A 144,179-nucleotide genomic window follows, 5' to 3' on the forward strand; every position below is an offset into this window, starting at 1 on the left:
TGATCGGTTTTTGACATCTCACTGGGGAGCCATAACTTCTCTCTGCTACTCACTAATTAATAGCTTATCTCTGTTTTTGTTGCAAAAAGCTGTCCTGGATTTGCATTCTAAAGATATACACAGAAGAGGGATTTCTATTCCAGATTTTTATTTTGAAGAATATTATATTGTCTGAGACTACTCTCTTTTTGGTCTATTTTATTTTGACGAATCTGTTTCCTGACGACCGCCATTAATTGTTTCGATCCTGGGAACTGCATTTTGTTTACTTAAGCATGGAGAGATAAGGCTGTCTGCTCTGTTTATACTGTGATGTCACCAAGTTTGGAGTATTAACCCAATTGTTGCTGAAATAAGAAGTGGTTTTCCTATATTTTTCTTTTAAAATGGCAATTAAGAAAGTGGCTGAGAATCTGGAAATAACTATGTTTCAGAAAATAATGGATGAGATTGAGATAACGAAACAAAACCTGCGACAGGGTTGTAAGGAGCTGAAAATTGAATTGAGTAAAATGAAGCAGGAGATTAAAGATATAGGGGTCCCTGTGAGAGAGGTGACCCTGGAAGGGGTCCCTGTGAGAGAGGAGACCCCGGAGATTGGAACAAACGTGGAACAGGAAAAAGATTTGGAGTCTATGGACTTTAGAAACAAAATCTATTGTTTGGAGACACAGGAGATTAAAGACATAGGGGTCCTTGTGAGAGAGGAGACCCTGGAGACTGGAACAGGGGTCCCTGTGAGAGAGGAGACCCTGGAGACTGGAACAGGGGTCCCTGTGAGAGAGGAGATCCCGGAGATTGGAACAAACGTGGAACAGGAACAAGATTTGGAGTCTATGGACTTTAGAAATAAAATTTATTGTTTGGAACTCAATGTTATCTCTGAAGAAATTAATGAAGATTCTAGAGATAAAGTTATCAATGGCATGGATAATCTTCTGGACTGGAATGATGTGATGGAGCCCAATATAGAGAAAATCTATGGAATTAACTGCAGCCATGTGACAATGGAAAAACTTTCAAGAGATGACCCAGTGTATTTTGAAAAAAAGAACAGAGATATGATTTTACAGCAGTATTTCAGCAACTTATTCAGAATGGATGGCAAGAAAATATTTGGGATAGAGGTAATTCCCATCAGACTCTTACTATATGACTATGGCTTTGACAGCAAGATTATTATGGAATACTGATAATGGAAGATTGGATACTGAAATTACTGGACTTAACAAGACTACTGAAGATGGAAGATGGAAAATGGAACTAATAGGGATAATAGAACAATGGCTACTGAAATTACTGAACCTAACAGATTCTGATGTGATGGATTAATTGAAATGTTTATTTTGACTATGGTTATGACAATAAGATTATCATAATTAGTAATGAGATGGATTAATCGATATGCTTATCTGGAAAAAAAAAATTGATAGATATATTTCTTAAAGAATTGAAACCTCTCTTTGACTTTTTGTGGAAAGAATAAAGTAATGTTTATGAGATTTGATGATTAAGTAAGATAACTACTGGAGGAAAGTGATTTTATAATATGACTTAAGAGACAGGATTGTTATATATTATAGACTTATAACTGATTTGATCTTTGACAAATGGGAAGTCAATATTTTACTCTTTATTTTTTATTTTTGTTTCTTTTTTTTTCTTTTTTTTTTTTTTTGTTTAACTATTTTTGATTTTGTTTTTTGTCTTTGAATGTTTTATGATTTCGTCTTGTATGTTTTATGAAAATCTGAATAAAAATTATTGAAAAAAAAAAAAAAAGATATAGTGAGCATAACCGAGACCTGGTGGAATGGAGAAAACCAGTGGGGTACAGTTAACCCTGGATATAAACTATATCGGAAGGACGTATTGGTGGCGGAGTCGCTATATACATGAAAGAAGGCATTGAATCCAGCAAGCTCGAAACCCCAAAAGAGGCAGACTCCTCCACAGAATCGTTGTGGGTGGTGATACCATGCCCCAGGAGGGACTTAATACTGGGAACGATCTATCGTCCCCCTGATCAAAATGCTCAGGGAGACCTTGAGATGAGATATGAAATTGAGGAAGCATCCAAACTAGGAAATGTGGTAGTAATGGGTGACTTCAACTACCCGGTCATAGACTGGCCACATATGTGTTCCAGTCATGACAAAGAAGCAAAGTTTCTAGATATTTTAAATGACTATTCCCTAGACCAGTTGGTCATGGAACCGACCAGAGGGATGGCAACCCTGGACTTAATCCTCAGTGGGGACCGGGACCTGGTGCAAGATGTAAGTGTTGTTGAACCGATTGGGAGCAGTGACCACAGTGCTATTAAATTAAACATACATGTAACTGGCCAATTGCCAAGAAAATCCAACACGGTCACATTTGACTTCAAAAGAGGAAACTTCACAAAAATGAGGGGATTGGTAAAAAGAAAGCTGAAAAACAAAGTCCAGAGGGTCACATCACTCGAAAATGCTTGGAAGTTGTTTAAAAACACTATATTAGAAGCTCAACTGGAGTGCATACCGCAGATCAGAAAAGGTACCGCCAGGGCCAAGAAGATGCCAGCATGCTTAACGAGCAAAGTCAAGGAAGCTCTTAGAGGCAAAAAGTCTTCCTTCAGAAAATGGAAGTCTTGTCCGAATGAAGAAAATAAAAAAGAACACAAACTCTGGCAAAAGAAATGCAAGAAGACAATAAGGGATGCTAAAAAAGAATTTGAGGAGCACAATGCTAAGAACATAAAAACCAACAACAAAAAATTCGATAAATACATTCAAAGCAGGAGACCATCTAGGGAGGTGATTGGACCCTTGGATGATAAGGGTGTACTAAAGAACGATAAGGAGATTGCAGAGAAGCTAAATGAATTATTTGCATCTGTTTTCACAGTGGAAGATATAGGGCAGATCCCTGAACCTGAACTAACATTTGCAGGAAGGGATTCTGAGGAAATGAGACAAATAGTGGTAACGAGAGAGGAAGTTCTAGGCTTAATGGACAATATAAAAACTGACAAATCACCAGGTCCGGATGGCATCCACCCGAGAGTTCTCAAAGAACTCAAATGTGAAATTGCTGATCTGCTAACTAAAATATGTAACTTGTCCCTCTGGTCCTCCTCCGTGCCTGAGGACTGGAAAGTGGCAAATGTAACGCCAATGTTCAAAAAGGGATCCAGAGGGGATCCCAGAAATTACAGGCCAGTTAGCTTAACTTCTGTCCCTGGAAAACTGGTAGAAAGTATTATTAAAGCTAGATTAACTAAGCACATAGAAGAAGAAGCCTTGCTGAAGCAGAGCCAGCATGGCTTCTGCAAGGGAAAGTCCTGTCTCAGTAACCTATTAGAATTCTTTGAGAGTGTCAACAAGCATATAGATAGAGGTGATCCAGTGGACATAGTGTACTTAGACTTTCAAAAAGCGTTTGACAAGGTACCTCACCAAAGGCTTCTGAGGAAGCTTAGCAGTCATGGAATAAGAGGAGAGGTCCTCTTGTGGATAAGAAATTGGTTAAGAAGCAGAAAGCAGAGAGTAGGAATAAACGGACAGTTCTCCCAATGGAGGGCTGTAGAAAGTGGAGTCCCTCAAGGATCGGTATTGGGACCTGTACTTTTCAACTTGTTCATTAATGACCAAGAATTAGGAGTGAGCAGTGAAGTGGCCAAGTTTGCTGATGACACTAAATTGTTCAGGGTTGTTAAAACAAAAAGGGATTGCCAAGAGCTCCAAAAAGACCTCTCCAAACTGAGTGAATGGGCAGAAATATGGCAAATGCAATTCAATATAAACAAGTGTAAAATTATGCATATTGGAGCAAAAAATCTTAATTTCACATATACGCTCATGGGGTCTGAACTGGCGGTGACCGACCAGGAGAGAGACCTCGGGGTTGTAGTAGACAGCACGATGAAAATGTCAACCCAGTGTGCAGCAGCTGTGAAAAAGGCAAATTCCATGCTAGGGATAATTAGGAAAGGTATTGAAAATAAAACAGCCAATATTATAATGCCGTTGTATAAATCTATGGTGCGGCCGCATTTGGAATACTGTGTACAGTTCTGGTCGCCTCATCTCAAAAAGGATATTCTAGAGTTGGAAAAGGTTCAGAAGAGGGCAACCAGAATGATCAAGGGGATGGAGCGACTCCCTTACGAGGAAAGGTTGCAGCATTTGGGGCTTTTTAGTTTAGAGAAAAGGCGGGTCAGAGGAGACATGATAGAAGTGTATAAAATTATGCATGGCATTGAGAAAGTGGATAGAGAAAAGTTCTTCTCCCTCTCTCATAATACTAGAACTCGTGGACATTCAAAGAAGCTGAATGTTGGAAGATTCAGGACAGACAAAAGGAAGTACTTCTTTACTCAGCGCATAGTTAAACTATGGAATTTGCTCCCACAAGATGCAGTAATGGCCGCCAGCTTGGATGGCTTTAAAAGAAGATTAGACAAATTCATGGAGGACAGGGCTATCAATGGTTACTAGCCGTGATGGCTGTGCTCTGCCACCCTAGTCAGAGGCAGCATGCTTCTGAAAACCAGTTGCCGGAAGCCTCAGGAGGGGAGAGTGTTCTTGCATTCGGGTCCTGCTTGTGGGCTTCCCGCAGGCACCTGGTTGGCCACTGTGAGAACAGGATGCTGGACTAGATGGGCCACTGGCCTGATCCAGCAGGCTCTTCTTATGTTCTTATGTTTAAAGCCTGAATTCCATCATTATGTGGTATATTGGTGTAAAGAGATGTGACATCTAAAGTAGCTAGTATAGTATTGATGTGGAATTATTATTATTATTATTAATAATAATAATTTATTTATTTATTTATTTATTTATTTATTTTGTATCCAGCCCTTCCTCCCAGCAGGAGCCCAGGGTGGCAAACAAAGCTAAAAAGCTTTAAAACATAATAAAAACAGATCTTAAAATACATTCAAACAAAACAGCATTAAAAACATTTTAAAAAAACAACCTTAAAAAAGGGTTAAAAACATATTAAACAATTCTGACACAGATGCAGACTTGGATAGGTCTCAGCTTAAAAGGCTGGTTGAAAGAGGAAAGTCTTCAAAAGGCGCCAAAAAGATAGCAGAGATGGCGCCTGCCCAATATTCAAAGGGAGGGAATTCCACAGGGGATTGATACTGCTTGTTTAAAGACTCAATTTTAAGCAAGAAGTCCTTGGTGTCTTTGATATACGATGGGAGGTTTTGTACCATGTTTTGTAAATTTAAGTCAATGTACAGAGAAATCCTTTCAGTAGCTGTGTTGTTACCTGAGACAATTGGGTGACCAGGATTGTTGGCTTTGTGGATTTTAGGCAGAATGTAAAACCTTCCAGGGGTGGGATTTGGATTAACAGTATCAATTCCAAATTGGTTTCAAAACTGTATGTGTGTGTGTATATATATATATATATATATATATATATATCACCTTTCTTCCAGACACTCAAGATATTATACAATAATAATGTCAAATATCTGTAGCTGTGCAATTTAAAACAAGATAATTTTAAAAATCACAAATCAACAAACAGGACAATAAAGCAACTCATGAATGGCCTCTACTGGAACTAAACAAAAACCAGCTGCATGGGTAACTTCTTTAAATGGAAAGATTTCTACCAGTCTTGGAAGGTAGCCAGGCACGATGCCCTCAGTAGGGAATTCCCAAGACTGGGCGCTATAACCAAAATAGCCCCAAACTCCAGCAGATCTAATTTCAGTAAAAGAGAGGAGGAGGGCATTGAGCATGTTTTTGTCTCTCATGCCAGCTCTGACTGTGTGACACGGAAGCAATTAGTGGACTGCCCATAAAATCTAATGTATCAGTCGATGCAGTCCAAAGGTTGGTTTTGTTATTTAAAAGTTAAGATAAGCTAAGTGCAATTTCTTCAGTTTAGAATCTTTGCACATTGCATCTAAAAAAAAGCATGCCCTGTAGGGGAATTTAAATAAACTGTTCCAAGGACTGTGAAAGCCACGTGAAACCAAAAGATGTTAAAGTAGCATGAGAGGTCTGGACCCTCTGAAGTTTCAAGCCGTAAATAGGATTTAGGACCTTGTGTTAACCAAGACAACAAAAAATAATTAACACATACTGCTAAACTTCATTAGTCTCCCAGGGTTTAAATTATGCTTGCAACATCAACACATTAGAGTGAATACTGTTTAAAAAGGTGGGGAGCCACTTTGCTATGAAAATTTGTTTTCTTCCAGACAGGGAACAATGCCCCTTTCTCACTGCATAATTGCCTTCAAGATATATCTAGTGAATATCATTCTGATACCAGAACTCCCTTTGAAAGTTTCTTCAGATATCAAGGCACATACTGTGCTATATGGTTTTGTCTGTGTATGTTCATTAAAAGCAACTAAGGTCCCAGACACCCACATCTTTATTAAGTGCAAGTGAAGCCTTTTAAACTAAGATGTAGGAGGGGTCCATAAGATGACTCAGACTTTAAGCTAGCAATCTCTTCGAGCATTTCATTAATTTTCATTTTTTTTAATTACAAGATCACAAAGAAAATGATGCTATTTCTTCTGAGGCCATACTAAGTTCCAAACCTAAATGTTGCAGCAGAGAGGACTGGAGATCATTGAAATTCTATGAAGAGGAACATTGCGCTGCCAGGGAGGGAGAGCCCCGTGTCATCTGCTGCTGCTGTGCTGCTTCCCCTGGCTGTCACCACCACCACCCTTCCTGCTGGACTGCTGCTATTAACAGCTGCCACGCCCTGCAGGACCAGGTCCCAGGTACTCAGCCAGCTGTGGCTAACCTTTTCCGCCTGTCCCTCCTTGGAGGGATATATAGGCTGGCTGGCTGAGAGGCCTGGGAGACCTTCTGCCTGCAGGAAGAGGAACATTGCGCTGCCAGGGAGGGAGAGCCCCTCGTCATCTGCTGCTGCTGTGCTGCTTCCCCTGGCTGTCACCACCACCACCCTTCCTGCTGGACTGCTGCTATTAACAGCTGCCACGCCCTGCAGGACCAGGTCCCAGCTTATTTCATCATTGCCGCTGCACTGTGCGAGGAGAGTCTTCGGCGTGGGACATTGTCGCCGGATGTATGCTGTGTGGTGTGAATGAGATTGGTGTGTGTATGTATGTGAGTCGTTGCTTGTTTTAACTACACTTTAATTGTATTTTATTGTATTTTAATGCTATTTAATTATTTGTTCTGTTGAGTTTGCTATTTATTTCTATGTTTTTGTATTTTATGTTGCTGTTTTACTCTTATGTACACCGCCCAGAGAGCCTTTTAGCTTTGGGCGGTATAGAAATAAAATAAATAAATAAATAAATAAATAATAATGCATATCTGTGCATTAAGTTTAAAGACTCTCTATGCTATCCCACCCCCGCTTGAATGGGATATAGTGGCATTGCTATCTGCAAATTCTCTTGCAGGTAAGGAGCACTGGATTTGCTGCTTGTAGAAGCATTTTTTCTTATCTGTTTCCACCTGTGCTCACACACCTGTGTGTTTGTCTGTAAACAAATCCAAATATTACCCCCCCAAAAGCCACAAGCCTTCACTAATCTGTCCTTCCAAAGGACACCAAAGCTGGGTAAGAGCTGCCCCTGGAACTTTACACCACTTAGGGAAGGGGAGAAATGACCTGCATGTTAGAGTTAAGGCAATGGTTTTTACATGTTTTTGAGGGGTCACAGACCCTTTTGAGAATCTGCTGAAAGCTGAAGACTCCCATAAATAAGTAAATACAATTTTATTGCATTGGAAATTGATTAGTTTTGTGTCTGGTTTACAAACACCCTGAAGCCCATCCATGGACCCCCTAGGGACCCTGAACCACAGGTTAAGAACCCCTGCTTTAAAGGCTCCTTACACCATCCCCCCCATTCCTTCAAAAGAGCGTAGCAGTGCTGCTGTTTGCAAATTTGCAGTTGAACTTGGAGAAGGGCCATTGTCAGTGGTAGAGCACATGCTTTCCATGCAATAGGTCCCAGATTCAACACCTGGCATCTCCAGGTAGGTCTAGGAAAGACTCCTGCCCCAAACCCCAGAGAGCCATTGCCAGTCTCTGGTGACACTACTGAGCTAGATGGATCAAGGGTGTGACTTGGTATATTCCTGCTAGGACCTGCCCTGTTAGAATAAAACAGTCACCACACTTGAGAGATTTGAGGCACCATGAAAGAGTGGCAAATTGGAACAAAGATTCCCTTGTATATGATTTTCATTAGAGCATTTAGATCCCGCCATTCTAGTGTAAATAATACACCAGTTGTTCTCTCTGACAATGCACTGTGCTACACTGAGGGCAAGTAAACGATGGTAGCCCTGATTTTCTCCTTTCCGACAGCAGAGAGCAAAGAGAGGAAAATAGATATGGCGGACACTATGTCTACGATGGCAGTGGCTTCAGAGAAAGCAAGTCCTTATGCTCTTTGCTGATGGATGCCCCCTTTTCACAGAGATTTATAAGTCTTACTGTTACTCCCTAAATTTACATGGTAAAACATCACACACATAGCTGAGTGGAGATAAAAGGGTAAAAGAATAATAACGTTAATAGTAACGGATTGGTATGGCAGGTATCACAAAAATACTTTGTGAGAGGTGCATGCCAGCGAATATGAACTGAAAGGGCATAAACTTCAAAAGAAGCAGAAGGATTAGGAATATGATAACAATGAGTTAATCATCTACAGACTGTCACAGACATTAGCCCTTGCATTCCAGTTTTCTTCCAACGGAGGCTATGCATCTGATAAAGTGTGGTCTACTCCAGACATACAATGCATACAATGTATCTCTGTTTTAAAATTCTTTTGATTTTATCTCTGTTATTTATCATTATTTTATATTGTTCTATGAACACTACTTAGAGATTTTTTGACTAAGTGGTTTATAAATTTTCGTAAATAACTAAATGATGCACAAATGTTTATGCCACAATAAACCTGAAATCTACCACCACTGGTCTTTCAGTCACCATTGTTGATAAATACTTGAAAGCATGCTTTTTAATTAAGCTAAATGCCCCCTAAATGCTCTAGATTTTTGTAAGGCGTGGTATAGCTTTTTTGTATAGCTTTTTTGTATTTCCATTATGTATAGCTTTTGTATAGCTTGGTAACTGGAGGTGTTTGCTTACAGACATTTAGTGACTGCTGATTAACTCACTGGACGTTGTGTCATAGTCCACCTACCTTGGTAGGAACTGTTGGAATTAGTTTTGGATGCAAATTGGACAAGAGGAAGAATTAGTTTTTGCAGTTGACTTGCAAGTAGGCATTGTGTGCGGGGAGCTGCAGAGGATGTCCAGAGAGCAGTTCAATTTACAGTATCAAAGGCCTTAGTCAGATCAATAAACGCCATATACAGAGGTTGGTTTTGCTCCCTAAATTTTTCTTGAAGCTGTCGTGCAGTGAAGATCATGTCCACTGTCCCCCTGGAAGAGCGGAAACTATTTTGGGATTCAGGGAGAATGTCTTCTGAGACAGGTAGGAGGCAATTTGTGAGGATTCTTGCAAGGATTTTACCTGCTGTAGCTAGAAGAGAGATGCTTCGGTAATTCCCACAATCTGTTCTATCACCCTTCTTGAAAAGAGGATAATTATGGCATCCCTAAAGTCTTCTGAGATCTCCTCCCTCATCCAGATTTTTCTGATGAGCTTATGAAGTTGTGTAAATTCAGGCCCACCTTCTTTAAAGACTTCAGCAGGAATCCCATCAGGTCCACTAGCTTTGTTATTCTTCATTTGATTAATGGCTTTACTGACTTCATCCAAATTAGGGGATACTGCAAGCTCATCTCTAGTTTGTTGTTGTGGAATTTGTGAGAAGACCTCACCAGCCACAACAGAGTTACGATTAAGGAGGTTGTGGTAATGCTGTTTCCAGCGCAGTGCAATAGACTCTTTAGCCTTAACAAGTTTGGTACCAACCACTGAATGTAACGGATTTGTATCGTAATTTGTTGGTCCATAGATGGCCTTTGTGGCATTAAAAAAGCCCCGTGCATCATGAGCATCTGCAAAGTGCTGGATTTCTTGAGATTTCTTTATCCACCAGGTGTTCTTAAGTTCTTCTTTGGATCTCAGCCTTTGCACTGGCATAGATTTTTTTTCTTAGCAGCACAGTTAATGTCTTTTTGCCATATCTGGAAGGCTTTCCTTTTCTTGTTAATGATATGTTCAATCTCACTATAATTCTCATCAAACCAGTCCTGACGTTTCTTAGTTTGGTATCCAATAGTTTGTTCACATGCTGCAATAATGGAAGTCTTCAGTTTAGTCCAGTGTTCCTCGAAGTTTTCAGGGAGTTCCGTAGGTAGATGTTTCTTGAGAGTTGTTTGAAAGCAAGCTCGATTAATAGAATCTTGAAGGGTGTTAATATTCATTTTATGCCTTGGTTTTCTTCCTTGGAGCCTATGTTGAGGAACAATATTAATGGCCATAGTGGATCGCATTAGTGGATCTGTCCAGCAGTCATCAGCAGTCGTCATGGCCCTAGTGAGGAGTACATCATGATGATCTCTGGCATGGACAATTATATAATCCAGGAGATGCCAGTGCTTCGACCAAGGGTGCTTCCATGATGTTTTAAATTTGTCTTTCTAGCAAAAGAGTGTGTTTGTAATAACAAGATTATGCTCTGCACATTTAGTCAGAAGTAGAATTCCATCCAGGTTGCTATTGCCAACTCCTTCTTTCCCAATGATTTCTGGCCATAAATCAAAATCATGCCGAACTCTTGCATTGAAATCGCCCAGTATCTCTGATAAGATGGTGCCCAGCTGGGTATAAAAATTTTCCTTGATGTCTTCATCAGCATCTAATGTTGGTGCATAAGCACTTAGAATAGTTGCCTGCTGGTTTTTGGCGAGTTTTAATCCGAGAGTTGAGAGTCGTTCATTAATGCCAGTGGGAACTTCTGACAAGAGCTTCACAAGATTATTTTTAATAGCAAAGCCTACTCCATGTATTTGTCGTTCTTGGTCAGGCAGTCCTTTCCAGAAGAAGGTATAACCTCCTTTTTCTTCCTTCAGTTGTCCCTCTCCTGCTCTTTGAGTTTCTTGGAGTGCTGCTATGTCAACATTAAAATGTCTCAACTCCCTCGCAATGATGGCAGTCCTGCGTTCAAGATGTTCACTATCTGTATTATCCAGCAATGTCTGTATATTCCATGTTCCAAAGTTCATTTGTCTTTTGCGACTGCTAAGTGGTGACCCCACTGGACACGGTAATCCAGTCAGGGAGAGAGATGAGGCAGACTATGTTTAGGGCACCTTTTCTAGCTCCCTCCCCATATGGGGTGAGCAGAGTGGATTGTGAATAGGACTGCTCAGTCATGGATATAGCTGCTGAACTACTCAACTGCCTCAGTCCTTGAGCCAGGACGACTGAGTCTGTATCCACTGCCCATGTGCTGGTCCATGACTAGGGGCTTCTGAGACTCAGACATGGTTGAGGTTTAACTGAGTCTGTTGAATTTCTCAATTTGCATTGAGAACTGGGAAGCCTTGGCCCATGCGTGTCCCAATTGGAGGTCGGCCATTATCAAAGGTGCTATGGACTTTGAAGAAGCATGAGTACAAGGCGAAAGGGACAAACGAGATAAGCGGAAGGCACGTCAAGCAAATCCTCATCATGACCATCTTCCATCTGGAAACCTATGTCCTCACTGTGGGAGGCTGTGTGGATCCAGAATTGGCCTCCACAGTCACTTACTGTGTTAAAGACCTTACCCTGGAAGACAATCTTACTTGGCCACCAGTGATCACCAATGATATTTATAAAATAAATTGGTATTAAAAGGCACTATGTAAGTGTTAGTATATCTTTGTCAAAAGAAAACTGACCCAGTGGAAGCCTCCCTAGGAACTGATGGGAAGAAGGAGGGGGAAAAGATTGTGAGTGGAGTGTAAAACAAGAAGGACCATTATTAGGACATAAGACCCTGCTAGTCAGGTCAAAGGCCCATGTAGTTCAGCATCCCGTTTCCCACAGTTACCAACCAGAAGCTTCTGGAAAGCCCACACCAGGGTATGGAGGCAACAGTCTCCCTCCACTGTTGCTCCCATTTAAATGGTATTCAGAGTCACAGTACCTGTGAAAGTGGGGTTCTATAAAGTCTTCATTCCCTCTATTTCCAGTGGGAGTGCTATTGCTTATGTAGCCAACTGCACCAAACAGGCACAACAGGGAGGTTTCAGTATACTCAGGGGAACCCAAATGTTTGCAGAAATACAGAATACCTTATAGTGGGGGTGGGTGTTGACCCAAACAGCCCAGTGAACATGCTTAGTGGCCATGGAGCACTGACAGACGAGGAAGTACTACTTCCCACAGTGCATAATTAAACTATGGAATTCACAAACACAACATGTGATGATGGCCTCAAATCCCCGCTCGTGTCTCCTGGGCATCAAGGGCCAGCTAAAGATCACCCCCACAGCGAGTGGCTCAGGGGTTACGTGCCCTGCCACCTGTGCAGCCAACCTGCATAGTCCCAAGGAGCCCAGTTGCCCCCCAGCTGGCAGTTGTGGACAAGGAAGGGGCTGGCTTGTGCAGCTGTGGCAAGCTGAGCAGGCCTTAGCCAGCTGGGGAGGACTAGCCTCAGAGGGAGGCAATGGTAAACCCCCTCTGAATACCACTTACCATGAAAATCCTATTCATGGGGTAGCCATCAGTCGGGATCGACTTGAAGGCAGTCCATTTCCAAAAGAATAGACAAATTCACTATCCTGCCCGAAGCTGAAGAACTGAGACTCAGACATGGTTGAGGTTTAACTCAGTCTGTTGAATTTCCCGCCCCATTTGCCTCCTGGCACAAGGCAAAGACAGAGGGGGGCTGCTAACTGACAGGCTGGGTGCAGTGAGTGGGGGGGGACCTGGCTGGGAAACATCTGACAGGCCAGGTTGTGCTCCCACAGGGGTGTCCAGGGTTGTGGGAGCGGAACTGTCAAGGACTGGAGCCAGGGCACCTTCTAAGTCCACTTTTCCACTTGGCCCCTCCCCAAGCTGTTCCTCCCAGTTCAAGTCCCCCTCCTCTGCCTCAGTCTTGTTTATTCACCCCTCCCGGCAGGGCTCATGACATTCACAGGGGGGAGGGGAATGAGGCTATTAACTACCAGTCATGATGGTTATATATTATATTCACTAATAGGCAAAAAACCTTGCGGTTTAAGAACATACCTATAGCCCACAGCTATTCTATCAAACTTTAAAAAGCAGGGAAATTGGGCAGCTATAGTGAATGCACCAGGGGAGCAGGAGACCTGAACTCCTCTCTGAGATATTGGACTGCCCTACAAATTGGTCAAAATGCAAACACAATTTAGGTTGGTCTTTCACAGTCCAATCCACTTCCTGTGTAGCTTGGAAGAATTTGGTAACATGTGCCTCTGAGCATATGGTGAGTGGTGGCAACACTTGCCATCTCCAAAGATAGAGAATTATATTTTTGTATGTTTGCTGGTGTTCTTCTTACTTTGCTTCTTTCCTGTGTTATTAATGTTTCTACAGAGAATCTACACTAGAAAATTTTATTTCCCTCATTATTCATCCCAAAAATCTGTGTCAAATTTATTTTTATTAATTTCAAAGCCTTTTTATTGGTCAGTGTCATATGATGGTGAAGACAGCCTTTTGTGTTTCAAATTGGAGGTTATGTTCTAGTTCTATTTTGGGTGCATTAACAGTGGAATTTGGACCTGCAGTTTGATGAAAAATCAGACTGATTCCAATATGTTGCTACTTCAGCAATGACTCTAGCTGTTGGAAAAAAGAGGATGCATATTTTCAGCCTGCTATGTTTAAACCACTTCATTTAAGGCAAGGTGGGCACAGTCAATTAAAAACATAGAGCACACCTAGCATTTTGCTAGAATATATTTCACCTCCCACTGTTTTATCTTGTGCAAATTGAGATACTTCTGAGGTCCACTGGAGACTATTCTGCAGAAGTCAGTGCCATTATTCCACAATTATGTTTGGAGTTTTTTTAGTATAAATTTTGCAAAGAGTTGCTATACTTCACATATTCACAGAAATAGAAACAAAATAAAATGATTTCCTATAGGAAACTTCACTAAAATTGCAAAGGAAATCAGACATATTTAAAGTGACCATCTGAACTATATCAACTGTCTTAATATTGTTGCTTCCTCCTTCCTAAAACAAGATCAGCACAGTGCATGTCTTGTTTCTGTTATTTGGGCTGATTGCAGGTGTTGCCACCACTCACCATATGCTCAGAGACACGTTACCAAATTCTTCCAAGCTACATAGGAAGTGGATTGGACTGTGAAAGACCAGCCCAAACGGTGTTTGCATTTTGACCAATTTGTAGGGCAGTCCAATATCTCAGAGAGGAGTTCAGGTCTCCTGCTCCCCTGGTGCATTCACTATAGCTGCCCAATTTCCTTGCTTTTTAAAGTTTGATAGAATAGCTGTGGGCTATAGGTATGTTCTTAAACCGCAAGGTTTTTTGCCTATTAGTGAATTTCCCTGCTTTTTAATCCGGGAGGTAAGAAATGGGATCCTGTCCAAGTTTGCTGAGAATAGATGGATCATTTGCATGCTTATTGAGTTCAATGGGATTTACTCCCCTGCAATCATGCTTAGGATAGGTGAAACTGACCACAGAGGATGGGGAGGGGAGGAGGAGGGAGGGGAGGAAATGCAGAGGGGAGGACTGGGAGGGGAGCAGGCAGGATGGGGAGGGGAGAAGGACAGGTTTGAGCATTTGCATGTTTATTAAATTCAGTGCGATTTACTCCCGTGCAATCATGCTTAGGATAGGTACAACTGACGGGGGGGGTGAGGGATGGAGGGCTTGAGTGGGCAGGGGAGGAGGAAGGGAGAGGAAAGGAGAGGGGAAAAGCAGGTTTGATCATTTGCATGCTTATTTTCAATGGGATTTACTCCTATGCAATCTTGGTTAGGATAGGAAACACTGACCATGGGGGAGGAGGAGTGGGAGTGGGAAGGAGCGTGTTGGAGGGGGGCAAAGGAAGGTGGAGGGGAGAGCAGGTTTGATCATTTGCATGCTTATAGAGTTCAATGGTATTTACTTCCGTGCAATCATGTTTAAGATAGGTAAAACTGACCATGGGGAGGAGGAAGGGGAGGAGGGGGAAGGGGAAGGGAAAAGAGGGGATTGGAAGGGGATGGGGAGTGAGGGGCAAAGGAAGGGGGAGGGAAGGGGCAAGAGGAGGGGATAGGAGGAAGGAGAAGGGAGGGTGGGTTTGATCATTTGCATATTTTTTGACTTCAGTGGGATCTATTTCTATGCAATCATGTTTGAAAATGAAAATGGACTGCCTTCAAGTCAATCCCCACCTATTGTGACCCTTTGAATAGGGTTTTCATGGTAAACAGTATTCAAAGGTGATTTCATCATTGCCTTCCTCTGAGGCTAAGAGGCAGTGACTGGCCCAAGGTCACCCAGTCAGCTTCATGGCTGGGTGGCGATTCGAACTCTGGTCTCCCAGGTCGTAGTCCAACACTGACCCAGGGAAGGGGCAGGGAGTGGGAGGGGAGGAGATTGGGTGGGTGGGCACTGGGCAGAAGGGAAAACACTGTAAACAGAATCATTCTTTTTCAGCCTTTCCCCCACCTTTTTATTCTACAGCAGACACATGTAGCCTCCCACCCAAATTTAAACCAAAGCTGTCCCTGGCCACATCCACACCAGGCCTTTATTTCACTTTGGACAGTCATGGCTTCTCTCAAAGAATCCTGGGAAGTGTAGTTAGTGAAGGGTGCTGAGAGTTGCTAGGAGACGCCCTGTTCCCCTCACAGACCTTCAATCAGAGTGGCTGACTGTTAAACCATTCTCTCAGGGGAATAGGAGTCTCTTAGCACCCTTCACAAACTACACTTCCCAGGATTCTTTGAGGGAAGCCATGACTGTCTCACATGAAATCAAAGTCTGGTGTGGGTGTGGCCCTCTGATTAGCCAAGCCCAGCAGCTGTGAGGCTTTTAGAACTCTGACAGTTGGTTCTTACTGAGCATGCTCCGCGCTATCATTGGGTCCCAGCCAAAATTTATTAAATTAATTAAAAATCAGCCAGGCATTTTTTAAACTTTTAAACTGCAGCAGATGAAGGTCAGAGTATGGGGCAACATCAGTATTAGGATTACAGCTCCTCTGTGAACCTGATTTTTAATGAATTTCAACAGATTATAACTCTCAGAGAAAAAAGTCTAAAAGGGCTCTGAGGTTTTTCTCTCTCTTTTTACACCTTGAACTGTCTATTCTCTCTGACTGTTTTGTGTATCGCCATGAAAATTGACAGGGTTGTTAAGCAAGCGTTTCTGAGTTCAGGACTATAAGTTATGTAAGGTTTTGTTTTGAAATGAGTTTATGGGAAGCATCAGAATGGCTTGGGGGTATTTTCAATTTAACATTGCAGAATGTGAAAAATCCCCACTGGCTATAGTATACAGCCACTCTTGTGGCTGTATAATGCCATTCACTGGGGAACAACTGCAGGAGAGCACTGTTGTGCTTCTACTGTCCTGCTTGTGGGCTTCCCATAGATATCGGTTTAGCCACTGTTTGGGGGAAACAAAATGCTGGACTAGATATGGCTTTGGTCTGATTAATTTGTGCTCTTATGTCCTTATGACTGCTGAGTGTCATGGTCTCGACCACCCCACGGGTGCCAGACGCATGCGTCGGACCCAATTCCCCACCCTGGGTAATTGATCTGGAACCCAATTTCCCCTTGCCAAGGCTGTGCCAACCAACACCAACCCTGCAAGGTAGAAGATAGATGGCCACCACCCCTTCCACTGGTTCACACTCTGAGTCAGGGGAACCCAGAGCCCAGAAATAAGTAGACCAAGGATTTCTAAAGACAAGAGCCAAACAGGCACTCCTCGTTCAGAAGCCCTCAGGTAAAGCCAAACACACTCTTGGTAGTTTGTGGTCAGTGGTCAAGGTGCCACATCCAGGACCAAAGTTATTCTTGCGCAATGAACACACAAGGGTGAATAATAAGTAGCTTTATTAATAAAAAATATAAGTGCACAATTAATAGCAGCAAAACAGTTCCTCAAAACCCACATCCAACCAGGGATTTAGGTAAGACGCATAAAAGAGTTCAGACACAACCAAAAATAACAAAACTAACTGACCTATTCTACTTACTTGAAGAGGTAGTTGTTGTAAATCTCACCCCTCCTCAGAGAGGCATAAGTAGGGTAGTGAAGGCAGTGGAACCCCACTCAGGTAACCACCCATCTAGATGGAACCCAGGGGAACAAAGACTATAGCTGTCACCCCCTATACTTAAGGAAAAAACCCTAGCAACAGTTCACAGTGATTCAGCCAATCAGGGGGCTTTCTAATGAAGTAATTTTCTCAAAGTTTCTTCACTTTTCGCGCCTTAGCAAGCCCCCCTCCCTTCCTGATCTCAACTCTTCTCAGGCCTGCTTGGCCTTGAGTACCAGGCTCTCAACAGATAACCAGGGATAACCAGGTGCTGCTTCTCCAGCTCTTAATTAACAGCAGCTGAGAAACGAAACTTAAAAGTTTTCCGCTCACACATAGGCCCCTCTCCTCCCAAGATAAAATCCCCACAGTTCTCTGAGCCATGTTGCAAAAAACCATTTTAACCATGTTACAATTTCATGACACTGAGGAGGTGAAACCCCAGGTGGGAGGGAGAATGGAACTGCGTATCATGGAAGAGAGCATGGTTGGCTGGCTGGCTGGCTGCCACAGCAAGGAGAAGCAGTCCTCACTATAAGTTGTTGCTGGTCCCATTTGTCATAACTAAAAGTCATCTAGAGATCCATCTGCCATGAATTGTCTAATACCCAATTAAAGGCATCTATTATCTAGCAGCCATTACTTCATCTTGCAGCAGAAAATTCTGTACATGAATTGTGTGAAGTGTTTTCTGTTTCTCTGTCTACTTACAAATGCATTTCATTAGATGTCCCCAAGTTCTAAAACGTCTTTCTGTCCACTTTTTCCACACTAGACATATTATTATAAATCTTTGTCATATCTGCTGTTAGCCATCTTTCTCTAACTAAAAAATAATACCCCCCAAATCTTTAGCTTTTCCCATAGGAAAGTTGCTCCAGTCCACTGCTTATTGTAGTTGACCTTTCCTGCAAATACTCAGTCTCTACGTATCCTTTTTGTGATGGAACAACCAGAACTGTACAAAGCAAATACGGCTGAACCAGAGATTTGTCCAAGGGCATTACAGGAAATCCATTCTGCAATAATCCCAAGGAAGCAACTGGTCTTCTTCATAGCTGCTGCACACTGAGTTGCTGTTTTTCATTGTGCCATCTACCACAACCCCAAGATCTCTTTTCTGGTTAGTCACTGCCAATTCTGACATGGATCAGAATTCTGATGAAGGAACTTTTCAAAGGAATATGAGCTATTACAGACCTGCAACTTGGATTTGCCACCATATGTGCCCCCAGCAGGGAGCCAGACTCAGTCCCAACTGCTTCACCACAACACCTGTTTGATACACATGCCTGCAAACATGCATTTCATGTATACTACTAAAAATGTAGGCAGTTGCCTACTCTTAAAAAAAATCTGAGGTGTACAAAAAATTACTATATTCTGTGCCCCTTAAGTTATTTAAAAAGAATTCTGACAATTTTGACCCTTAAGAATAATGACATGAACAAACTTTCCTGTGGCTATTAAGCACAGCTAGCATTTGATCATCTAGTCATGCATTATTTTATGTATGTACGTATGTATTTATTATTTATTCTATTTCTATGCTGCCTTTTGGCCAAAAGGCCCTCAAGGCGGCTCACAAAAAAATAAACACAAATACAAAATACACATCAAAAAAGAATACAGTGCACAAAAATTTAAATAACAAAATATTAACATTGTTAAAAAAAATTACAGAATTAAACAGAATTTATAACACTGGAGCTGGGAACTAATGCTGGTATTCCCCCATGGCAAAATGTGAAGAACCAGCAATTATGATTATTCACACATATAGGAAGAACCTTAAGAATGCTGCAATTCTGTGCAGACTTTGCAAGCAAATCCAATTTATATCAATGAAAACTATTTCCAAACAAACAGGGACAGAGTCAGATTTTAAGAGTGCATCTGGATGGGAGCTTCCTAGGTCCATCTTCTCAGCTCTAGCATTAGAAGAGGGAGAAAGGGAAATTGTGTGGTGTGAGAAAACCTCTCACTGAGTGTTATGACAAAATTAGCATTCTCCTAAAACAATTCTGCGCCTGTGACAGCTTGTTCCCTATTGTAGAAGTCAAAGTCAGTCTATTAAGTTGCATTGAACTTAACTTGTGCTCAGCTTTATGGTTTTTATGGTTATATGGGTTAGCTCCCCACCCCTGCCCACACCAAAACTGCTTGCACCGTCTTCCTACTCTGTGCAAAACAGCTTATCTTTACCTCATGGGGCAAAGGAATTTCAGGAATGTTTTGAACTGAGTTTCTGGCAAACCACACTTATTTACGAATAAACCACGTCTGAAAAGAATGTGAACTGTGAGCTGAGAAGTCTCCCATTCCAATCTCACCTCAGCCATGAACTCAGTAGTTGCCCTTATGTTAGCTTCTGTCAGCTTCACCTGGCCATCTGCAATATGGGGATGATATCAATGCTGTCTTATAAGATTGTTGTGATGACTATTGAGCTAATGTACAGGAAGCATTTTGAGCACTTACAGTGCTACATAAATGCTAAACGAAGACCTTCAAAAATTCACAGAGCTATTTTCTTTTTATATTTTTGGTGTCTATTCTCTAGTCACATTCTGATATATGCCCACACCTTTTGTATTCAAACATCCATATATATACACCACTCACACAATTCTTCTCTCTCACACAGACACACCATCTGTATGTCACTTCCCCACTCCACATCACACACTGTATTGGAGGCAAACTAGAGATGCGACATTAATTGCATGCATGCAATTAACTTGTCTAGTTTTTACATTTTAAAAGCAGCCATGGGGGTGCAGGACAGGGGAGAGAATCAGGGTTCATCCTACGTATTCTGAAAGGATGAAACCCAAACCCAAAACAAAAGAACAGGATGCTGCAAGAGAAAAGCGTCCATCAAAGTACTTCAAAGTCTATCCATCATAAGTGGAGTCTATGTGAAATCTCAAATCAAAATAGACACAAAATGTTTATCATAGAGAAAATAAATATTTAGGTGGGAGATACACTCTAGAAAATGGGTTTGCTACTTTAAGAGAAGAAAGCTCTCACACAGGTAGTGAGGACTGGAAGTAAATGGAACAGGGAGCAACTCTAGGAAGAGTATTTATTGCAGCGTTTATTCTAAGCTTTTTTCCCTACTGCACAAGCAGCCTGCATACTGTCCACTCCCAAACTATTCAAGTAAGTGGTCCCATAATATACCATTAGGAGAGCTTCTTTTTCTTATGTGTGTGACAGTACTCACCTGTACAGAGTACCAGCAACCTTTTTTTTTTCTTTTTTGCTACCCCATGTCAGCCATTTTGTGCTGGCGCCCACAGTACTTTTATCAAGATATGAGTTCTGGCACCTCATTTTTTACCAAAAAACCCACTAACTAGTAGTATAGGATTATGAAGATTTGGAAGGAACCAGTATTTATCTTCATTTTCTATTTCTTTTTATCTTTTCTCATCTATTTATTTTTTAGAAACTACCTAGCTCCCTATGATATCCCAGTAAGCTCAACTGTACAAAAAAGTATTTCACACTGCACAAAAGGTTTTGACACTACACAAAATGTGTCTAGCAGCACGTTAAAATAAACCCCGATTTACTGAGCAGAATATTGGTTAAAAAAAAAGGATGGAGTGTGGTCTTCAAATTAATTTACTATCATATGCTAATAGCTCTCTGCATATAAATGAATGAAATGATATGCCTGGTTGTTTTAATATGCATTCCTTACATCTGAGCACTTAGACTTGTAGCCAGGCTCCTACTGGGAGAAAGAGTGGGATATAAATCAAATTAGATAGATAGGTAGACAGATAGGTAGATAGGTAGGTAGAACATTCCCTGTTCCTTTGGTTTGCTGCTTTCCCATCTCTTCTCTTCCTTGCCCCATCCATCCTTCCCTAGGTCCTTTTGCCTGCACTTCAACCCCCTAACACCCAGACAGCTCAGTGAATGGCAGGCATAGGCGTTTCTCAGGTTGAGAGACCTTGCCGAATGGCAAGCAGTTACCCTAAATAAGAGAGAGAGAGAGAGAGTGCAGTTCAGCTGGTGGCTGCAAAGGCTAAGACTGCACAGACTGTCTGTGTCAGGCACGAAGCTCAGCCAATCATTGCTGGATATTTCACTACCAAACAAATTAGCACACTATTGTTTAGATGAATGTTTCAGTGTACAAAATCCATTACTAATTTTTGTACAAAGACTATCACATCTCCAAAGGTTTGCTACTATTTGGGTATGTGCCAATTCTCCAGGCAGTAGGACAACCCTCCCAATAACACAATGGGGGGAGAAATTTTGGTTTTCAGACAAACCAAGCCAATGTACAAAATTGTCTCTTCAAAATGATACAAAAGCAAAAACTATATATCACACAAAGCTTTCAAAGCCTAGTCTCTACAGTTGGATTTTTATTATTATGGCGATTTGGATCTGTAAATCAGGTTTCATTGCTAAGACAAATCTTAAAAGTGGCTTCCAAGGAGGCTTAATAACAGAAAAAGTATTCCCGCTGGTTGACTCATTTTGTATGAACCCATCAGCAAATTAGAATGGAAAAACTTACTCAACAAAGTTAGTGTTGCAGCCTTATATAAATGTTTTTTCTGTCACGTCATACTGAAAGTTGTTCTTTTAGCACATGAAATAATGAAACATTAATTTAAAAGCAATTTTTTAATTTATTTGGAAAACACATAGGGTTTGCTTCTAGATTTGTTTAAAACAACTAGTTAACACTCTGTCCCCTTCTCCTCATTTTTTTCTGCTAACCACTCCCATGAGCTAGTATTACCTAACTTTTACATAAACAAGAAGATCTCACAAGCAGTAACTCTACAGACGTCTGGAATCTAGACTTGTATGCTTGCCCTTGTTTGCCTGAAGAGATTGCAGCCAAGTGAGATGTGATTCTGGAAAACAAATCTTTGCAGAAGGAGTCCTGTGTTAAAGGTAGGAAGATTGCAATTACTTTTAGAACCAACCGAGGATAAAACAGGTTGCATTCTTAGTATGGTGAACACATATTCTCTGCCCTGAAAGCAAGGGACTTGGAATGAAGGAAACATGTTCAGACCACTTCTATTGCACATAGAAGGTCTGTCTGTCTTCACCATGAGATAGCCTTTCCCAGTGAGATTTAATACTGACTTTTGCCCTAAACTTCTGGGGGAAACTGATGCCATTTCACGGGAAGGATGAGGAAAAGGGCAGATCCAATTTTGTGATATTTTCCAAGCCAAGAGTTTGTGTTTGTTTCCTATGGAAGGTGGCCTAGATTTTATGTTCATTGTTTTTATATTTTTAATGTCTAGGTATTGTATGCCTATTTTGTTCGTCGCCCAGAGGCTGGACAGCCAGCCAGATGGGCGACTAATAAATTCAATAAATAATAATAATAAATAATAGTTCCATTCTATTTCAATCAGAAAGTGAGACATTTGAAAACTGTGCTGTGTGTGTTCCATTACTAAGCTGCGCTAGAGTAGTGGTGAAGGATCAAATCAAACAAGATGCAGCGAAAACTGAGATTGGATCTACTAATGTTTTTGTTTTTACCTAAAAGCAGCCTCAGAAAAATATAGGCATAATGCAGGGACCTTTATGTTTTCTGTTGGGAGGCTGGAGGGTTTGAACTGGAAAAAGAGTGAGGAAGGGGAAGGGTTAAACCCCCCTTCTAGCACCGTTACTCAATTCAAAACCAGAGCTCCCTGCTGCTTTAACATAAAAAGGAAAATGTTGGTACTTCCGACAGATAGCTCTGAAAGTCTGACTTGGGCATCAGAAAGTCCCCCCAGTACAAATCGTATCACAGCTATTAAGCAAGTTGCAGCCCCCTTCATTGCACTGGAGAAACAATAGCATCATCTGGCTTCTAGGGTTCTTGAAAGCAGTATTGAGACATCATATGCAAAGCACTTTGAGCACTGAAAAGTGTTTGGAACTCTATTAATATTTTTATTAATATTGATGGATACTAGGTTGGTGCTGGGGCTTCTATTTTATTGCAAAGCAGTTAACACCACTTATCTCTGCATCTTTTCATAGCCTTCTGCAGCTTCTGAGTAACCCCATCATGTTCTCACTCCTGTTTCTCACCACGGGCTTGGTCCTTTGTGTATCTGATGTCCAGCCCAATGAAGACAGCCCACTTCAAGACATGCAGAAAAAAATTAATGACCTGTGGCTGAGTTTGCTTTATCCACAACTCTATGACGATATATTTGCATCCAATCAGACTGCTTATGCCACATGTATGGTGAAATCCAGCACCAAACTAGATACAGGCAAGCCACAGGTGATGGGGAAAGTTCTGTTCCGGCAGACCTACCCAGATGGAAAATTGGAGGCTATTTTCAACCTGGATGGGTTTCCTACAGGTGCCAACTTGTCTGGAAGAGCTATTCATGTCCACCAGTATGGAGATCTCAGTGACAGTTGCGACTCTGCAGGGGGCCACTACAATCCATTTAAAGAAAATCACCCCCGTCACCCTGGGGACTTTGGGAACTTCTATTCTAGGGAAGGCAAAATTATAAAACATAAGTCCAACCTCATGGCCACTCTCTTTGGCCCATACACCATTATAGGAAGATCTGTTGTGCTTCATGAGCAGGAAGATGACCTCGGGAAAGGGAACAACAAGGCCAGTCTAGAGAATGGAAATGCTGGCAAACGTCTTGCTTGCTGTGTTATTGGAAAATGCAGCAAAAACCTTTGGGAACAACAGCTCTCTGAGCTTAGAGGGAAGAGGAAGAAAAGAGTCACGACCAAAGAGGCAAGCAACAGTTCACGTTTCATATCTGCCAAGGTGGCTGCTAAACAATAGGAAAGGTTTCTGGTTCTTTTGAGAACATGTAAGATATGTCATAGTCCTCCATTCTGTAAGCAGATTAATAATAAAAAAGTAGCAGCATATTCTTTCAGAGTTCATATTCAGGCTTTTTTCTTCTCAGCTCCACGTTTAGCCTTGACGTGGTAAGAAGGGCTGTATGTTTTACTACTGAAATCTTGAGCGACCGTGTTTATTGTCTATTTTATCTCAAGGACAAGAAAGCTGGAGGAACAAAAGGTAAAAATAAATGTCTCCAACTAAGATGGTGTGCTCTGTTTTACTACATATCAAAAATGCATAAAGAAATTTGTTCCCAAATCTTTCCACTGTTTGAGGATGGGCTGGCAGACAGTGATAAAGGCTTTCCCCTCAGAGCTCAGGTAGAAATTTGTACATTATTTCTATTTTAAAACTTCGGATCCATTATACTATTCGGCTTATGTTTGCAGGTTTTGCTTCCCAACTCTTTTAAGGTTCTTAACTGGTTTCAGTTATCCATAATACCTGTAGCTGTGTCACAGTGTTTACATTTGAAACTAGACTTTACAAAAACACTCCTGGATTTTTCTTAGTAAGTCAAGAAATATTTGGAGAAGCTTGCAATCTGAATCACATCTGGCAAAATTGTGTAAGGCCGTTTACGCAATGTAGATAAATTCAGAGAGGAACACTCTTTTGACCTGCTTTCAAGAGTGAAAAAGATGTCAGGAACTATGGCACAGAAGTACAGCATTGTAGCTTAATGTTAGTTACAATGTACATTACAGCAAATAAATAATAAATTAGAGCAAAATATTTTTTTTCACTTCAAAAGTTGTTTTGTTTTTACAGTTCTGAAAAGTTAATACTGGGTAAATTGAGCCCCAATATGAGTCAATGGCAAATCTTTAGAGGGTAAAATCTAGCTCCATTAAAAAATAAATAAAAATCAATTGGAATTTTGCCAGTGACAAACCAAGAATAAACTGGAAAAGTATAGGAATAAAGTTTAAGAAGTACTGGTGTATATGTTTATTCCCTTAAAAACAAGAGTCTATTGCACTGGTGAATACACACGTGATATGACAGGACTTCTTAAACTTTGTTCTAAATTACTTGCCACATTCTCTTTTCTATTTTTTTTTAATGAACAACCACATTTTCTAAATATGTGAGGATGCTTGGAAAGCTTCTGATTTAAAACCTCCCGGGTCTGGATACTTAGTGACCACAGTCCTACAAAGCTGTATATTCAGCTGTGAGATCAAACTAAGTACCAAGGAAGAGCTGAGGGCAACTGAAAAGTGGGCCACCTCTTCAGCATGTGGAGTAATTGTCCAAATAAAACCACACATAATCATTTCCTTCTATTATTTTTACTGAGGCCACAGGGAGCATTTAAAGTACACCAGCAACTGCCATGTACGTCTTTGAGCCACAGTTTAAAGCCAAGTAATAAAATGAGTCATAGAAGTGTTTTGAAAACAAAATAAAAAACACAAAATTTAGATTAAAATATTGGGACATGTCTTTATTACAACTGATATATATTGATGACAGGATTGCAGCAAAAGTAAGGCCTGCAAATAAATAAACACACATTTAAAGGAAACTATTAACCAGCAGCTGAACTGTAAAGGTAAAGGTGTCCCTGCACTTATAGTGCGAGTCATTTTCCGACTCTTAGGGTGACGTCTTGCAACATTTACTAGGCAGACCGTATATATGGGGTGGGATTGCCAGTTCCTTCCCTGGCCTTTCTTTAACCCCCAGCATATGCCGGGTACTCATTTTACCCACCACGGATGGATGGAACCGTTGGAATTGAACTCCGGTCGTGAGCAGAGCTTCGGCTGCGTTACTGCCGCTTACCACTCTGCACCATGGAGGATCTTTAGCTGAACTGTAAAAAGCAATAAAATATATTGATATATTTTTAAAACATGATCTCCACCTGATTTATTAAAATACATTCCTAAGAGTTCAGGAGTTTAAAAAAAGTTCTAATGAATCATATAAAATTCCCTATACATAAAATTAGCCTCCACTACCAAAAACAGGCTTTTTAATTACCACCTAACTTTTGCTCTGTTGAAGAATTCATCAAACACACAAGATTCTTAAAATTTAACATTTGGTTTTTCCACATCACAGTATTCATCGGATATTTCAGAAATATTTTAAAGAAAAGTCTGAACTTGAGAAAGGGATCTTGATTTCTGAAAGCCAACCTCCAGAACTGATGAAAATAAAAAACTAGAAGTGCATCCACTGTGTGCTTTAAAGTCCCAGCAGGGGTGTAGTCATCTGGGGTCTCAGAGGATCTTAGACCCCTTACTTTTGGGGATCAGGGTCCCTATGTCTCCAGCATCCTACGAGTCAATCAGCATGAGAGTATGTTAGCCACTGAGAAGGGTCTTGTAACATGCTTTCTTGTCCTTTCCTGCTGATTGGAGCCAATCAGAGTAAAAGGTGAGTTAGCCACTGAGAAGACTCTTCTCAGTAGCTAACACTCTCCCCTTTCAAGCTTATTGGTTTACTGTCTATTGTTGTGGAAAAAGGTATTAACAAGGATCTCATTCTCAACCCAGCAGTAAAAAAAGGGGGGTGGGGCATGGCTGTGATGATTATGAAGGGACCCTACAGTTCTGAATTTGCCACTACACTACTGAGTCCCAGTGAGAGAAAAAGAATCAAACATCAAAAAACAAAGGAAGAACTTTATATAGCATAGTTGCTTTTCTCCCTAGACTAGTTTTCCCAGTTGATTTAATCCAGTTTGCCTAACCTTCAGCACTATTGAATTTCTCTCAGTAGTGTTTACATGACCAAGTGTGGATCTAGTTGTTAGCAGTCACAAGTGAAACGTTTGTCATGATGTAACTGTGTGAGGTTCTAAAAGAGATGGTCTGTATGTTGCAAAACCCGCTAGGGTACAATGCATCTGTGTGCTCTGTCAGCATACACACTGCACACCTTGGACATGAGGGTATGCCTGTGTTCCCAGTATATGGACTGGGGACAAGTTCCTGTGTGTTCCACTTCACATTTACTCTGTCCCAAAGAATTCAATGGTAGCCATTTAGAATACAGCATAACTATTTGTATAGCACCATGCTGAGTTCTGTTCTTTGTCAGAAAACTCTGAAACTGGATTTTATATTTCTATAAAAATGCCTATCATCATGATGTGCAATGTGAATCCCCCCCCCATGGGAACACTCTCAGTGAGGGACACCTATTGGACAGGAGATGAGGTTTTATCCTCATCATGTGCAACATTTTATTTCCCAAAGAGGAGAATGGAAACTATTCAGTATATGGGAGAAGGGGTGTACTCAGCCACACTAGGAAAGTGGGGATGGAAGGGCCAGATTTCCCTGACCCTGATGATCCCAGTGACTGAGAATCAAGCCGCCTTCTGTATAGCCCCAACCTGGAATCCATTTCTTCGTCATGTAAGCCGTATTCACGCACTGTATTCAGGCACTCATGTGAGGGGAGAGCTATACCCACCCACTCCATTGTGTCCGTCTGCCCTCCACACATTGGAGGACAAACATCTGTAGTGAAGAGACTGTGGCTCACCACACTATATATAATCCAACTGTGTAGGATTTCTAAATGGCACAGGAAGACACTGCAACAAGTACGGGAGGGTCCCCCCTTGCAGCCATTACCTTGCAATGTGTGAAGGGCCGTAAGATTAACAAAAAGGATGTGACAGAGAGGGTGGTAGCAGCAAATGCCTCCCTGCTCTCCTCATTGCCTGAAAATGGTTTAAATACACACCACTGTGATGCACTTCCATGATCAAAGGTGCCACAAGTAATAAACAGAATAGATACCATGTACCGGCTGTACAGTCTTCATCACCACTGCCATTTATTATTTTTTGCACACCCCAGCCATGTACTGGTTTCAGTCAGGAGCTAAATAAATATAACTGTAGTATTATAATCTGTACAAGTGGCAAACAAAAATAAATGGGAAAGCTGCCGAAGATTTTGATGAAGGCAACATTTCCAGATAGCAAAAGAATCAAGTTCCAGCGAGGAAGCCTCTCAAGAAATAGCATCAATTGTATTGTATTGTTCTCAGATAAACAAGTCGATGTTGCTGATAAGGCTGCTGTCCTATATGCACTCACTAGGGAGTAAGCCCTATTGAGCATAGGGGGACTTACCTGTGAGTAAACATGCACAGGACTGAGTTGCAAGTTGGATCTAAAGGGGATGTTACAGGAGACATAGAGGCGCCACTGTTCTATTAGTCTGCTTCTCTTCTCTGCAAGGTGAACTACAATACAATGTGTAATTTACTGTCATTTTAGATCAGCTACATGGGAGAGTAGAGGGTAAGACATGGAACATATCTCATTTTGGCCTTTAGATAAGCAAGGAAGCTAGTCAAAAACTGGAACTGGAGGGGCAGAAGAATGGAGAGAAGTTAGACCAGGAAGCGTGTTATTTATAGGGTTCCTGTTAGAACATCAGCCCATGCACTAGAATGGACTGATAGAATATCCCCAAAAGCCATCTCACCAGAAGTGCAGAGATATGATGATACATAGTTATAGTGAGTGGGAACAGTGGAAAGAGAAGCAAAAAGGGAAACAGCTATTTAGTGGATTTGGGTAGGAGCTGGGAAATTCAGTGCTGCTTATCCTGCTGTATCCCCTGACTTTTCCTTATTTTGCAGTATCCTCTAACTCCCTTTGTGACAGTGTAAGTAGTTACTGAATCACTCTCTGCTCTTCGGATTATTGAAATTTAGATCATGAGTCATCAGGAAAAGCTTTTAGAGAGCAGCATGTTTGTCACACATATCTTAGTAGACAGATGGATCGTTTTAAAACTGGTTCTGTATTTGCTTTTACATATGTCCTTAATTTCTCCCAAAAATGGCATTGTTCCACCTTACCTGAAGGCAATGAGCTCAAATACAAACATTTCCATTGGCACAGCTGTGCTTCAAAGTAGATTATACATAAAAAATACAAATGGCAGCCCTCAATCCATAATTTAAAGGAATGCAAAACATTGGTCATTCATGGTGTGATCTTGGCCAATGTGGTGGCCATTCATGACGTGATCTCTTGATAAAGGTGCCCTTCTTTCTTGACTACTTTCTCTACACTAGGACTTCATCAGCATCAGGCTGTGACAAAACCAGAAAGAAATATGCATCTTGAAATGAACATTGGAATGTGGAATGTCTTATTTATGATGAGCAAAATTCCAGAATTTCATATTCATGAGTTTGGTGCATATTCATTACTCTTCCCACTGTATCAGTTTTGTCATTCCTATAACAACAAATCGAGACAATAAGACTATTTGTTATTTTACCAATAAAAGCACAAATGCTGTGCCGAGTCGATAACATTGTCAGCTACTCTATCAATAAAAGCAACAGTACCACAAATTTAAGAGATAATCCTTCCCCTTCTCCCCCACTGCCCTATGAGGAATGAAATTATGCAAACTAACAAATGGTTTGACTTTTTTTATTAATACAGGAGACAAAAGCATTTAATTTAGAATAAACCAATGTTGCTAAAAAAGAATGGGATGCAAATAACAGAATGATGCAATGCCCAAGACCAAGGGAGTATTAAAGGAACATTGCCAAGGATTTTCCCACCTCTGCATAGAGCAGTGGAACAGAATGAAAAAAATTAAGTTTCCCATTTTAAAAATACTATCATTTGTTCTGTGTCCGTATGTAACCATTCCACAATCTTTGGCCTAAAAAAAAGGCTCCACATAGTTTGAAGCACTTTCCCTCATTATTCCCTTCTTCCCTTGTGGTACTCCAAGAAGAATGAGCAAGTGGTATGAAGAGAGAGCTTGAATGGGGTCTCTCTGGATGACAATCATCAGTCAGAACCAATAACTATTCTAGCTAGCTGGAGGAATCTGACCATTTGGAAGCTCTTTCAGAGTTCCCACGAGACTGAGGCCTGGGGTACAATCTGCTTGTTCATTTGGGAGTCATTTGATCAAAGCAACACTTGCTATCTAGCTCAGCTTACTCTCAAGGGTTGGGTCTGCCACTGTTTCTAACACAAGCCTGTTAACAAGCAGCCTGTAACAATGTGAAGCTGGAAGATATTTATTTTGTCAAATAAGAGCTCAATACAGAAAAGATTCCCCTCTCTCTCATAAGTAGCATTTGGATTAATCCCCTCTCCATTTGGTTTTAAGTTCTAGGAGTGAGAAATGAACATTTACAGGCAATTAGTTTCCCAAGCCAGCAGGAAAATTGCCTCTACGGCTTGAGGCCCCGACATGCTCTACAGCTGCTGAGATTGTTTCCTATTTTGGAAACAAAACAAAACAAAACTCCCCATAGAAACCAGTCCTTCCTTTTCTTCAACAGCTGCAAAATATCCACAATAAATATTTTGTTAATATAAATTAAATAAATACACAGCCATTGTCATACCAGGAACCACAAAGAAACGCTTCAGCATCAGTAGAACTAAACTATGGGAAGATTCACTTGACTGGCCCAAGAAGCCCTCAAGATTCTCTCCCACTGGAAGTTAATTGATTGCCGCTGCAGGAAGAATTGAAGAGGAGAGGTAGGTACAAAAAGAGTAATTTCAACTATTATCCACAAGGCTAATGTATCAGAAGGGAAAGAGAAAAAATATACTTTCCTTCTGTACAGGTGTACACTTCAAGTTTAACACTGCTCAAATGAAAGCACAGATTTCAAACTCTCCCTTCTTTAAGCTCAAAAGAGGTGATTCCAACATGGAAGGAATTCAACTTCAATGTTTAGGCTGCATGAACTCTATTTGATACCATCCAAAATATATGGCAAGGCTAGAGGATGGAAGAGCGATGGAAAGCCAAGAACTGAAGTTGCCAGAGCAGCAGTTGCAAAGCGCATAGAAGCAGAATGACGTGGGGAGGGAGAAGAGAAAAAGTGCAATTTGCAAGGAACATGAGAATGGGCTAGGGATGGGTCAGGAGCCAAAGGGAAGAGGAGGTAGGAGGTGGTAGCCCACACATGGCCAGGAGGGTCACTACATCCTATGCCAACACGCACTTGTGCCTCAGTACTTAGTGGGAAAGGCTCATTCAAGAATAAGAGCAGGGGTGTGGGGGGGCAGGGTGGAGGTGGTAATCAGCCCTATGACAAGTGACCAGAGACTGTGTCTGTAGATCAGCCAACTATATTGAGACAATTTGCTGTTGAGTATTAAAACTACGTATGCCAGGTTAAAAACAACAGAGAAGCAGAAAGCTAGCTCACTGGAGCCTTTACTTTTTATCATTTCTGATTCTGTCTGCTTAACCAAACTCAACTCTTTCTCCCCTGCCTCCTGACATTTCAGGCTCTTAAGATATGTTAAATGAGCACTGTGCCAAAAATATACATACTGAAGATATAACTGACATGATAAAGCATAACGATGGAGTGATGAGTCCCATTATTCTCAGTTATGTCACTCTATCTAATAATGTTAATCACAGAAAATAGCAGAAGCCAGAATTCTGAAAGCCATCACTTTACTCCTGCTCCTTTTTATATATTTCTCTAGTTTGTTTGTGTTTACGTACCAAAGTGTTGGTTGCAGGGTGTGTGTGAGGGAAATCGTTTTCAACAAATATGAAGGCAACTGGGAGAAGCTTGATGATTGGGAACACATTCTTTCAGAAAACAATGCCATGGTCAAAAATAGTCACAATAAGTCCAGATCAGGAAGACTGTCTTTCACTGTCACAGGTATAGGTATATTATGTGGAATACCACTTAAGTCTGGAGTTGAAAGCGTTAGCTTTTCATCATCTTTAATGTCCACTGTCCCACCACTTTCATCCTTCTTGCCACCATCATTCTGATTGTCACTTTCTGAGGTTCCTGTCTCTTCTTCCACAGCCCGGTTCTTATGTGTGTGTTCATTCTCTAGGATGGATGGTTCTGTGGAGTCAAAGGGATGAGGGCTGGGCAAGGGGGATTCGCCTTCGGATAAGCTGCTGAGCCCTGTCTGACCTGGTGTCTGGAGCTCTCTCAGACATGCTGCTTTGCTCCCTTCGAGCTCCGCAGCTGCCTGTTCTTCTGTCAGCTTAATGGTTTCATTCCCAAACCCATTTGCATCATCTTCCTCAGAAGAAAACCGGGGTAATGATGGATGAAAATGATTGGTTTTGTTACCATTGCTTTGGTTTGTGCAGGAATCATCAGAAACTGTAGCTGTTTCCTCTGGAAGTGTTAATTCTGTTTTAATGGCACACATCGCCTCCAGTTCCCTGGTTTGTTCTCCTAGGAGAGAAAAATTGGAAGGTATCACATTTCTGTGGGTATAAAGCACAGTTGCAGGCTTACAGAGGAACAAGAAATGGGCACATACCTAATGCAGACAGTGAATTATCTTGTGGCCTGTACTCTGGGAGAGCACCCTTTTTAGACATACCTCTTTAGATATTCTGAACTAAGCAGAAAAGGTCACATCCACAAAGAGATGTAAGGACAAGAGTACGGTATGCATCTTTATCTGGAGGATTTGCAGAAGATCTCTCCTCTTCACACAATACTCAGAAGAATGAGAAGTTAAACGTAATTAAATCTTCCTCTCTTACTGCTGCCTTCGAATACCCCAAAAGTCTATCTGAATGAATCAAGTCATTATTTTCTATTTCAATCAATGGAGCGGTTCAGATGTAACAAGAACAAGGGTTGTGTCCATGCAGTCTCTCCTCCTGGATTCATATCCTGACAAGAAGCCTTGAGATGAAACCACAGTTTTCCCCAGTTCAAATGTAATGAAAACCTGTGGTTTAACAAACTCCAGAAATTTTCAGTTGCGTGCCAGAGTAAGAAGGAGGTTAGAAGAGGGAGGAGTGGATGGATATATCCTACATCTATGGTTTATTGAACCAATTATCATTACATCTGACCCAGCTTACATTCCACAATGGCATTTCCCATCCAACTTTATGTCTACTAAAGTCCAATTCATACATTATTGGCAGCAGCACAGGAGTTTCTTCTCCATGGCTTCTTCAAAGCTACTCCAGAGAACACACATGCAGGGACCAATGATGTCGTTCCCTCATTCCACTAAATTAAGATCTGTCTTGTCTGGACACCAAGCCCTGTGAAAAGGAAGCAAATAACTAGCCTTCCCAATTTGGTTCCTGGATCTAAACATTACCTGAGCAGGGTGAGAAGAAGTGATGAGAAAGGAGCTAAACTACAGTTAGATTTTAGGAACGGGGATGCTTAGCATGGAAAGAAAAGCTGAACTGAGATTTGGTTTACTTGATTTCATCTAGCAGTTCTTAAAAAAAAAATCCCAATTACATCAGGAGACAGCCTATAGCAACAGCCAAGATGTCTGAAGGAAGCTCTTGAGTATTTATTAGTATAACCACTATTAGCTATTGTATTTTTAATATTGAAATATTAAATAAGGGAGTGTACAAGAAAAAAATTAGAAAGAAAAATAAAATAGGGGGATAGAAAGAAAATGAGAAATTAAGGGAAGAAGAGAAGGAAGTTTTATTTCCCACTGTAAATGCTAATTGCAATACAGAACTACTTAATAACTAAAGGACAACAAGCAACATTATGCAGTGTAATGAGGTGTTCATAAGGGCTCTACTTCTGCAACTGCTTACTGTCAATTGCTCTTCAAAACATCTCAAGCATGGGATAACTCAGAAAACAGGTTTAGGATCTGAGTTTTATTCGTCCCTCCTAGCAACTCAGAGAGATTTCTAGCTTCCCATATGCAGGGAGGCTTCGAACTGGCAAATTTTAACGTTTGGTCCTTTGCCTAAATTCTGAAGTAGAAAAGTATTGTGAGAAATGTGCCTAACCCTAACTCAGGATTAGGTGTCCTGTTCCCCTTAACATGTTCTGGTATCTGAAGCTGCTGAGATTCCCAGGAAGCTGAATTGTGCATCCAATACTTTTTGTGTGTTCCTGCAGAATCACACCACACACTAGCCCTATTTGGTATTCAGTTCCCCCACATGATTAGAATCATGTGAGGAAGAGCAGAAACATGCTGGTTGGCCCTGCCCCCTTCATTGTGTCCCCACACCTTGGCTCTGTTGCCGTCCACACGTTAAAAAGGGCTAAATGTTTGCTGCAGGGAGCCTGCTATACTCATTGATGCTTTGGCATGAATTTGAGACCTTCATTGTACAAGGTTCTAAATCTCATGTGGAGCTTCAATGAGTACAGCAGCCTTCCTGCTGAAGGTCTTTTCTCTCTAACGTATGGAGAGCATTGAGTATGGGGTCCTGACAGAGGGAGTAAGGCTAGCGGGTGCATCTCAACTCTTCCTCATGCAATTTTAATTGAGCAGGAGGACCTGAACACCCAAACAGTGAATGTTGTTAAGTTCATGGGCAATTCATACGTAGTGTAAGTTCATGGGCAATTCATACGTAGTGTAAGTTCATGGGCAATTCATATGTAGTGTAAGTTCATGGGCAATTCATGTGTAGTGTAAGTTCATGGGCAATTCATGTGTAGTGTAAGTTCATGGGCAATTCATGTGTAGTGTAAGTTCATGGGCAATTCATGTGTAGTGTAAGTTCATGGGCAATTCATGTGTAGTGTAAGTTCATGGGCAATTCATGTGTAGTGTAAGTTCATGGGCAATTCATGTGTAGTGTAAGTTCATGGGCAATTCATATGTAGTGTAAGTTCATGGGCAATTCATATGTAGTGTAAGTTCATGGGCAATTCACAGTGCACCGTCAAATCTGACTGCAAAGTTTTATTTGTTTTCATGAACTCAGCTAAGGGGATCATGGAAGTGAGAATAAGCTGGCCTTGCTGCATGATCTCTTTTTATCCACAAGCCTTCTGCAAGAACAGCCATACTTAAAGCGACTTTTAAGATCCAACTCGTTGATCAGATCATGCCCATTCTTAAGCTAGGGATCGAACTATACTACCAATAAACTATGGATCCTCATTTACCCTTTCTGTATATCAATTATTTATTTAATTAAAAGCATTCATAAACTGCTTAATATTTTAAAAAATCTCTAAGTGTACAATATTTTTCAAAAAATCTTCATTTGCTCCCAGTCACTCCTGCCAGATAATTTCAAATCCCAGTACTGGGTTCAGAATCGACCGCGCAAAACTGAATAGCTCTTTGCAAAGTAACTGCATGATATTATTCTTAAATGCTGAGTTTCTAATTTACTTAGTGCAAAATGTGTGCTTAATATACAAACAGCCTTGATTATAGCTGAACCTATGCATGAAGATACATGGGGGACCTCCAGATCAGACTCGGAGAGGGCAGTAAGGTGTGGAGAAACGAGTTTGCTTACTTGTTAGTTTGATGGAATGATTGTCCCCAGAGCCTGAGAGATAATTGGAGTTAGTCTGCTTGCAATATTTTATGATGGAATGGTTAATAGGCTACTTCAAATTATGCTTATTTCTTCTCTACTAGAGAAGAGAAGAAAAGAAAATCAGCTTGCCAGGTTCATGGATCTAAATCAACCTTGGAGTCAGAATTTATCTGACATTGCAACAGTTTTAAAATAAATGTTCTAATTACTGTGAGGAACTAGTATGAACTGTGTCCTACACATCACACCTGTCTGAATAAGAACTAGAAAGGAAGGCCAGAATTGTAGGAACTTTAAATAGTAGTGGCCGCACATCAATATCTATTTGTATTTTTATTTTTTTTAGTTAAAACTTACCCCTTCCCTTGACTCCTTCTGCCAGTCATAGAAAGGGGCATGTGTGTAATACATGCAAAAGGCTAGGTGTGGGGGTCAATCAGCCAATCCTCTCCTCTCCAACCAAAGCAAACTGATCAAATTGGAATCATCATCACCACTCTACATTTTGTCCTGTTTCTGCTCAGTTTTTGTGCACCCATGGCGTACCTTCAGTTTTTCAAAAATTCAAGGAAATTGCAAGGATGCTGCCCTTTCTGGTTGGACAAAAATCTATCTAATTACATACTAGGAGTAGCTAGAATATTTCATCCCTGGCCCTCTGTGATCCACAGAGAAATCAGCAATATGATAAATTCTTGTTATTTCATCTGACCTAATCCATTCCTCTCAACTAATGATGGATTTATATAGCAGATAAGTATGTATAGAATTCCCGTTAGGATGCACACATTAATGTGGTGAGGGGGTTTGAGAGTGTTGAAGAAGCTGACAGCAATGCTGTAAGGAATCTAGACCAAGAGGCTAGACTCCTAGCAGGGGCACCCAAGGTGGAATGGTCAGATGAAGGCAATGGTAAACCACCTCTGAATACCTCTTACCACAAAAACCCTGTGAACAGAGGTATCCAAAATGCAACCCGAGATAGTGCTGGAAGATGAGACCCCCCAGGTCAGAAGGCACTCAACAAGCTACTGGGGAAGAACAAAGGACAAGTACAAGTAGCGCTGTGACTAATGACGCAACTGGGTCAAAGCCGAAAAGAAGCCCAGAGGCTGATGTGCACAGATGCGAAAGGAGAGTCTGGAGTTGTACAACGCACACAATAAGAACATGGAATGTGAGAAGTATGAACCAGGGAAAGTTAGACATTGTCAAGCAAGAAATGGAACGCTACAAGCTACTGAGACTGAATCTGTCCAAATTTTGACAAAACTTTGTCAAGAAATATGGAAAACTAAACAATGGCTCACAGACTGGAAGCATTCAATATATATCCCAATTCCAAAGAAAGGAGATCCCAGGGAATGCAGTAATTATCGAACTATTGCCTTAATATCCCATGCAAGTAAAGTAATGCTCAAGATTCTACAACAAAGGCTCTTACCATATATGGAGCGAGAAATGCCAGAGGTCCAAGCTGGGTTTAAAAAGGGAAGAAGCTCCAGAGATCATATTGCAAACATACGTTGGATAATGGAATGGAGCAAAGAATTTCAGAAGAAAATCACCCTGTGCTTTATAGATTACAGCAAAGCCTTTGACTGTGTAGATCATGAAAAACTATGGAATGCTTTAAAAGCAATGGGGGTGCCACAGCATCCGATTGTCCTGATGTGCAACCTATACTCTGAGCATACTGTAAGGACAGAATATGGAGAAATAGAATAGAAAAGGGTGTGAGGTGGGGTGTATTTGCTTAATCAGTAGGCAGAACATATCATATGGAAAGCAGGATTGGACCAAGATGGTGTGAAAATTGGAGGGAGAAATATCAATAATTTAAGATATGCTACTAGCAGAAACCAGTAATGATTTGAAAAGAATGCTGATGAAAGTTAAAGAGGAAAGCACAAAAGCAGGACTACAGCTGAATGTCAAAAAGACTAAAGTAATTACAACAGAAGATTTATGTAACTTTACAGTTGACAATGAGGACATTGAACTTGTTAGGGATTATCAATACCTTGGCAAAGTCTTTAACCCAAATGGAGACAATAGTCAAGAAATCAGAAGAAGGCTAGGACTGGGGAGGGCAGTTATGAGAGAACTAGACTCTGTCGATAGGAATGCTCTTTGGTTAAAACTTTATAATCTAAACATAGATCGCCGTCTTCTCTATCTCATCAGGGCCCTATACACTAATACTAATGCTATGGTTAGAGTAAGCCAAAGTGGAGACATGACGAGCCCGATAGTAATAGGGAGGGGCATTAAACAAGGCTGCCTCTGAGCCCCCCTTCTCTTCAATCTATTTATTAATAACATCATATCTGACCTCTCCGGTCCACAATACTTTCCACCATCTATCGGCCACAGGAAGGTGCCCGTGTTGTTTTATGCGGATGACATGGTCCTCCTGTCTTTAGTCCCAATTGGCTTAAGAAAATTAATGAGAAACTTACAGGCACTCTGTACAAAGGAAAAGCTAGAAATCAATTACCAAAAAATGAAAGTTTTAGTTTTTGGTAAGAGATTTGAAGGACATCGTTGGTCAATGGCAGACCATCAGTTGGAGCAATGTCGGTTATATAAATATCTGGGAATATACTTTGCGGACACTCTTTCTTGGAAAAGACACCAGCAACACATAAAATTAACAGCCATAAAAACTGCAGGAGCAATTCTAAAGTTCTATCGCTCTGTAGGAGGTAACTTAATTCCTCCGGCTCTAAAAATCTTCCAATCTAAAGTAATTCCTCAGGTCTTATACGGCGCATCAATTTGGGGTTGGGACAAGGAAACTGTTTTGTCCTTAGAGACTATTCAAACAAATTTCCTCAGGCGTTTACTATCCCTCCCTCCAGGAACATCAGCAACCATCTTACGTGCTGAGACTGGCCTTCCTCCCCTGGGAGCGCATATTCATCTTGCCCTTTTGAAGTTCTCAAAACTAGCTGGAAGGTCGCCGGGCAAGGAACTATTGAATTTGTGCCTAAACCACCCCTTCTCCTCTAATCTTTGGGGTCCTAAATTAGAAGAACTATTATCTAGTTATTATATAACTCCTCAGGTTTTTATATCATTACCACCTAATCAAAAATTACGTGAGATTGTTTTCCGCCACTCTGAGTATTTGGATAACTTAACACTACCTAACTCTAGAGTGGGAAGTTTAAGACCGGTCATTATCTCTCCCCATACCTCACGTATCCTTTTCCCAAAAGCCTCAGGCACGCGTTCACTGCACTACGCTGCTTCTCCCTCCCTAATGCAGACAGAGAGGGACGAATCCTCGGAATTTCAAAAGATCAAAGACGATGTCCCTGTGGATATAATAAGGAGGAGGACATTCCTCATATACGGCTTCATTGCACAATTTATCAGGACCCCAGAACTAAGTTCCTCAAGAAGCTTTTAGATGAATCTGAATCTCTTACAGAAGCGGGGAAAGTAATTTCCTTAATGTCTGATTCAAATTTGGACGTGACACATAAGGTATCCCTGTTCGTGTTAGCAGCTTTGAAACTACGAGCTAATTTTATTCTGAATCTTAAGCTGCCGTTCAAGTCTGTCTTAGTTTTAAATTTTAGACGCTGTACAATCAGCATAGATTCTCATTGCCTTATGATGTTTTAAATTTTCCTTTATAGAATTTATTTTAAACTCAATTATAAATTTTAACATGGTAAGTTTGTTGTACATGATATATTAATTAATTTTGTGTTGGCCTTTGGCCCTGCAATTTAAATAAACTATGAGAACTAGAAAAGGTCCTCAAATGCAAAGATGTGTTACTGAACACCAAAGTCAGGATCATTCAGACCATGGTATTCCCGATCTCTATGTATGGATGTGAAAGTTGGATAGTGAAAAAGGCGGATAAGAGAAAAATCAACTCATTTGAAATGTGGTGCTGGAGGAGAGCTTTGCGCATACCATGCACTGCAAAAAAGTGTGTTAGAACAAATTAAACCAGAACTGTCACTAGAAGCTAAAATGATGAAACTGAGGTTATCATACTTTGGACACATCATGAGAAGACCTGATTCACTAGAAAAGACCATAATGCTGGGAAAAACAGAAGGGAGTAGAAAAAGAGGAAGGCCAAACAAGAGATGGATTGATTCCATAAAGGAAGCCACAGATCTGAACTTGCAAGATCTGAACAAAGTGGTTCATGACAGATGCTCTTGGAGGTCACTGTTTCATAGGGTCGCCATAAGTCGTAATCGGCTTGAAGGCACATAACAACAACATGTATACAATTACAGATTTATACAGCCCTGTTACACTTCACACAGGTGATTCTATTCTAGGATGGGCTGCTTTAGACTAGAGATGGAGAGTGAAAGTTTTGAGTGTTATCAATGTCAGAAAATTTGCTGTGGGAAAACTACATCAAGGAGAGGGCCACGCCCAACCTTTCTTCCTGATGTGGTATTTCTAAAGTGACTTCCTACCTCTGGCCTAAAGCAGCACGACTCAGAATTCTACCCATTCCTAAGATCCGCTGAAATATTTTGGAGGGATGTGTGTGTATGAATAGTTACTCTAAGTCATTGGCAACCCACTCCACCCACCACTACATTTAAAATTTGGGGAGAGGGAATGCCCCTTTGCCTCAACACCCTTGCCCCTTCAGTTTACCATTCCATTCCCCATAATATGCCCCACCTTCTTACACTGACTGCACAGACAGCATGAGAACTGCTGCAGTGTGGCTTCTCCCACTGACAGAGTAACACGAGAAACCCCAGATCAGTCACAGTTCCTCCTTATGCAAGTAATGAGTTTCTGGATGGAATAAAACTACTATGGAAGGGTAGTAGAAGATGGGCTCTTTTCATGTGGCTGTTGGCTTGCTTCCCATGCTATCATAGTGGTGCAAACATGAGACAGTGTAGATCAGCTCTAACGTGCTGAATCTTTATTTTCTGCTACACACTGTACTCTGTTGCAGAGGAAATAACCTATGCTATGCTTTTCTGAAGACTCTTACCTTCTGTTTTCTGCTGAGGTTTATCTGTAAAAACTAGCAATGGTGATCGAGACCTCTGGATAACAGGCATAGTGGGATCACTGAACGTAATGGTATCTTTGCCACCTACAAGTCAGAGGGCATGGAAACATTAACTCACCAACACAAAGGTTTCCTAATGCAACATTTTGAGCAGTAAGACAATATTTAAATAAAAAGTTTTATCTTATCCCAAACAAAAATATCTAACAGTCATATTTCAGTGGCTCTGCCCTACAGAAGAGAAAAAGTTATGATAGAAGCCCCAAAGCATACTACCATAGTACCCGCCAATACAAGCATCTTAGATAAAAGATACTAGATATTTATCAGGATTTATAAAAAATCATTTTGATAAGACTATGGATGTCTGATAACTGCAAAATAGATTAGCAAACTCAATCTACCGATGCAGTGTAGATGGGGAAGACCATACGTTTGGATTGCAAGTACAAATCTCATATCACCTACTGAACTCAGTAGGTAGGTTTAGGCAAGCCACTCTCACTCAACCTGTGCCCCTAACTGCAATATATGAATAATAAGACCACAATATTTTTCAGGGTTGTTGTAGAGATTACTGAGATTATGAGGCTTCAGGAAGAGTATTATTACATTACTGTTGCAACACATTTCTTTAGGTCCAGTGTCCAATTGATGAAATACCTACAAGCATTACTTGGATGTTTCTGTTCCTCAGTTTTGTAGGACGTTTCTTTGGCTTTTGCAGGCAAAAATAATTGGGGGTTTTTCTTGCACCCTGAATGAGTCCTTAAGTACATATTGGCATTTTGCCTCTTGATCAGCTCCTTGTTCCTTTCTGAAATGCACCCTTAAGCCTTCTGATAGAGAAACAATCTAGTGCCTATATAGCATGGATAGCTAGCCCATGGGTAGTATATGGCTCCCAAGAGGCTTTTGCCCCCCCCCAATATATATATATATATAAACAATAATTGTTTTTTAAAATTTTGATCTGCTCCCATGTCCCCCCACCATGACACTGTGATGCCACTGTGATGCCACTGTGAAGTTTTCTTCTGGCCCCCAACACCCCTCCCAAATTTCTACTGACCATCCTAGTGGCTCCGATGTGATTCTGTGATATGAAAAAGGGTTTTGTGACCCCGACGCCTCAAATGTGTTCCTTTAAAAAGAGCAGTTATACTTTGGTCACACCCACTTTTACACTTTGACCATATGCCACCCAGAGGATTGACCATTGGTCAGTGCAGCCCTCAGCCTGAAAAATATGTTTATCAAAATGGTCCTATGGGCCCTAGCTTAGGAGAATGCTAAAGGGCTTTTGACAATATCAGTACTAAAACCATAGCCCATTTTTGTCCCAGATCTATAGTTCTTCTTGTAGCTATCAATATAATAAAATTAACGCCACACACACTACAGAGCAATTCCACAAGACACTAGACTTACAGGCCTACCCTAAATACTATTCATTATTGAGGAATTTTTGTTAGAATCAGCAGGAAGATGAATTTCCTTTTTAAAGGGGGAAATCTCTCAAGGAACAATAAGCAGATGACAGCCTCTTTTTGCCAGTTTGATGGACTAAGAAGATGTTACACACAAATACACTGGTATTTGGGTCAAAGAAACAGCCAAAAGAGAAAGGGTGACACATCCCACTCATGTTTTTTATTTGCTCAAAATATCCCCTCTGCTCTTAAAAGAAAAGCAGCTTCCAGAGGGGATAGAGCCTGGTCTCTTTTTACGTGTTTGTATATGTAACATGCAGCTACTCCCCCAGCATAGCTATACTACTGTTTCTGTACCTAAATAGTGACTCTAAAAGTGTCCTAATGAAAGGTGTTCCCTCACAATGATACATTATGCGCTCTCTCCACCAATTTGTCTTAATTTTCACAGAGCGGGTGCTGCGGCAGTGCTAGGGCATTGAGAGGAACCGATGGAGCAGTTCTTTCCTGCATGAGTGTTGCCCTTCCCAGAAAGCAGAGCAATGCTGTGACATGGCATGCCAAGATGCTATAGGCTTCTCTCTGCTCACTTCAAAATAAGAGTAAAAGGGCGAGTACTTGTACTTTTGTTGCCTTGTTCATGTTTTGTGTGTCTACTTTTTAGCACATGAAAACTTATTTTGGTAACTTTATCAGACATCTAAAGGGAAATTCCTATATATACAGAGGGGAAAATGTTGAAGAAAAGCTGCTAACTCTGGTCTCAAAAGACTAATGATGATATTATCATCCTTTCTACATAAATACATTTCGTTTGCAAGACTGGATGGGGGAACATAAAGAATCTAGTGCTAATTATAATGGAAGATGAAAGATCTAACAAACAAAAGAGAAAAGCAGGAACAAATCCTTGAGTCTTTTTAAAAGTTAAATTAGCTCTATCCAAACACCTGGATACAGAGGTGACTTTTGCTTCTTCTGTCTACATGCTTCCTCAGCATGTGTCACACTTCAAATCAATATCAATATTTTAATGGCTACGCACTAATAAGTACATTGCATATTAAGTAACATTTTAACTGCAGAATTAATTAAAATAGGTTTTTCTCATCTTTGCTAAGATCGGTGGTACATTATATCCTTGCCACAGGGATACTGCCAGAACTGGCATCCTCGGGGTGACTTTGCCACCCTTCCACTATAAATGCTTTGAAACGCCAACTGAACAAATATGTATATTAAAAAGATGCCTTAGTACCGAGCCACATTATTATCTGCTCTGATTATTTAACTGGGGATGCCAGGGATTAAAACTGGGACCTTCTACATGCAAAGCTTGTTCTCTACCACTAAACAAGGGCTCTATTACACTGCACTAACATCATGAGTAACCTCATCCCACCAGCAGACATCAGGAATGTAGCTACTTGAATGAAATGAGGACAACCCAGACAGATACCACACGGCAGTAAGTTTGCTATGGCAATGTAATCTGCAGCAATATCCTTCTGGCACGGGAAATACTTGCCACAAATTCGAGTCCACAGCTATAGATGGGGAGAAATTCAGTTCAGTTTGCATTTAAAGGCAAATCTAATTTACACTTTCTGAAACAGCTATCTTTGTAAATTTGCACTTCTCTGAATTTTGCAATGCAGTTCTCCAACCAAGTACACTGCACAAAAATGCACACACTAGGGTACAATGTGCATAAAATGCCTATATTAGTGAGGATAAAATGCATTATATTACAGAAACCACCTTGCAAAAATGTGTATATAAGGAAAAATTGGATACAAAAATGTGTATATTAGGAGAAATTCACACTAAAATGCTGATGAATCTTCATGAGGACTTTAAACTTTTTTTGCATACTGATGGGGAAATGTGGAGAACTGAATTTAAGTTTGGAAAAATGAGAAACCAAAACTGACAGATTTGCCCACACATAGGCAGAATTATGCTACCAGTTTAGGTATAGCTCTACTCAGTAAAACAGGCAGATAAACCTGAGCACATATGATGAGGGAAAGAAGGGATGTGTGCATTAGCTCCACCTCACCTTCACAAGTTGGAAGGACAGCTTGTGTTCTACTCACATAGGCACCCTACACAATTTAGAACCCTGGAAAAATCAGGATTCTAAAATGCACAAGGAGCCTTCATGACTAGAGCAGATACCCCGCTAGAGAAATCGTCCTTCCAATGTGAGGAGGGTGATGGTGATGGCGACAGGAAGGTACAGCTAGCACACCCTTACCCAACCTTTGGGTCCCCAGATGTTGCTGGACTACAACTCCCATCAGCCCCAGCCAGCATGGCCAATGGTCAGGGATTATGGGAACTCTAGTCCAGCAACATCTGGGGACCCAAAGTTTGGGAAAGGTTGAGCTAGCACACTCATCGTCATTCTCCTTCACAGCGTGAGGGATGGAGAATGCCTGAAAAGGACTTATGTGGGGTAGACATACGCACTGTCTCTATTTACAGTCAACATCTTTATGTTCCATGCTACTTGAATTTGGCATAATTTGGCATAAACCAGATAGCAACACCCTTGGAACTAAAACGTAAGTAGCTACCTTAGATGCTATCCTCACTCATAATTACTGAGATAAAGGATGGAGGGGGAGGGTTGTCTTGACTTGCTACTTACCATATTTAAAAAAAAAAATAAAGTTACAAAATCAGATCATTCTGCATAACTTGCACTTATTATATTCAGAACTAGTTCATTTCCTCCCTTATTACCATTTCCCCCAATTAAAAATAATTTTACAGTGTTCTGTATTTCTCTGTGGCCATCTAACTTACTCAACTGAACATCTTAATCTGACAGATGCAAAAAAAAATTCAGATAACATTTCCATTTATTTACATGCAGTGATAATATTTAATTCACCGCTAAGATTATTAGTTACTAAAAATACATATGTCAAACAGAACCTACTCCCAAATCCCACTGAGACATTGTAGCTCAGGCCTTCAGGCAGCAAGAAAAAAGGAAGGAAAGAAAACAGTTATTATATAAATATTAATTTGATGTCTAAGCAGAAATAATAGAGCAAGATATTCCAGATCATTGCCTGTCTTTTACTACTGTTTTGTCTTAAAGGCCAAAACACTCTGTGTAGAGGATTATGAACTACTTGGTACACAAGACCTCAAACCAAGGGTATGAGCAGCAACTGACTACAAACTAAGATGTAAAAACTTGGCTCAAGGTGGGTCTAAAAATCATGCTTTGCATTCATCATGTTTAAGAGTTACATCTGCACAAAACAAACCATAGTTAAGGCATTTTTCCTGCTTCTCCACTTGCAAGATGACCAGCAAGTCTTGTTGGTTCTCCTATGAAGATACATCTGGGAGCAGGGCAGGGTAAGCTAGCTATCAGACCAAGTGAACCAGAAGCAAGTGTGTAAATCATAATAGACAGCATATATCAAAACAAGCAGGGGTCTGGCCTGCAATCAAGAATCAGAGGCCAGAGGCAGGTGTATAGTCAAAGCCAACCAGAGTTTGAGACCAACCATGTGTTACTGAGTTTAGGTGGTGTCCTCACTCAAGAAATCAGTTCTTGGACTGAGGAGGAAATTCTGAAGCTAGGCCTTTATAGAAGCTGACTGAAGACACAGACCAGCTGGTACAGCAGCCTAGATTAGGAATGGATGGGCAATTGTTTTCCTGTTCAGTCCAAAAGGAGTTGACTTTTTGTGTGAATGGGCCAAAAAAAGGATGCTCACGGACTGTTCATTGCCACCACCTCTGGCTTTCCCTACCCCAAGACCAAGAAAGTTACCTTGGAAGGGGGAAGGCAAGGGTGGTAATGGTGGGCTCCAAGGGAACCTGGGTTGAAATCTACAGATGTGGAAACACTGAGTTCATTAATAAGGATGAAGTTATCTAGAAGTCACAATTGGCATTCAGATTTACAGAAGGTAGACTGTGTTCCTTGCAATTACAAGACATCCCAATCGGCCTAATGGAGTATAGCAGCAGAAAGGAAGAAACAATGGAAAGAGGAGTAGCATTAAGAGCAGAAACACATACTCAGAATGTCACTGGGGCAGCTTTTGTTGGGCTATACATTTCCTGGTTTGTATATTTTCACCTGCAGGGGAGATCACAGGTTTGAATCTGATTTTTATATAAATATTTTTGATTAAAAAAAAAAGTTCTTTAAAAAAAAGTACATGCATACAGAAGTCTACAATTTAATCCTGCTTGGTTTGGGTGTACTGGCCAGTTCGCAGGTGGGAACTGGCTGGTGTGCCTTAACCCTCCACAAAGCAGGACAGAACTCTCCATGCATCAGCTGATGTGTGGGGAGTTCAATCTTGCTTTGCGCAATATCTCCCCCCAACCTTACAGGCCAACTTTGACAAGTGAGTAGGACAACTCTCCTGTCAATCACCTGACATCAATATTACTTCAGATGATTGACAGGTATGTGGTCCCGCCCACCTGTCAAAGTTGCCCTGCTGGAGTGGGGGAGATAAAGATCTAGCAGCGAGGGTGGTAAGCATCCAAGATAAAACAGGAAAAAAAAGAGGGGGGAAGACCCCAAGATGCTGAAAAAAGGAATTATTGAATAATGGAGGCTCCATGGTCATTATTCAGTTGCACAGAATTAGTGCAGAAACTGGACCATGCACATTTATGCAGACATAATTGTTAAAGATATACTTTTCAGACCTGCTCAACCCCTGACGAAGGCCAAGTCACTGAGTGGCCGAAACGAGTTGGGCTTTCTTTTTATAAAACTTATTTGGATTTCTATTTCAAGAATTTCTTTTTTCAGCATCTTGGGGTCTCCCCCCTCTTTTTTCTCTGGAGATAAAGATCTAGCCCGCTTAGCCAAAAAGGTTCCCCAGCCCTGTCCTAGAGAGTTGCTACACTGGCTGCTCCAGGGCATTGAGGGAAATTCAAAATGGCAGGTGTCAATAACAGCATTCTAAACAGCCATTGCCACCAGGTAAGGCCACAGCCAGGAGACTGGATAGGCTGGTAGGGCCCAAAAAGCAGCAGTGTTGGGCTCTGCTGGGACCCTTATGCCCTGCCAGGCTGTTGGATGTTGTGTGCTGCTGCTAGGCCTGTCACTGAGTTCCAGGGTAAGTTTGATTGGGATTGCTATAGCTTCCAGCTTTCTTTCTTCTACACAGGTGAAAGAGCATGGACTACCTATGGGGAGTGTAGCACCTAATTTTAATCTTACTTTGTTTGGAACGTCTATGCCTGAAGAAAGAACAAAGTTCAGAACTGTTAACCAGTCAGCCCAGTAAAAGGAATCAGTTTACTGGATCTGCATTGCTTGCTCTCCTCTACATTCTCATTTTGGGGATCTACGAAAGCAAATGGCAGAAGGGATTTATGGATGTCAGAGCTTCCGAATTGCCCAGAGACAAACAAAACATATTCATGTATACAATACAATAAAATATGCTCGATAAAGTATCATTCTTAGTCATACACTTAACTTTGATATTAAATGCCATGAAGCCAGGGCAAAATATCTAGGTGTTACAAAAAGAGTGCAGAGTCTTCAAAAAGCATTTCTTAGAGAAAAATGTCTTAAGTTTCAATAGTTTCCAGGTTGAAGAGTTCAACAGTTCCACGGTGGCAATATTTCATACATCTAATTATATCTACATCATGTGCCCTATTCTACAAATAGAATGTTTATACATATTCAGCCAACAAGCAATCACAGCAAGACTCTTGATTCTGAAGTTTGCAGAGATGCTGCATAAGCAAATGTCTAGACCATATGATGCTCTATTCATTTTTTTGGGTTTGATAACCATCATGGTGATGATGACGATAGAGGGAAGTTGTGATCAGTCAGTCTGAGATCACTATCTGACCAACCCAGGAAGAACATGCCCTCATTTTTTTGTCATTGAAATCAACACATTATTATCGCATCTTCTACATGTTTCCTGATTGGTTGGGGTCCCACCAGAAAACAGAAAGACAGTTTAAAAAATGGACTGATGGGGGAAATGGCTACAAACACAAAAGGTGAATAATTATTTATTTATTTATTTATTGCACTTGTATACCGCCCCATAGCCGAAGCTCTCTGGGTGGTTTACAGCAATCAAAAACATTAAAACAAATATACAATTTAACTATGAGTGTTTTTCCAGGAAGAAATGTGTACACACATAGCCAACACAGCTTTTGTGCTTTACAAGAGAGTTAAACATTTGGCACAGTCATATATTGAACTATACTCCTTAAATGTTTGTTAACTCCTCCTTCATATGAACTGAGCACAGCCCACTCTATCCCTTCTTAAAATGCTGCAACCTTCCACTGGCATGACCATTCCCGAGGATGTGTGTACTACATAGTACACTCTGCAGTCTACACTCTGCAGTCTACACTGACTATTCTAAAGGCAGCCAATGTGGTGCCCTCCAGATGCTGTTGGACTATAACTCCCATAATCCTTGACCATTGGCCATAGAGCCCAGGGCAGATGGGAGTTGTAGTCCACAACATCTGGAGGGCACCATGTTGGCTACCCATGCAAATGAAGCAAATTTCATATATTTGCATAGTATATTCTAATTCTGATACTAATGGTAAAGAGCTATGCAGGCTCTGAGGCCTTATCTCTGACTGCAGGAAATACAATCCAGCTTCTCAGGCTGCTGCTATTTTTACAGGCATTATATTACTAATTTTTGCAGCCCATAAGTGATCAAAGCTTGATTTTTAAAAACACAAGCCAAGATGTTGAATTAACACCTGAATTCTACACTTATGAACACAGCCCATATTATTTATTTTCTTGAAAGTCCAGCAAAGGGCAACTCTCAGATAACTGCAGTGTCTGCACTAAACCTTATACTTCTCGAGGGGAAATTCATACAGGGGGAACAGTCCCCAGAAACCACACACACACAAAAACACACGCAAAGCCGTCAAAATATGAACAGCCCATAAGGCTATTATCCTATGCACACTTACTTGTGAGTATGCCCCACAGAATGCAATGGGACTTACTTCTGAGTTAGCATGCATAGGATTGTGCTGCACCTCTGTTTATCTTTGTTTATTTGATCTGAGCCTTAATGAAGAGAAAGGAATACATGTTGACAGTCAAGCATCATGGAGCTGGCATGAAGAGAAAAATTAAAATCTCTGTTATATGAAGCTGTAGACTTTTTTCAAAGTGGTGGTGCAGAGTTTCAGGGACCTGGAGAAGCAGGAGTCACTGTAAGATAAAACAACAAACACCTGCCTAATGCCATTTCAAGAGATGGAGAGAGGAAGACTTGTCTCCATCACAGGCTGGGTGAGATCCACCTGTTCAGGCCCACACTGTCTCCTCAGAGGATGTCAGTGGGGGCTGTTGCCTGGCCACTACCAAGCGTCAGCAATGGAAGACGTGTTAAGCGAGAGTCAGATACTCAGCCCCACTCTCTTGCCCAAACGGCAAACATCAGGGAAGACAAAAAAGATGAATAATCCTGCCACTATATGGACACCATGTTATTTCTGTTCCTGATACCAGGCTTGAATGTGATTTTTATTGTGAGAATTTTTCGTAAGCTCCTATGAGATCCTCTCCATGCTATGAGGTGGAATATTAGTATTTAAAATAAATTAAAACATTTTATGCATATTCAGACATATATGCAATTAAAAAGAATACATCTTTAATAAGTAGCATGTGAAATGAGCTCATGACTCTACATTTGATGCAACAGCATTAAAATAAAAAAGTTTAGCTGTACAGCAAATACATTGCTCTATTAAAAAGGCACAGTTTCTAAAGTAGATTTCAGGATCATGTTTCAATAGAATCATAATAACAAAGTATAGGAAATAAAAACATTTTTTATTAATGAAACTTCAATTTTGTTATGAAATATATATATATATTTGTAGTAAATTTAAGCTGCAGTTCTATACATACTTACTCAGGAGTGAGACTTATTAAACTCAACGGATTGTATCCAACTAAGTCCTATTTAGACTAGACAAGAAAATCAATGGACTTCAGTGACTCAAGTCCATTGATTTTAATGGATCTACTCTACTCTGAGGATGACATTCTTGGGCACCACCCAATGGGACTAATTAATTTAGATGTGCGTAGGATTGCACTGTTAGAATAATTTTAGTTTTCATTTCCCATGTGCTTAATGCACTTCTGCATGATGTAAAAAAAATTACAAGTCATAACTCTCTTGCAACTGAACTACTACAGAATTGCACGTTTGAATGCTTCTACATCAAAAAGACCCCTGTCTTTGGGGGATGAAGGTTTAAGCCTAGACACAAAAATAAAACATGGCATTTTAATGTAAATGTCAGGTTTCTTATGAAATATATGTTTAAAATTGTCATTATATTTATAGACCTCAAAATTAAGTACTACTGTGAATTTTTACTTGCCTGGAAGACTCCACAAACCAGAGACTTCTAAAGTCCTCAACTTTTTTTCCAGCTCTGCTACACGATTGCCTAAGATTCTGAAATGAAGATACAATATTTCATGGAAGGTAATTTAAAAGAAGAAAACACAGAAATGACAGGAGACCACTTTACTTATTTATACAATATACATTTTACATTTAAACATACAGTAAAAATTAACTCAGCTTAAATATCTATATTGGTGGTTGCCAACATTTTTGGACTAGTTGGACACATTTTGAGTTTTGAGAGGGTGCTGGAGGTGCCACTCACAAAATATCTGCCTTGAGGGCGTAATATAACACAAAACGGTTGCCATGGGGGCATGGCACAACACAAAATTAGAGTACAGTCATTGCTGCTTCTCTCCCCCTCCGCCCACAACCTTATGTTTACCATGGGAAGCCAGCTATATTCTGCTGGTTCTGATTGTGGAGATATGGCTGTTAAAGGAATAAGAACCCTATTACCGGGCCAAGTTCAAGGTTCTAGCCTTGCCGTACAAAGTCCGATACAGCTCGGGACCAGAAAGACCGTCTTACCCCCCATACACCCAGTCGACCACTGCGCTCTGCAGGTGAGGGCCTCCTGCAGATGCCATCTTATCAGGAGGTTCATTCTGCACAACATAGGAAATGAACCTCTAGTGTGGCGGCACCTACCCTGTGGAATTCCCTCCCCTTGAATATTAGGCAGGTGCCATCTCTGCTATCTTTTCGGCGCCTTTTGAAGACTTTCCTCTTTCAACAGCCTTTTGAGTTGTGTTAGAATTGCTTTTAAGTTGTTTTGTTTAATAATATGTTTTTAACCTTTTTTTAAAAAAAATGTTTTTAAAGCTTTTTTAAAAAATGTTTTTAACGTTGTTTTGTTTTAATGTATTTTAAGGTCTTTTTATGATGTTTTAAAGTGTTTTTAGCATTTCTGTTTGCCGCCCTGGGCTCCTTCTTGGAGGAAGGGCGGAATATATATCATATAATAAATAAATAAATGAAATAAATAATTTTTCTCCAATGCCAATCCTAAATCAAACCTTAGGTTGCAATCCTGTACCCACTTACTTGGGAATAAGCCCCATTAAACACATTACTTTTGAAGTACAGTAGGGCCCCGCTTTACGGCGCTTTGCTTTTTAGCGATTCGCTAATGCAGCGGTCTCAATTAGATGCAATTAGACTAAAGCCCCACTCATACGGTGCTTGTTCCACTTTTACGGTGGCATCGCGCACCATTCTATTCAATGGGTTTGCTTTACAGCGGTTTCCACTTTACAGCAGGGGTCTGGAACATAACCCGCCATATGAGTGGGGCCCTACTGTAGACATGTATACCATTGTGAGCTAAAGGGGTGGGGAAAACAGAACTTCTTTGGGACCCCTGGGGTTCCTATTGTCTGGTGTCCAAATAAGTCACTTATCAACCACAGCTGTGACTTCATTGGCTAAAAACACTGATGGGGTGAGTAGTCACACTGGCTCATTTCGCAGAAATTGTGTAGAAGGGTGCCTGCACATTTTGCTTCATTTTTCTAAGAGGGCTAGAGACTTACTTTTTTCAAAACTAAAATTCAGAGTCTAGGGCACCTGCCTCAGGGTGCCAACAAAGGCAGGCATTGGGTTGGCTATCCCTGACTTGTGTATTTTCCACATCAGGTTAGAAATATCTTCAACATTTCAGAAACTAATTGGAAATAATATATATGATATGCCCCTGCAAATCCACCTTCTTTTGAAGTGAGTATGTGAGCTCAGGACTTGTTAATGGTTCCCCACAACATTTACAGACTACATCAGTTGGTCTACTTCTTTATAATTAATCACAACTCCTTCCTCCATATTTGCTTCAAATCCACTGATCCATTGCTATGATGCATCCAGTCTATGCATGCACGAATCCTACGGAATTTACCCTCACACAACCGATAGCAGGAGTATAGCTTTGACAGGGCAGACAGAGCAGAAAAAATGCACCAGCTACTGGAAGACTGACACTCTAGACAAGAGATGCATGGATGAGCAGGATATCTTGTAAAGAACACCAACCATCAAGATGGCGGAGAGGAAGTGGTATCAAAGCTGAGAAAAAAAAGGGGAATTGGCTGTTGGTTAAATAAGGCAAAGTATGAGGAACAGGGCGAGAGAGTGTTTTTAAAAAGATCATGAGGATTGCGACACCTTTTGGACTGTCTCAAAATTTTAGCAGTAGGTTCATAAAAGAAGTGGTATATTATGGAGACACTGAAAAGACTCAACAGCATTCAACACTGGCTTGTAACTGGAAAAGAAGAAATGGGAGGAATCAAATATGAGCCCAAGTCTGCATGATTGGAAATGTAAGAGAACAGCGGAAAAGAAGATTTTAGCATACTTTTTGTCAAGTTCCATTAGAGGTGCTGGTGGGATGCCCAGGAAAAAGTGCTGGGAAGCTAGCAATCTGGAATTGGACAGCAAGTGAGCTCTAGGAGAAGAAATGGATTGTCATCCCCAGCAGAAAGTTACTAGTGCAAACTATGAAAACAAGTAACAGCAAAGAGACAAGAGACACTGTATGTTTTATCAAATAGTATTAGCTTGTCATCTCCACTATGCACGCACACACACACATAAACGCAGAGAGCAGTAACAACACTACAATTACCAACTCCATAGAGATAAAAATATTTACTTATTTATTCATTCAATTTCTATCCCGCCCTTCCTCCCAGCAGGAGCCCAGGGCAGCAAACAAACCACTAAAACACTCTAAAACATCATAAAAACAGGCCTTAAAATATATTAAAACAAAACAGGATTAAAAACATTTTAAAAAAACCAACTTTAAAAAAGGGTTAAAAACATTTTTAAAAAACATATTAAACAATTCTGACACAGACGCAGACTGGGATAGGTCTCAACTTAAAAGGCTTGTTGAAAGAGGAAAGTCTTCAAAAGGCGCCCAAAAGATAGCAGAGATGGCGCCTGCCTAATATTCAAATGGAGGGAGTTCCACAGGGTAGATGCCGCCACACTAAAGGACCGTTCCTATATTGTGCAGAATGAACCTCCTGATAAGATGGCATCTGCAGGAGGCCCTCACCTGCAGAGCGCAGTGATCGACTGGGTATATAAGGGGTAAGACGGTCTTTCAGGTATCCTGGTCCCGAGCAGTATAGGACTTTCTATGCCAAAACTAGAACCTTGAACTTGGCCCGGTAGCAAATGGGCAGCCAGTGCAATTCTTTCAGCAGCAGGGTGACATGTTGGCGATACCCTGCTCCAGTGAGCAGTCTCGCCGCCACATTTTGCACCAGCTGCAGCTTCCGGACCAACCTCAAGGGCAGCCCCACATAGAGCGCATTACAGTAATCCAGCCTAGAGGTTACCAGTGCGTGGACAACCGTGGTCAGGCTATCCCAGTCCAGAAACGGCCACAGCTGTCTCACCAGCCGAAGCTGGTAAAAGGCACTCCTAGCCACTGAGGTCACCTGGGCCTCTAGCAACAAAGATGGATCCAGGAGCACGCCCAGGCTACAGACCTGCTCTTTCAGAGGGAGTATGACCCTATCCAAAGCAGGCAACTGACCAAATATCAGAACTTGGGAACCACCAACCCACAGCGCCTCCGTCTTGCTAGGATTCAGACTCAGTTTATTGGCCCTCATCCAGCCCACCACCAAGTCCAGGCAGTGGTCCAGGGCTTGCACGGCCTCTCCCAATTCAGATGTTACGGAGAAATAGAGCTGGGTATCATCAGCATACTGCTGACACTTTGCCCCAAAGCTCCTGATGACTGCTCCCAAGGGCTTCATATAGATGTTAAACAGCATGGGGGACAAGATGGTACCCTGCGGCACCCCGCAGCACAGCTGCCAGGGGGCTGAAAGACAGTCACCCAATGCTATTATCTGAGAACGACCCTGGAGATAGGATGGGAACCACTGTAAAACAGTTCCTCCAATACCCATCTCACCAAGTCGCCCCAGAAGGATACCATGGTCAATGGTATCAAAAGCTGCTGAGACATCAAGTAAGAACTACAGGGCCGCACTCCCCCTGTCCTTCTCCTGATAAAGGTCATCCATCAGGGCGACCAAGGCCGATTCAGTCCCATAACCAGGCCTGAACACAGACTGGGATGGGTCAACATAATCTGTTTCATCCAAGAGTACTTGCAGTTGCTGCACCACAACCCTCTCAATCAACTTCCCTAAAAAGGGGGTATTTGCAACCGGTTGGTAGTTGTCACAAACCAACGGGTCCAGGGTGGGCTTTTTCAGGAGTGGTCGAATCACCGCCTCTTTCAAGGTGGCTGGAACCACTCCCTCTTACAATGATGCGTTGACCACACCCTGGATCCATTCAGTCAGAACCCCTCAGCAAGCTTTAATAAGCCAAGAAGGGCAAGGGTCGAGAGGACACGTTGCTGGCCACATCATTGCAAGCACCTTGTCCACGTCATCAGGCTGCATCAACTGAAACCATTCCCAAGAAGTTGCAGCAGATGTTGCACTGGACACCTCATTGGGGACTACAGTAGATGTGGATGGGGCATCAAGACTGCTACGGAGGTGAGCAACTTTACCCTCAAAGTGCCTTGCAAACAATTCACAGTGGGCCTCCAAAGGGTCTAAGACTCCATTTCCTGGAGTTGATGTCAACAGACTCCTGACAATATGGAAAAGCTCCACCGGACGGCTACTTGAGGATGCAATAGAGGCAGAGAAGTTGGCCTTCTTCGCCGCTCTCACCGCCACACAGTAGGCACAGTTATGATGTTTTACTCGTGCCCGATCAGCCTCACAGCATGTCTTTCGCCACTTGCGCTCTAGCCGTCGTCTAGCCTGTTTCATTGCCCTTAGCTCAGTGGTGTACCAAGGTGCAAGCTGGGCTCCACAGTGCCGGAGAGGGCACTCGAGGGCAACCGTGTCGAGAGTCCGACGCACCTCGCTGTTCCACAGTGTGACAAGGGCTTCAACAGGGTCACCTGCTCTATCTACTGGGAACTCCCCCAAGGCATTCAGGAATCCAGTGGATTCCATTAGGCTCCGGGGGTGGACCATCTTAATCTGTCCACCACCCCTGCAGGGAAGGATCGGAGCCATAAGCAGGGCTGTGGAATTGGAGTCGTGGAGTCGGAAGCAATTTTGGGTGGAGTCGGAGTCGGACAGTAGAAAAATAGAGGAGTCGGAGTCAGAGTCGAAGGTTTGGCGTACCGACTCCACAGCCCTGGACATAAGTCTAAACTTCACCAGGAAGTGGTCTGATCATGACAATGGGGTGACATCCACCCCCACTATCTCCAGACCACCCCTTCCTCCATCTGGAGCAAAAACCAAGTCAAGGGTGTGCCCTGCCCTATGTGTTGGGGCCAGTAACAAGTTGAGACAGCCCTATGGCTGTCATGGAGGCCATGAAGTCCCGAGCCGGAACACTAGAGGCAGCCTCAGCATGGACATTGAAATCACCCAGCACTATCGTTCTGGGCTCCTCCAACACCAAAGTCGAGATGACCTCCACCAGCTCTGTCAGAGAAGCTGCTGGGCAGCAGGGTGGATGGTACACCAGCAGCAACCCTAGTTTACTGTCTCCTTGGCCCAACACCAGGTGAAGGCCCTCACAGCCAGCTCCAAGACAGAGTGGTTTCCTGGTGACAGAGATGGAAGTTCTGTAGATCACAGCAACTCCCCCCTGTCCCTGCAGCCTGTGCTGGTGCTGTAGTGAGTGTCCAGGTGGGCAAAGCTGGGTCAGATCAACCCCTCCAAGCTCACCCACCCAGGTGTCGGTAATACACACCAAATTGGCACCTTCCTCCACAATCAAGTCATGGATGAGAGTGGGCTTATTATGTACCGATCTGGCATTAAACAACAACACACACAGGCCAGTGGGCACAGGAGATGAGCAATGAGGAACCAATCCATGAGAGAAGTGGCAGCAAGGAACAAGGCGCAGATAGCCTTGCCTTCGCCTTCTCGGGTAATTCACCACCTCCCCATGGCTATATTTCCCTCTGCCCGTAATCACTGAAATTGGGGTGGCATCACCCATGTTCCAGCATACTAAGACTCCTCCTAAACACCTAATATGGGCCCAACACGAGCCCACCAACAAACCCTGCCGGAGCGAATTATCCCAGTAGGCCTCTGCGAGGATTGGGAACAGTCACACCCATTCAAACTTTTCACACAAGGCCCATTTACTCCCCCTCCTGTCTCACACCCAGGGAGGGCCAGCCTTCTGCCAGTTACAGACTCTCACTCTGAAGGCATCTGGCGACTCATTCAGTTCACTGCACAGGCTTCCACCCTGTGCAGGAACTACACATGCACCACACGCCCTCCCCACCACCAATCTCCTCTAGACTGGTTTAACAGAAAACAAAATTTAAAAAAAGTAATAGAAAGGGGGTAGCACCCTCGCCCTCGGGACTCCCTAAGGGGCAACCCCCTTTGGTGTCGCCCCTTTGGTGGTGACCCCGCCGGCAGCAGACGTGCCACCCAAGGGCAGCTGGGCTTTTATGCCTCCTGGCCCAGCCAGCAGCTGTTGCAAGGGGCTGTGAGATTAACTGCAGTCTCTCTCTGGAGCAAGGGCCAGGCAGGGGGTCCCAGTCCTTGCAGCACTTACCATGGACTTCAGCTGTCTGGACAGACAGCAGCCCAAAGGAGCTAATAGCAAGCACCCAGATGCCAGATACTCACTCCCAGGGCAGGTCTTCCTCAGTCCCTTGTGCTGCAGCTGTGTTCTTACTTTCTTCATATATAAATTTGTAAGTGTCACGCTTACAAAAGGGGGAGCTCTGATGACCCAAGAAGGGCCAGTGGGAGCTTTGGCAACCAGTGGGGGGGGGGAGCAGGGGAGCTTTGGTGACCACTGATGGGGTTGGCAAGGATGTGACCAGGGGCGCCAGCCTCGAGTGTGCCAAAAGCTTGTAAAAGTTGCGGGTTCTTTTGACCAATCTTCCGGTTTGTGAGTTTTTGGAGTGCAATGAAAAATTCCTTTATTGAAGCCAAATTTAGATGATATCCTCTTTTAATAATTTGAGAAACTAAAAATATTAGAATGTGAATGTTTGCCTTTGCAACGGAAGCATGGTATAAGTGCAAAAGGAACAATATTTACTTAATGGTGGAGCAAACACTTTGCATGTAGGAGGTTCCAGATGCAACCAGGGCTACTTTAACGCTGCACTTTATTCTGTTATTCTGACAATTTTTTACCTGGTAATTTGCCCATTTTATTTGATCTTTTACATGATATAAAAGCTAGTTCTGGAAATCTAGTGGAATATAGCAGAAATTTAGCACTCATTTCCATGATAAATGATTCCAGATATAATTCATTTGCAAGCTTCGGAACCCAGAAAATCATGGGAGTTTTGCTCTAGCTACAGCTGCTCACGTGAAAGGCATGCCAGCAAGCAGTACATTCCCACCCTTTAGGCATGCTTCAATTTTTTTCTAATGAAAATTGTACCGGTATTCCAGTGAATGAGTGGGTAGCAGGTTCCCCTTCCTCCTTATCCCACACACACCCCTGTGTCCAGACACCTCACAAAAATAACATCAGATGCTAAAGGGAGAAGGGTCTTTTCACAGAGCCAAGTTCTAGATCTTTGAGGGCAACAAGATTACTCACTGACTGTAATCCTGGACCGCCTTTGCATCTCCCTAATGAGGGCACATCTCCTCAAAAAATGTTTCCTCACAGAGAGGAGGATCAAATTTCTCCGTTTCTGCCTCTGCCTCATCAAGTGGATTAATCTGTTTTGGACTGTTGTTTTTAAAACAACATCAAAGCCTGAAGACAGAGCTGAATGACATTTAATAAAAGTATAAACTCCTTTTTTTAAGAAGCTCAACCACACTCTGTAGCTGAGGAACTACCAGTATATCTGCACACACCAGCAAAGATGGGAGGGGGAGAAGGCCATGCTAACTCGCACAGTGGATTATGGAACTACAGTGCGCATGTGTATAACAGGTGAGGGACAAAAACAAGATATTGTTCATTGCAGCAGCGCAAAACATATTTGCACAAAATGCTGGGATATCAAAGGAAAAAGCCATGGTGTGTTTAGAAATTGGGACAGAAGTGCTACCATTTTAATCCACAAAACTGATGCAGTAACTCCCACATGTGAAAGCAGCCCAGGTGGTATTTCAAGTTAAAAAAGGATCTCAGGTGTGGAAGAGCAGGGACAGAACCCTGCCCGAGACCCAGGCAGAGTAGATGGCACGGAGCATAGTGGACCAATGAATAAGGCAACTTCATTTGTTCACACTACAAAATCCAAGCTATCAGAATAATAGAATTTGAATCCTTTTTAAAAAAAATTCTCTTCGGTGTTACTTTTATTTAAATATTTTCTTTACTTGACAAAACCTTTTTTTGTCAAAATATTTTAACATCCTGCAATCATCATCTCCCCAGAAATGCAATTTGCTTGACCTAATATTATAACAATGACTATTCAGCATTAATTAGTTCACTACAATTTACTAGTAATTGTACTTAGGGATGTTCGAGGAATTCAGTTTTTGTGAATTCCAGTGTGACCTGACCTAATCCACACTTCTCACGCTAATGTGTTGACTGAAACTACCTGAATGTTCCAGTGTAGCTCTTGGGGTAAAAAATAACAAAACCCTACCATTTAAAAATGCATATTTGAGAGAAAAATGAAAAAAATATGTACTTTGAGAGAAAATATTGTTAAAATACATATTTAAATGGGGATTTTTATGCAGGTTTTTTTAAAAAAAGCAGATTGATGTAGAAAGTCAGATCTTAAAAATCAGATCTTAAAATGTTCAAGCTGTTTAAAATGTCAAATTGAATAAAAAAAATTTTGCTCTGCACCTAAAGGATAACAGAGTTGATGCCAGGCAAAGCTCCCTCAGGAGTTTTTCCACACTTGGGGTACCACTGCCAAGTTGTGCATTGTTAACAAAGACATTTTGCCTTCATTTGAATTCTTCTGTCATGCTAATAGAACTGTACATATCCATATGGAAAAGCTGAGAGAGGCAGAGAGGTGTGTGGAGGAGGCCTTCAGGGACGTTATAGCTGTGTCCCACTCCAACGATGATAGCTCTCCTGCTATCATGGACAACGATGGTCTCGGGGAAGGAGAGCATCCAGCTGAGGAGGAGGGAAACGATCCCTTAGAAGGGACCCATTCCTTGGGGGATGAGCAGCTATCCTCTCGTGCCGAGGATATATCTCCAGGGGGTGGAGGGATCCTTGTAGTGGGTGATTCGATAATTAGGAACATAGACAGTGGGGTGTGTGATGGGGGTGTAGACCGCAAGGTGTTTTGCCTGCCTGGTGCGAAGGTTGCGGATATCACCCGTCGTTTAGATAGTTTGGTAGACAGTGCTGGGAAGGAGTCAGTGGTCGTGGTGCACGTTGGCACCAACGACATGGGGAAATGCAGCCGTGAGGTCCTGGAAGCAAAATTTAGGTTGCTAGGTAGGATGCTGAAAGCCAGGACCTCCAAGGTGGCTTTCTCTGAAATGCTACCGGTTCCACGCGCAGGACCAGCCAGACAGGCCCAGCTTCGCAGTCTCAATGCGTGGATGAGACGATGGTGTCGGGTGGAAGGGTTTGGATTTGTTAGGCACTGGGGAACATTTTGGGACAAGCCGGGCCTGTACAAAAGGGACGGGCTCCACTTGAACCAGAATGGAACCAGACTGCTGGCACTTAAAATTAAAAAGGTAGAAGAGCAGCTTTTAAACTGACTGAGGGGGGAAACCCGACAGGAGCTGAGAAAGGTCTGGTTCAGAATAAACTTCCCCCCTGGGATAAAAACCAAAGAAATGATGAAATTTTAAAAGGGGTAGGCCTAGAAGTAGACATTGTGACAGCAGGGGCACAGGATATAAATTCAGAAGAGCAAAATTACCACAGGCCTAACCACAAGTGCCAAAGACACTTGAAGAGAGACACTGCTTACAAGTGCCTGTACGCTAATGCTAGGAGCCTGCGAACCAAGATGGGAGAACTGGAGTGCTTGGTCTTAGAGGAGAGCATTGATATAGTGAGCATAACGGAGACCTGGTGGAATGGAGAAAACCAGTGGGATACGGTTATCCCTGGATATAAACTATATCGGAAGGACAGGGAAGGACGTATTGGTGGCGGAGTCGCTCTATACGTGAAAGAAGGCATTGAATCCAGCAAGCTCGAAACCCCAAAAGAGGCAGACTCCTCCACAGAATCGTTGTGGGTGGTGATACCGTGCCCCAGGAGGGACTTAATACTGGGAACGATCTATCATCCCCCTGATCAAAATGCTCAGGGAGACCTTGAGATGAGATATGAAATTGAGGAAGCATCCAAACTAGGAAATGTGGTAGTAATGGGTGACTTCAACTACCCGGACATAGACTGGCTGCATATGTGTTCCAGTCATGACAAAGAAGCAAAGTTTCTAGATATTCTAAATGACTATTCCCTAGACCAGTTGGTCATGGAACCGACCAGAGGGACGGCAACCCTGGACTTAATCCTCAGTGGGGACCGGGACCTGGTGCAAGATGTAAGTGTTGTTGAACCGAATGGGAGCAGTGACCACAGTGCTATTAAATTAAACATACATGTAACTGGCCAATTGCCAAGAAAATCCAACACGGTCACATTTGACTTCAAAAGAGGAAACTTCACAAAAATGAGGGGATTGGTAAAAAGAAAGCTGAAAAACAAAGTCCAGAGTGTCACATCACTCGAAAATGCTTGGAAGTTGTTTAAAAACACTATATTAGAAGCTCAACTGGAGTGCATACCGCAGATCAGAAAAGGTACCGCCAGGGCCAAGAAGATGCCAGCATGGTTAACGAGCAAAGTCAAGGAAGCTCTTAGAGGCAAAAAGTCTTCCTTCAGAAAATGGAAGTCTTGTCCGAATGAAGAAAATAAAAAAGAACACAAACTCTGGCAAAAGGAATGCAAGAAGACAATAAGGGATGCTAAAAAAGAATTTGAGGAGCACATTGCTAAGAACATAAAAACCAACAACAAAAAATTCGATAAATACATTCAAAGCAGGAGACCATCTAGGGAGACAATTGGACCCTTGGATGATAAGGGAGTCAAAGGTGTACTAAAGAACGATAAGGAGATTGCAGAGAAGCTAAATGAATTCTTTGCATCTGTCTTCACAGTGGAAGATATAGGGCAGATCCCTGAACCTGAACTAACATTTGCAGGAAGGGATTCTGAGGAACTGAGACAAATAGTGGTAACGAGAGAGGAAGTTCTAAGCTTAATGGACAATATAAAAACTGACAAATCACCAGGCCCGGATGGCATCCACCCGAGAGTTCTCAAAGAACTCAAATGTGAAATTGCTGATCTGCTAACTAATATATGTAACTTGTCCCTTGGGTCCTCCTCCGTGCCTGAGGACTGGAAAGTGGCAAATGTAACGCCAATCTTCAAACAGGGATCCAGAGGGGATCCCGGAAATTACAGGCCAGTTAGCTTAACTTCTGTCCCTGGAAAACTCGTAGAAAGTATTATTAAAGCTAGATTAACTAAGCACACAGAAGAACAAGCCTTGCTGAAGCAGAGCCAGCATGGCTTCTGCAAGGGAAAGACCTGTCTCAGTAACCTATTAGAATTCTTTGAGAGTGTCAACAAGCATATAGATAGAGGTGATCCAGTGGACATAGTGTACTTAGACTTTCAAAAAGCGTTTGACAAGGTACCTCACCAAAGGCTTCTGAGGAAGCTTAGCAGTCATGGAATAAGAGGAGAGGTCCTCTTGTGGATAAGAAATTGGTTAAGAAGCAGAAAGCAGAGAGTAGGAATAAACGGACAGTTCTCCCAATGGAGGGCTGTAGAAAGTGGAGTCCCTCAAGGATCGGTATTGGGACCTGTACTTTTCAACTTGTTCATTAATGACCAAGAATTAGGAGTGAGCAGTGAAGTGGCCAAGTTTGCTGATGACACTAAATTGTTCAGGGTTGTTAAAACAAAAAGGGATTGCCAAGAGCTCCAAAAAGACCTCTCCAAACTGAGTGAATGGGCAGAAATATGGCAAATGCAATTCAATATAAACAAGTGTAAAATTATGCATATTGGAGCAAAAAATCTTAATTTCACATATACGCTCATGGGGTCTGAACTGGCGGTGACCGACCAGGAGAGAGACCTCGGGGTTGTAGTGGACAGCACGATGAAAATGTCAACCCAGTGTGCAGCAGCTGTGAAAAAGGCAAATTCCATGCTAGCGATAATTAGGAAAGGTATTGAAAATAAAACAGCCGATATCATAATGCCATTGTATAAATCTATGGTGCGGCCGCATTTGGAATACTGTGTACAGTTCTGGTCGCCTCATCTCAAAAAGGATATTATAGAGTTGGAAAAGGTTCAGAAGAGGGCAACCAGAATGATCAAGGGGATGGAGCGACTCCCTTACGAGGAAAGGTTGCAGCATTTGGGGCTTTTTAGTTTAGAGAAAAGGCAGGTCAGAGGAGACATGATAGAAGTGTATAAAATTATGCATGGCATTGAGAAAGTGGATAGAGAAAAGTTCTTCTCCCTCTCTCATAATACTAGAACTCGTGGACATTCAAAGAAGCTGAATGTTGGAAGATTCAGGACAGACAAAAGGAAGTACTTCTTTACTCAGCGCATAGTTAAACTATGGAATTTGCTCCCACAAGATGCAGTAATGTCCACCAGCTTGGACGGCTTTAAAAGAAGATTAGACAAATTCATGGAGGACAGGGCTATCAATGGCTACTAGCCATGATGGCTGTGCTCTGCCACCCTAGTCAGAGGCAGCATGCTTCTGAAAACCAGTTGCCGGAAGCCTCAGGAGGGGAGAGTGTTCTTGCATTCAGGTCCTGCTTGCGGGCTTCCCCCAGGCACCTGGTTGGCCACTGTGAGAACAGGATGCTGGACTAGATGGGCCACTGGCCTGATCCAGCAGGCTCTTCTTATGTTCTTATGTTCATAATTATCAAGCCAAAGTACTGAGTGATGTTCAGAATCTAAAGTTAATATGTTTCAGTAACATATTATGAAACGATGACGTATCACAGCTCCTTAGCTTCAACACCCTTCCTGACTATATTATTATTATTATTATTATTATTATTATTATTATTAACCCGCCCTTCACCCAAAGGTCCCAGGGTGAGTTACAACAATTTTAAAATACAGCATTAAATCAGTAAAAAAACAGCCTAAAAATCACAAAATAGGGTGGGTCCTAAAAATATACATCTCAGGTGTCAAAGGCCAGCTAAAGGGACGCATCTCCAGCATTCACCTAAAACTATAAAACAAAGTTGCCAGGCGCACCTCAGTGAGGAGGGAGTTCCACAACTTAGGAGCCACCACAGAGAAAGCCCTTTCTCGGGCCATCACCCCTCAAGCTTCCAAGGGTGGCGGAACTACCAAAAGGGCCCCCTCTGCTGATCCCAACACTCACAAGATAATTTATAATTATTGCATTTACAATAATTTAGTCACAAACCTAAGCATGTGTAAATGAAATAATTATAAATTCCTTCCTTGTTCACCCCACCTTTGAGCCCTTCCTATTTCTCTGTGATTTCCCTTGTGCTGAATTTTAGAATGTAAGCTCCTCAGGGCAAAGATTTGTAAAGCACCATATACATACATTATGCTAATAATAATGATTATAATTATATCAGCAAAATACATTTCTCAAAATTTTTAGCTGATACATTAGACAATGACAAAACAATTGCACTTAAGTGCTTTGTTTAATTGCTAGCAAAAATACCTACTTGTTGGTTTGCCTCTGATGCTGAATGACCATGTTTTTCTCGTGGATTGTCTCTAGTAAAGCAGTAGCCAAAGATTTAAGATCAGAAATGGACTGTGGTGTGGCAGGTAGGCTACACCCATGATCCTCTGATAACAGCTCTTGGACTACAAAATTTGAAACAAAAGAAAATAAATTTAGGTTCATAGATATAGAAGTCTGGAAATGACAAATCAATTGACATCTGGAAAAAAAATCAAATCATGTTCATTATTACTGCTACCCCTTCATCCACCAGAATAAAAAACACAGTGTGCTATCTCATAAAGATGGTGACTCTTTAGGAGGACCATTACATTTGCAACACATTACTTCTGTGCAGGGACTGGTGAAGCAATCTTCTTCCCCAGTAGGAAGAACTTTGTAAAGCACAGATACATTTACAACCTTGGCAAACAGAGAGAGAGAGAGAGACTCCGGGCCTTGGTTTACACACCACCTCCAGGTATATTCCCACACTGCTCTGGGAAAAATGTGGATTTTCTAAGTATGAGATTAGGTCAGACTACATACTACACAGCACCTCTTGACCAGACAGATTTTCTTAAGGTTATCCAAGGCCCTGGTGTTTATTCATGCATGGAAGCTTCTTTCCAAAGCAAAAAGGGCCGTGAGACAACTAGTTTGGGGTGCAAGTCTTAATATTTTTTAAATGCATTTATTAATATTTAAAATATAACATTTGAAAATATACATACCCCAAAATAAATACTTATCAAACAGAAAAGGGAAACAAAATACTACAATAACTGTCAGCTTATGTATCTGCATAGTCTATTAAAATATGATTCAACATTTTGATAGGCTATGGATAAATGTTATTTCACAGTTATTGCAATATTTTGAACACACATGAATACATTAATATTCCAATAGATTCTCTACAAACATGATATAGTCATATAGACAGTATCAGTGCAGTCTATACTGTATATTATTTCTGAACCCAAAGATTATACCAAGCTTAGTGCCTATTGTAAAATACAGCCATTTTCTTTGATGCTCTCAAAATGTCTCTAGAGAGACCAGAACTACTGTTTGGAAAAGTACCAACAAACCAACCTGCCCCTTCCTACAATCTGCTTGGTATCAGAGGATAAAAATGTTACAAGAGGCACAGAGCCCTTCCATGGATCACCAAGGATAAACACATTAAGAGACGCTGTCATTGCGTTGTGAATTTCTGACCTCTGCCAGTCAATGATGTGAGGCAAGAACTGGAAAATGGACAACGTGATGACATATCACATGTTGTCTTATGATAGATCCAACGAGGAAGAAAGAAGAAAGAGACCTGGAAAAACTACCTGGTTTCTTGTAACGTCTAGATCTGTCCTGATTTGTGAGAGGAATCAGGGGGTTGAACTAACAGTTTATTCCTTCTGGGAGCAAAATCTTTCCTGTTTTCACTGAAGCCCCAGGATAGCAGTTCTTAGCTTTAGAAAGGAAAGGATAGACAAAAATCAATGCAGTACCTTGCTTTGCAGAAAGGACTCCAGTTAGTGCGCTGCTATTTGACTTGCTGTGAGGTTTGGAATTTTTCCTTCTCTCTAGTGCATTCTAAAATAAACAGAAACCAATCAAGAAATATTGATTTATTTTAGTTTATAAGGAAAGGGTTGTTTGGTAGATAATATTGACAAAACATTTGATTAGACTGAGAAATTAGGAAATCAGCCTTTGGTCTCCCAGTTTGTCCAAGTGCCTAAATCTGTAAAAAAAAAGTTGTGTGAATATCTATAACCATTTAGCAATGAACAACTTATCACAACAGCTATGTTGCCTTTAAAGTTAACCAAGAGGAACAGAATTTTATTACAGATTCATACCCAACTTAAATAGAAAAAAGGGGTACATAGAGAAAGAGTTTAAAAATCCATGGAAGCATCTAGGGAGTGGTATAATTTTCCTCCCTACCTGGCAGAACATTACAAAGGGTGGACACAGACACGTATTTTACCACACAATGAACCACATGTGCGCATAGCAGCATATTTGCACAGCTCCTATTCATTTAAATGCGGCTTGTACAGAGAATCCTGGTCCATTATGCCATGAATTTTGAACATGGATATTAATTTAAAATAAGTATTGCACTATATTACAATAAAAGTGCCATTTTTAGAACACATAAGCAATATTAAGAGTTGCTTTCAACTAAACTTGACAGATAAATCATTTCATTGTTGAGGGGGGAAATCATCTAAAAACATTTGGGTGACTCATGAGGTATTCAGGAATTGTTCGTAGCAATTTCTTCTATAGCAATTGCATTCTCACAGGGAATAATGCTAACTGAAATTATCTTTTCTAATAAGCAAATGAAATATATTTTAATCATAAGTAATCATGCTTTCCAATACTAGCAGAACATATGATGTTGAAAAAGTTATGTAAAAGAAAAGAGGTTAATTACTAAAATCACCCAACAGCTCTTTATTAACATGGAAAAGAAGCAGCCGTCGGTCTCCATCTTGTGAAAGACTTAATCTATCTTCAAATCAACTATCTGAATGTGCGACAAGATGGAAAACAAATGCAGAAATGCAAGTAAAAAAGTATAGCATATTATATCACGAAACAAAAACCCAAAAATTCACCTTATACTTCACAATATTTGATTTGAGAATGTTGACCTCTTCTTGAATTTGCTTTAATCGCTCATGAAGGTATCTGGAAAGTCAGAAAACAGATTGTAATATATTATTCTCATGAAATTTATTATCCATGGAAGCATTTTAAAGGGTTCACAAGCTTCACTACAGAAAGTAATGCACAGATAGTGAAACATCTGAAGTTTGGGACTTAATTAATTAATGAACAGGATTTATATATGGCTTAATAATCAAAAATCAATACATGATTTACTTAAAATATACATTAAAATATTGATAAATAATAAAACAAGTTAGCCTAAACACTTTCAAAACATAAGTATAATTAGCAGTTTAAAAAATGTACATAACGTCATAAAATCACATGCTAAAATGTATGTCAAATTTACAAGTCTGGGTAGGCTTGTCTTAAAAAAGAAGTTTTTAGCAGATGCCAAAAACAATACAGCAAAGGCATCTGCTTAATATCAATGGGCAGGGAGTTCCAGAGTGTAGGGGCTGCCAAAATTAAGGACTGATTCCTTGCAAGTGCAGAACGGACACTGTGTGCCACTTATAAAAGTGCCAGGTCCACATATAGAAGTAGTCAAGTGGGCACATATGGGTAAGACAATCCTTCAAGTAAACTGGTCCCAAGCTGTTAAGGACTTTAATAAATTGGCAGCTGAAGGAACGAGGGGGCTCAAGTTCAATGGTGAACTCAAGAGTTCACTCACCCCATCCCTTCCTCAGCCCATTACAAAACAAGTCCACAGAAGTTCAGGCACATCTCATAAGGGGCTTGCCATCAAGCAGCCCTGTCCGTTAATGGGTGATATTCAGTGCTATGTAAATGTACTGCCTTCAAGTCGATTCTGATTCAAAATAGACGCACTGAAATTAACACACACAACTAACTTAGGTTCAGTAATTCAATTGGTCTACTCTGAGTAGGACATAGTTGCACACAACCCAGTGGTGTGAAAAAGCAAGAGAAATTGGCAAGCAGGGTGTACTGGCTGGCAGAAGCCTTTTAGGCATTAACCTTTAAGGCTCTTGGGCCATTCCTCAGAGCGTCTATTGTCACCAGCCTGCCCCCCGCCCTTGCCTACAAAGGTAGTTTGTTTGGCAAACCAGCAAGTGGGGCTAGATGCACTAATAAGCTGAGTTTTCTTGGATAAACAGTGTGGTTAGAGCTAGTGGGATGTAGTGGTTAAGGTGTTGGACTGAGAGGATGAAGTGCTGTTAGCACCCTCATAAAACAACAATTATCAAACTTCTCTGGAGAAAAGCCATGAAAGTCAGATTTCATAGTAGTACCAAACCTGCTTATTTCTGAGGTACAGGTGTGGCTTCAAAGTCTCTCAGAGTATCTTATTAGTTTTTAACTAACATTTAGAACTGCAATATGGTAGCAGCAACAGAAGTCTTGGCGTATCCATTGTGAATTATATATAGTCAGGAGAAGTTATAACCATTTTGAAACAAGCTCACCTGTTCTCCATACAAAGAGCATCGATGTCGATAATGCGGTTTACATGCCCCCCAAGAACATAGTTAAGCTCTTGGTTTAATCTGTCAGACTTATCTTGGTAAAAAGAGCGCTCCTCTTTTACATCCTGTAGTTCATCCAATGCTGCTTGAAGATCATGCTGCAGAGTCTCAATCTGACAAAAAAGCCAAAGTCAAAAGCATGACTATAGTCTAATGAAGATTATATTAACCTATGTAAAAAATTGCTTCTGCAAGCAAAGCTTTTCAAAAGAGAAGCTAATAACTTGATTACACCTCCCCTTACAGCCAACACTGCAAAATAAAGTTGCCCAGATATGTCCCATTGGTTCAAACAAGCAGTGGCAGATCCATATATTTAAACCCTGATCTCCAGCAGTCATGTCAACTGAAGGAGGGGAGAAGAAAAGAGGTATGCAGGGGAGGAGTTCAGAACACTTCCCCCAACAGCCACTCTCACCAAGCACTTTTTTCTGACCGCCATACACAGTTCCAGTATGGAGCCTGGCTGAGACAAGGGGAGGCAGCTATGCAGAGGTAAGCCGCAGACAGGGGGATAACTTAGGGTTCATCTCAACCACATTCCCTTTTTCTACTACCCTAGACAGTTAACTGAATACCACTTGTGGGAGCACTACAACAGGGGAGGAATTCATGCCATGCCATGCCATGGAATTCATGCCATGCTTCTGGGTGGCATCCAATTGGATGCTGTAGGTAACAGATGCTGGACCAGGTGATGCCTGGTCTGATCCAGCAGGACTCCTCTTACATTCTTCTGTTATCTCTTCTACAAAGCACTCAAGAGTTATTAATCTTTACTACAGGTTTAAGGAATGGATACACAATTACAAGTCATGCTCATTATTAAGTACTTGTTCTCGTGCTTTCTCCAATTGCTGGACGAGGTCTTCACGCTCATGTGATGCAAAGTGGCGTGCCCCAACCTCCTCATCTCCAAGCCTCTGTTTAGCTATTGTCATCCTAAGGAGCTGAAAGAAACACCAAAGGCAGCATTAGTGGAGGCAGTATAAGGGCCATTATACAGAAGTAAACCCAGGTTTGTCACCAAGTGTACATTTAACAGATAGTTGCAGCCAATCACAGGTCCAAAAATAGATCTTTGACCTGTATGATATACATATTTGTGAATAGACATATTTACCTGAATGGCCATCCTCTTAGCTTGGTAGAAGAGCAGGTGAGCATTGCATAACTCTGTACTACACACAGGTAATGTGCGGAGGCCTGCATGCACAGTTATCTCACTTCAAACAGAAGAACAAATCAGATGCAAATCAGGTATGTGCACAGACAGCCTCGTACATTACCATTAGGTTCACCGAAGACGTATGCACATCTGTTCCTCTACCATACAAAGAAGATTGCTGGGTGCATACATTTGTCCCATGACCCATAAGGGCAAGTTTATATAAACACTGCGACTTCAGGCAATGACTTCCATGTGCAAAGTATTCATCGCAGATGCCCCCGCAAAAGGAAAAGCTTTCATAGCACCTCAAGCAAAATCCATGGTGACAGTTCATATGTTTAGCTGTGATAAATCAATGAGCATTCATGCATGAATCTAACCAAATTCACAACGGCTCAACAATGAGAAGGTAGGAAAGACAGGGGCAAGGCTAAGAAGGAATGCATATGAACAACGTAAATGAGATATAACGGAAGCAGACCAGTCTGTTTAAACCAAAATCTGTCTCAATCATGTACAAAGCATGTATTCTATTGTTGCTTTTAGTTAACCATTTATTTCTATTATAATTTATGATTACACTTTATCTGTGCTATCAGCTTCTCCGAGCACATCAACAGAATAGGATAGAAATTATAATGATGAAGATGTGCATGTCTGTGAGCCCTGTTTTATAAGAAGAGTGTGAACAAGTGAAGATACAACCTTCTCATCAAAGTACCTATTCAAATCCTGCCTTCTCACCCCCACCCCCAGCCCAACATTTTCCCCTCAAGCGGATTTCAATAACAGAAGCAAGCCTGACTGCCAGAAAAGCACTTGAGGAGGTGGGCCTCTTTACAGCAGGGGTGAGGAACGTTTTTCAGCCTGAGGGCCACATTCCCTTTTGGGCAATCTCCCGAGGGCCACGTGCCAGTGCTGAGTGGGGCAAGAGGCAAAACAACAAATATAAATGCTACCTTTAATAGATGGCTAGTTTCTATACACTTTCCCTCTATCCTCCACGCAAGCAAAACACACTGTCAGAGTTCCAGCCAGGCCAAAACACTTGGGGTGTGAAGCTTGGGGTGTGGAGGGAGTGGCCTGGGGAAAGTTCGGAAGGCCAATAGAGATGTTCTCCACCACCGATGTTAGAATGTTAGGTCAGAGATAAGAACCTGCAGCCATCCAGATTTTGCTGAACTACAACTCCCATCAGCCTCAGTCATTAGCCCAGGGATGATGGAAGTTATAGTTTGGCAACATCTGGAGGGTCACAGGTTTCCCACACCTGAGTTAGGCACTTCTCACCTGTGCACCCTACCCCTGCTTACACACACCTGGTTTACACACATCTGCCTGTCAGTGTTATGTCTAGCATAGCCCTTAGGTGTTATTTTAGTTTCAGATGGAAGACAATTATGTTAGGAGGAAAACAATTAAAACACATGCCTAAAGGATATAATTATTTCCTTGAATTACTGTCAGTAGTAGCAGTTATCTATCCATACTGTTACTTTTTAAAAGTAGCCTTAGTTGACACAGAACTATGTTGCACTGAGCACCTGCTGTCAGCGAGGAACACAGCCTTAGGCTATGAAGTCCTCAAAGCTGGGATTGCCTTTCGTACAGGTTTGTTCAATGGCTCAGACACAACAATCTGTTTATTTGCAACCATTCCAAAATATCACTGCAGTTAAAACAACAACAACAAAAAATTGATGCCTCTGTCAGGCAAGATGTGCCCAACACGAAAAATCCAAATATTTAAATAATCTAATAGTTAATCTAAATAGTTAATGTGATCTGTAATAGCAAGAACACAGCAAGCATGTACTCAATTTGGATCCAACTGTTTTCAAAACTATCAAAAATGTTTCGAGTACTGAAAATCAAGTACGTAAGTCACCTATAGAAGAATGAGGCCGTAGTAGATGTAACTATTTAATTCCCCTCCCCCTATTTTGCATTGCTAGGAGAAAAAAAAGAATTACATCTCAGTGGTCCAATTTGTAGAACTGACACAGAGGCATGAGAAATCTGCAGTGAAAACTCCCATGACTTAACATTTTGCAGCTGCGCTACAGAATTAATGCACACCATTATATTTCATGAATTAGAATATCACCCTTCTGAAATTGAGCATCACATAGTAAGGCTACCTCAAGCAATTTCAGTATGCCAATCACTTAAGTACCTGTGGGCCAATTAAAATATTGCTGATGCAAATGACCCGCGATCCTCAGCTTCAGCCCCATTAAGCCCATGCTGCTGTGGCTGCTATTCTTCATTTGACAAGCTCCACAGGGTGACTGACTTGCAGGCCTCAATGAGGCATTGACCCCCATGTTGCTTTCATTTTGGCAAATTGGGTGATTTTTGCATTCCCAGCCAGAAAAAAAATAGGGAAGAAAAGAAGAGAAAAATGTTATGTGTGCGTATGCGTTTAAGTACAGGATTTTCTTTTCAGCTAAAAAATTATTAATAATAAAGGCATGAATGGAAGATGGTTGGAAAGAAGGCAGAGAGAAGGTGGGGGAAAATGAGACTCCTTTAACTTTGAATCCAATAGGAAGAGCCTTACAAGTGTTACAGACAAAATTCTTGTGAGGTGATCTCTTCAGCACTTAAGGGATCAGACTTAGTGCTCTGTTCCCACCTCCTTCCATTCAAAACCCAGCATTTCATGATCTCTGAGCATTCCCAATCTTTATGGGGGGGGGGAAGAGGTCCACCCCTTAGGGTTTTTTCCCCTCAAGTTTTTTTTTGTACTGATGCACTCCTTGGAGCCTTCCAACCATACTGAGACTTCCTTCTCGCACATGCACATCAACGCTTCTGTTTCATCAAAGGAGCAGCACTCAAGAGAATTGAGTTCACTATTATAATGGATAATGATGTATTGCTGGTGTAGTTATATTTCTCGTTGTTTTTTTCATGCTTTACTGTAAACCATTTTGAATGTAAGGTATATGGAAAAGCTGAAGCAACTACAACCCTACAACCCTTGTGCAGGGTATCTTTAAAATACTTTTTTTTTTAAGGAAATGTCTGTAACTGGACATGAAAATCTGCAGGCAAGGTTGAATGAAGGAATGAAGTCTGCAGGGATGGTTGCACCTTCTGACTCCTGCCAAATTTCGAAAGAATAGCTACTGTGATTTTCCTGCAAGGGCAGCCATTGCAGTTTTGACGTGGATAAAAACATGATCACAAACTTCACTAGTGTTTTGTGGACAATTGGTCTGACAATTGCAGAGATATTTGGGGAAAGAAATGTTCCAAATAGTAGATAAATATATCCAGAAGCATTTATATTAGGTACCTTTAAATTTGATTTTGTGCTTGGAAGAGCTAAAAGGGGTTCAGTTGCCAGGTAAAATCATTCTCTCCAATTACAAGCTTGATCTGCCCTCTCCCCCCACCCCATTGTGGCATCTGTTTTAAGCTAGAAACATACATTTTGCTCCCTCCCCTAAAGCACTGATATTGGAGAACACTGGTAAAATCATTCTCTCAATTACAAGTGGAACACTGCTGTCAGGATAGAGCTCCCTCTCCTCCCTCCTGATCCTGGTAGTTTCACCAAGCTAGAGACATATTTGTATGTTGCAAAGCTGCCCCCTATCCCAACCTCTGGCATTTTTCTTATATAGTAAACTTACAGATCATTTCACTTTTAGCAAATGCTGGTGTGCAGCACATTTTAAATGACTGGATCACTTGGGCACCATAAATTGATTCAGGGGTCCCTGATTCAACTTCTGCAGCACCATAGAGATCCCACTTCACCTCTGATAAGCCAAAAATCCAGGAGTGTAGTGACACAAATTTCACTGGGTGGGGAGAGAAAAATGTGGGGGTGGGGGAGAAGGGTTGGGCATCGGTCACTATAAAAGAGGTTTCTGGGGGGGATTTTCTTAACTAATGATAAAAATAAACCCCAATTTATGCATTATAATTAGGAACTATGATTTGTGAACAGGGCCAGAGGCAGGGGGTCTGCAGGTGGGCCACTGGCTATGGTCCCACAAGCTCTGAGGGGCCCTGCTGCATGAGGGCAGTGCTGCTGAAATCCTGGTGCTCCCGAGCCATTCTGAGGCTGGAGCTAGTAGGGGGGAAAGCTGCCTGTGCAGGGAAAGCGAGGAAGGGACTGGCTGGTGGGATGGGTTGTGCGCCGAGTTTGTGTTGGTTAGAAGCAGACATGAAGGAGTGGCGTGGGGCTGGTGTGGAAGGGGATCCGAGGGAAGCCTCTGCGCCTCCGATAGCACAGCCTCCGTCTGACATAGCAGGCAGCAGCAGCACAGGGCTGGGAGCCAGCAGAAGTGCAGCACGCTCCCAAATGGAGAGGCACCTAAGCCCCACCCCAGTCAGGCTGCAGCAGGAGCAGGAAGGAACCCCACAAGCACATTGCAAAGAAGCAATTCATCTACTTTATTCATCTGCAAAAGAGAAAACAACACAAGCGTTTCTTTCACACATACATGCCTCAATCTAAGTTACAATCTTGGCTTCCCTTTCAAGAAATGAGGGTGGAAGAGGTGTCATCCTCCCCTCTCCCGCTTCTGTGCCTTTGACAGCAGGTGATGTGTTGAATCATTCCCTCCTCTTTTATCTGTATGACAGGAAGTTCCCCTAATACACGGGGAGGAGAACCTGTGGCCTTGCAGATGTTTTTGGACTCCAACTCCCACTGACCAGCATTTCCAGTGGTCAGGGATGATGGGAGCTGGAGGCCAGCATCATCTACAGAACCACAGGCTCTCCTTCCCTTCCTTAATATATCAAGCTGCTGCTAAAGGCTTAGATGCGTAGCCATGAAAAAGGGTGGCACAGTGGCGTCACTAGGGTTGGTGTCACCTGGTGCGGTAACTCATGGTGTCACCCCCATGGACCTCCTCCCGTATCAGACCATACAGAATCCTTAGTAATGTTTTTTGTACTAATGTTACTCGTAAATCGTAATTCCCGTATATCACTGAATGTAATGGCAATAGTAGTGACATAAACAACTAGCAAAATTAAAATTACACCTTTAAATTACAATATCATACGCACAGCTCAGATTCTTGCTGTTATCACTAACGGGAGTTAATTATCTTGCATATGCCCATAATAAATTTTCAGATACTTTCAGACCCTCAGCAATTTTCAAGTGGTCTATGTAGAAGAAAGGTTTGGGAACCCCTGGAATAAGACACCTGCTTATGTCCCTATGCTGCTCTCTCCCTTCATTTAGGTGCCTGGGATGCATGCGTGTGGAAATACCTCCTTACAATTATGGAAAGTGATTCTTAATAATAAGTCTCCACACACAAAGTTACATAGGTATTTATCAGTTGTTTAGTAGAAAATTCAGAGCTGCAGGATCCCTTCATGATAGTTACAGCCACGTACACCCTTTTTTGCTCCTGGATTAAGAATGAGATCTTTGTTAATGCATTCTCTCACAACAACAAACATCTCTAAGAGCCAATCAGCATGAAAGTGGAGAGCGTTAGCAACTGAGAAGAGTCTTCTCAGTGGCTGACTCACCTCCTTTCACTCTGATTGGCTCCAATCTGCAGAAAAGACAAGGAAGCCTATTAGAAGACTCTTCTCAGTGACTAACACACTCCCTTTTCATGCTGACTGTAGGATGCTTGGAGACATAGGGACCCTGCTCCCAAAAAAGCAGAGGGACTAAGATCCCCTGGGAGACTACCCTCCTGGTGCTTATGGACATGACCGTAAAATATTTTGTGACGTGCAAGTTCCACATTATTTATTAAGTGTGTTTAGGATTACACTGATGGCATTCCCAAATATGTACTTTCACACAGACTTTGGTTTTCCATCACACAATGTTTGTCCAAGCCTCCACACTTGGGGGGGCACTACTTGCACACCCCTTCCATACGCACATCAAAGTTGGATACACACCTGAACCAAGACCCAGACAAAAGGGCACTTAAAACAAAAAGATAATTACAGTGGCTGAGTAGATCTTGTACAGTGGTTATACTGACTGGGCAGCCACTGTCCTTCACATTTTACAAAATACTTTTTCCTATACAAAGATTAAATTTCTGTGTATGAAAAAGTAATATATGAAGTGGTCTCAATAGTGAGAAAAGTAAAGTGAATGGTGATCCAAATGTTTTTCATTCTCACGTTATGAAGCTAGCTGCCAGATGATGTATCACCTTCGCTACGCACGCAGCGTAGACTGAAAAAACAGCACCCAAGCCGCCATTCAATACGTGCACGTGTTCTTTCCAACATGAATCTACAGGTCTCAAAAAGTAATGTGTGACAAAGTCCTCAAACACCTTATCACATGCCTCAAACATGGTCTCTTGTTCTACCAGCATGCCTTCACACCATCACTTTGCCCAAACATAAGGATAGGTAAATTGCTTTTAGGGAGGTTCACAATTATGATTTCCTATTTATTTAATCTAAAAATATTTAAAATACATAAAACAGCCAGGGGAAGATATTGGAGAAATATAAAATAAATACAAATAAAAAAGGGGGGGAGGTGAAGAGACCTTAAATGTGCTACTCACCATCTCTCAGCCTATCCTCCCCTCAGGATGAAAACAACGGAGAACCATGACCACCCCCAGGAAGAAGGGCACACTTAAAATGTAGAGGAAAAAATTGTCTACAACCATAGTGTGAAATCAAATACTTATTGGGACACAGTATGAAGAAATATTTATATAAACATGACTATCAGATATGTTTATGAATTACACAATCTGTAAATATATTTATAGTGCAATCCGATGTTTGTTTACTCAGAAGCAAGTCCCAATGTATTCAACGGGGCTTACTCAAACTGGGAAGTGTGCAGAGAACTACAGCCTCAAGTGATAAGGAACTTGTTCTTTCAACTTGTTCTTTTAAGTTGAGACCTTATCCAAGTCTGAGTCTGTGTTGGAATTGCTTTTTAATATGTTTTTAAGCCTTTTCTTTTTTCTTTTTTTTAAATGTTTTTTGAAAGCTTTTAAAAAATATTTTCAAAGATGTTTTAATATACTTTAAAGTCTGTTTTTATGATGTTTTAAAGTGCTTTTAGTGCTTTTGTTTGCCGCCCTGGGCTCCTACTGGGAGGAAGGGCGGGATATAAATCAAATAATAAATAAATAAACTTCATTCACCCAACCCAAAATTCAGAATCATGCCTCTTTAGACTGTTTTCCAACTGTTTATTCTTGCTTTACAGTTATTGGATTTTAAATGGCTTTATTTCTTGTTGAGAGCTGCCTTGGTTTCCAACCCTACCTCACAGGGTTGTTGGAAAGACTACACACACACACACTGCAGATGTATAAATACATACAGCCCATATAATAGTTTATTGTCAAACCAGTTGGTCATTGCAGAAAAATCAGTATTCGTTTTAAAAAAATCAGTATTCGTTTCCTACAGAATAAAAACTGTAATACCTAAGTAAGACCTGCCTACTTGCTTTAAAATAGGACTGGAGGAGGGGGGGACAGAAAGACAACACAAACACAATTCTTTTTTACATTCATTCCAAAGTCCCATTGATTTTCAGCACATTCATAACCATGTCTACTCAAAAGTAAATCCTATTGAATTCAATGGGATTTACTCTGGAGATATGGCATTAGCAATGCTTTTACCCCCACAAAAGCAAGTATTGGAAAGGTTTTGAAAACACTGACCAGGATCTGACTCCTACACACAAGAGGGGAAAAAACTGAAATATATATACTTACCCAATTTATGAGATTTTTAGATAAACGGGGGGGGGGAACCACCATTTTCTGGCCTTGCAATGAGGTTTACTAGACACTGCCACAGGTCAAACACTTCACTGATTGGCTGCAATCCTGAACGAGTGGGGTTAAAGCTATGAAGTGCTATACAGTAGTTTAAAAAAAGATTTAACGGGGGGCTGACGTTTTTATGTATATCTCGAGAACCGGACCACCTAGAAACTTAATTTTTTTTTAAATTAAAGCTGAGAATCACCCCCCTCTGATGGTGTCACCTGGTGTGGTCCGCACCCCCCTAGTGATGCCACTGGGGGGCGGCTGACGTTTTTATGTATATCTCGAGAACTGGACCACCTAGAAACTTTTTTTTTTAAATTAAAGCTGAGAGTCACCCCCCTCTGATGGTGTCACCTGGTGCGGTCCGCACCCCCCGCACTCCCCTAGAGACGCCACTGGGGTGGCAACACTAGGGGCAGCTATAAAGAAGGTTACCAACTTTTCTTTTTAACAGCTCCTGCTTCTAAGCCAGTGCATGGGTGGAGAGACATTCTGTGAAAAGCATGTGTTGATTTCTGCACATCACAAGAAGATGTCTTAAACCAAAGCATATCATTGGTCCATCTAGCTTAGTATTGTCTACATGGATTGTAAATTTCAGAGAAGTGTATCTTTGGCCCCTAATTGATGATGCCAGGGGGTGAACCTGGAACCTTCTGCATGCAAAGGTATTCTACCACTGAATTATACCCAGCCACAAAAAGGCACAAGGCTGATTTTTTCTGATCAGTTGGCCACTTCTTCTTCTTCATCATCATCATTTATAGTACATAGTACATTTATATCCCACCTTTCCTCCAAGGAGTTCATGGTGGCATACACCCCTTCCCATTTTATCCTCACAACCATCCTGTGCGATAGGTTAAGATGAAAAATACATTGATTGCCCCAAGGTCACCCAGTGAGCTTCATGGCTGAATGGGGATTTGAACCCTGGTCTCCCAGGCCCTAGTCTAACACTTTAATCACTACATCTCAACGGCTCATCTAACTGATTAGCAGATGTGAGGCCAGAGGAGTCTAGCTGGAGAAATATTTTATTTTACCCTCTCTGTCACGGTCTCATATTCTGCAGAACATGTAGTTTGGCTCACTTGCTTGAGTCATCTAGAACTACCTGTTTAGCCAGATTACTTCCTCAATGCTTTGATAATTATCTTTTGCAATAGCATTTGTGATATCAAGAAAACATTTTCTGAAATTTTTTAAGTTGTATAATTTCTGATTAAACTGGCTGATATTCTGGTGAACAAAAAATATATTGCTGGCTTTAAAGGGTCCTCCTAGCAAAGTGATTAAAATATTTATTTTCTACCTTAATCCTTGTTTGAAAAATGCTGTAGGTTTTTTTTCTTCTGGCAAAAGATCCTTCTTCAACTTTAAAAGCATACAAGCTTATCATTATCTGATGAGAAAAACCCTTTCACAAGTCACTGTTGCATGTGGATTCTGTGGTTTGTTTCTCTCATGATGAACAACTGAACACCTGCACGGTTTCAACGCGTGTCAAAGTTGAGAATGAATTTCCACACACAGCTATAGATGCACCAAAAGTGAGTCCAGCAGGATACACAGCGTGCATGTGTGGAAAGGCTTCCGTATACAGGTGCAATGTTTCAGTAAGCTCGTGAATGCTAAGTTCTGTTCTCCTGAGGCAGCTGCTTCCTGGAACTAACTACCCTGGTCTCCTTTGCCACGCCAGGAAAGCGATTAAGAGAAGTTTCATTTTAAAAATTAGATTAATACCTATAAGCATCAGTTTTCATAAGGAAATGCTTGATAGCATGTCACATAGAAACTATATATCTCTGAACTACAGGTGCTAGAATTAATTGTACAAGTACACAATCTCTGTTCTTCAGAAAGGTGCTGGGCCAGCCACCTAACGTTGCTTCTGATGGCTCTACCAGCAAATCTCTATTTGCATGAGAAAAGTTAAATAAGGTGCATCATTATTTTTCAACTTTTTTGCCAAACTGAGGAAGAACATGCACACACACACAATATGCCAGCTCCCCATTTCCTGGGTTAAGTTAGTAAGGTCTCATTAGGCTTTCTGGGCCTTAGAGAGCAAGTTCAGGCCAGTGGGCACAGCAGATAAGCTGTGGAGGAGGAACCCACCCATTGGAAGAGTGGGAGCGAGGAACAAGGCTTAGATAGCCTTGCCCTTGTCTTCTATGATATGGACCCAACAACAGCTCACCAACAAAACCTACCTGAACCAGTTATCCCAGTAGGCCTCAGAGAATTGGAAACAGTCAGACCCACTCAATATCTTTCACACAGCGCACATCTACTCCCCCCCCCATCTCACACCCAAGGAGGATCAGCCTTCTGCCTCTTGCAGACTCTTACTCTGAAGGCATCTGGCAACTTTCTCCTATCATTCAGTTCACTGCACAGGCTCTCACCCCTTGCAGGAACTATATATACTCCACAAGCCCTCCCCACTACCAATCTCCTCTAGACTGGTTAAAAAAAAGAAAGAAATAGAAGGCGGTAGCACCCTTGCGACTCCCTAAGCGGCTCCCCAATGGGAGACCCCCTTTGGTGTCGCCGTTTCGGTGGTGACTCCGCCAGCAGCAGACCTGCCGCCCAAGGGGAGCCGGGCTTTTATGCCCCGACCCAGCCAGTAGCTGATGCAAGAGGCTGCAAGATTAACTGCAGCCTCCCTTTGGAGCCAGGGTCAGGCAGGGGGCCGCAGGCCTTGCAGCACTTACCAGGGACTTCAGCTGTCTCAATAGACAGCAACCCAGAGGAGCGAGCAAGCAAGCAAGCACCCAGATGCTCAGATACTCCCAGGGCAGATCTTCTCCAGTCCCCCAGTGCTGCAGCTGTTCCCTGTTAATTTATGATGTTACTGCTTTAGAACAAGGGTTCTATGGTTCCTGGTGGGTATGTGTTGTTGTTTTTAAATTGCATGTCATTCAGAATGAACTCCTCAGCCTTACTCTAAACCATCAAGGCACCCTATGGCATAGCACATTTTAAAAAGAACTGAATGTTAACAGATCGGGTAATCCAAAGAGCTGAATGTTAAGGGAAAAGGCATTCTCATGGTAAAGTAAAAGTTCAAGTTATTGTTCTTTAATAAAGTATTTCATATAACTGATCTCTTTATATTCATAATTCTCAGATAGTATTATGCATTGTTCACTTGTGTTTATGTTCTCTAGAGAATAATATTTATATCTATATTTATATATTGTGAGATAGTTATTTAAAAGAAACCAAGAGGGATTCCCAACAAAAGAAATAAAGAGCAGCAAAACCAGTATGTTTTATGTTGCATCGTTTTACTGCAGGTTTTTTTTTTTGCTTTATACTTAGGATTGTTTTTAACTTTTATCTATTTCTTTTTATTTGGAAGTTGCCCTGAGTTTGATTTTGTCACAGATTGTCCCTGAACATCCAGTTTGAAGAAACACCTTATATAACTTGTGGCCCATATATTGTAGGAATCTCTGGGAGGGCCGCAAGGCATCTTAGTGCAAAGACCCCACTACAATCCTCCCTGATGGGTCCTTGTTACCTATGATTAGCCATCCAGTGCCAGGGAGGCAGTTGTAGAGCCTACAACAATGGTGTTTTTACCACTCCAAATGGTGGCAATACTTACTGTATTTAAGATTAATTTGTGTAGAAAAAAAATCATTTCAAACTGTGAAAAGTTTCCTGTCACAAAACATTCAGGCCATGCCTTCCCAGTCCCTCCAGGAAATTCACGAACCATTTACTGGGATGGTTTAGGAAGATTGTTCCTTTTACAGCAGAAATAATTTCCAGTGTTATGAGGCTAGCTGTTTTGTGACACAGTTTTAGCTAGTTTTTTACGGTGCGGTGGGAACTAAGAAGGAGTTCTCATGTACTAAAGCACAACACGGTAATGAATATTAACACACAGCAGTTTCCAGGATTGCTTCATAATACAAGGAACAACACACACCCCCCAATCAATCTGCTGCTCCTACTCAAAATAATATTTCTCTACTGGTGACTGAGAGCTATTTAGCTGTTCTTCTACAACAGGGTTTCACAAATTGTGGTCCATGAACCACCAGTGATCTGCAAGCTTCATTCAGATGGTCCATGGCATGTCCACATTGAATATTCACACTGATTTTTAATTGTGCTTTTATTGCTTATTTTATTTCTTATATCGTATTTTATTGCATTACAATTTGAATGCTATGGAATAGAAATGGTAATACAATAAGAAACAAAAGAAGCAATAAAGATACAATTAAAAACCATACAGCATCTAGCATAGCACATCCCACTTGCAGAAAAATCATTAGGTGATCCACCAAGAGGATCAACAGTTTTCTGTAAGGAAAAAAAGTTTGGGAACCACTGTTCTAGAACACTCCAGATTTTCCTGTCTTCTCCGGTGTTCTTCAACCTTAGTTTCCTAGATGTTGTTGTACTACAACTCCCATCATCCCCAGCCAGCTTAGCCTGTAGCTAGGGAGTATGGGACTTTTGGTCCAACAACATCTGGGGAACCTAAGTTGAAGAATACTATCTAGACCAGCCTTTTTCAAAATGCAGTATTAGATTAGTGCAAACACTTTGATTTCTTTAGTACTTTGCATTTATTGTCTAAAACACATTCTCTCGGGGGTAGCATGAAACAAAAAATACCTTTAAACCTCAGGCAAGCTGCATCCAGTAGCACTTCTGGTAGTGTGTGTCAGTCTTGATAAGAGACTGTGATCAGTCATAAAGTGAACTACCTTAGAACTTGACTTGCCTGCAAGCTGCAGTGTATGCATCACCACCATTCTCTTAACTGCAGTCACAAAGTGTTCAAACAGACTGCCAGAAAATGTTTTTGGATGCTTTGTAACATTTGAGATGCACCAAATAAATGAAAAAATCTGGTTTTGGATTTTAAAAGAATAGTATGTAATTAATTTGCTTTTGTACTTAGTCTCTTGAACTTGTGTTTTTTAGCAACAACCACAATAGTCATTAGCTAAAACACATCTCTCTCTCAATTCCCAGTTTATTATTACCAAGAATAAAGCAATTGCACAACTTTAAAAAACACCATGGAAAAACCATGCTTCTGCTCCTATTGATAGATGTGCCTAATGAATAATTTCCCCTCCTCCCCTCATGGCCCAATTTGCTCAGGGAAAAACAACTGTATGAATCACACACATGCAGGCAGAGTTCATCCATAAAGCATCTTTTCAGGCTGCAAAAGCAGCTGCTTGCTCATCTCTTGCCAAAGGTGACACTGGCAGAGACCATCTGGGCATTCAGCCCCTCCACTTTGGAAAAGACAGAAGCACAACTATCAAGAGGACACAGAAATTATTATTTGGTGTGCATGCATGTTTTAATTATTATTTCAGTGCTTTTACCTATGACTGCAACAAAATTAACAATCTGCCACCACAGCAGGACTTGCTTTGCTAAACCCAATGGCTCAAGGAACCAAGTCTAGAATGCCTGCCACTAAAACTAAGTGAAAGTAAAATATAGCTGGCTGGCCAAGCAAACAGCTCCAAACATGTATTGGTTGAAATTCAGTTGCCTTGGATTAGCTATTAACTAGCCATTTCTTAGGAAAGCAAACCCACATGTAGGGAAAGTTTTCTGGTGTCTTTTCTTCCCCCTGCATCAGGTCATAAGAACATAAGAAGAGCCAAAGGCCCATCTAGTCCAGCATCCTGTTCTCACAGTGCCAAACAGACACCCATGGGAAGCCCACACACAGCACATAAGCGCAACAACACTCTCCCCATTTGCAATTCCCAGCAACTGGTATTCTGAGGCATAGTGCCTACAACAGTAGAGGTAGAACACAGCCATTGTGGCTGGTAGCTATCATGGCTAGAAGCTCCAGTCTGGCACAGCAGAGGGGACAAAATCAGGTCCCTCATCTGGCAATGGGCTGGTATAGGATACACTGGATTCTCGAATGGCCCAGCTCCACCCCCTCAACACCCTGTTTAGAGGCCCTGAGAGAGTTACCATCAGTCAGAGGACTGGCGGCAACAGACTCCTACCTGCTCAGGCAGATATCTGGCCTCTACCGCAGGCCAGCGGAGAGGGGCCTGCGCTTCATCATACCACCACAATTCTAGTCTTCAATATCAGAGGCCTAGAGGTGCTTTCACACTGCACTTTATTCTGTTATTCTGACGATTTCTTACCTGGTAACTTGCGCATTATATTTGATCTTTCACACGACGCACAAGCTAGCTAGCACAAGCCAGAATTCTAGTGGAATGTTGTGGAAGTTTAGTGCAAATTTCCATGATAAATGATACCAGAAATAATCCCTTAGCTAGGCCAGGAACCCAGAAGAAAGCTGGAGTTTTTTGCTTAGCTGCAGCTGCTCACATGACAGGCATCCCAGCATGCAGTGCGTTCCCGCCCTTTAGATTTTTTTGTTTTGCCTGACGAACGCAGTATTCCGGCATTGGCACAGATAGCAGCAGCATTTCCCACACACAACCCTGTCTTGATACAACGAAAACAATTTAAAAAGTCAAATCCTAAAGGGAGAGGGCTTGCATGATGATGGGACGAGATCTTAGACCTCCTACACAGTGGAGAACAGTGCGCATGGGTGAGGGACAAAAACAAGCCATTTGAAAGACTGTTGCTCGAAATGCCGGTATATCGGCTGACAAAGCTGCTGTTCCTTATCCAAACGGAGCGGGATAATCCACGGTTTCCATATTCGGTTTGTCATCTGATAGTCCTCACTTTGCCTTTTAGTTTGCTCTTTTGCTTTTTTGCACCCGCACACCCAGCAGTAAGACCCCTACATTCTTTTCGTTTTCCAAGCTCCGCCTCTAAAACCTTCCCCTATCAACCAAATGGTCAGCAAAAAAATTACGTATGCTCCTCTCCTTTGCAACAAAGGAGTTCTGCCTCTGAAGGAAAGGCTGCTGGTCGGTTTCACGCCTGCCTTGTTTGTATTTCTCCCTTTCCTTCCCACAGAGAATGAAATTGACAAAGCTTTCAGGAGCAGGCTTGAAACCAACTAGAAGCCCTCCTCTTGTTTGCATTTGCAATATTACACTTAAACGAATGTATGCTTTTCTGCCTTTATTGATATTTAAGGAGATACACATGCTGGCAATTGCACTTATTTCTCCAAAAAAGCAAGAAACATGTCACACCCCCTCCTTCTCCCTTTCCTTCCCACCCAGAATGAAAGAGCAGGCTTGAAACCGACCAGAAGCCCTTCTCTTGTTTGTATTTGCGATATTACACTTAAACAAATGTATGCTTTTCTGATTTGAAGCAAAAACCCCAGCAAGTACAATGAAATTGACAAAGCTTTCCGGAGGCAGGCTGAAACCGACCATCCCCCCTTTCTAGCTTGCTGTGCATTGCAGATCTCACCCAGAGCGGCCGCCGAGTTTGCAGGCTGGCAAAAAATAAAATGCATCTGCGCAGTAGTTGCAGACCCCCCCCAACACCCCACCATTGCGATGATTGGTTCAATTTTCCTGGGCTTATTCTCGCATATGTGCAAAAGTGCAGATACGTGATTGGCTGGAATGAGGAGACGGGGCAAGGGGAAACGCCCAAGAACCGCCCATCAGCTGTAAAGTCTATGGTATTGCATCCTAACTCCTGAAGGCACAGCGGATGATTCCCGATTTTAAACAGCAAATCGCATTTTTGCCAGTATTGCAAGGAGCGGATTTAACCCGCGAAAATGCATAACAGCACGAGACGTGATTTGGACGACCGAAAAATAATGAACACACATAGCGGGCGTGTCACACATTTTGCAGTTGTCTGGATGAGCCTGCAATCTGCCCCATGTGTGAATGCAGCCTAGGACTGCTCCTTTAGAACATCAGCAGGGAGCGGGGGGAGGATTGTTTCTCTAGTTTGCTTTTACTTGACCAGAACTATGTTAGAGCACAATCAGGAAATACTGTCTCTTCCCTCACAGCAATACCATACAATTATGCTGAACTTATTTTTTCTTGTTCTGATTTTTTAAAAATTTCTTTAGTTTTTGGAGTCTATGTGCCCCTTCCCTCTCCAGGACAGGAACACATTGATTATTCTTTTTAAGCAGCCAAAAACTATCCCTCCTTGGGATTTCACATCATTGACATCAGATTTCATCGCTAAGAATAAAGCCTGTTTCTTTTTCTTCTGTAAAGCCTCAAGTAAATGAATTAAACTGAGATAGCTAAAGGTTAAAATAAAGCAGGCAGCTTATACAAGTTAGTAGCATTCAAGTATTCAGAGGTTGTGGAAGTCTAAAAGCTTTGTGGATTTTGCCTTGGGCAGGCATTGCTGATATCAACAGCTGCTTCTCATCTATTTGTTCTCCTATCTATTAATATGTAAATAAATAAAAAGATGTGCAATAAAAAGCAGTGTTTTTATGTTCAGTGACTTGAGATTTTCATACATAGTTCAGGGAAGACAGAACAAGGTGTGGCCCAGTTTGCATGTCACAGCAAACCATGGTTATAGTTTACTGTGAACACACCTATCTGGGTTTTTTTTTTTGCTCCTCTCTACTGGGGATCATAGTTTCTTTCTCTCTAATAAACCTGTCAGTAAGAACAAAACTTGGCTACAGTTCATGGTTTGTTGGCTACAGAACAGGGAGAGGGAAAGAATGAAGTGTGTGCGATTCACTTATGCACAGTAAACCATGGTTTATAGCTTACTGTGATGGGCATACATGGCTCCTGGCTATAACCCTTAGGGCTGAACACATGAATGCAAAAGAGGATTCACTGTGTTTCACCTTGAAAATTAATGCCGGTGTGCTTCTTTGTATACAGTAGGGCCCTGCTTATACGGTGGGTTCCGTTCTGGATCCCCGCCGTAAAGTGGAAATCGCTGTAAAGCAGAACCCCATTGACATTAATGGGGCACGTCATGCAAAAATGCCGCAAAAGCGGCTTTAAAAGAGGGGAGGAAAGCCGCCACATTAGCGGAACACCGGTAAGCGGAGCGCCAGTAAGCGGGGCCCTACTGTACATACAAGGTTTTAACTCATGCAAGGACTTTCACTTTGAGACATTTTCTAAACAGAGACTCTGGGAAAATCCAAAAATGCTGAATAAAATAAAAAAAATACATTTTAATCTAAGTTATTTATGTAAATGTTGTAATTTTTATATTAGATGATGTATTTTTATATTTGTTATATTGATCTGGTATTTTATTATTGTATATATTTCTATGTTTGCCGCCCAGAGAGCTGTTTGCTAGTCGGGCGGGATATAAGCTGAATAAAATAAATAAATAATAAATCTTATATATATGAGATACTAGCCAATACTAAAACCATCATCATAGAAAGCAATTTATTGTCGAACATCACACATTTCATTCAATTTGATAAAAGTACTGCACAGCAAAACTATAATAAATGTAATCAATGTAAGCTAAGACATTAATCTTGTTCACACATGCTGGGAAACCGTGGTTTCCTGTTGTTGTTAGTCAATTTTTCACAAAAGTGTCTCAAAGAAATGACTTGCAGAAACAACATACCACCTAAAATGCTCACCCATAATATGCCTAATAGGGCAGTTCCCATTTAATCCAGCCTACTAAAAAGATGAGCAGAAAAAGAGGCCAGAACATATTTAAGCATCCTCCAAATTAAGGGTCAAAAACCTGGGTGTCTAAAAACAAATAACAATAGTGCCAGGCATTGCCCCCCTGAGGAGAGCATTCCACAAATTGGGAGCCACCACAGAAAAAGCCCATTCTCATGTGGCCACCCTCCATACCTCCCTTGGAGGGAGCACACAGAGAAAGGCATGTTGGGAGAGGTAGTCCTTGAGGCTAATGATTTGGAATGCAATCCTAATTCCCTGATACTGATGGCTGGAGGGGTGTTGAGATTATGCATAGTGTCTTCTCCGTAAGCAGCAAGGCATGCTACTGGTGGAGGGGCTCTGCTGCAGTAAAGGCCTCAGGTTCACCAAGGCTGGCAATAAGCTCCCACCAGCAGTACAACACACTACACTTGATCTTAGCCAAAAGGCCGAGAAGCAGTAGGCAGCAGTAAGTCCCCAAATGGGGTATTTCAGTGTGAGCTTCAAGTGCTCTGTGTATCTCAGGCCTCAGGCCACTCAGCTACACAGTAACAAATTAAATAACACCCCCCCCACACACACACAACTCTTTTGTAACTGGCAGAGCTTCAGATGTGAAGCTGGAAGAGCTTCAGATGTGCTGGTGGATCTCCTGCCCCACTGTCCCGTCCAGAGCTGGAACCACGAGACGGAGACGCGGGTGCAATTAAATCTTGCTTTATTAGAGTAATGGATACATCTAGGACATTGCGCTTCATATAGAAACCTGCCTTACTCACTAGAAACCCCTAACTACATTCTAGACATGCTCTGCGGCGCGTGAAGGAAGTTGACTCAGCGACTCCCCTCTTTGAGAGGCCAGCTTATGTAGGGAATGTTTTCGATCGTAATCTCTGCCTCCTTCGTTAAGTCCTGTCTCTGCCCTGTCCGTTTCTCACGGCGGCGGGCACAAGGCGAGGGGGGGCGTGTTTCCGACAGCTCGTCAGAAGACGAGTTTTCTTGGGTTGCAGGCTCAAGGTCAGGAGGTGGTGTCACGCTGGAAGCATCCTGGGAACTGCTTGGCAAGGGAACTGCTTGGCTGGTACAACCTCTGGAGTGTCCCCTGACGGGCCCTCGGGAACGACTGGGGGCGGCGCACTCTCCTCTACAGAGCTTGCGCCAGCCGTGGGAATTGGCTGGAGTTCAAGTTCACTGCTCCCCCCAAGGCCCCGAGCAGACTCAACGACTCCTTGGTCTTCCACGTCTTCTGGCAGCTGAGGCGCCTGAAACTCATGCCTCTCCCCTCCCTGCTCCTTCAGGGAGAGCCGAGGCTCAACACCCACTGTTCCCCAGGTGGGGATTGGTTTAAGGCCACCTAGCTATTTATGGCATTGGCCAATGAGGCCTTTCACCAGAGAACTCTAAGGTGCGCACCTCTCCCTTGTAGCCACTATAATATACCAGGTGTCTATTTTCATTATGTGATGTAAAAGTTCTAGCTGTATTGATGGCTCATTCACTCATAAAGTCGGCAACTAAAATGTACTGTTTAATCTTCAGTGATCACAAGAGTTACAAAAACCAATAAACACAATTGTCAATAAAGGAAACATTTTATAACCAAAACCAGTCCCCTTGCAGGAGGTGTGAAGGAAGTCACCATTTGATGCCACAGCAATGATCACAGGAACTAGGCCTCAGCTGTTTCTGAGACCAGTTTTTACTCCCCATCTCCAACTCATTCCCCGAAGTGTCACAACCCACAGCAAGAGTTCTCCCTTCCTTGTCCCTAACCTGCCTTAGATTGTTCAGATTAGCTTTAAATGGAGACAAGAGTTGCTGCTGTTTAGGTTCAAGAGAGAGAAAGAATATAAGAGAAAGGAAATGCAATTGGAGCCTATTTACATTTTCTCAGGTGCCATTTCTGGGACACTCAGAACAAATTATATTTGGATATGTTGCTTGTTTAATCCTTGAAACAGTAATGGTGTACCAAAATATCAGCTCTGATGTCTGTATTCTCCTACCAAAAAGTGACATTCTGCAAAAGGTAGCACAATTTTGAAGACAGAGAATGCTACACAGTACATGGGTAGTAAATCTGCCAATTGAGAGTTTGATGACAAATTGGATATGGGTTATCAGGCAGTCAATAGATTAAACTCTGGAGAAGATATAATGACTTTTTAGACATTTTCAGACTTCCTGCCTGTGAATACAACACACACAAACCAAAATGTGAAGGATCCACCATAAGGAATCAAAACCCATGTGTGTGTTGTGTGTGTGTGTGCACGCGTGTGCGTGCATGTGAGAGAGACTTTGGGGGGAAGAGCCTGTGAAGAAATGTGAAAGCCTGAGGGAAAAAAACCAGAAAAACTCAGAAAAATGAGGGCTCCCCCCCCCCAATTTTTCCATTTTTTTCCCTGGGCCCTCACCTCTCTAGGCAGGATATACATTTATAAATAAAATATAAGGGGATGCTGAGATTTATAATTTGGATTTATAATTTGGATGTTGGAGATTTAAGATCTCCAACTAACTCATACACAATAATATCAAAGGCACAGTGCAAAATTTGCATATATGTTATTGGTTCTTTTTGAATATCTCTAATTTATACAAAGATGGATCACAATCTGGAAAACTGCAGGTAAAACTGTCTTTGGTTTTGATTTTGCGAACTAAATACAAGACTAGATTACTTCAAAAATGACAACTATTTTTCTTTCAGATATAATTTATAGTATACCTTGTTGTCTCCTTGGACTTCTCCCAGTCTCTGCTGAAGTTCTTTGATTTCATCTCCCAGATGCTTATTTTGATTCCGAGAATGATTCAGGAGTTGGGCAAGATTAGCCTAGGAAAATTGCAAAGTTTCATCAAACAAGAGTGTGTCTAGAGATGGATTATGAGGTTTTGATGGAGAAAAATCATTAAGCTTTATGCAGTGCAGCATTTGTATATAGTTTGACTGGTGGGGAGGGTATCCAAATGCTTCATTAGGCCAAAAAGCATCATTCCTATAACTAAAATTACTGCAAAAATAAAATAAATCAACCATGTGTACATATAAACTTTGAAGACTGTACATAAACAAAGACAGATGGCAGTATAAATATCGTTTGATACCACAGGGAAAAAATCATGCCACACGTTATTTACTATGAGGGATTGAGACCAGTAGTTAAATATCATAAGGCCATAATTACAGTGAAGAAGTTTATGAAAAGTAGTATTGTTTACATCATCACTCACTTAAAGTGCACCTTATCAGTAGGTACAATTCACTGGGAAGTTCTCCTATGCAAAGCTCCCTGGAGCTACACAGGAATATTAAAACACATATTTGCACAGCTCTCATTCACTGGGTTTGAGCCAAAAGTGTTTTTTCGTGTGCAAAAGGCATCTTCCGCCTCAAGTTAAGAGCACTTAAGAAAAGAACAACTTGCTCTTGTGCAGCTTCTTGCAGAAGTGGAAGTATGAGAGCTACTATACAACTTTGTGCATCTTATGCAAATCCCAGCCTCCTATTCATTTTCAGAGCCAATCACCTGCACTCCTGATTTGCTTGCCATGGTGAACTAAAATTGCAGTTTGCAAACCTGCTTCTAAGCTTGGTTGCTTTAGAGTTGACCATGGTTACCAAAACTGGAGGTACACTAACCAGTGTTCACTCCAGAAATGACAGGAAGGAATTGTATTTACAGCTGTTTTTCTCCCAGTTTTAGTTCTTTAGTCAACCCACTATTATTTATAAAGAATTATTGGCAGTAAGTATACAGAGTTATTTTGAACATTTCAAGTACGGTAAGTCCCATAGTTGTTATTTAGAAAAATTCTCACATATATACTTATTTTTATATAATAGACAACGACCATCCTATTTGTCCGATGCTCTCCCTTATAAAGTCTATTGTGATTTCATGGAAACTGCTTTGACACAGGAGCTACCTGATGCTATGAAATTCACCCTGGTAAAGAGGCAAGGGGGCTTCAACACTTTGCCCCCTGCTACGGTTCCAGTCGGGTTTGGAAGCCTCAAACCTGCTATTTGAATTATGGGGAGAGCTCCCATTGGAATAAATCGATCTTGAACCAAGGTTTCAAGTTCCCTTGCTTCAAACAAGCCATAGTTATTGTCAGTTCAGATTAAGCAATGCAGCGTATTAAGCAAAACTGCAAGTAAAAAGGAATTCCTCATCCCTGCCAATGCAGTAAGAGAGGAGTGAATGCTTGTGACTTGCCATATTTGTTTTTTCACATCACACTTACTATGGTTAAGCATGAACACAACCACTGTAATGTGGTGAGAACCATCAGAAAGACAGAATATATTTGAGCAATGAGGTCGGAATCCAGACTTATCATTGCTGCAGATAATTTGTACAACTCAGGAAGCCAGATTTTGGCTGAACATCAGGAAAAAATTCATAACTGTTAGAGCAGTACAACAATGGAACCAATTGCCTAGGGAGGTGGTGGGCTCTCCAACACCAGAGACATTCAAGAGGCAGCTGGAGAGCCACCTGTGAGTTATGCTTTAAGTTGGATTCCTGCACTGAGCAGGGGGTTAGACTCAATGGCCTTGCAGGCCCTTCCAACTCTACTATTCTATGATTCTATATGAGACCTCTTAGCAAATATAAGCCACTGCACCCTGCATCTTTCCTAATGCCACCTATATTGCAGAGTCATCCACAACGACACATTCATAAAACCTTCCTCCAATTCATGAACAAGCATGTTACCAGGCCAAACTTTCCAAAAGCAAACAAACAAGAAAAAGGATTCATGGATTCATATGCAGTGTCTGCTCTTTGAAAACATCTGTTTATTTTTTTTAATTGTGTTTTAAATTGTTTTTATAAGATCTGTTTTAAATTGTATTTGTTTTAATGTTTTTAGTTACTGTAAACCGCCCAGAGAGCTTCGGCTATGGGGCGGTATACAAGTGCAATAAATAAATAAATAAATAAATGTATGAGCATAAGCAGCCTCACAACTGTGCAATATTTTTTCTGGGCTGCCTTGCAAGTAAATTCTCAACATGTAAGGCCTCATCTGGTATCAAAAGTAAGTTATTTTGGTCAACCAATAGTCAGAAGCCTTTGGGGAGGTAAACTGACATAAAGGTAAAATGACATAAACCAAAGTACATTTGCCATATGGCAACTTGATTCATTACCCACCCGAGTGGAATCTTAACCAGTGAGAAGAAAACCAATATCATACTCCCTAAACCACCCACTACCCTAAGATTCAATTCCTTTAACAAAGTTTCTGAAATCCTGCCACAAGTTATTTTGCTTCAGACTACTGTGAGCAGAACAAACAGTAACAAACTTAATGCACCCTTCAGTCCTCCACACAAAAATCTTAGCTGGCCCACAGACATTGTTATCCCATCCCACAGCCCTATTCCGTAAACTAGGTTTTTGGGCGAAGGGGGAAACCAGATGGGCAAACGTGAGAGACAACAGGATGAAAACCATTTAGACAGAAGTATTCAAACCATGCTTTAATCTCTTAGAAACATAAATTATTTTCCAGTGCTTAAGATCACATCTCGAGTTAGACAACTGGAATAAAGAACAGGTAAAAAAATCTGATGAAACATCAAGTACACTTCAGAGGTATGATTGATAGCAATTTTTATTGCAATTTCTACTTCAATGGTTTTGTATGATTGTGGCACCCAGCTTAATACAGTAAAACCTGCTTTGCTTAGTAAGAGACCTGGAGCTCAACACCAACCACAAAAATTGATGATATCTGCTAGCATTACATTTTTGTTGTAAAAACAAACTTTCATGCATTAATTTTCAAGTGATGAAAGATCCCTGTCACAGTCTTTTCAGACAAATAAAAAGCTTCTGAACCTCTAAGAAGAATATTCCCAACAAAATACATAATCAAGCCAAATAGGTACTGTAGAGAAAGTAAACTCACCAGTAATCATCTGATTTTGTAAGAAATACAATTCAGTGAAGAAAGGCTAAAACATCATTAAATAAGGTGTCCAAACACATTCCTAACACCTATGAGGTGATGAGCAGAAAGAAGTAGACAAGGTTTCGCAAAATAAATTTCCTATTTTGAACATTTTTAAGAATGTTTAGTTATTTATTCTATTTAATTTATATCCTGCCCTACCTCCTGAATGAGCCAGGGCAGCAAGTCTACAATTCAAAAAGAAATGAAGGAGAGGATAGACCAAGTTATTGGTCTCCACTTCTCACTTCCTGGAATAGCAAGAAGCTCCAGGGGAACGCTAAAATGTTTAGTTTCTTTTGAAAGAGGAAGCACTGGAGACTTAGCATGCTTTACAAGGACACCATAAATATTTGCTTTAATTACAATGCAAGCAGGGCATGTTGTAAACAAATAGACATTCCTACAGTGGACAGCAAACTCACAAACTTTAAATCCTACTTACCCAGATGTGTTTCATCTTCAGCCCACTCAGCTCTAACATATTCTCTATGTCCCAAATAAAATGCACTCCAAATTATTTCTCTGCCCCTTCTTGCGAGCTAAAAACTGCCCCTTTCCGAAACTCAAATTGGTATTACAATCCAAAAGCAGGAGAGAGATTTCCTGGTATCAGGAGAACAACTCCTGCTATTAGCTCCTATTATTAGTAAATTTGTGAAACATTAACTAGACACCCTAGACTATTCACCCAAAAAATGATGGTCTCCTAGCATCCATAAAAATATTTTTTCTAGGTGCTGCTTTCTGCCAATCCACTGAACTTTTCAGGATTAATACTTGTACGACTAAGCCGTTGCACAAGCAAGGAGGGGGAAGTCTCCTAGTTAAGAAACCCATACATACACAGAAGTTGTTTCAAAACTCAGGGTGGTATTCAATGCTAGTCCTGCTGAAAGTACACCCATTGAAGTTAATAGACATGACTAACTTAAGTTCATTAACTTCAATGGGCCTACTATGAGTAAGATTTAGTTGAATACAACCCTCTGTTTTATTTATTTATAACAATATTTATATACTGCTATTTCATTAAAAACATCAAAGCTGTTTAGAACAAGTTAAAAAGAACCACCGTGGAATAAAAAAATTCAAAATACAATAAAAACAAAATGGTTGCGAAAAGAGCATCTTCTTAATTGCCTGCATAAGCCGGGCAGAGCAGAAAAGTTATCAGCAGGTGCTTAAAAGTTAAAGCAGAAGGAACCTGCTGAATCTCTGTTGCCAGAGCATTCCAGAGAACTGGGCCAATGGCACTGAAGGCTTGATTTTGTGTTGATGTCAAATGAGCCTCTAGAACTAAATGCTATGTACAATGTGGATCTGCCGGCAAAAACTGCAGTCTTGTGTCTCATTCTCTCCAGTCCCCAGTAACAAGTAGTGGCGCTATTATCCTGTGTCATCACAACTGTGCATTTATTTATTTTATTTATTCTTTAAAAATATTTATATATTGCTATTTATTAAAAACAAAGCAGTTTACAGCATATTTAAATACATGATAAAACCATATAAAAAATTTAAAACAGAAACTAACTAATGAACTAACTATTGCAAAACAATATAATCTCAACTGCCTGCATAAGCCTAGTGACACAGAAAAGATTTCAACAGGAATCAGAACAGGAAGTGCCTGCTGAATCTCTATTGGCAGAGCATTCCACAGAACTGGTCCGATGACACTATAGGCTCGATTTCTTGTTGTTGTCAAATGAGCTTCCCCAACTCGGGAGATGAAGAATGATGCTCCTGCAAATAATCTCAGTGACTGAGCTGGGATATAAGGGTTCAGATAGTCTCTCTTTATGTACCCTGGACCTAAGTTGTTCAGTGTTTTTTAAATTAATACAAGGACCTCGAACCTGGTTCAGTAGTGGATGGGAAGCCAATGCAGATGTTTTAAAAGTGGTATCACATGTCGTCAGCCACATGCTCCCATCAGCAATCTGGCCGCCACAAGCCAAGTTTGTAACTGGAGCTTAACCCACAATTTCTAGTTATGACAGAACACGTCTTTCCCATTCTCAGACCTAATGAAAAATTGTGGCTTTAACAAACCCTTTGCATTAGACACATGAGAAAGTGGAGGAGGGAATGTAGGCACAACACTGGTCCTTTGTCTGATAAACCATGGTTTATTAGACCAAGAAGGCTGCCCTGAATTGACCTCTATAGAGTTTAAAATATTATATTCAATCAAATTCAAAGCTTTACTTGATATTTTTGCAATACTTTTAAATATTTTAAGACATAAATCAATAGCATGTACTTCCATCACATTGCTTGAATTTTAAGGGGGAAAATTAGGACACTGAAAACTGTTGATATACTAATTTTAGTATGCTCAAAAAACTGTGATGACATGGCAAATCTATCCTCTAATCTACTCAACAGAGTAGATCAATTTCCAGATCTACAATAGATCAACAGAGTAGATCAGTTTCAATTTCCCTGCCACTGTTGGCAGAAGTATTTGCACTACTTCTTAGATACAGTTTAGATTGTGGCAAACCTGATTCAGAACTGTGTGAGTCACATTCTCTTTTATTACAAGGTGATTCTACATGAAACTGGGTAGAAAATTCAAAGTGTAACAGTGTGAGCACGCTTGCTCAAATTGCTGAGAATGGAATTGTTGAGACCAGTTCTCAGCTCTTCAAATTACACTATGCTGCAAACTGATCAAGAAGATGTCCGGATCAATTTGCAGAGGGGATGATTCAACAGTCTGCTTGTGGGAAAACAGCTGCTTGGGAGCAAGGGGCCCCTTCTTCTTCTTCTACAGTTCTCATATATTCTTGACTGAAGAAAAGTACACTCCGATCTGGGATGGGCATCCTTTCCCACTAAGCACACAACTTTGGCACGATGCACATGGAGTGCTGAAGGTGGCACCCACCTAACCAGCCAACTCAGTCGAATCAACCCAGGAGATCAATTGGATGTCACAGCCAGGTCACTCTCACAACTGCAGGAAGCCCACGTGGAATTCTTGGAGCTCAAGAGTCCTCCAGAGAGGGTGAGCTCCCACCCACCCAACAGTCATTTTCCTACAAGCAGCCTGTGAAATAATCCCTCTGCAAGCCAATTGGGAAGATGTGCTGATCATTTTGCACAGGGGGTAATTTGAAGGACAATTGATGGGAAACTGCTGCTGCCCTTCACCATGGAGAATCCTCATGCCCCCAAGGGTTTCCTGAAAAGGTGGATTTTTCTCTCAGCAGCAGTTTTGCCAGGAACAGCTATTCCTTCCCCCTTTGTCAAGTAGTAAAAGGGAATATTTGTGTTTTTAGTCTGTGTGCAGTATGCTCTTGAATCCCTCCTTAACTAGCCCACATGGGCAACTAATCATGCTTCATCCTTCAATGAAGCAATACATTTTTAGAAAGGCCTTTTTTGTGGAAGAATTCCCTCCCCACCAACCACAGTATGAAAGACTGATATTGAAACTAAGCTGATTTTAAAAAGCAGTTTAAGACACCACTGGTGGAGAGATCAGCTGTTTAATGGTGAGGACAGGCCAATCGTTCACTAAGCTATCACAAACATCTTTCCTAAGTCTCAGCAGGTTTTTGGATCCAGCCTCTGTGAGGTACTGTACACAATGAAACTCTGCAAGCAGGCTTTCTCCTTCAAGCCAGCTGCTACCCTGCACATCGCTACATGTATTTCAGGTCCAGCAAAATCAGTATTTCAAAGAATATTTCAAGTCCTAAAGTCTTAATGCTGTGGCTCCAAGATACCTCAGGGATCAGCTTTGCCCACACACACACCATTGCAGGTTTGGATTACCAAGGAAGCCCTGCTTCAAGGCCCTGGTAAGCGTGGCATGTGTGAGATCAGGGCTTTTTCAATCATGGCACCAACTCTGGAGTTTGCTGTCTAGCCAAAACTCGTCACACCTAATTTCTTATGGATTTTAGTCAAATTGCCCAAGGCCTTTTTATTACAAAAGACTTGGGAGTGGGGGCTATGAACTGACCTTCTGGGTATTACATTATTCTGCTTTCTAAATGTTTATTGTTGATATTTAACTTTACTTGGTTTTACACAGATTTTTGCTGAACTGCCTTGAAGGTCCAATTCAGCTGTAACGGCAGAATATAAGTTTGAAATAAAAAATGAATAAGTCAGTTAGTGGGAGTTAAATGCATATAACTATGTGCAATGTTGCAATCAAAATAACTTAGTTTAACAGTATCTTTTAAAAAAAACCAATGACATAGAACAAGAAATTATATGTGCATGCAGGCAAAAATAAAACCTACCTGTCTTCTTTTTTCAGGAGGAAGAGATGGGTCCCCATCCTACAAAAAAGGGTAGTTTACATGTCATTGGGGAAAAAATACAGGGCTTTATAAAGTAATCCAGTTTGCATTAAAACATAATTTAGTGAAGCACTACAGTATTGTAACCAATGTATTAAGAGGTTTAGACTGTGAGCTTGTTCAAAGGTAGAAGCTGTTCCTATTTGTGCTTTCAATGACTGCATAATTAAGACATAATAAAAATGAACAGTAACAGCATCATAAACACAGAACTGAAAAGATTACAAGAAAATGTTTTAACAATGCTCACTGAATTACAAGAAAAGGATTTCATATCAACAAATATTAACAGAAAGTTATCAAGCTAATTACATACAATCAGCTCCAGGTATTTCTTTTTCAGTGACTGGTGCTTTTCTCGTAGTTGATTAGCCATAAGCTTGTACTGGTCCCTTTCCTGTTGACATGTGTCCAGCTCCTTGGAAAGGATTAGTAGTGCTTCCTTCTTACTTTCTAGCTTCCTCTTGCATACCAAATACTGCAAGAAAGTCAAGGCAAAATTCTTGAAATAAAGCAAAACAAACTGGGAAGATGCATTGTCTAAAAGTGCTACTTTGAGAGGTCATTCAAGCTGCTTCAAAGAAACTATGGGCTGTGTCAGGTTCTGGTTAAAGATTACAACATTCAGGATGTAATCCTGTACCCACTTACATGAAAATAAGCCCCAATAAACTCAATGGGACATTTCTAAGTAGACACACTTAGGAATGCACAGAAGCTGCAATTCTATGCATACTTATTGGGGAGTAAGCCTCACTGGACACAATGGGAATTAGTTTTCTGAACCCTAGTTCCCTCTTTCTATTGGTCAAGGCACAGGTCATGAAGAAATATTAATGCATTGAGCGCTATCCAAAAGTAGCAAATACTTCCTTATAAGAGCCCTTTAAAGGGGATGAAAAATCATACCAGGCTAATAAACATCAAAGAGGACAACTCCACCATGGATTAATTTTATTACTGGCAGCAGCAAAGTTGAATTTCTGCCATAAACCTTCTGGATTATGATACCTTGGCACTGCCCTCAATAAAGCAACATTATTGTCCTTTTATATACAGTGACATTTTAAGAATGGACAATTCCCTGATTAAAAAGGAATCTGGAATCTGAACTTACAAGATCTGAACGGGGTGGTTCATGACAGATGCTCTTGGAGGTCACTGATTCATAAGTCGCCATAAGTCGTAATCGACTTGAAGGCACATAACAACAACAATAAACTCTGGACAGGAAACAGCTATATACTAAAATGGTTATGACTCTGAGCTGTAAGTTCAAATGTCACCTCTACCACAGGCTCAGGAGACAGCCTTAGGCAAGTCATTATTCTCTCAGCCCCAACTTCCTATCTGCAACATGGGGAAGGGAAATTATATAGAGAATGTCCCATAGATACCACTTTCAGTTTCCTGGGTAGCTCTAACTATAATTAGTCATGAGGTCTGAACTGGCAAACTACAGTTAGTGCTTACCCTCCAAACCAAACTAGCAAACCCATTTCAAAACATGGTTTCCCATGGTTAAGGCTAATAGGAAACTGAAAGGCAAACACAAGAGCACAAGAGCACGTCTGTGCCTTATATCCGAAAAATGGTTGTTGGTTTTGGTTTGGGGTTTTTTAAACAGAATTGTCTAAATTTAGACCTTGTGTAATGGAGAAAAAAAGTGCCACCAAAGAGCACCACCTTGGCTCAAAACTTTCCATTTTGTCTAGAAGGGTTAGCTAGTAGCAGATGGCATGGTGGGGCTTCACTGCCCCCCCGACCTCCCTCTGACTGTGTCACTGTTGTGCACCTGGACAGATAGGAGGAAGGGGGCAAGGCGGCAGTGAGGTGGTACAAACGCACCAGGAGGAGCACCGCACTGGTGCTCTATATATTCTATTAGATTATTTAAGACATTTATATACCGCTTAATCATTTGCGTTTTCTAAGCAGTGTACATAAAAACAAGCCATACAGAAACTCAGGTATACAAATAAACTGGCATGGATCGTCTAAGAATCATTAATGTTTCATCTCTCACTGTTTCCCAATTCAATCAAGGCAACACTGTTGCAGTGCATTCGGTATGGAGCAAATGCTTTGCATTTATGTATTATCCGTGTACATGATACCTTTCAGAAATACATATGCAACGCAGGCAGGTCCCTGATTCTGAGGAGCTCATAATCTTATAGATAATACCAATTGAGCTGAATTCTCCACCTCAGCCTAAATCTTCCTCCCATAGAAACCTCTGCCCTCTGAAATCACCTGGTATAGTGGTGAATTTTGAGGTGCAGGAGCTCATCATATTAGTGTCCATAGCCACACCCCCTAGCAGAGCCCAGAAATTAGGCAGATATGTTGATCCATTATTATTAGAATCAGCATGATTGCAATCCTATGCATAGCTTCCTGGGAGTAAGTGCCGTTGCAATCAGTAGTGCTTGATTACTTCTGGCTGCATAGGTTGGGTGAATTAGAAATACAAACAATCTTGCAAAGAAATGTTAAACTACTAGCATGAAGTAGTAATCAATCAAATAAAAGTAAGTATCCAGCCTCTGCTTGATTATTTTCTTTATACACCAACTTCCTCTATGCTCGTCTCTCACTAACAAACGTGAAAACTTCATGGTCATCTCATTTGCTTGCCAGAGCAGAGACATCTGTCAATTACCATGGAGCACTGGCAGATGACATGGTTGCTCCTGCTCCAGAAAAAGTCCTGCAACTGTGGTCCCGTGGTCCCCCTCCACTACACCATTGAATACCTTGCTCTATGTGCCTCCCACCATCACAGATGAAGGAAATGGCTACACAAGCACGATTATACATTTCTCACACACAAACAAAAAATAACTCATCACTGTCTATAAAGAAAAGAGGCATGACAAGCATTTTAACAAAATTAGGAATCTGCAGGAAATTGCAAGGGAGAAAGAGGCAAAAGAATCATTTGCCACTTTATCGCTCCATTTCCCCAACACAATTTAGGGTCCCTTCATTTTTGTAACAATAATTCAGGAAGGACTGGGCACAAGATGAAAGCAATGGAATTGGGCTGTGATCCTCCTCCCCGTGATCACTTTAGAGGTGAAGCACCCCCAAAACTACTGTTGCGCTAGGGAATTCGGTTCAGAGGCATCATGTCACAGGGTGCATGCCTTCCAAAGGCTAATCAAACCCCCAACTGGTCACTAGAGAGGTTTGACTATGTTTAAGGGAAGCAAGTGGCTTCCCTTCACCTAGCAAAACGCCCTGTGCCAGCTGGATGAAGGCCAGCGTCTGTATGTTACCTTTACTGTTAGGAATAGTCCCCAGTGGCATGAGGGAAGGTACTTAAGCAACCTTTGCTCCAGTTTTGACTGGAGGTAGATTATTTTCTGTGTGGTAGGTCTCTACTAGAGAGACCCTCTCCTACCCTATCGACCCCCCATGTTTGTACCTTAAGTAAGCAAACACAGACAATGTACATTGCAGATAGGCATATAACAAATATTATTCTGGGGACCTTAATATTTCAGGAGTTTATGATTCTCTATGAACATGAAGATTGCTCCCACTTTACTCCTCTACTCTTCTGTGTATATTTTGGAGTCCCTGACCATGTGTGTGAGTCTGAGGGGGGGCTGCTTGGTCTGAATGGGTATGTGTGCTCATGTATATGTGTTTGGGGTACCTGGGGTATGTGTGTTTTGGGGTGGGGTGGTGAGTATGGAGGCAGAGGCCCCCCAGGAGACTCAAATTTCTTTTATCACTTTTTCCAAAACAAAATATTAACAGTGGCTCATCTACTCTTCTCTTTTTTCTAAATACCCCCAAAATATTTTTGATGGCTGTCTATTGACTTGTATCTACTACTAATTTACCATCATTACTTATGATTGTGACTATTATTGCGACAGGACCACAATCAGTAAAGACAAATATAATACATTATTGCTTTAACTACTTTACAAACTGTTGTCACTGCTTTAAACAAAATAGAATGAGAAAGGTGACATTACAGGGAGGTGAAACAGCTGTCCTCTGTGTCAAATGGTCGCTATTTATCCATAGCTATTTTTAGTGTCAAATCTGCTTTGATCTCATTAACTCCTGAACAGAAATGACCTCATCATCTGATAAAGCCAGGACATTTGTCAAGTTATTAGAAAGATACGCAATTATAAACTTCAAAAACTAGGATTACAGTGTCACTGATCAGCTTTGGCCCACCTTCCTGCAGGCTACTTGTCTTCTTTCACTTCCCGTAGACTTTCATCTTCCTTAGCTTTCTAGCCCATTATAGCTCACAGTACCTGCAACTTGGCACAAAGGACTGACAGAAGTCAACCTAGTTGTAAGGTTATGGAATATAGTTCCACTCCTCACTACAATTAACATATCCACTTCCTGCTACTAACTGACAGATTATTATTATTTTATGCTAATAGTAGGGAGGCTCTGTCCCCCACTCGCTTCACTCGCCAACCCCCACCCCCAAGCACACATACCCCAGACACCCCCGAACACACATACACCAGGCACTCTTAAACATACAGGCGTGGGCGCTTGTGTGCACACACACAGGAACGCAGAAACACACACTTGGAAATACACCCCCTAGGCACTCACAAATGCCCCCCAGGCACCCCACTCCGCTCACCACCCCCACCCCACAATTCGCCCCCGAGCCTCCAGGCATTGACACGCGCTAGCCACCATGGGCCTGCTAACACTCCTTGCCTGTTTGTGCTGCGTTGCTGCCCCCACTGCAGCTCTGCATAGCCTACATAGGCCATCTTCCCACCCAAGGCATTTATCTGCTTCCCACCCAGTCTGCCACCCCGCCACTTTCCCCCAGCCACTTGCCCTCTCCCCTAGTGCTTGCCTGCTTGCTTCACACCCACCCATTTGCCTTGCTCGCTTGCTCACCCCGCCCAACCCACAGCCACCCACTCACCTATCTCTCCCTTCACCCCAGCTGCCCCACTTGCTCAGTCACCTGCCCCCCCGCCAGCCATCCTTGCTTCCATCACGCCCTTGCTTCACTTGCCCCACATTGTGTCCCCATGTGACATGGCCTGATGGCTTAGGAAAATATTATATAGTTAGATAGAAACAAAAGGTCTGGATAATAATAATCCTAAGTAGTTAAAGAAATGCAATACTCTCCAAGTTTTAATGTCAAAATAGCTAAGGACTGTATCACACTTGATGATTCCCAGTTGAATCTGTGAGCTAAAAAGTTTGAATTTGTGTTGACAGGAGGGAATGATAGGGAGATACATGGGGGGGATTCAAAGTTGAAGCTATGTGTGTTGGAGGGGGTGAACTGGCTTGAGAGCATGCATGTCCTCCAGAACCAATCCCTCCCCTTTAAAGCACAAGGCAGGGAACTTTACTGATATTTGTGCTATAACAGAACTAGAGCTGAGACAGTCAGCCATCTCTAAAACAACCCTTTCCCCATCCCTACCCCATATACAATCTGCATCACACATTATATTTTTAAAATGCTCATCTAAAAATGTGACATTTGAATGTGACAAGCAATTATTTGAAAACATGTCTCATATGGGAATATTTATCAGAAAGACATTTGGTGGCAAACTCAAATTTGATGCAGTATAGTGTGTGAAATGATGCTCAGAAGATGCCTGCAATAAACATCTACTGTGTAAGCAGAGGGGGGTTGTAGCTTTTGCTATATTTAATCATTTGAACCATTGCCTCTAACCCTGCAGTCAGTTTAGTGCATATGAAACCTTGTGTGGCACTTTCGTAAGAAGCAGCTGCAGATCTAAGCTTTAAACAAGAACCATTTCCTCAAAGAGCTCATAAAATTCAATCATCCAGTACAAAACAAGTTTTGAACCTGGTTTCCAAAAGTTTGCTTTATCACAGTGACATCAAGTGCCAGGTCGTTGGACCAGCAGAATAAATAGACAGGAATAAAAGTAGTGGGAAGAAACTGACACCCTGATCTTGTGCATGTTTATTCAGAAGTAAATCCCAACAAGTATATTCCCAAGTAATCCTATGCAAACTCACTTGGGAGTATGCCCCATCAAACTCAGCAAGATTTACTTCTGAGTAAACACTGGTAAGCCTTTACATTTTCATCTAATGAATGATAACCCTATAGGCAAAGAAAGCCACTCAAAAGTGTGCCGTTCCTGTTTTTCATCTCAATTCCTACTCTCATTTTGTTTTGCTTTGTTCCCAGGTAATTTACACTTGAGTAAATTTCCACTTAGTAATATGATGCATATTTTTGCTTATGGAATTATATATTTTTCTTTTCTTTTTTAAACTAATATTAGGCTCATAAACATCTATGCTGGTTTTATATGTATATAGAAATGTATATAGTTTAGTACCACAAGTGATTACACGTTACAGATTACAGCAAAGCCTTTGATTGTGTAGATCATGAAAAACTATGGAATGCTTTAAAAGAAACGGGGGTGCCACAGATTCTGAACGTCCTGATGCACAACCTATACTCTGGACAAGAGGCTACTGTAAGGACAGAATATGGATTGGTTCCCCATCGGAAAGGGTGTGAGACAGGGGAGTATTTTATCACCCTATTTGTTTAATCTATATGCAGAACATATCATATGGAAAGCGGGATTGGACCAAGAGGAAGGAGGTGTGAAAATTGAAGGGAGAAATATCAATAATTTAAGATATGCAGACGATACCATACTACTAGCAGAAACCTGTAATGATTTGAAACAAATGCTGATGAAAGTTAAAGAGGAAAGCACAAAAGCAGGACTACAGCTGAACATCAAAAAGACTAAAGTAATGACAACAGAAGATTTATGTAACTTTAAAGTTGACAATGAGGACATTGAACTTGTCAAGGATTATCAATACCTCGGCACAGTCATTAACCAAAATGGAGACAATAGTCAAGAAATCAGAAGGTGGCTAGGACTGGGGAGGGCAGCTATGAGAGAACTAGAAAAGGTCCTCAAATGCAAAGACATATCACTGAACACTAAAGTCAGGATCATTCAGACCATGGTATTCCCAATCTCTATGTATGAATGTACAACGCATATGGAGGCCCGGAGAGTAATAACTAGAGCTAGGGCCTTCTCGGTGGTGGCCCCCGAGTTATGGAACGCCCTCCCTGACGAGATACGCCTGGCGCCTTCTTTGTTATCTTTTCGGCGCCAGGTAAAGACCTACCTCTTTGCCCAGGCATTTTAAATTCTACTTTAATTTGTCTTTGTCTTAATTTTGTTTATATATATTTTTATACTGTATTGTTTTCATGTTTATTTGTGTTTTAACCTGTTTTTATCTTTTGTACACCGCCCTGAGAGCTTGTTGCTATAGGGCGGTTTAAAAATGTAATAAAATAAATAAATAAATAAATAAATGTGAAAGTTGGACAGAGAAAAATGTGGATAAAAGAAAAATCAACTTATTTGAAATGTGGTGTTGGAGGAGAGCTTTGCACATACCATGGACTGCAAAAGAGACATATAATTGAGTGTTAGAACAAATTAAAGCAGAATTATCACTAGAAGCTAAAATGATGAAACTGAGGTTATCATACTGTGGACACATAATGAGAAGACATGATTCACTAGAAAAGACAATAATGCTGGGAAAAACAGAAGGGCGTAGAAAAAGAGGAAGGCCAAACAAGAGATGGATTGATTACATAAAGGAAGCCACAGACCTGAACTTACAAGATCTGAACAGGGTGGTTCATGAGCATGCTATTGGAGGTCTCTGATTCATAGGGTCACCATAAGTTGTAATCGACTTGAAGGCACATAACAAAAGCCACATGTGGGGATGAGCAAAATATTGTAGAGTTTGAGGGGGCTGGGAGGCAAAAGGAAGTAGAAAACTCAATTTCCTCTCCCCCATCATGTGCTCCCAACAATTTGTCCTGTTTATTTTCCAGCCTTTGTCCTCAACTTGCATAACCACAAGTGTATAACCTCAAAAAGGTATCAATACCACATTTCGCTTGGATTCAAAATTAGAACCCTTTAGAATTAAAGAGCCTTTTACACAAAAGATGACAAAGATTATAAGGCCTATTTAAAAACACACACCAAAAAACTGTTGGGCAAGTTATTGTTGCTGATGTTTTACTTACAGAGATATATATATATATATTTTTTTACACAAGAGAATGTTCAAATATGTAGCTTCCCACCAACAGTCATGCCCTCTTGGTCTACACATGCAGATAGCCGACTTTTCCACCTCATATTCTGGTATGTATAGACCAGTCCTCACTAAGCTGTCCCAGAGTGACAAGCTGTTTTATGAAGCTTTGGCTGACACAGGATACTAGCCATCAATGCTTTGAGCGGGATGGGGTGAAGACTCTTGCAAATGGTTTTCATCTTGGTCCCATAAGATCACCATATCTGATCATATACATAGGAAGTATGAGAATGCTCGTACTCCATACATTATTATAACCAGTCAGTTTCATAATTGCCAACAATTGTCTGTACCAGGATTCTGTGTAAATTCTTAGAAACATTTTCTCAAAGTAGAACAAGGCATAAGGGATGCACTAGCAGTGCAGGGAGAAAGGCAGGGATTGGGAGAAAGTACACTGCCTGACATTTGTTGAGGACCCTAAAATACGAATAGCTGGAAAGTGAAGAGAAGAATGGGAGGCAATGTCCACTTTACAAAAGTGCTGCTGACCCAAAGACTGCTTAGAGAGCTGACTTACTTTCTGGACAGAATTCTGATAATGCTGGGGTCTGGCTGTGTTAGTAAATTGTCAGTATAAGTTGTGGATGTAATCATTGTAGGATTCAAAGTGTTCCATGTGTGGGAGTATAGGTGGAGGAGAATTGAAACCTAGGGTGGCAGCCATTTTGAGATATTGTGGTAAAAATTAGTGTTTACCAAAGTTGATTTGTTCAACACCTTCGACTCTTCTGGCATGTTTTATAACATTTACAGCAGCAAATATTATGGAAGAATTACCAAAAAAAATCTTCTGTTGTACATCTAAAAGTCATGGGGAAGGCAAAATTTAGCAGGAAAGGTATCATTTATTTTTCCCTCTAACAAGGAAATGATAGGCTCATATTCAACTGCTAAGACTTCTTCTATCTTGCAACTGTTAAAAACACCCAGGAGCCTAGACAAGAAGAGAAAAATAAGTTGGTAACTGAATGAACTAATATGTAAAATTTAAAAACAGAAAATGGGGAGAAAGCAGGAACAGGACCACAGAGACTAGAGAGGGAGAATTTAACCTATTACCCCCTTCCACTGTAGTCTCTATGAAAATCATCCCCCTGAATCTGCCGTTTCCATCAGAAGGGAAGCCTACACAGGGCAAATATGTTATGCAAATAGCATAAACTGCCAACTTACTTTAAAAAAACCCTACACATTAATTGCATTCATGGAATTAATATCAAGTCTAGTTTGACCCAGAGTTGCCAGGTCTTTTGACAGCAAGACTCGAAAAGGTGAGTGTGATGTTCCTGTATTAATGTATATATGGTAAGTGCTGTTTGTATAGAAGATACATGGTAAGTGGAATGAAAGAGGAGGGGGGGAGTAAATGAGCAGTAGAATGCTGGATGATTGGCTGAGTGTTTGGATGGCTGAGAGTATAAATGGAAGGATGACAGTTGAATCTGTGTGGACGTGAGTGGGTTGTTTGAGAGGTGTTTGGTGGATGTGAGTGGGTTGTTTTGGTGGAGTTTGGAGGTGGGTGTGAGTTGGTGTATGTCAGGAGAGTGTGGAGAAAGAGGGAGGTGGAGTTCGGATTAGTAATAAGTCAAATATCACAGTAATAGATGAAACCATAAGCTTGTAGATCATTATCAAAGTTATCTTGTTATTAATGTTATTTAATAAATACTATTTTGGTTTACCGAAGGCCTGATCCTTGGATGGGGTTTCACAGACCAGAAGGGAGGGTAAGGTAATAACCAAGGCTGAAGGGAAACAGTAACAAATGGTGGCAGCGGTGAAGAGGAGAAGATAACATTATAAGTATCCAGAGCAACCCTGAGTTATGAGTTATCTGCATTGATACAAGGGGGTTGGGAACAGCATAGGCACGCAGTCACGAATGTAACCGGATAGAGAGACTCAGGCAAGGTCTCTGGGAACATTGGTTGTAGAACGTGACTGGTGGTGCTGCCTAGCAGGGGGATCTATTGAGATCTGTGCTAGAGCGGAGAGAGAAACCATAAAAAAGGCCAGTCTGGACTGGTGGAGTCCCTGGTGGTGCCTAGTGAAAGGCAGTAGCCACGAGCAGGTAGGAACCTGACAGGGAGAGCCAGGGAAGGGCGTCACAGTGAGGCCTAGTGGCCACTAAGGGGACATCACCCGACAACTAACAGGTGGCGCATGATAGCATCAGCCTCGATCATGATGGAGGTCCACCCCCCACCTACACATATTCAGTTGAATATTTTTAATGAGTCTATGTGCATATTCGTAGACTTCATTTAGACTTTCAACTGAATGCATGCAGGTAGCTCTCCTATTCACTCATTGGGTTTGTGTTGTGTGAATAGGACTCTAGAAACCCGAGATCAAACCCCAAGTTCTGGTAACCATAAAAGAAGTCAGGAATTCCTGTCTCCCAAGATACCAACTAAGTAAAAAGAGCAAAAATAGTAAAAGTGTCGTGTTTGAGACAAATAATAACAAGACACAAACATACAGCCCAAAAACGTGGCATGAAGTTAACAGGTGTCAGCCCCTCTACCAAGTAAGGTGCCTGTCTATAGATACAATTACCTCCTGAAGGGCAATTATGTCTGTGGCGACAAAACCAACGAAGTTTCGTCTTATAGCCTCCGAAAATATGAACAGAAGTTTTAATCTTATGGCAAAAGCTTTGGTGAGCCAGAACATTTGACCAGATGGACAAACCTGCAATCCTATGCTTGGGAGCAAGTCTCAGTGTATTCACCGATGACGTACTTCAAAGTAAACATGTAACACATAAGAAAAGAAGGGAAACACCCCTATCGCTGCAAGCTAGACTGCAGATCACCCACAGCGGGCGGGTTGCTCCCGGAAACGCCAGCATCCCCTGCAAGGACGGGGGGAAGGACCCGGATGCAGGTTGCTCAAACATTGGCTTGGAGAAAGCCATTGCACCAGTGCCTCTTGACAGGCGACATAGCTGTTAGGCGGCGGCATCCTTCCCCTCCTTCGCCGTTTCTCATGTGGGCACACAGGACGGGGAAGCAGCGGAAGAGGATCTGCCGCGTCCTGTTTTTGGAGGGGGGGGGATGGCGGGAAAAGGCAGCTCCGCCTTTCAGTTCGGGGCCTTTCCTCTCACCTCGCTCACCAGTCCCTGCCAGTCGCTCTCCGTGCGGTTGGAATTCATGGCGGTGGCTGCCCTGCGTGGCTTCAACTCCCGGCAAGCAGCCAGGTCTTTCCGTACCGCCGCTGCTCCTCCTCCTCCGGCTGCTTTGCGCGACGTGGGCTTCGGAGAACAGCAGCTTGCCGCCGAGCTAACGTAGAGGCGGGGCCCATGTTGGAGCCTCGCCCGTCACCTGTTGCCGCTGCTGTTCTTCCGAGGCCTGCGGCCCGCTGAGCGTGTGTGCCAATGGCACCTGCACATCCTTCTGAATGAGCGTTGTCGCCAGGCTGCAACTTGGTCCCTAGAACGCACCCACCTTTTGTACTTTACCACTGATCATTATACCACCTTCTTCAAAAAAAACTATAAGTAATTCCATCAATAAAGCTTGCGAGCCAGCTGCTCTCTCATATCCTCCAAATTTAGAGCATCAGTGCTCTCTAAAGAATATAAATAATGACTCTCGCGAGTCAGAAGATCTTCAATTGATTGAAGTTTTCCCTGACCTACCCTTAGATGAGCAAACTAAAATAATTAATAGGCTGGACCGTTTGAAGGCTGACTTACACTACCAGCTAAAGCTGCCCGTTTCTTCTTTTCCTTGTCCCACTTTAAACTCTGGCTCTAACTGTAATTTAGAGCTGATTGATGTTGTAGTCCCAACCTCCCCTTCTTGGACGGAAAGGCGGTACCTGGCCTCAAATGAGATAGAATCAATTTCACACCCCATCCAGTCTTCTTGCTCTCCCCTATGGATAACGAAATTACCTATTTTTAATGTTAGTGTGATACGTCCAGAACTTGACCAAATTTATTTTTTAAATGATTCTAAATACTGACATTTTATTACCCATGACGATTGTACTTTAGTACAGTCAGGTCAAAGTGATTCTTTAGCTCCTTCAGTTCCATCATTCTCCAACATTGTATATTGGAACATTGCTGGTTGGAATAATAAGGCTGCAGATCCAGAGTTTCTGTCCTTCCTTCGACAGTTTGACATCTTATGTCTCCAAGAGGCATGGTTAATGGAAGAACACAGGTTGTATGTGGATGGATTTAAATGCTGGACTAAGCCTGCAAAACGCTCGGCCCTGAAAGGTCATGGTAGTGGAGGATTGGCATTTCTAATATCTACTGAGATGAATGTTTTAGTCTCAGAGGTTTCATGCCCATCCCCTAGTACTTGCCAAGCTTTAATTATAACTCCTAATCCGCCACTCTACCCTCTTATATGTATTAATGTTTACTTCCCTCCCTTCGGACCAAGACTAAGGGCCCAATCCTGGCAGGAGTTTGATGAATTTATTGATTTAATCCAGCAAAAGTACCCCATGTACAGCTTAATTATAGGGGGAGATTTTAATGCCGGGATGGGTTCTAGCTTCCCACGATCACTTGATTCTTCGGATTTTTTTACAGGGGATCTAACATTACTCCCGCGTATTTCACGAGATAAATTGATAAATAAAAACGGACATGCCTTATATAGGAGCTTGATTAGTGCACATCTTTTATGTCTAAATGGTTCTAGTTTTGATTTGTCAAATGGGTTTTATACTTTTATTACCAAAAGAGGAGCTAGTGTGGTGGATTGTATTTTGGTTTCCCCACAAATAATAGATTTTGTAAAAGGGTTCTCTATAGGTAATAGACCTGAAAGCGATCACTTACCATTGATTTTGAAATTGTCCAATTTAATTACACAGCCCATCCAATTTAGGATATTACCGGAATTAGATGTATGTCAGGGGCCGAGACGCCGAAGATGGTCTACTTTATTATTGGAAGAGGCTAAAATATTTCTAACGTCCCCTATGATGATGGAGTTGCGCCACAAAGCCTCCCTTCCGACAATTGATATTCGAGTGATATTTGAACAGATTACTACTCAGCTCCAACCGTTAGTCACCATATTTAATCCCCTCTTATCTAGTTTTAGATCAGGCTCCATGCCATGGTATGATAAATTTTGCCAGGCTAAAAAGAAGCAAATTTGCTTCCAAACGTGTTTTACTAGACTTCACTTTTCGGAAACAGCTATTGCCAAACTTTTAAAACTCAAAAAAGAATATAATAATCTTCTGAAACTAAAAAAATCTTCATATATTACTTTGCTCTGGCAACGCCTTGGTTTGGTAGCTCTCCAAGGGAAGCAGGGGGAGTTTTGGAGTCTGATCCATTGTAATATATTTGATAGACCGCCTTTTTCAATTCCCCTGATATTACCGGAATTGTGGATTACTCATTTTCAAACCATCTTCGGGGATTTATCATCACTCCGACATAGCCCGCCTATTCTCCCCCCAGATACTCCATCCTGGCCGCAGGTTTCTGGCGTGGAAATTGAAAATTTAATTAAGTCATTGAGCCTGGAAAGCCCCTGGCCAAGACATGATACCACCAGATCTATATCAAGCGTTTTTCTCCTGGTGGTGCCCTATCTTGGCAGTTTTATTTACAAAAATTAATGAAACGGGCTGCATTCCCCAAGGATGGAGAACAAGCATAATGATCCCTATATTTAAAAAAGGTGACCCTGCTAATCTGACTAACTATAGACCCATTAGTCTTTTAGATGTAGCCGCAAACATGGGAAAGGTGGCAGTATTAATAAAAGTTTAAAAACCTGCTTTTGGCTTTCAGCCCCATCATGAGTCTAAAGGTAGGCAACAAAACTTATCAAAAACAAATCTCAAACATAAAAAAGAAAAGGAGAGGGGAGGCATCAAAGTCGCAGTAGCAATATAACAACCTATTCCGAGAAACTCTGACCTAGGGCTTATCCAAACGGAGCAGGATAATTCACAGTTTCCATATTCGGTTTGTCATCTGATAGTCCTCACTTTACCTTTTAGTTCGCTCTTTCCCAATTAAAAAAAATGCTTTTTTGCACCCGCACACCCGCAGCGGTAAGACCCCTACATTCTTTTCGCTTTTTCCAAGCTCCGTCTCTTAAACCTCCCCCTATCAACCAATTGGTCAGCAAAAAAATTAGGTATGCTCCTCTCCCCCTTTGCAACGAAGCACAATATGGCTGTAAAGGAGTTCTGGCCTGGGAAGGAAAGGCTGCTGGTCAGTTTCAGCCTGCCTTCCCATGAAGAATGAAATTGAGAAAGCTTTCTGGAGCAGGCTTGAAACTGACCAGAAGCCCTTTTTTTGTTTGCATTTGCCATATTACACTTAAACAATGTATGCTTTTGTGCCGTTATTGATATTTAAGGAGATACACACGCTGGCAATGCACTTATTTCTCCAAAAAAGTGTCCCACCCCTCCTTCTCCCTTTCCTTCCCACCCAGAATGAAATTGACAAAGCTTTCCCAGCAGGCTTGAAACCTACCAGAAGCCCTTTTCTTGTTTGCATTTGCGATATTACACTTAAACGAATGTATGCTTTTCTGATTTGAAGCAAAAACCCCAGCAAGTAGAATGAAATTGACAAAGCTTTCAGAGGCAGGCTGAAACCGACCACTCCCCCTTTCTCCTTGCTGTGCATTGCAGATCTCACCCAGAGCGGCTGCCCAGTTTGCAGGCTGGCAAAAAATAAAATGTATCTGCGCAGTAGTTGCAGACCCCCCCCAACACCCCACCATTGCAATGATTGGTTCAATTTTCCCAGGCTTATTCTCGCACATGCGCAAAAGTGCAGATATGTGATTGGCGGGAATGAGGAGAAGGGGCAAGGGGAAACGCCCAAGAACCGCCCATCAGCTGTAAAGTCCACGGTATTGCATCCTGAAGGCACAGTGGATGATTCCCGATTTTAAACAGCAAATCGCATTTTTGCCGGTATTGCAAGGAGCGGATTTAACCCGCGAAAATGCGTAACAGCACGAGACGTCATTTGGACGACCGAAAAATAATAAACACATAGTGGGCGTGTCACACATTTTGCAGTCGTCTGGATGAGCCCTCTAATGTGTGATTAAATAATACTGTTTTCACGTGGTGCCTAACAGTGACGGAATGGGAGTCAACCGGGATCTCTTAAGAGAAGGAGTTCCACAATATGGGCACCACTACTGAGACACCCCGATCCTGTGCAGCCACCCACTGTACCTGAGATGGTCAGACCTAAGGCAGGGCCTTCTGTAACAAAGTATGTGGGTAGGTTCATTTGACAGAAAAATAATGCAATTGGTGGTCCCACTTTTTTCAGTGGCGGTAGCTTTTCATGATCTGTCAACTGGCTAGCAAATTGAAATTCTGGTAGGTTGGCAAGCCTACCTGCCTCCAGAAGATAGTAACCTACACTACCAAGGGTGAAATGCCAACTACGAAACAGTGTCTAGTAAGAACAGAAGAGTCTGCAGGATGAGACTGAAGACCCATCTAGTCTAGCATCCTGTTTCCCATGGTCAACCAGATGCCCATGGGAAACCCACAAACAGGCATGGGAGCAATAGCCTTTTGTTGTTGCTTCCCAGCAACTGGTATTCAGAAGCATGCTGATCTTGATCCTGAAGGTAGGAAATAGTCATCATGACCAGTAGGAAAGAGAGAACTTTTAGAATTTTAGTTTCAATTGGATTTTTTCAAAGAAAGAGGCAAAATGTTTTCTTCCATCTTCTTTAAAAAAAAAATCTTGATGAGAAGTTTTATCCCAAGTTAATTAACCTTTGACACACATGTGTAAATGTCAATATATGTTGCTTATGGAAATATTTTCAGGTCCCAAACAGGAAACGTAATCAAAAACACGTGTATATCATACCTAAGGTTTCATTCCATATTTATTGTTACTGTGTCGACATCTTAAAAAATCCTTCATAAAATCGCTAAGGCATAGCACAATATTGATCTAAAAGTATTAAAATCAGTATTAGTACTGGCACAGATACAAAGATCCAGAAAATACACGTCACACAACAAAAATTAGGAAGATTGATCATACTGCACAGAATTAACAGTCAATGCAAAACCTTAAGTCAAATCTATATAATCATTGTCTTTGATAGTGTTGCTTCTTCTTTTAAAAAAACCCAACATCCTTGCTGGTTTGTAGAAGCATACTATCTTGGCCAATTAATGTAAATGAAACATCAGTGTTTAATCTGTTGTAATAGAGAGGTTATCTCTTTAACAATCAAACTTTTGTAAAGTTTGAGGGGAAAAGTCTGATGGCATCTGAATTAAGGAATCACCAGTTACCAAATTAGGCTTCTGCTCTCCTATACACTATTGACTTCTTTAACTGTTCTCAAATGCATTTATAAGAACATTTTTGAATGATTCTCTGGAACATTAGAATGTAATTTCAGTCTAAACACTAAATTTGCCCTAGCATCTTTTCCCTGCAATTTTTAATAAAGAAATTATTCATTTTTCACATGAAGGTAAGAAGTTGTTCTTCCTCTGTTCCTTCAGGGACACCTCGTTATCAAAGGTGTTTCCCATATTAATTATCTGAAAATATATCCTAGAAGTTTCCCTGGTCCACAAGTTTGGACAAAAGTGTGTAGCATCATCAAAGAAATCACAAACTTCCAACCCCTTTTTTCCCCTGGCACACTGGCAGGATTGTATTTTTCTTCAATTATCTCTATTTATGATCGCTTCCAATTATTTTTGTTCTCTGAGGCTTTAACTTCCTCAGCAGTTCCCTTCAGCTGGAGATAGGTGGCTCATTTTAATCCTGTTATCTACTGCACAGAAATTTAGTGAACTTTGAGTATTAACAGTTTATATATAACACACAAAGATACCTAAGAAATGAAGTAGGATTCTTGAGTGAGAAAAGAAAAAGTTAACATTTACACACTGCTTGATTGTAATACAACTTCTGAGTGGGTTACAAATAAAATTAAAAGTTATCAATAAAAGACAGGTAAAATAGGTATTTAAATTTTCTCTTAAAACAATTTGCTCATAAAAGTTGCTCATCACTCTAGAAAAAATTGCTCATTTGTAGAGTGAAAATTACTGTCGTAAGCCTAGATTTCTTCCCATAGTTCAAAAACAGATTTTTTAGATCTTGCCCCCCAGTTTATATAACCTTTGATTTGCTCTTCATCCCAATAAACATTCAGTAAAACCAGGTAGAGTTTAGATAAGTTTTTTTAATCACTTGAGTGATACATGCTTTCATAAAAGCACATATACTTTCACAAAAGAGGGTTAGACAAATTCATGGCTACTTTCAATTGCTACTAGCCACAATGGCTAGGTTGGAAGCAGTAAGGGCACAATCCAACTTGCATTTATACTGGGCTGAGGGGAGTTGGATATGGCAGGCATCTGGTTGAGTATGCTGGATCCTGCCTCAGTTGGGCTATGCCTGCATAAGTCCCTCAGCTGAGCTGAGTCCTGGCCGACTCAACCAGAAGTCTGCCAGAGGAGCCCAGTCCATGGAAGTGGAAGCCCTGCAAAAGGGCATTCTGCGGGTATGTTGGAGGAGGGGCTTATGGGGGAGGACTTGTGTGATATCCAAGTCCTGTTTGGCTCCCTCAGGTAGCTCTCCATCGTGGCAGGGGTGGTAGAGGAAACATGTATTTTGTTTTCTTCCACAGTGCCCTGCTGGAACAGCCAGCGTCCTCCCATTCACGAGGCCTCCAAGCAGCAGATGGATGTTACAGCATTTTCCACCAGCTCTAGCTCTGCCAGCTTCGCTCCCACCAGCCTCCAGCAAGTTGGGTTGCTCTGTTAGTCTCTGAGTACCAGTTGCTGGGAATCACCAGTGGGGAGAATGCTGTTGCATTCAAATCCTGCCTTCAGGCTTCCATTGCCATCTGCTTGGCCACCGTGGGAACAGGATGCTAGGCTAGATGGGCCTTTGGCTTGATCTAGCAGGGCTCTTCTTCTTTGTTCTTCTCTAGTAATAGAACCAGAGGGGAAAGAGTCATTAAGGCTTGCTTCCTCTTGCCCTGCTTAGGCTATGCTACAAAAACATCAGGTGAGGTAGTAAAATTATTCCTGCTCTGTACTATTACATACTGCAGGTGACACTTAAGGAGGTTGCGTGCTGTATACTCCCTGTGGGAGCAAGCAGGTAGTGATTGCCAAGGAACCTCATGGATGGCTTGTCCATGGCTACTGTCACTGCTAGGAATGACATCAGACAGATGAGTGGCTACAGATGAAGACATTACCCGATGAAAGTGCCATGTCCTCAGAAGTGAGCGAGGCAGTGAGGCCTCCCCAGCCACAGGAGACAGAAAAGGCAGCAGACTGGGGATGGACAGCAGTGGAGAAGGAGCATGCCTGGGCCCTGGAAAAGTTGATCACCAGTGTGTGCTCAGGGAGAAAGCACTTGGGGCTCTAGATTTGCTAGAAAACAAGGTGTTACTTAGGCCTAGGACAAAGGTTGGAGGACATGAACTCATGTTTATATATTTTCTACATTTTTTATTAACAGTTTTAGCCCATCCTTTATCACATGATCCCAGAGTGGGTTATGATTTTGTTTTAAACATAATTCTAACAGTAAAGAGCAGGTAAAACATAACTCAACAATAAAGAATCGATCATAAAATTCTCACAATACCCATACCTCCTCATTACAGTAGCAGTCTCATACTAACATCCTGCAAGCGTGAGCAAGCAGATAGGTCTTTACCAAAAGCCTTGGCTCCAGTCATCCTAGTGGGGAGAGCATTCCATCATTGGGGCACCACCAAGGAGAAGGTGTTATCCCCGGTCACTACACAACGTACCACCTCCAATGGTGGGCCACATCCCGGGATTGAAGAGTTTGGGCAGGCACTGAAAATGGTTCATAATATATATAGATCCATTCAGAATAGTATCACATTCCTAATAACATTCCATAGCAATTAAGTTCATTACAAATAATGAATAAAGACCAACAAAATAGAATAATATTATTAAGAACAAACAATTCTCCACCTGGGTATGAAAACAAACAACCCATCTGCAATGCCTACTAGAAAAGGGGGAGGGAAAGAGAGAGGGAACCATGACCACCACCATGAGCTCCATGGGAGATGGTGAAGTACAAATGTGAATTATCATCATCTGGTTCCTTTGGGTTCCCAGGAATGGAGGCTTTTGGTATACATTTGCCCCACCTCAGACTCTCTCTCTCTCTCTCTCTCTCTCTCTCTCTCTCTCTCTCTCTCTGTAACCCAATACACATAAAAACTAGCATGTTAGTGGAAGGCTGAGTGGGAGAGAGTCCCTGAAGGCAGTGGCAGCTCAGTGACTCCCTTGTCAGCTTCTTACCATCACTAAGTATACCTTCAGACAGAAGAAGAGGGAATTCTGAGAAGAGCTGCTTCGTTTGGAGGGCTGAGAAAAGTTGGTCTTCCTGAAAATGGTCTCGTCCATACAGCTCTGAAAGGCGCTGGAGCCCTGTCCTCCATTACATCTCATCATCCTAAATGTGTGTGAGGCTGCAATAGACCATTATAGTTTTATTTCAGAACCAAAACTAGTGTCCACTGCCTTAAGACTACTCTCATTACTTGGAATTCAGAAGGCATCCTTCCTCTTGGTTCTTGCCCTTCTCGTATAGTCTGAAAAAAGTCTTCCTGTCTCTGGATGCTAAACAAAGAGGGTCTGCTGGGAACAGTTGTTCCACTGAGGAATTTCATGTTTATAGCATCTCCATTTACCAATGCATGGTTGAAAAGAAGTTCCTTATGTAATGCTGGGTTCAGCAGTTTGTTATGTGCCTCCAAGTTGACTACGACTTATGGAGACCCTATGAATCAGCGACCTCCAAGAGCATCTGTCGTGAACCACCCTGTTCAGATCTTGTAAGTTCAGGTCTGTGGCTTCCTTTATGGAATCAATCCATCTCTTGTTTGGCCTTCCTCTTTTTCTACTCCCTTCTCTTTTCCCCAGCATTATTATCTTTTCTAATGAATCAGGTCTTCTCATTATGTGTGCAAAGTATGATAACCTCAGTTTCATCATTTTAGCTTCCAGTGATAGTTCTGGTTTAATTTGTTCTAACACCCAATTATTTGTCTTTTTCGCAGTCCATGGTATGTGCAAAGCTCTCTTCCAACACCACATTTCAAATAAGTTGATTTTTCTCTTATCCGCTTTTTTCATTGTCCAACTTTCACATCCATACATAGAGATCAGAAATACTATGGTCTGAATGATCCTGACTTTAGTGTTGAGAGATACATCTTTGCATTTGAGGACCTTTTCTAGTTCTCTCACAGCTGCCCTCCCCAGTCCTAGCCTTCTTCTGATTTCTTGACTATTGTCTCCAGTTTGGTTAATGACTGTGCCGAGGTATTGATAATCCTTGACAAGTTCAATGTCCTCATTGTCAACTGTAAAGTTGCATAAATCTTCTGCTGTCATTACTTTAGTCTTTTTGATGTTAAGCTGTAGTCCTGCTTTTGTGCTTTCTTGAACTTTCGTCAGCATTTGTTTCAAATCATTACAGGCTTCTGCTAGTAGTATGGTATCGTCTGCATATCTTCTTTCTCCCTCCAGTTTTCACACCTCCTTCATCTTGGTCCAATCCTGCTTTCCGTATCATATGTTCTGCAGTGGCATCACTAGGGGGGTGCGGGGGGTGCAGACCGCACCAGGTGACACCATCAGAGGGGGGTGACTCTCAGCTTTAATTTTTTTAAAAATTAAGTTTCTAGGTGGTCCGGTTCTCGAGATATACATAAAAATGTCAGCCACCCCCCAGTGGCGTCACTAGGGGGGTGCGGACCACACCAGGTGACACCATCAGAGGGGGGTGATTCTCAGCTTTAATTTAAAAAAAAAAAAGTTTCTAGGTGGTCCAGTTCTCGAGATATACATAAAAACGTCAGCCCCCCGCTAAATCTTTTTTTAAACTACTGTATAGCACTTCATAGCTTTAATCCCGCTCATTCAGGATTGCAGCCAATCAGTGAAGTGTTTGTTTGACCTGTGGCAGTGTCTAGTAAACCTCATTGCAAGGCCAGAAAATGGTGGTTTCCCCCCCCCCGTTTATCTAAAAATCTCATAAATTGGGTAAGTATATATATTTCAGTTTTTTCCCCTCTTGTGTGTAGGAGTCAGATCCTGGTCAGTGTTTTCAAAACCTTCCCAATACTTGCTTTTGTGGGGGTAAAAGCATTGCTAATGCCATATCTCCAGAGTAAATCCCATTGAATTCAATAGGATTTACTTTTGAGTAGACATGGTTATGAATGTGCTGAAAATCAATGGGACTTTGGAATGAATGTAAAAAAGAATTGTGTTTGTGTTGTCTTTCTGTCCCCCCCTCCTCCAGTCCTATTTTAAAGCAAGTAGGCAGGTCTTACTTAGGTATTACAGTTTTTATTCTGTAGGAAACGAATACTGATTTTTTTAAAACTAATACTGATTTTTCTGCAATGACCAACTGGTTTGACAATAAACTATTATATGGGCTGTATGTATTTATACATCTGCAGTGTGTGTGTGTAGTCTTTCCAACAACCCTGTGAGGTAGGGTTGGAAACCAAGGCAGCTCACAAGAAATAAAGCCATTTAAAATCCAATAACCATAAAGCAAGAATAAACAGTTGGAAAACAGTCTAAAGAGGCATGATTCTGAATTTTGGGTTGGGTGAATGAAGTTTATTTCTTTATTATTTGATTTATATCCCGCCCTTCCTCCCAGTAGGAGCCCAGGGCAGCAAACAAAAGCACTAAAAGCACTTTAAAACATCATAAAAACAGACTTTAAAATATATTAAAACATCTTTTAAATATTTTTTAAAAGCTTTAAAAAACTTTTTTTTAAAAAAAGAAAAGGCTTAAAAACATATTAAAAAGCAATTCCAACACAGACTCAGACTTGGATAAGGTCTGAAGTTAAAAGAACAAGTTGAAAGAACAAGTTCCTTATCACTTGAGGCTGTAGTTCTCTGCACACTTCCCAGTTTGAGTAAGCCCCGTTGAATACATTGGGACTTGCTTCTGAGTAAACAAACATCGGATTGCACTATAAATATATTTAAAGATTGTGTAATTCATAAACATATCTGATAGTCATGTTTATATAAATATTTCTTCATACTGTGTCCCATAAGTATTTGATTTCACACTATGGTTGTAGATGATTTTTTCCTCTACATTTTAAGTGTGTCCTTCTTCCTGGGGGTGGTCATGGTTCTCTGTTGTTTTCATCCTGAGGGGAGGATAGGCTGAGAGATGGTGAGTAGCACATTTAAGGTCTCTTCACCTCCCCCCCTTTTTTAATTTGTATTTATTTTATATTTCTCCAATATCTTCCCCTGGCTGTTTTTATGTATTTTAAATATTTTTAGATTAAATAAAAAGGAAATCATAATTGTGAACCTCCCTAAAAGCAATTTACCTATCCTTATGTTTGGGCAAAGTGATGGTGTGAAGGCATGCTGGTAGAACAAGAGACCATGTTTGAGGCATGTGATAAGGTGTTTGAGGACTTTGTCACACATTACTTTTTGAGACCTGTAGATTCATGTTGGAAAGAACACATGCACGTATTGAATGGCGGCTTGGGTGCTGTTTTTTCAGTCTACGCTGCATGCGTAGCGAAGGTGATACATCATCTGGCAGCTAGCTTCATAACGTGAGAATGAAAAACATTTGGATCACCATTCACTTGTTTACTTTTCTCACTATTGAGACCACTTCATATATTACTTTTTCATACACAGAAATTTAATCTTTGTATAGGAAAAAGTATTTTGTAAAATGTGAAGGACAGTGGTTGCCCAGTCGGTATAACCACTGTACAAGATCTACTCAGCCACTGTAATTGCCTTTTTGTTTTGAGTGCCCTTTTGTCTGGGTCTTGGTTCAGGTGTGTATCCAACTTTGATGTGCGTATGGAAGGGGTGTGCAAGTAGTGCCCCCCTAAGTGTGGAGGCTTGGACAAACATTGTGTTATGGAAAACCAAAGTCTGTGTGAAAGTACATATTTGGGAATGCCATCAGTGTAATCCTAAACACACTTAATAAATAATGTGGAACTTACACGTCACAAAATATATTACGGTCATGTCCATAAGCACCAGGAGGGTAGTCTCCCAGGGGATCTTAGTCCCTCTGCTTTTTTGGGAGCAGGGTCCCTATGTCTCCAAGCATCCTACAGTCAGCATGAAAAGGGAGTGTGTTAGTCACTGAGAAGAGTCTTCTAATAGGCTTCCTTGTCTTTTCTGCAGATTGGAGCCAATCAGAGTGAAAGGAGGTGAGTCAGCCACTGAGAAGACTCTTCTCAGTTGCTAACGCTCTCCACTTTCATGCTGATTGGCTCTTAGAGATGTTTGTTGTTGTGAGAGAATGCATTAACAAAGATCTCATTCTTAATCCAGGAGCAAAAAAGGGTGTACGTGGCTGTAACTATCATGAAGGGATCCTGCAGCTCTGAATTTTCTACTAAACAACTGATAAATACCTATGTAACTTTGTATCTGGAGACTTATTATTAAGAATCACTTTCCATAATTGTAAGGAGGTATGTCCACACGCATGCATCCCAGGCACCTAAATGAGGGGAGAGAGCAGCATAGGGACATAAGCAGGTGTCTTATTCCAGGGGTTCCCAAACCTTTCTTCTACATAGACCACTTGAAAATTGCTGAGGGTCTGAAAGTATCTGAAAATTTATTATGGGCATATGCAAGATAATTAACTCCCATTAGTGATAACAGCAAGAATCTGAGCTGTGCGTATGATATTGTAATTTAAAGGTGTAATTTTAATTTTGCTAGTTGTTTATGTTACTACTATTGCCATTACATTCAGTGATATACGGGAATTACGATTAACGAGTAACATTAGTACAAAAAACATTACTAAGGATTCTGTATGGTCTGACACGGGAGGAGGTCCATGGGGGTGACACCATGAGTTACCGCACCAGGTCACACAAACCCTAGTGACGCCACTGGTGTTCTGCGTATAGATTAAATAAATAGGGTGATAAGATAGACCCCTGTCTCACACCCTTTCCGATGGGGAACCAATTGGTTTCTGCATATTCTGTCCTTACAGTAGCCTCTTGTCAACAGTATAGGTTGCGTATAAGGACAATCAGATGCTGTGGCACTCCTATTTGTTTTAAAGCATTCCATAGGTTTTCATGATCACAGTCAAAGGCTTTGCTGTACTCTATAAAGCACAGGGTGATTTTCTTCTGAAATTCCTTGGTGCATTCCATTATCCGATGTATGTTTGCAATATGATCTCTGGTGCCTCTTCCCTTTCTAAATCCAGCTTGGACATCTGGCATTTCTCGCTCCATATATGGTAAGAGCCTTTGTTGTAGAATCTTGAGCATTACTTTACTTACATGGGATATTAAGGCAATAGTTCAATAATTACTGCATTCCCTGGGATCCTCTTTCTTTGGAATTGGGATGTATATGGAACACTTCCAGCCTGTGGGCCATTGTTTAGTTTTCCATATCTCTTTACAATTTTTTCTCAAAATTTGGACAGATTCAGTCTCAGTATCTTGTAGCAACTCTATTGGTATGCCATCTATTCCTGGTGATTTGTTTCTTCCAAGTATTTTAAGAGCAGCTTTCACCTCACATTCTAAAATTTCTGGTTCTTCATCATATGGTTCCTCCGTGAATGAATCTGTTATCCTGGCATCTCTTTTATAGAGTTCTTCAGTGTATTGCTTCCATCTTCCTTTTATTTCATCTCAGTCACTCAGTGTGTTCCCCTGTTGATTATTCAACATCCCTACTCTTGGTTTAAATTTCCCTTTCATTTCTCTAATCTTTTGGAACAGGGCTCTTGTTCTTCCCTTTTTGTTGTCCTCTTCTATTTCTATACAGTAACTATTGTAATAGTTCTCTTTGTCCCTACGTACTAGTCGCTGTATTGTTGCATTTAGGGTTCTGACTGTGTTTCTGTCTCCTTTTGCTTTTGCTTTCCTTTTCTCTTTAACCATTTTAAGAGTTTCTTCAGTCATCCATTGAGGTCTTTCTCTCTTTTTAACTAGAGGTATTGTCTTTTTGCATTCTTCCCTGATAATGTCTCTGACTTCATTCCATAGTTCTTCTGGTTCTCTGTCAACTAAGTTTAAAGCCTCAAACCTGTTCCTTATTTGATCTTTATATGCTTCTGGGATGTTATTTAAATTGTACTTTGGCATTATGATTGCTTTGTTGTTCTTTAGCTTTACTCTCAATTAAGAGAAAGTTCATAACACTGCTTTGACATAAAAGTTTCATTTCTAATAATGGGTCTCAGCTGGAATGAATTGATGGGTACCCACTAAAATCAATGGAGCTGAGCATTCACAGGAGCCATCTTAAGAGCTCGAAAGCATCTCAGGAACTGTGGCAATGCTGGAGGCAGCACCCTTTGTAGTGTTCCCAGCGACCATTTCCAGCATTCTTAAAATTGCCTTTTTAAAGAACTTAAGAATTGCTTTGCTGGGCTAGAACAAAAGTTCATCTAGTCCAGCATCCTGTTTCCAACAGCACACAGCTGGAGGTTTCTGGGGCTGCACAATTTAAATCTATAGACTTTTTTCAGCTACATAGGTCCACAAAGAGATTTAAAGGTCTCATAAATGCACAAAACAATGAAAGCAAAATGCATATACAGTAATATCTCATAGGATGCATCACAGCATAAGAATGTCTTCACAGTTCTCCTAATAATCATAATGAATGTGGGCCTGATTAATTTCCCCCGGAAGGGAATTATACAAGTGGCACCACACGAAAAACCTCAATAGAGGCTACTCTTAATTTCATTGGTACCCAAGGTAGCATCTCTCCAGAGACTCATGGCGATGTGTGTATGAGAGCAGCTGGATCTGTGACACTGAGGATCTCTAGCCTCAAAAGGAAGGAGCTGAGCTGCTGCGTTTCTGAGCCTATCAAATGAACATGCCTGAATCACAGCAGCCTATTTCCGTGCCTTTGCTCCTGTGACATTAAAAACAAAAAGAGTTAAAAACAACTGATCAAAGGAATGATGAACAAATGTAGAACATGTCTGAAGCAGAGCCAAGATTATAATTTGGATCTATTCTATTCCTATTTCCAGTCCACTTTTGGTACTGAAACTTCCTTGGTCACCCTGGTGGATGACCTGTGCTAGAAAAGAATGCGGGGAGTGTTACCCGACTGATTCGCTGGACCTTTCGGAGGCTTTTGAACACCCTCAGTCATGGTATATTTCTAGACTTGCTGAGTAGATAGATATAGAAGGAACTGTTTTGCAGTTGTTCTACTCATTGCTTGGTGGTTCTCAGAAGGTGATGCTGAGAGGTTGCTGTTCCACTCCATCGTGCCACAAATTCTACTGAGAAGTAAGCCCTACTGGGTTTGATGGGATTACTCACAAATAAATATACAGAAGTGGGGGTTTTTAAGTACAAGAAGAGATTGATACAGCTATGTTCTAGAAGGAAGTGAAAGTAATTCTCTTCTGACTTTAGGGTGCTACAAACACACAGCCCCAGCAGTAGTCTACAAAGTTGTTCTCAGTTGTGGGGAGGGGAGGGGGGAATATTTTCCTGAAGCCATACAACTGGGGAAAAGTAACAACAAAACCAAATTTATTTTTATCAAATAAAATTCTGTGAGTTCCAATTGTTCTGAAATTCCATAGAAAAAGGGAGAAAATACTTTTAAAAAACAAAACAAAAAAGGAGAAAATAAACAGGAAAGAAGGAATTCTGATGGGATGGGAAAATGGGGCAGCTTAATGTCAGGACTGCAGGTTGCCTACCTGGAATCAACATGAAACTGTTGGCTGAGATCATAAGAGCCCTGCTGTATCAGACCAAAGGCCCATCTAGTTCAGCATTCTGTTCTCACAGTAGCCAACCAGATGTCAATGGGAAGCCCACAAGCGGGACCTAAGTGCAACAATGCTGTCCCCACATGTGATTCCCAACAAGTAGCATTCAGATGCACATTGCCTGCAAGAGTGGAGGTAGAACATAGTCATTGTTGCTAGTGGCCATTAATAGCCTTGTCCTTCACAAATTTGTCTAGTCCTCTTTTAAAGCCATCCAAGTTGGTGGCCATTTCTATATATTTTGGGACCAAATTGCATAGTTTAGCTGTTTGTCGTGAAGAAGTCCTTTCTTTGGTCTATCCTGAATATTCCCAATAATCAACGTTGTTCGATGTCCCCAAGTTCTAGTATTACAGCAGAGGAAGGAAAACATCTCCATATTCACTTAATGATTAAAAAGACAGGCCCCCCAACCATTCTGGGCTTGGACATATTTGAAAATCTAAAAAACTGTCATGGACACCTCAGAGTCCCCTATTTACAAAAGAAAAACTGGTGTTGCTTAGAACCCCCTCCCAAAACAGGCAAAACTCCTATACCCTCCAAAAATAAAACAGACACAAAAAGCAGGCAGCACTCCCCAGAAACAGGCAATCCCTTTTATTATTAATACTAACAATAAATCAGGAGGGCCAGGGAGCCTTGGCAGATGCCAATGCTGTGTCTGAGGGTGCCAAAGGGCACCACTTTGGGGACCCCAGGATTGAGAAAATTAAAGGCTTGGCAGGACAGCCTTAGAAAAATCATGCGTTTTAGCTTCATATAGCTTTCACATAAACAAATTCTGTGTGGATTCTTTTCCCCCAGAGGCATCAGGTTTCTCTTGTCAAGATTATTGCTTTGTTCCTCAGCTGTTCCTCCTATATCATTTTCTTCCAGATTGTCTTATTTCATCAATGTAGCCAGAAAGAATATAATTGGAGATTAGAAAAAGGATTCTGTTCCATTCAAGGTACAATCAGACACAAATTGAATACATAGTGAGGGTAGAAAGTACCCTGCATTAAGGTACTAATGTATGCCACAGGGAGAAAAAAGTGGTACACCATGTTTTGTACAAAGTTTCTTAGTAAATTAGGGATTTATATTACATTGTGTTCTACCACAATTTACTGAAGATAAATTTAAAGGATGCCCCTGTCCGCAAAGGCTAATTCATTTTTCAAGTGAATAAGTGATGGAAGCCATTTGATCACTTCTGAGATGCTGATTTGGCAATATTAGATGTTTAAAAGGAAGGATAACTTCTTATAGGCAATGAACATTGCCCTGATCCAGAGCTTGGAAAAGTTACTTTTTTGAACTACAACTCCCATCAGCCCAATCCAGTGGCCATGCTGGCTGGGGCTGATGGGAGTTGTAGTTTAAAAAAGTAACTTTTCCAAGCTCTGCCCTGATCCAATAAAGTGGACAGCCATTCATCGTGGAGGCACGTTTTCACAGGAGGCTCACTTCTGTTGCATATACAAGGGCCTGCTATAGGGGTACAGAGTCTTCACATGCAGCATCTGGGGGTACCTGTAACATTCTGCCCACAATCTAAATCCCAGGTAATGATCAGCATGCCCACTGATACATGGCTGGCTTAATAGAGTTATTTCCCACACCTCAACAGAAGGGAGGTGTGGGAAGTAGCCATGTCATCCACCAATCCCATCTGGTTGCTGCTTCCAGCTATTAATACTCAGGAGCTGTATCCATCAGTATTCCCATCATCTGCACAATCAACTGGAATGAATGGGCGTTCTGCTGAAGCACTACTATGGATTGTCCACATCGATTTAAAATAATTGTTAACAAATACTACTTGTATCTGTGAATTTAGAATCATAATCCATGTCTCAGATTTTTCATACATATGTTTACATATGTTTAAAATATTACTGCTGGAAAATACTGTTGAGCACCTCCCCAATTTCTGAGCGGTGAGATTTCAGGGGTCACTGTGCTCGTCCTAGGTTTGGTTTCTTTGGAAAGAAGGTCAGCAGAGGCTGTGGTGTCTTTATGAAATATGGTTTGTTTATTTACACACATTCCAACCTGAGCTTAGGATGGAGGGGTTCAAGGTATCAGCAGTCCAATATCCAGCTTTTCCATCAGTGTTATAGGAGGCATCCTAAAGCCATCCTTCAGAGAGCCAGCCTCTCTGCCTGCCTCCAGTTCCCAGCCATTCTCTAGACACTCTAAACACACTCAAAAACACAAACCTCTGCTAGCCGCCAGGAGGGAGGGAGGCTCTCCTGAAGAGTTTCAATGACAAAAGGATCTTCCTGGCCCATTCACCAGTTGCTGGGCACCTAATAGGTCCATTAACAACCTGGCCACTCTATTAGCTTAACAAAAGAAACTCCACCAGACCCAGACCCTCACCCTGAGGCACAGGATTCCAAATCAGAGGCTGGAAGGGGACTCACAGGGATCATCCATTCCAACCCCAAAACTCACAACACTACCATTGTTGAACCACATAAAAATGTAAATGTACTGCCTTCAAGTCGATTCCGACTTATGGCGACCCTATGAATAGAGTTTTCATGAGGCTGAGAGGCAGTGACTGGCCCAAGGTCACCCAGTGAGCTTCATGGCTATGTGGGGATTCGAACCCAGGTCTCCCAGGTTGTAGTCCAACACCTTAACCACTACACCACACATACACTGTATTTTATTTGTTTATTAGATTTATAGAATACTTTTCAAACAAAAAGTTTCACAAAGCAGTTCACAACATATACACCAACAAAATAAAACATACTACAATTTTAAAACCTGATAAAAGCAAGGATTTCATTACAATTCAACAGTAAGAAGTACTACTAAAACCAGTACTACTAAAACAGTCTCCATCAAGACACTACCATAGCAAAAACTGAACATATCCACAGACTGCTAAAAGCCACTGTAAAAAGGTAGGTCTTTAAAATCCCCTTTAAAGATGTTGAGTGATTGAGCCTGCCTCACTTCACACAGAATCAAGTTCCATAACTCTGGGTTAAAGAGATGGATTGATTCCATCAAGGAAGCCACAGACCTGAACATACAAGTTCTGGACAGGGTGATTCATGACAGATGCTCCTGGAGGTCACTGATTCATAGGGTCGCCATAAGTCGTAATCGACATGAAGGCACATAACAACAACAAACCATGGGTTCATCATCAAGAAGGCCCTGTTCCTTCTGTCCATCACCTCTAATTGTCTTTATGGGTGGGCAAGTAAGCAGAACTTCTGAAGCTGATCTTAAGGCACAGCGAGACTCATAATAGGTATTGGTGGTCCTTCAAGTAACCCAGTCCTAAACCATTCAGAGGGAAGCAAAAAGCACAATGGTTTTGCACAAAGGACTCTCTACACCAGTGCAAACCCTCAAGACAGATATTCATCAATGCTAAATCTACATGCACAGCAAGGTAGTATTGCACCCTAGGAGGATTGTGCTATTTATTTATTTATTTAAAAAGTTTATATCCCGCTTCAGTTCCAAAGAATTCTAAGTGGCAAAAACAATGACATAATATAAACAAATTATACAATATAACAATATATAAAAACAATTATCTCTCACATTATACTTCAAAAGCTAACCGAAATAAAAAGGTCTTAACTTGACGACGAAAACTAATCAAAGATGGGGAAAAACGAATTTCCTGCGGAAGAGAGTTCCAAAGAGTTGGAGCTACCACCGAAAAAGATTTATTCCTAATGCCAGTCCGATGAATTTGAGAAAAGGAAGGAATATTAAGGCCAGGGTCTGATGAAGATCTTAGGGGACGAGCAGGTTCATAAAATGAGATACGATTTGATAGGTAACTAGGGCCTGAACCAGATAACGCTCTAAATGTTAACATCAAAATTTTAAACTGAATTCGATAAGAAATTGGGAGCCAGTGTAGTTGTTTTAGGAGTGGGGTAGTGTGGGCTCGCCAACTCGCTCCTGTTAGCATCCTGGCAGCTGCTCTTTGGACTAGTTTCAGTTGATGAAGTGTTTTAAGAGGAAGTCCTGTGTAAAGTGAATTACAATAATCTAACTTAGACGTAACCAAGGCATGAGTGACCATGGTTAGGTCAGAGAGCTCCAGAAAGGGGCGCAGTTGGTGAACGAGTTTTAGGCGGGCCAAAGCGCTTCTGGAAGTTGCTAAAACATGGGCCTCCAAGGTCAAGGCTGAATCTAGAAGGACACCCAGACTACGAACCTGGGTCTTTAAAGGGAGTAAAGTTCCGTCAAATGACGGTACATTCCCTATTTCCAACTTGGTTCGGTCCCCAACCACCATCACCTCTGTTTTATCTGGGTTCAATTTCAGTTTGTTCTGCGTCATCCAGGTTTTAACTGCTGTTAGACATTTATTTAAGGGGAGGATAGCATCTCTCATATCCGGAGGGAAGGAAAAATAAAGCTGGGTGTCATCAGCATATTGGTGAAATCGAATTCCAAAACTCCGGATGATCTCACCTAGCGGCTTCATATAAATATTAAATAGCATCGGTGAAAGCACCGAGCCTTGTGGTACTCCACATGATAACGGCCAGGGATCAGAACTAAAATCCCCAAACAGTACTCTCTGAGATCTGCCCTCCAAGAAATAGCAGAGCCACTGAAAAACAGTGCCCCGTAAGCCCATCTCAGAGAGGCGGCCCAAGAGAATGTCATGGTCAATTGTGTCAAACGCTGCTGAAAGATCCAGAAGGACCAACAGAGACATCCTTCCCCTGTCCAACTCCTTCCGGAGATCATCCACTAAGGCCACCAATACGGTCTCAGTACCATGGCCCGGCCTAAAACCAGACTGGAATGAGTCATAGTAATCTGTTAGCTCCAAGAAACTCTGGAGCTGAGAGGCCACAACTCTCTCAATAATTTTACTTAAGAAAGGCAGATTGGACACAGGACGAAAATTGTTTAAACAGGAAGGGTTCAAGGAAGACTTTTTTAGTAGGGGAATAATAATTGCTTCCTTTAGACTTCCTGGGAGATGGCCTTGCTGGAGGGAGGCATTAATCACCTCGCAGATCTGATTTGCAAGTCCCATCCTGGACTGTTTTATAATCCAGGAGGGACAAGGATCTAATGAACACGTGGTAGGTCTCATCCCTTCCAGAAGATTATCTATATCAGCAGGATGGACAAGCTGAAAAGAGTCTAAAGTAAGAGAACAATCAGTCACAATAGTGGGGGGCATAGTATCAGATATAATGTTGTTAGAGTCAAGATTAGAACGAATCTGGGCAATTTTTGTACTAAAAAATGTGGCTAGTTCTTGGCAACGGGAAGCAGAATGATCAAAGTTTGGCTTATGTTGGTCTTGGTTAAGCAGACTCTTAACCACTCTGAAGAGTTCTTTTGGATGGTTGTCGGCAGACAAAACAGCAGCCGAGAAAAAGGCTCTTTGTGCCGTAAGTCTAGATGTCAGATGTCAGAAAATTCCTAGCCTGACGTTGGTCAAAAAGGCTCCGTGTCTTCAGCCAACAACGCTCTAAGCCCCTATAAATCCGTTTCATATCTGCCAACTCTTTAGAAAACCATGGAGCAACTTTAGAACGAGAATGAGTAAGTGGACGTAGAGGGGCAATAGTATCTATAGTCCTGGACATTGTGTTATTCCAAGCGTCAACTAAATCGACAATAAAGTTACTAGTTCGGGGAACAGAAAATTTTTCAGTAGTAGATAAGAAAACGGTTGAATTTAATAGTCTTTTTGGGCTGATCATTTTTAAAGGATTCTTTCCTTTCACAGGAATATGTAATGGTGGTATTTTGAATTTAATCAAATAGTGGTCTGTCCAAAGTAATGGACGAATAGATAGGTCACTAATTGCCGAGTTCTCTTTATCAGAGCCAATATAGAAAACAAGATCAAGAGTATGACCTGCTCTATGTGTGGGTCCGTTAATTAATTGAGATAATCCCAAAGTGGTCATAGTCGTTACAAAATCACGGGCCGCGCCATATAAAGAGGAATTAACATGAATGTTAAAGTCTCCCAATACTAACAGTTTAGGGGACACCAGCATTAGTTCCAATATCAAATTAGACAGCTCCTGCAAGGCGGTTATAGGGCAACATGGAGAACGGTAAATCAATAAAATTACCAAGCCATTCTGACCACCAGACTTTAAGCTAAGGGCTTCAAATCCAAGCAGGGATGGTAGCGGTATTCTAGTCAGAGATATGGTCTCTCTATATATTATTGCTACTCCACCTCCAGGATCCCCAAGTCTGGGTTGATGTAAAGCCAAGAAGCCAGGCGGGCAAAGGTTAATCAGGTTTACTCCGCCAGCTTCATTTAACCAGGTGATGGCACATCTGTGATGCTATGATGGCACATCTGTGAATCCCCTACTGCAATAGGGGGTGGGTAACTGTATACAATTTAAAGTTGTTGGGTCACAGTTGGGTCATCCTATTACCACACTATCCCTGATTCACACTATCCCTGATTAACAACAGAGCCAGCATCTCTCAGTAGATCATTTGCCTTTTAACTAATTGAATTTAAATAATTTTTCATACTACCAAAATATGCAAAACTAAGGGCTGTGTCCCTGCTTGCTCTACTCACCAACTCTCCACCCCCTATATTAACCCCCTAGAGCTTCCCCTTCCCAACCCCTGCAACTACGAGGCTCCATTTTCACCTTCCTAACCCCATTTCTGAAGCCACTTCTATTCTGCAGCCCTGCTTTGCAACCCTGTATTCACCTTCAGGTCCATGTCCATGCCTCCTCCTCCTTCTATGCAACTCTACCTTGCAAACACACCACCTTCTGCATCTTCCTCCCCCCCATCACAACTACTAAGTACCCTTCTCACCTACAACCCAATTTTGAAGCCACCATCCCCTCCTGTTCTGCAGTCCCTTTCTTATCCCAGCTTTCATCTCACCCCCATTCCCATGCCTCTTACTTCCTCATTTGTTTGCAACCTCATCTGCACCCCCATTTTCACCTTTGCCTCCTTTTTCTCCCTTCCTCGTCTTCCCTTTTCTCAACTGCCCCTTGCACACACACCACCCCCATTTCCATGCCTCCTCACCTCTCTCCTATTCTACAGCCTCCTTTGCACACACGCACACACCTGTGATGGCATATGTTCTTGATGATTTTATTAACTTTTAACTCTTATGAAATGGTGGAAACATTTTTGGCCAACAGATCTCTTTTGTTGAGGTTTGGCATTCAGGTTCAAAGACATTTTATGAATTTAACAGATCCTCGTCCTTTATGTGCAAACCGACACCGACCTGGTTTAACAACCCAATTCCATCCTTCAACTACGGAAAAGTTATCTCCAAACAACTACTCACCTTCGATAGCCTCCCAGTTTAATATCACAAGTAGTGACATGGTTGTCTTGGATAGTTATAGTGATCCTGCTAGCCCGTTAGTACTGAACACTCATGTTCAACCACCATTAGAAACACCTATGCGTTTAGACCTTGGAGACATATTATCTATATCCTCGTATGATGGAACAGAGGAATTATTGTCTAACTTCACCAGCTTTTCTGACAATGCCCAGCAAGATATTATTAATAACTTGCAAAAATTGCTTTCTAATCTACAGGATAAGAGGTATAGGTCGGTTCGATCCTACACTGACCTTGGATCGGAGTCGCCATATAATACCCACATACCAGAGATACCAAGGAATGCTTTAGTGGATAATGTTCACCATAGTTTACACAATGTAGTTCTAGTCCATCAAGAGGATTCTGGATCTCACTGATGTCATAAGATTCAGTCAATTAGCTCACCTTCTCCCTCAGAAATGATGTTAGGGATTACCAATGAGGATGCTCTATTGACCCCAAGGGTCCTTGCTGATGGGGAAGTGATGTCAACTTTACTCGGGAGAGGGAGATATGACACAAATAAAATCTCTTATCACCTCAACAGGAATTATCGCCACCGTTGTTTATCGATCCCTACACGACTACCTCGGGCAAATAGACGGGTGTACTTGAACGACAATTCCCCTGGTCTGTCAGTTTTGCTTCTTAACGCCAGGTCGGTTAATGGTAAAACTGCGACCATCCATGATCTTATCGTGGATGAGCATGCCGACCTGGCGTGTATTACAGAAACCTGGTTGGACGAATTAGGTGGGGTGACTCTCACTGGTTTGCCCTCCAGGTTTCTGTGTGCAACATCAAGCCAGACCAGGGGGTCGGGGTGGGGGAGTCGCAATAGTCTATCATGATTCTAACCCCATGACCAGAGGCCCTATACTGCAATTGCCTGAGGTCGAGTGTCTTTACCTTAAACTTGGGGGTCGAGAGAGAATCGGGATTTTACTGGTCTATCGCCCTCCCCGTTGTCTGGGGGCCTCCTTATCCGAACTTACGAAGCTGATTGCTGAGTTGCTGTTGGAGTCCCCCAGACTTTTAGTTCTCGGTGACTTCAACGTCCACGCAGAATCTGTACTTCGTGGAGATGCCCGTGATTTTATGGCTGCTAGGACAACCTTGGGGATGATCCAATTAATATCGGGTCCCACCCATTCAACTGGTCATACCCTTGACCTTGTCTTTTATGCGGGAAGGGATGATAATGACCATGGAGTGTTGGATCCTTCAATAGTGCCGTTGTCTTGGACTGACCATTACCTGGTCAAATTTAGATTAATTGCGACTCGTAATCGCCCCAGGGAGAAGGGGCCTATTAGAATGGTCCGCCCCAGGAGATTAATGGATCCGATTGGTTTCCTGAACGCTCTTGGGGAGCTTCCTGTCGTTCAAGTAAACAACCCTATCGATGCCCTGGTTGACCTTTGGAACAGCTCGATGAGCAGGGCATTAGATACAATCGTTCCTGAGCGGCCCCTCAGGCGCAACAGAGCAAAATCGGTTCCTTGGTTTTCTGATGAACTGATGGTGATGAAGCGTACTCGTAGGGGCCTAGAGCATCGTTGGCGGAAAACTCGGAGTGAATCTGACCGACTTTGTGTTAAAGCATTTACCAAAATTTACTCAGATGCACGACGAGCTACACAAAAGGCCTTCTTTTCCATGTCTATTTCTACGGCCGTTAATCAACCAGCGGAACTTTTCCGAGTGGTTAAGGGCCTGCTCAGTCCTGATCATCTGGATACGAGTATGGACGCATCTCCATCTCGTTGTCAAGAATTTGCTTCTTACTTTGCGAACAAGGTCGATCAGATCCGTTCTGACTTAGAGGCCAATTTTGATGCAGTCTCTAAGGATGTACCTCAGGCTTCTCTCTGTCCTATTAAGATGGATTCCTTTCAACTTGTTCAATATGCAGATATAGAGAAATTACTAGGAGAGATGAGACCTACCACTTGCCCACTTGACCCTTGTCCATTGTGGCTTGTAAAACAAGCGAGAGGGACTTTGGCTACTTGGGTCTGCGGAATAGTTAATGCCTCCTTGCAACAGGGCTTCTTCCCAAGTTGCCTTAAAGAGGCATGTGTAAGACCTTTATTGAAAAAACCCTCCCTAGACCCTTTATGTTCGAACAATTATCGGCCAGTCTCCAATCTGCCATTTCTGGGTAAAATAGTGGAGCGTGTAGTGGCTACTCAACTCCAATGGTTTCTAATCGAAACGGACTACCTTGATCCATTCCAATCTGGTTTCAGGCCTGGCCACGGGACTGAAACGGCTTTGGTCGCCTTGGTTGATGACCTTTGGAGAGAACTAGACAGGGGGAGTGTGTCCCTGTTGGTTCTCTTGGATCTTTCTGCGGCCTTTGATACCATCGACCATGGTATTCTTCTGGACCGTCTATCCAGGTTAGGACTGGAGGGTACTGTTTTGTGCTGGCTTCGCTCCTTCCTGAAGGACCGGTTCCAGAGAGTAAGACTAGGAGATTCCTGTTCACCCCCTTGGCCTTTGACCTGTGGGTTCCACAGGGTTCTGTCCTATCTCCACTGTTATTTAATATCTATGTAAAGCCGCTGGGTGATGTCATACGGGGATATGGAGTTGGTTATCACCAATATGCTGATGACACTCAGCTTTATTTCTCCTTCCCGCCTGATGCCAAGGAAGCCGTCCTTCCCATGAACCAATGTCTGTCTGCAGTGATGGATTGGATGAAGGCAAACAAGTTGAAATTAAATCCAGATAAGACAGAAATGCTCTATGTCAATCATGGGACTAATCTGGCAACGGGGAATTTGCCTATGTTGGATGGGGTTACACTCCCCCTGAAGACCCAGGTTCGCAGCTTGGGGGTGCTCCTGGACTCTGCCTTGAATCTGGAAGCCCAGGTCTCGGTGGTCTCCAGAAGCGCCTTCGCCCAGCTAAGGCTGGTTCGCCAGCTGCGTCCGTTTCTGGAGATGCCTGAATTGACTAAGGTGGCACACGCCCTGGTTACATCCCGGATGGACTACTGCAACGCACTCTACGTTGGGCTGCCCTTGAAGACTGTTCGGAAGCTAAAATTGGTTCAACGTGCTACAGCTAGGTTGCTGACCGGGGCTAGTTTTCGTGTTCACACGACTCCCCTGTTACAGCAACTTCATTGGTTGCCGATTTGCTTCCGGACCCAATTCAAGGTACTGGTGATGTCCTTTAAAGCCCTTCACGGCTTGGGCCCTGTCTATCTGTCCGATCGATTGTCTGTTTACGAACCCCCCCGTCCCTTGAGATCCGCTAATGATTTTCTTCTTACAATTCCACCAGTTTCACTAGTTCGTCTTTCAGGGACTAGAGATAGAGCATTCTCAGCTGTTGCTCCTAGACTCTGGAACTCGTTACCTGTGGACATACGTTCTGCCTCTTCACTTTTGTCATTTCGCCGCCTGGTTAAAACGTTTTTATTCCAGATTGCATTTAATTTAAATGAATAATTAGAGTTTTTAAGTATTGGATTGGGCTTACTGTGACCTCTAAATATAGAGATTGTAATTTTATTGCTGTATTTGTGCTTTTATCTACATGGTTTATTATGTTGTTCATCGCTCTGAGTTTCTGTGAAAATAGAGCGGCTTATAAATATTTTTAATAAATAAATAAATAAATAATATGTTGCTGTATCTTCAAGACAAATAGAATCTTAAGCACAAGCCTGTTCGGATAGAGAAGGTTGATGGATGTTGTATATATAGTGTTTGCTTGTTAATAAAATATCTGTTCTAAATTACTACATCGAATCTGGGACTTCATGTTGAAGACAACACATGGAACTAGGAATGAAATACATTGTGTGAAGGTACTATGGATTATTTCAGGGCTCTGCATCCTTTATCTCTCCCACATGAGGCAGCTGAGGAATGGAAGAGGGAGATGTTTGAGTACAGCACGGAAGGAGGGCCACTAAAAGGGGGAAAGTGGCTGTTTTAAATAATGGCAGAATTTGAGTGAAGCAGGGATTGAGAGACACCGAGATAAAACATTTTTAAACATTTAAAGAGAGCTGTAACTCATTTGTTGATTTAATATGCCAACTGAAGCTTGCAGCTCTAAAATGTCCCTTCCTACCCCTATTATTCAGATAAGTTGATACGCAACTCTACTTCTCCTTTTCATCTTCTTCAGGTGAGGCTGTTGATGTACTAAACCGCTGCCTGGCCGCGATAATGGACTGGATGAGAGCTAACAAACTGAGACTCAATCCTGACAAGACTGAGATGCTGTTGGTGGAGGGGCTCTCTGCCCAGATGGTTGATGTCCGACCTGCCCTAGACGGGGTTACACTCCCCCTAAAGGAGCAGGTCCGTAGTTTGGGGGTCTTATTAGATCCGCTCCTGTCACTGGAGGCTCAGGTAGCCTCGGTGGCACGGAATGCGTTCTACCAGCTTCGGCTGGTAGCCCAACTACGACCCTACCTGGACAGGGAGAACCTCGCCACAGTTATCCATGCTCTGGTAACCTCTAGATTGGATTACTGTAATGCAGTCTACGTAGGGCTACCTTTGAAGACGGTTCAGAAACTTCAGCTGGTGCAGAATGCTGCGGCCAGAGTTCTTACTGGGACAAATAAATTTGACCATATAACACCTATTCTGGCCCAACTGCACTGGCTACCAATATGTTTCTGGGCCAGATTCAAAGTGTTGGTTCTTACCTATAAAGCCCTTAACGGCATCGGACCGCAATACCTGGCGGAACGCCTCTCCCGCTATGTATCTACCCGCTCACTGCGCTTGACGTCGAAGGCCCTTCTCCGGGTTCCAATGCATAGCGAGGCCTGGAGAGCAATAACTAGAACTAGGGCCTTCTCAGTAGTGGCCCCCGAATTATGGAACGACCTCCCTGATGAGATACGCCTGGCGCCTTCTTTGTTATCTTTTCGGCGCCAGGTAAAGACCTACCTCTTTGCCCAGGCTTTTTAAATTTAAATTTTAAATTTCAAATTTTAATTTTAATTTTTTTTGTTGCAATCTTGTTTTCACATATGTTTTATAGTGCATTTTATTTATACTCACTTGTATTTTAACCTGTTTTTATTGTAGTACACCGCCCTGAGAGCTTATTGCTAAAGGGCGGTATAAAAGCACAATTAATAAATAAATAATAAATAAATAAATAAATAAATAAGTTCTATTAGACCTGACAGAGTGGCAGTGGAGCCAAACAGATGGTTGCCATTTTGTGCAGCATCTATATATATCTACTTTGGCCTTATTCCAGTCTGCATCTGTGTTGGAATTACTTTTTAAGATTTTGTTAAAGCTTTTTTTTTTAATGATCTTTTTTAAAGATGTTTTGTTTTAATATGTTTTTAAATATGTTTTGTTTTAATATATTTTAAAATCTGTTTTTATGATGTTTTAGAGTGTTTTTAGTCTTTTTGTTTACTGCCCTGGCCTCCTACTGGGTGGAAGGGTGGGATATAAATTTAATAAATAAATAAAATACATAAATTCTCTCACCTCTAAACAGAATTTGAGATACTGGATAGATTCTGACCCCAAAAAAGAGTTCTGCTTGAAACATGTAGATTATCTGCTCTTCTTCCTCCTCCTCCTCCTCCTCCTCTGTTCTTTATGCAGGCTACTGCACTCTCAGTTTCCCTTGCATTATGAGGTGCTGCTATTGGCCTACCTTACAGAGCTGTTGCAAGAACTATTGCATTCTTGGGTGTGAATAAAGTGCCTAGAACATCTGACGTGATATATTAATTAATATTGTTAAAATTAAAGCCACATTTTTTATCATGGTGATGAATACTATTTATAGAAAAGTGTATTGTTCTCTGCACCTATGTTCTAATTCTGACCCACACTTATGATGCATTTATTTCTATTTGGTATTTAATCAGGTGCACAGATGGTGCTAAAGAGCAGGTAGAAGTGGTTAATAACCTGTGAAGTTTAGGCAATTTCCTTCTGCCTATTGAGGAAGTTAGTATGTTGAGTACATGGGATTCCTTTATGACAAATGTGTATTGCCACAATAGTTTTCAATCACTCATCCTGTAAAAATGCTTGGTTCAACTGATCTGAAGCTCTGTCTGTTTCCACCTTCCCAGCACAACAGATGAATCATGCGATGCTCAGTATTTTTATTCATGCATATCCTACCTTTCTGCGCCATGAATTGTTACATCTTACTGACACCATCTGCTTCTTGTGTCGAAACCCATTTGTATTCTGTTTCAGATGTTGTTTCTTATCCTTTTCTGCCTGACCTTGTAAATCCATCTCATGGTGCAGTCATTTTAACAAATGCTTTACTGAAATCTGGATGAATTATATTGATGGTTTCATCTTTATCCAGTCAATAATGCGTAGAAATGACCCTAATACATTTATCACTCGTGATCTTCATTTAACTGGTCTACGCTGACTGACTCCTTACTAAATCATAACCTTAACTGAATTGCAAGCTTCTCCTTTATAAATGTTTCCATTATCTTTTCCACTATTAACGTCAAGATGCAGAAATCTGGGTTGCTGGATCTTCTCTGGGTATCTTTCTGACAACCATAAGAGTCACTTGACAATCAACTGTGCACTATATAAATGACAAACCCATTAAAGAAAATTTTTGAAGCCCTGAAAAGCATAGTAGTTGTATAAATGTCCAATGTAATGCATTAGATGATGGCTGATTGCTTTATTGCTGTCATGCACAGTCATTCACAATGTGGCCAAATTATGGTGCTGTACAGGATTTTTATAGCTGTAGCAAAAGTTCAGTTAGCTGATTAGATGAAAGTTAAAAACATAATGAACACCAATATACCAAATCAAATTGATCAGTGGTTAAAAGGTGTATGGAGGAAGCAGACTTCCTTGTGCCATCTTCATAGATGCAGTTTTAGTGGAGTTTATAAATCTAACATAAATCTGGCAGGGAGAGGAGTGTGCAGTTTAAGGTCCATCTTGGCAAAGAAATCTGTCAATGTGTTATAAGTAAACAGCAAGTCCAAACATGATCTGAACATGATAAGGGACTATAAAAATGTTAAGAGGGTGCTCTTGAGAAGGATCCAAAAATGTATAGATATAAATGATCAACCATAAGAAATGGGAGAGAAGGGTAGAAAGGCAAGGGAGTGTAATTAAAAAGGAAATGACAATAAGGTGAAATCTGTCCACCAGCAGAATGGACTTCCACTCATGTGACATTACTTTCCTCTCTGCCTTCTGCATATTCCTCCTGCCCCAATCTGCTCCAGACAGCTGGGGAGCCCTCTGGAGCAGACTTGGGGACTCAAAGGGTTGCGGGGGCGGGGAGAGGAAGGGAAGTCCTATTGCATGATTGGAAGTCTGCTCACATGGTGTTGGATGTCAACCTCAGATATCCTACATAATAATAATAAAAGCAGTGAGATTGATTTCTGTCAATTATTGCTGAACACAATGGCATTTGAACTTCTTATTATCAGTCTAACTGGATAATTAATTCTTTAAACTACAGATCTCTTATCTTTATGCAGTCCTGGAAAATATTATACACAGCAACAATGAACTCATCTTTTTACTGGATCTGATAGATTCCTAAGCAAAAATCCTCTTTTTGGTGATTTCTATATAACCTATTATTTTGCTCTCTTTCCTGAGCATTTTAGTGTATTCAGAAAACAGAGAGAGACTGAAGCACACTACCTATTCCAAGGTGAGAGGAGCAGGGAAAACTCTTCTTCATGGGATTGCAGTGAATTGGGAGGTCATTCTTAGCACTTGGACACTAAGGATTGATTGAGCTGTTCCCCAGTTCCTTGATTCTCAAGAAATGTCCGAGGAAAAAAATTGATGGGAGACCAAGAGTAGGTTAAGCCCTGGAAGGTTTCCCTGAACCCAGTGCAATATGAAACCACTTCCAGGTTTGTTTGTTTTTCAAGTAAGTCTGAGAGGCAAAGGAGGCATAGCCCACAGTTTGGGAACCTCTGCCTAAAGAATTAAAGTAAATACCTGGGTGGCCTGGCTGTCTACCCTTCTCTCCTCTCTGTAAACATCTCTCTCGCACTCACTGTTGTTATCCTCACTCCTCATGACTCTCCCCCAGCAGACTCTCCCCTCCCACAACAACAGAGGATGGGAGCCAATCAACATGAAAGGGAATTAATTCTGATTGCTAATTGGCTGTGGCTCTGGAGACAGAGGGACCGGAGAGGGGGTGGCTCCAAAAATAGTAATGGGGCAGTGACCTTGCAGCACCACACAGCTGGGTAGGGAACAGTGAGGAACATTGGTAGGAAGAGGAACTAAGTTCGAGTGGAACAAGCTTGACTGACCCAAGGCCAGGCTCATGTAGACCAGGATAGAACTGACCAAACTAGGGTAGAATGGTGAGATTTTGAAGTGTATTATTTTTGGAGGGCTTTCCATAATGCAGAGGGGAAGGAGTACCTGGTATACCAATGGGAACTAAGTTTTGCCACCATGGGTGATGAGTGAAGAAAAAGTAATGTGTACGTATTTTGGGTGGAGGTCCTAACCTTGATGGATGCTAATTGGTATTCAAGTACCTATATTATGTTTACCTGTGGTTTGCAGAGCTTCAAACATGGAGCATCCTCTGAAAGAGCTTTAAACAAGACAAATTAGTATGTACATTGGATTGCTTGATTGGATTAAGGACGAAGTAGTGAGGAAAGTGTTTGCATTCTCTAGAGGTCTCAGACTGCTATGCATAACTGACAAGATTCCCACCCATTGATTAACATAGGTAGAAATCAGGAAACACATACTGCACCTTTCGTACCCTGTATCTTAAAGTTTTGTTTTGCATGCATTCCTGGGCAATCAGAAGATATCAGAATCAAGGTGTTATGGCATATGTTAAATGACAGAAAAGCTGAGATCCTCTATAACAACGCACACACACATGCAAAATATCACACCTGACTACACCAAACCATTTGTTTACCAGCACCACACAGCTACAAAAGTTTATAAATTACTTGGGAATCCCAACAAAAGCTCAAAACTGAACTCTACAGATATGGGGAATTGCAATATTTTGAAATAACATTATGGAATAAGGTACAAGTCCTCATAAAGCAGAAGCACATAATTGAAACAGACAAAATGTAACCTGCCCACAGAAATTGTACTCATCAAAACCTACAAAATAAACAAACTCCAGAGATGTAGGGATCATCCGTACTATTGTGTGAAATTGCTAAAAATTCATGTTTTCCTTATTTTGTACTATTTCCTGGTCGTCCAGACTTGATCCTTCATACTCCAATTAAACTTCCCCCCCCAATCTATACTTGTAGGCATGTCCTTTTTTGTTTGCTCTTTGGCTGTTTGCCTGCCTCTGCCCCTATCACCCACCTTTCTGTGAGCCCACAAAGTCGAAGCTAAATTTGAATGATTTATTATGGTCACAGACCAAAAGATTAAATCAGTATAAAAAGCCACAAAAATTAAAATACATATAAAACACAACTGCTAATAATTATTACAAACCAAACAAATACAAATCAAGTAGTTCTTTGATCAGAAGGCTGGCAGCATTTTTTTCTAATTTGCATTGTGGTTAAAAAGCCCTTTGCAACACTTTTGGTAACAAAAGATGACACATCCCTTAAACAGATCAAAACCAAATTTGGAGAAGTACTCCTAGGCAAGGCAGTTAACAAGGAGAAAATTAGCTTTTTTCTGCATTCACTGTACAAATTGCAAGAAAGCAGAACATGTTCAACAGATTCCATTATTCCAGCTACACAAAGAGATGTCCGTTCTCTATTATTAAATCGTCCTTTCAACCGTGCTGATGGCAACACATTAAAATGGGCCAGCGTATATGGTCTCCTGTACTCAGAGCTTGGAAGTAACTCATTATTTTTAACGAGTTACTTGTAATTCGTTACAATTTTAAATAACGAGTGGGTAATTCCATTACATTTGGCAAGTAACGGAACGACTAGTAATTTCCCTACTTTTCAGCTGCAACTTTAACGTTTCCACGTTAGGTTGCACATTACTTGGGGGCGGGAACAAGGGGAAGACAGCTCCTGACTGTGATTGGTTAACACAAGACATGTGCCTCACACTGATTGGACCTCTGCGCAGACTGTCTCTTCCCTCGTGATCTGTGTTAGGAGGCACGAGGGAAGAGGTGAATAGGCAGGGCCTGCTAGCGTCTGAGAGGAAAAAATGGATGCCAGAGGAAAAAGCCAGGGCAAGGACAACGGAGGAGAAAAGGCAGCAGCAGAATGGCAAAGAGCTGTGGAGGTGAGTGATGATGATTTGTGTGTGTGTGTGTGTGTGTGTGTGTGCCCCCCATGGCACCGTTCTGCCCCCCCGCCCCCTGTGGCACCATTCTTCCCCCCCACTGCCTCTCCTTGCCTTGTTGCCACCCCCTCCATCAATCACAAGGCACTTCCAAAACTTCAGCCTACTTCTCTTCCTTCCCCCCCTTTTTGAACTCTCCCCCTTGTTCCCATGCATACGTACCTGTGTGCTGTATTTATCCAGACAGAGCACTCCTGCCTTTTAAAATGCCGGCTAGCTTTTTATTGTATATTTATTTGAACTCCATCTTTCTTTTTATTTGTATTTTTGTCCTGTTTAATCACAAGACTGAATTGTATGTGGGACAAAAACTGTCTCAGTAATAATAATAATAATAATAAAATAATTAGGCGTATAATAAATGGCTTAAGGCTGATTTTTTTGTTCTTGGCAGAGATGAGGTGAGAAGTAGGGTCCTTGCAGCTCCTCCTCTCAGTCCCCCAGCTCTCAAACTCATGTTCTGTGAGAAAGAGAGAGATTCCCAGTCCCAGAGAGAGAGAGACTGTTGACAATCTCTGCTAATATCTATACAAATGTACATAACATGCATCACCTGAACTCACATGATCTAGAGTTACCTTAGATCTTGCAAGATTTGCAAATGAGAAGCAATAGGGTTTTATATTAGTTCTGATTGTCTATTGGGCTATCATAGGTTATATGTTTTTTTCATTTTCTATGGCAAAAACTCCAACTTCAGTGGAATTTATGTGATGTGTTCTAATCATTTGAATTTGGCTAATGAATGCTTTATTCTTTCATCAGAACTTTAGCAGTAGTACTAAAATATTAATAAAAAAGAAAAGGGAAAGAAAAAATACTTTACATACATCATTCAGCTGTATTGCTAATTATAGATATAGATATAAAAGATAGACAGCATTTTGTCAAAAGTATTTTTGTCTACATTTTATACCTCATCCTTGGTTTTCCAAGCTTGGCATGGAATGCTTCTCATACAGAATTAATTTGAAATGCTGCATATTTATTATCATAATCATCATATTCAAAATAAAAAATATATGTACCACCTTCAAGTTGATTCCAACTTATGGTGACCCTATGAATAGGGTTTTCATGAGGCTGAGAGGCAGTGACTGGCCCAAGGTCACCCAGTGAGCTTCATGGCTATGTGGAGATTTGAACCCTAGTCTCATTTTGTTCTCACAACAACCCTGTGAGATAGTAGGTTCGACTGGCCCAGGCAGGGTTATTCAGTGAGCAAAAATGATGCAAATAGGATCTCTTTTAATTGTGCTATCGACCTGCTTACTTCCACTCTGACTGGGGGATCTTGCAGCATGGGGAAGAGATGGGGGCACATCACAGCTGAAGTTCACCCATATAGGAGCATTATCTCTTGTTTATTACAGAGATGCCTGTTGCAGGTTTTGCTGCTGAGAGCAGCAGTCAGTTAGTGCGGCCACTTGAGTCACAGCTTGTTGATCCTGAGGAGGCAAAACTAGAAAGTGAGGTTCAGAAAGGAGGCCCTGTGCATGAGGAGGAGGAGGGCATGAAGCAGTGCCAGTTGCCCACAGCCACATCTGCAGAACAGCAAGTACCATGGTTTGGCTTTAAGAAAGCTTGTACATTTGTGAGCCAGAGTGGGAAAAATGTTGTTGTACGATGCAATTACTGCTTTCCAAGGATCAAAAATCTGAGATCAGCTGTTTCCTCCTCATCCAATGTGAAGAAACATTTTGAGGTAAGCCTTTGTCATGCTGGTCCTCAAAGAGTGTCCATTGCCTATTTATGTTTAAATTGTGAAGTTCCTCTTCCATTTTTTCTTGGATTCATGCTTTGTTCTTCTTCCTCAGAGGGCACACCCTGAGAAGCTGAGAGCAATTGAAGAAGCAATAAAGGCAAGGAGACGTGGCCTTCCTGAACCAATGCATGACACCCCTCCTCCCAAAATGCTGAAGCAGCAGCAGACAACCCTTGAGAGGTGGGGATCTGGCAGGGAGCCTGTCACCCAGAGCAATCTCGACAGGAGAATCATTGATTTCATTGTAGAGGAGACATTACCACTTCAGACTGTGGACAAACCATCATTCATTAATCTGGTTCGCATTGGACTCCCCAAAGATCTCACCATCATATGTGCCAAGACTCTGAGAGACAGAATTGAGAAGAGAGCATACCACATGAGAGAAACTCTTGCAAACCGAATGGGTGCTGTGGCATATATAGCAATCACTGCAGATTGTTGGACCAATGGCAAGAAGAGTTACTTTGGGGTAACAGCCCACTGGATCAACCCAACTACCCCCTGAAACGTGAGGTCGGGGCCTTGGCTTGTAAGCGTCTTAAAGGGCGCCATACATACGATGTCCTTTCAAAAGCACTGCATGATGTGCATGTGCAGTACAGGATCCACAACAAAGTTATGTGCACTACTACAGACAATGGCTCCAACTTTGTGAAAGCATTCAGAGTTTTCATGGCCAAAGAACCAGTGGAAGCTGCAGGCACCAGTGACGATGATGGTGATAACCAGGAGGAGGAGGAGGCTGAGGTGGAGTTTGTGCCTATCTTTGAGATCCTGGACACAGGACCTGAGGCAG

General features: G+C 41.6%; 2 protein-coding genes across 3 annotated transcripts; one reads left to right on the forward strand and one right to left on the reverse strand.

Annotated features, from left to right (window-relative positions):
* Positions 1-21,967: 21,967 nt before the first annotated feature.
* Positions 21,968-24,265, forward strand: SOD3 (superoxide dismutase 3). Its single transcript, XM_061583201.1, has 2 exons — positions 21,968-22,122; positions 23,218-24,265. The coding sequence occupies exon 2, from the start codon at positions 23,246-23,248 to the stop codon at positions 23,996-23,998; it is 753 nt and encodes a 250-aa protein (XP_061439185.1). The 5' UTR covers positions 21,968-22,122; positions 23,218-23,245; the 3' UTR covers positions 23,999-24,265.
* A 5,046-nt stretch (positions 24,266-29,311) lies between these two features.
* CCDC149 (coiled-coil domain containing 149) lies at positions 29,312-108,532 on the reverse strand. Of its 2 annotated transcripts, none has more exons than XM_061583199.1 (12): positions 108,227-108,532; positions 97,253-97,414; positions 96,877-96,915; positions 89,367-89,474; positions 68,975-69,091; positions 68,082-68,254; positions 66,594-66,666; positions 65,469-65,553; positions 63,956-64,100; positions 50,194-50,270; positions 40,325-40,429; positions 29,312-32,263 (listed from the first exon to the last, which is right to left on the reverse strand). In XM_061583199.1, the coding sequence occupies exons 1-12, from the start codon at positions 108,272-108,274 to the stop codon at positions 31,683-31,685; spliced, it is 1,713 nt and encodes a 570-aa protein (XP_061439183.1). In that variant the 5' UTR covers positions 108,275-108,532; the 3' UTR covers positions 29,312-31,682. The 2 variants fall into 2 exon arrangements, with proteins under 2 accessions (XP_061439183.1, XP_061439184.1); XM_061583200.1 differs by lacking the exon at positions 108,227-108,532 and adding an exon at positions 107,812-108,079.
* Between the last annotated feature and the right edge of the window lie 35,647 nt (positions 108,533-144,179).

This window comes from Rhineura floridana, chromosome 9 (genome assembly GCF_030035675.1).
Source record: "Rhineura floridana isolate rRhiFlo1 chromosome 9, rRhiFlo1.hap2, whole genome shotgun sequence".
Taxonomy (NCBI): Eukaryota; Metazoa; Chordata; class Lepidosauria; order Squamata; family Rhineuridae; genus Rhineura; species Rhineura floridana.

What these genes read in the sequence shown, in the direction of transcription:
- SOD3 (XM_061583201.1), top strand. Translation starts at nt 23,246, where the DNA reads ATGTTCTCACTCCTGTTTCTCACCACGGGCTTGGTCCTTTGTGTATCT.
- CCDC149 (XM_061583199.1), bottom strand. Translation starts at nt 108,274, where the DNA reads ATGAATTCCAACCGCACGGAGAGCGACTGGCAGGGACTGGTGAGCGAG. An exon ending in AGAAATACCTGGAGCTGATT is followed by an intron (nt 96,916 to 97,252) that starts GTATGTAATTAG and finishes CCTTTTTTGTAG; the next exon opens with GATGGGGACCCATCTCTTCC. An exon ending in TGGAGAAAGCACGAGAACAA is followed by an intron (nt 68,255 to 68,974) that starts GTACTTAATAAT and finishes CTTTTTTGTCAG; the next exon opens with ATTGAGACTCTGCAGCATGA.